Here is a 135,307-nt window from a genome sequence, read left to right as displayed (position 1 = left end):
CCTGCTGTATTGCGCTATGACTTTTTTCTGGACTTTACTATAATTCGTGGCTTCTTCTCTCCCTATACTCAGGACCTTTCCTTGTTTACTTACCTTCATGCATTTTTCTGGTACGCTGACTTTTTTTCCCTGACTTACTTATAGTACAATTCTTTTTCCACCTCACTATAATGACTCTTTTTTCAATTAACCATACCTGTGACCTTTTTTCAATTCTTTACCTCATACCCATGACTTTTTCGACTCTTACCTTATACTGTGACTTTTTTCCAACTCTTACTATAATATGACTCTTTTTCACTTTTACTATACTCATTTTTTTCCCTATATACCTTCTACTTTTTTCTACTCTACTATACATGATCTCTTTTTCGTCTACTATATCTCTTTTTTCTACCATAATACCCACTTTTTCTCTCACTTCACTATACCGTGACTTTTTTCCCTACTCTAATATGACTCTTTTTCACCCTTACCATACAACGTACTTTTTCTCTTACATATACCTCCTTTTTTTTTCACACTATAGTGACTTTTTTTCTCCACTTACTATACTCGTACTTTTTCCCCTCCATACCTGTGATTTTTTTCGGACCTCACTATACTGTGACTTTTCGACTTACTATACTGTCACTTTTTCTCACTTACCATACCACGACTTTTTTCGACTTCACTATACTGTGACTTTTTCGACTTCTATACCCACTCATGTGCTTTTTTCCACTTACTATAACTCACTCTTTTCTCACTTTTTCCTTATAAAGTTTTATATAATATGACTTTTTTTCCCTTTATACATTCACTTACTTAACTTTTTTCACTTACTCTTTTCCGACCTATATACTGTGACTTTTTTCAATTTTACTATAATATGACTTTTTCCTTACTATACTGTGACTTTTTTTCCACATAATATACTTTCACTTACTATACTGTGACTTTTTTCGACTCTACTATACATGACTTTTTTCGACTTACTATACTGACTTTTTTACTTCTACTATACGTGACTTTTTCCCACTCTACTATACTTCAGTTTCTCCATTTCACCCTAGATTTTTTATATGACTTTTCCCTACTTACCTTTTTCTACCTACCTACTATACTTTTTCCCACTTTACTATACATGACTTTTTTCATTTACTATACATACTTTTTTCCACTTACTATACTCATGACTTTTCTACTTAAATGACTCTTTTCTTACTATATGTGATTTTTTTTCACTTACAACTATGACTTTTTTCACTTCTACTATACACGACTTTTTTTTCTCACTTTACTATAAAATGATTTTTTATACTATACCGACTTTTTCTACTTACTATACGTGACTTTTTCATTTACTATAATTGCTTCACAATTTTAATATTTTTTAATACTACACTGACTTTTTCACAACCCACCTCACTACCCTTTTTTTCTACTAACCTACTTTTTTCATTTCATACCTTGACTTTTTTTCACTCTACCACTACTCACCCACCGCCTTTTTTACTTACTATCACTTTTCCCAATTTTTTCGCTTACTATACTTTCAATATTTTTCCTATTACATACTATGACTTTTTCCCATACTCGTGACTTTTTCCTCCCTCAACTTTTCATTACTCATACTTCTTTTTTCACCCCATACCTACTTTTTTCACTCACTATACCATGACTTTACTTACTATACGGACTTTTTTCGATTAAATACACATCTTTTTCGCCTCTTTTTTTTCGTACTATACTATGACTTTTTTCTGACCTCTACTCATACAACACCTTTTTTTCACTTACTTATAAAATGACTTTTTTCACCTTACTATACTGTGACTCTTTTTCATTATAATGACTTTTTTTCCGCTCTTATAATATTTTTTTCCTTACTATACTGACTTTTCCCAATTTACTATACGTGACTTTTCCACTTATACTATGACTTTCACACTATACTATGACTTTTTCAACTACCATACTATGACTTTTTCCACCTACATAAATATTTTCTCACTATACTATGATTTTCTACTACATACATACTTTTTTTCATACATAAATGACTCCTTCCCTTACTTAATACTGACTTTTTTCATATACTATACTCTTCTCCCCACTTACTATACTGTGACTTTTTTTCGACTTCTACTATACTATGACTTTTTCCCACTTACTATACTATAATTTTTACATGCGACTTTTTCCACTTATAACACTTTTCTACTTTATAATATTCTTTTTTCACTTACCTATACTATGACTTTTTTTTACCATACATGATTTTTTCACCCTTACCATACTGTAGACTTTTCCCCTTCTAATGCTCTCCACTTACTATAAATGACTTTCGACCTACTATACTGTGTTCTTTCTTTATAATATGACTCTTTTTCCCACCTACTTCACTTACATACTGATTCTTACTATAAATGACTTTCGACTACTTATACTTTTCCCCTCTATATACCTTCACTTACTTACCTCTTCTTTCCTACCATACTATGACTTTTTCCCTACATACCCTTCACTTTCCTTCTATAACTACTTTTCCCTTACTTACTGACTTTTTCAACTTTTTTCCCTCGACTTTTTATATAATACTTTCCTACCATACGTGACTTCTACTTACAGATTCTTTTATTTTTTTCCTACCTACATTCCCCGCTTATATGTGCTTTTTTTCCTATTTTTCGACACTATACAGACTTTTTCTTTTTTTTATACCGTTTTCGACTACACACTTTTCACATATTATTTTCACATACATTTTCTAAATTTTTCCACTCACCATACATGACTTTCCCCACCATACGACTCCCCTCACTCTCACATACCAAACTTTCCAACTCACCATACTTACTTTTTCACTTACCATACGCTTTCCTACCAACGCGACTACTATACTCTCTCCTCACTCGTACTTTTCTACTACACTCTCCCACACTGGTTTTTCCACTTATTTCTACCTGCTTTTTTCTACCTCTACTATAATGACTTTTCCTACCATAAACCTTTTTCACTACTATACTATCTTTTCGACTTACTATACTCGTGACTTTTTTCATTTACTATAATATGACTTTTCGACAACCATACCTACTTTTTCACTACTATACGTGACTTTTCACAACATATTTTTCCACCATCCTTTCACTTTTTCAATAATATTTTCTTACTATATTATTTTTCCACTATAAATGACTTTTCACATAAACGACTTTCACTTACTATACTACCATTCTGACTTTTGACTTACTATAATTGATCTTACACTATACTGCGACCTCTTTATGGATTTTTCCCTCTTACTCATAATTGTGACTTTTCCACTTACTTACCCATGACTTTTTCCTCTTAACTTTCTTAATTTTCCACATGTTTTTCGACTTTACTATACTTTTTCTTACTATACCCTGTGATTTTCCACTTTTTTCTTTGTTTTCCCTTCACTTACAACGACTTTTTTCGAATACTATACCGACTTTTTCCACTACTATAATGTGACTTCTCTTACTGGCTTCTTTTTCCTACTATACTTGATTTTTTCTTATATACTGTGCTTTTTTCACTTACTATAATATGACTTTTTCCACTCTACTATACCGACTTTTTCTCATTATATAATATGACTTTTACTACTATAAATGACTTTTTCTTACTACTTTTTCCACTTAATTATACTCACTTTTTCTACTATACTCGTGACTTTTTTCGACTTACTATAATATGACTTTTTCGACTACTATACTGTGATTTTCCTCAATTTTCTACTTACTATACTTACTGTGATTTCCCCTTTACCATACGTGATTTTTCCCACTACTATTTTTTCAATTTACTATACCATGACTTTTTCCTACTATAACTATGATTTTTCCCCGACTCTTAATACAGTTTTCAACATATTTCCCCCACTATAATGTACTTTTTTCGACTTAATATACTCACGTTTCAACTTACTATACTGTACTTTTTTCGACTTACTATAATATGACTTTTTTCACTTACTATACTGGATTTTTTCACTTTACTATAATATGACTTTTTCCACTTCATTTTTTTCTACTTTACTATAATATGACTTTTTTCTACCTTACTATACAACGACTTTTTCGACTCTACTATAAAATGACTTTTTTTCTGACTTACTATACTGTGACTTTTTTTCTAATTATACTAATGACTTTTTTTTGGACTTTACTATACTGTGGACTTTTTTCAACTTTACTATAATATGATTTTTTTCACTCTTACTATAATGTGACTTTTTTTTACTTACTATAATATGATTTTTCTCATTATATACATGACTTTTTTCGACTTACTATAATTGTGACTTTTTTTCGACTTACTATACTATGACTTTTCTCTACTATACCATACTATGACTTTTTTCGACTTACTATACTGTGACTTTTTTTCGACATACTATACTATGACTTTTTTTCGACTTTTACTATACTATGACTTTTTCCGACTTACTATACTATAACTTTTTTTCGACTTACTATACTATGACTTTTTTTCGACTTACTATACTATAACTTTTCCCGACTTACTATACTGTGACTTTTTTTCGACTTACTATACTATGACTTTTTTCGACTTACTATACTATGACTTTTTTTCGACTTACTATACTGTGACTTTTTTTCGACTTACTATACTATGACTTTCTCGAATTTACTATACTCATGATTTTTTTCCCCTTACTATACTGTGACTTTTCCCACTTTACTATACTATGATTTTTTCTCAATTTTACTATACTGTGATCTTTTTTCGACTTTTACTATACTGTGACTTTTTTTCGACTTACTATAATATGACTTTTTTTCGACTTACTATACTATGACTTTTTTCGACTTACTATACTATGACTTTTCCCGACTTACTATACTGTGACTTTTTTTCGACTTACTATACTATGACTTTTTTCCCGACTTACTATACTATGACTTTTTTTCGACTTACTATACTATGACTTTTTTCGACTTACTATACTATGACATTTTTTCGACATGCTGACTTTTTTCCGACTTACTATAGTACAATTTTTTTCCACTTACTATAATGACTTTTTTTCGACTAACCATACTATGACTTTTTTTCGACTTACCATACTATGACTTTTTTTCGACTTACTATACTGTGACTTTTTTTCCACTTACTATAATATGACTTTTTTTCGACTTACTATACTACGACTTTTTTCGACTTACTATACTGTGACTTTTTTTCGACTTACTATAATATGACTTTTTTTCGACTTACTATACTGTGACTTTTTTTCGACTTACTATAATATGACTTTTTTTCGACTTACTATACTGTGACTTTTTTTCGACTTACTATAATATGACTTTTTTTCGACTTACTATACTAACGACTTTTTTTCGACTTACTATACTATGACTTTTTTCGACTTACTATAATGTGACTTTTTTTCGACTTACTATACTGTGACTTTTTTCGACTTACTATACTGTGACTTTTTTTCGACTTACTATAATGTGACTTTTTTTCGACTTACTATACTATGACTTTTTTTCGACTTACTATACAACGACTTTTTTTCGACTTACTATACTGTGACTTTTTTTCGACTTACTATACTACGACTTTTTTCGACTTACTATAATGTGACTTTTTTCGACTTACTATACTGTGACTTTTTTTCGACTTACTATACTATGACTTTTTTTCGACTTACTATACAACGACTTTTTTTCGACTTACTATAATATGACTTTTTTTCGACTTACTATAACATGACTTTTTTTCGACTTACTGACTTTTTTCGACTTACTATACTACGACTTTTTTTCGACTTACTATACTGTGACTTTTTTTCGACTTACTATAATATGACTTTTTTTCGACTTACTATACTGTGACTTTTTTTCGACTTACTATAATATGACTTTTTTTCGACTTACTATACTGTGACTTTTTTCCACTTACTATAATATGACTTTTTTCGACTTACTATACAACGATTTTTTTCGACTTACTATACTACGACTTTTTTCGACTTACTATAATATGACTTTTTTTCGACTTACTATACTGTGACTTTTTTCGACTTACTATACTGTGACTTTTTTCCGACTTACTATAATATGACTTTTTTCGACTTTACTATACACACGCACTTTTTCGAACTTACTATACTATGACTTTTTTTCGACTTACTATACTATGACTTTTTTTCGACTTACTATACAACGACTTTTTTTCGACTTACTATAATATGACTTTTTTTCGACTTACTATACTATGACTTTTTTTCGACTTACTATACAACGACTTTTTTTCGACTTACTATAATATGACTTTTTTTCGACTTACTATACTGTGACTTTTTTTCGACTTACTATAATATGACTTTTTTTCGACTTACTATACAACGACTTTTTTTCGACTTACTATAATATGACTTTTTTTCGACTTACTATAAAATGACTTTTTTTCGACTTACTGACTTTTTTCGACTTACTATATTATGACTTTTTTCGGTAACTTTAGCCAACAGCATTAACACCGTCACGAGGCGACGATGTTCTTATAAAACCGGGAACAACTTCTAACTAGCTGTTCCCGCTGAATCATATCTCTCTCGTGTGTTACAATCTCACCTCGTTCCTGGGACGTGTCTGAGGCAGCAAACAGGACCTTCTGCGAACCCACCGTGGACAACTTTGAAGTCCCGTTCTGCACAGAGACCCTGAACACAACACACCAACAGCAGAGGCTAAAAGTGACATTTGGATGTTGCGTTTATAAAAAAATAACCCCCCAGAGGGATGGACTGATTTGTTACCTTGTTTTCATCAGCCAAGAGTTTCAGAGGTAAATGCAGCTCCAGAATTTCATTTTTAGACGAGCTGTATCCTGCGACGCACACGGCTGTAAACGTAACAAACGATGATAAAAAGTTGAATTTGAGTTTGAGCACATCTCCTCTTGTGTAAGATTGTTCAACATAACCAAGAGTATGCTTCCTGTTGATCTTTTGTGTGGATGAAAGATACACTGGAGCCATTCATCTGCATGTACAGCAGAACAGAAGATCTGCAAACTTTCAAAGCTAACAGGTAGCAGGTGGCAAAACGCAGAAGAAGACATTTTAGGCGATCAAAATGTTCCAGTTCATTTTGATGAAGTTAAAACACACAGTGAGAGGGTCAGAGTTTAAGATGAAAACACAGACAACACCCAAAGACAAGTTGAGGTCTATTTTAATGTCCACAGTGTTAGCATGGTTAGCGTTGCTAAGCTTCTGTCCTGACTGACAGAAGATAAAGCAGGGGATGATTTAGGACCTATTTTAAAATAAATGGGACCATTATTTAAAAAAATTAACATCATGCTGTGTTGAAGACTTGAAACTAGCGATCATTAACTCGTTATAAAAATTGTTTGAGGTAATAAATCAAGTAAGAAGTAGGCTCATTTTCTCATAGACTGCTATAGAAACAGTGGAGTCGCCCCCTGCTGGATGTTAGATAGAATGCAGCTTTAAAGGTCCGATGTGTGGGAATGTCTCCCATCCAGCACTGCGATCGCATATCGCAATCAACTCTCTCGCAGTTCAAAGTACATATTACAGCTACGGTAGCCTTCGCGCTTTAAAAAGCCGGTCTCTTGCTCTTTTCTGGCCGAAGAAGAAGAAGACTCCTGTTCCTGAAATTTGGATTTTGAATAAGTGTGGTCCTCCACGTTTCCTTCTTCAAACTTGTCGGGGCCGGGGAAGCTACGATACCCGTTAGCAGCATTAGCAGCACCTGTGAGTTTATCATGTGACAGAGAAAACGCGAAAGGAGGAGCAGGATGTCCTGTATGTCCCTTACACACACACACACACACACACACACACACACACACAAAGGTGGAGCAGTATGTTCTGTATGTCCCTTACACACACACACACAACACACACACACACACACACACACACACACACAACACACACACACACACACACACACACACACACACACACACACACACACACACACACACACACACACACACACACAAAAAGGCGGAGCAGTAGGTCCTGTATGTCCCTTACCGGCTAACGTATTTCAAGATGGAGCATGAATATGGAGCGTCTACCCCAGTTCATGCAAATGCAAACATAAAATTTCAAGCCAAAAGGAATACTTGGAATTGATGGTGGAGGTCAATATTCATGAAAAAGCACAAGTTTGTGAACACAGATTTTGGTAATGAACAACTAAACACGTTACACACTGGGCCTTTTAGGCCCTTGGATAATAAAGAAGATTGTTATGATTAAATATATGAACTCACTCCTCCCTGACGTCCACTCGATGACCTGGGTCGGATGTTCCAGCTGATACACATGAAGATCTTTGTACCTGAGGAAACCAGACAGGTGTTAAAGACGTCACAAGTTCAGGACCAAAACCACAGACACAGTGCCCAAAAATTCTGAAACGTTGGGACCATGGACTGTTTTTTTTGTTGTTTTATTAACACGTTTATTTTGAAATTTAGTGAAATTATTTCCGTGTTAACATCTTGTCACAAAAACCAATATTTGACTATTTCTGCCTGTTTTATTTCTTACATCTGAATAAAAGACTTACAGACGTACACTTAGGGCTGCAACGATTATTTTCTTAAGAAAATGGTGAAAAGTGTCGCTCAGCGTTTCCCAAAAAGCACAAGACGACGTCCTCAAATGTCTTGTTTTGTCCACAACTCAAAGATATTTAGTTTACTTTCACAGAGGAGAGAAGAAACTACAACAATATTCACATTTAACAAGCTGGAAGCAGAGAAGTTTTACTTTTTTTTCATAAAAATGACTCAAACCGCTTATAAAAATAGTTGGTGATTAATTTAATAGTTGACAACTAATCGATTTATCTTTGCAGCCCTACTAACACATTTACACATTGTATCTTAATCTTTCAAGTGGGCACTAAGGCCATGAACAGAAACCAATATTTGACAAGTTTAACTTTACTTATTTACTTATATCTTGTACATAAGTAGGCACTTATGCCACACACTGTTTAAAAGTAAAAAAAAAAAAAGTAAATATTGAATATATTTAACTGATACTAGCGATTTCTAGTCTGTGACATATATTGGGCTTCATTTAATAAACATAACCTGTAGTAGTACACAATCGTATGTGTATTGTTTTGATTACAATGTGCGGAATTACTTTACGTTGCCTATTTATTTCTATTTATTATACGCCATTGTTGTTTATGTGTGTGTGACGTCAAAAACTGTAACTGGGAGTACAACCATCTGGTACCAGTTCACGGGGAGTAAGTTACAGTGTTTGACTGCCGTTCCAGGGCGCTTTCACGGGGAGAAGGTTGTGAAAACACAAAGTTACGGGTTGCCTGGAACGCAGCATCAGTTCAATGTTCAATAAACAAATTTAAAATTATTTCCTTTGGTTTGTTTGTTGTTGGTTTGCATTGTAAATTTAGAAGAATACTAAGAGCAGCAGAAATGCAGAACTGAGTACACTTTACAATCGGTTTATTAATGGCAAGTAATATTATCGCGATATTCAACAACGTTATCACATATCACGTATTTTCCTCATAGTGCAGCAGTTACAGAAACACTTTTAGTAAATATGTGGGCAAAACAATACTGCATTGTCAAACTGTTTAGTAGTGTTGCATAGTTATTTTAATAGTTAAAGAATTTTCTATGGGGCATGGGGTTTTTGATCTAAAATCACTGATTTTCTTGCAACGCTGCGATTTAAAAAACTAACATTTACTATTGTTTGGCCCGTGACTCCTTATATTTTTGGCATGGCACACTATCAAAAAAGTTTGGCCACCCATGTCCTACATTAAAAACAAGGTATACATTATATATATATATATATATATATATATATATATATATATATATATATATATATATAATAAAATATATTTTAAGATGTAAACATAGCTGCAGGACTAAGTGTTGTAGGGGCTGTAGAGAAGAAGTTTTATGAAACCATTAAAAAAAAAACAGACAGGGAAGTCCTCAAGCTAACCTGAAGACATATATTTACATGTTAATGTAGCTAGTATTTCATTTCACAGCTTCACGTCCCCATTCTCCATAACGTCAAATCATATTATTACACTCCACGATTGGTCATTAGCAAAGTTTATTTCATTTTTATGATAAAAGTGTATATTCTTTCTATAAACCGCTGGTATTTTATCTTGACACCAGACCCCATTCAAAAAAATTTATATTTAATATTTTCTATATGAGGGCGAAGCACATATATCTTAGCTATACATTACGACTTAATTTTTTTAAATCAATGGAAACGCCTCTTCAATTCGGCATGGATAGAGTCCACCGAAGACACGTTTCTTAAACATAATTTACATATGGTTGCGTTGGTTTTGAGTTTAGGCACACAGCGGTTTCAAAGACCTGGGATGAAAATGTTAGCGATAAACTAGCACTTCTTAAACTTGACCTTTTAGCGAAATAGGGGACTGCTAAGTTTAGTAAAACCAAGCCGAATTGAAAAATGGCTGAATTAGATGCAGGACATGTTTTTTTTTTTTTTTTTTTTAAAACCCCCCCCGGGGGGTGAAGTAAGGGGAATAAAAATTTAAAATTTTTTTTTTTTGGGTTGGTTTTTGGGGGGGAGGTGGCAAAAATGAAGCTTCTAGCTAGCTAGCAGCTAACATAAAACTTTTAAACAAAGAGGAAACATTTCTCACGTTTTCAGCGACTCGATAAACCAGTCGTCTAAAATATCATTAAAGTCTAAAGTTTCTTCCATCTCAGCCATCACCTACTGCAGACTGCAGGCATGCGTCTGTTGTTGTTTGACTTCCTGTGTGTCTCATTCTTGAGTTTATTGGTGGCTCATTCAACTAATGGATCAAGTTTCCCCGCCACCTGCTGGACAGGAGCTCCATATTTTAGTAGGCCTAATGTTCAGCCCAGCTTTGCACTTCCAGACCTACCCCCCACAGCGCTGTTTAATAAATAATTAATAAAATAGGAAACCGTTTACTTGCTTTTTTTTCTAGTCACAAAATTTGACATTTCAACAAACAGACTTCCCTGTATTGTAGACGACAGTTAGCCTACTTGTTGGAATAGGCAAAACCAGAGTGTAGACATACTCCATTACAAGTTTGTATAGCTCGGTTGTCGTTGTTGTTAATGTTGTTCTGTGTGTCTATAGTGGACGGAAATTGAAGGTGAACATTTGCTCTATATAGGGTTACATTGCAGCCCGGTTCACAGCAGCCAGTTACAGTGTTCTCGCTCCATACTGGACTAATTTCAAAGATTTTTGTTCACATCTGTAACTGAGACACCGATGCATGGGAAAATAGGGTCCAGGTTGACTGGGAAAAATAACGAAATTACCCTTTTAATGTTTCTAGGTTTGACTCTGGCAGCTGGTGACAACAGCAGACACTTCATCCTTCCTGCAGATCTCCTCCATCACTCCGGCTGTTATTTACCCCTTTCCTCCTCCTCCTGTTGTTGTTTTGTACTTCCTGCTGTCTGACAGGAGAGAGACTGAGTCACATCTCGGTCCATTCAGAGACTGGACCAACAGCTCTCTGCGTGGACACACATGCAGGCTATACAATGCTGCAGCAGTTGTTTTCTCCAATAAATCAACTCATCACCTTTAACAGTTAAACTGTCCCGCTTTAATGCACGCCTGCAATCATACAGATTCAAATCAAAAAATTGTAACACATTTTGTTGAATTTTGTAATTACATTATCCCACATTGTTCAGAGAAATCTGGCATTTTATTCAAGGTAACGCTCCGTTACATTTTGGTCGCCTGTCGATGGTGTCATATTGCCTTTGTGCTGAGTCAGCGTTGTGGTTATCTGCCAGAAGTTGTCTGAAATTGAATTTTTATCCAGTGTTTACGATGCACTTCTGAGAACTTGGTGGTTTTTAGCTTGCTATTTGAACTGGATGAAGGAATTTTAGTCGGACGTCTGGATCTGTAAGTACCAGAGTAACAAGCTGATCAAACGTTAGCGGCAGCTTGGCTCGCAGCCCCTCCGCCGACTAACCGAACAGCATCAGAGAAACAGATTTGTACCGTCAAGCTGGTTTATTCAGTGTTTTTACAGGGTTTAATCAGCGGGTCCGTTTGTTTTGTTTTGTTTGGTTTGACATATTATGGGTTATATTCATAGTTTAAAGAGTCCAGAGGTCTCTGGCTTTCTGCTGTTCAGGAGACACTCTTTAACATCTTCAGTTATTGATGCTGAGGAGGAGGAGGAGGAGGAGGGGCGAGCTAGTCTCGTTTTGTTTGCCAATGCTTTGAACGTCAACAAGACGTGACATCACCCAACATCACTTAGAGCACCTTAAAGGGAATAACACAAGACTTGCACCCAGGAAACGGGTGTTTGTGTCCCGGCGAGTACTACTTAACCCAAACCACAATCTTTTTACTAATCCTAACTATTCTAGAGCTGCAAAGATTACTCTATTAGTTGTCAACTATTCAATTAATCGCCAACTATTTAGATATTCAAATTGATTGAGTCGTTTTTTTATGGATAAAAGAGTAAAACTTGTCTGATGTCAGCTTGTTAAATGTGAATATTGTTCTAGTTTCTTCTCTCCTCTGTGACAGGAACCTGAATATCTTTGAGTTGTGGGCAAAACAAGACATTTGAGGACGTCATCTTGGGCTTTTTGGGAAACAACGATCCACATTTTTCACCATTTTCGGACATTTTAGAGACCAACAACAAATCCATTCATCGGGAAAATAATTGCCAGATTAATCGACTATTAAAATAACATTTAGTTGCAGCCCTAGATACAGAGTACTTTCTATGCTTTTGCACTCAGAAAAGCATCAGTTTTACAGTCTTTTCAGCAACACCAGACAATTGAAATTAACACTGCCTGTTAAAAAACACATTCAGTTAAAGTTAATAAACACATTTAAGGCTGTCACTCGACAAGTTATCAAAACTCGAAACTAAGCACCACCACCCTGACAGAGATCTGACGGTCTTCTTCTCGCTGCTGTTCTTTCAAACTCGCAGCAGGAAAGCGCTGTGTTTTTCCTCAGATATGATAATTGTCGGACTCTGGCAGATGAGCCGGAGCTGAGAGTCAATACAATCCCAGCAGGTACTAATAATTCCTGACAAAAAAGAAGAGAGAACCAAACCAAAAAGCCTGTTGTGAGAGGCTGAATGTGTGTTATCAGGATTTGTTTCACGTCGACAGAAAGAGAAGAAGTGTTTCTGCTGCGGTCTACAGTGACTTCACTCATCTTTACTTAGTATATATTAAGTTCCCTTGAGAAAAGTATTTACTCGTCACCCTACATTTGCCTTGCATCGTGAAGCCGTGTTTAGACTGAGCACAAAGAAGATTTTAATGGCAAAGTGAATAATTTAAGACATTTGAAAGACGCAATGGAATTGTATTTGTCGCAAATTAAAAACTGGACTTTGTAACTTTTGCAGAAAAGTGACCATAAGTTACAATTATGAGATAATGATAAATAACCCACTTTGTTTGTCCCAAACCCAGTTGAAATAAAAGTATATTGAATTGAGCACCGATGCTTACATACAGTGTATGAATTAAATTTTTCAACTTAAAGAGGAAGAATGTTATTTCTTCTTTAATCTGTTAAAATGTCTTGCTTCAATGCACAGCTGCAACCGCACAGATTGAAACTTATTTAAAAGGTATAACAGGTTACTTTTCTGCATTAAAATGTCAAATGTGTTATATATTTTGTTGAATTGTGAAGTTACATTATGCTAAATGTGTCCAACAATATTCAAACCAGTCTGTTACATTTTAGTTGACTGTTGATATCATGTTGATATCCCCTTTGTCCATTCGTCAACGGTGTGGTTGTCTGCCAGAAGCTTTCATGAACTGACTTTTTATCCAATTTTAAGCCACATTTTTACATTATACTTTTTATATCTTGGAGGTTTTTAATAGGGGTGACACCCTATATGATTTTATTTTGAATGTCATTTGAAATGAGCTTTCGATTTCAACTATCGAAATTAAAAGCAGGATCGGTGATTCAGACCCAGGGTAACTTAGGGTCTGGTAGCATGCAGCTAAAGACACAGGGTAAGGTTAGGTTAGGGGCTGGTAGCATGCAGCTAAAGACACAGGGTAACGTTAGCTTAGGGTCTGGTAGCATGCAGCTAAAGACACAGGGTAACGTTAGCTTAGGGGCTGGTAGCATGCAGCTAAAGACACAGGGTAACGTTAGCTTAGGGCGGCAGCAGGTAAAGACACAAGGTAAGGTTAGCTTAGCGGGTAGTACGCCAGGCCCAGACACAGGGTAACGTTAGCTTAGGGGCTGGTAGCATGCAGGTAAAGACACAGGGTAACGTTAGCTTAGGGGCTGGTAGCATGCAGGTAAAGACACAGGGTAACGTTAGCTTAGGGGCTGGTAGCATGCAGCTAAAGACACAGGGTAACGTTAGCTTAGGGGCTGGTAGCATGCAGCTAAAGACACAGGGTAACGTTAGCTTAGGGGCTGGTAGCATGCAACTAAAGACACAGGGTAACGTTAGCTTAGGGGCTGGTAGCATGCAGCTAAAGACACGGTAACGTTAGCTTAGGGGCTGGTAGCATACAGCTAAAGACACAAGGTAACGTTAGCTTAGGGGCTGGTAGCATGCAGCTAAAGACACAGGGTAACGTTAGCTTAGGGGCTGGTAGCATGCAGCTAAAGACAAGGTAACATTAGATTAGGGGCTGGTAGCATGCAGCTAAAGACACAGGATAATGTTAGATCAGTGGCTGGTAGCATGCAGCTAAAGACACAGGGTAACGTTAGATTAGGGGCTGGTAGCATGCAGCTAAACACAAGGTAACGTTAGATTAGGGGCTGGTAGCATGCAGCTAAAGACACAGGATAATGTTAGATTAGGGGCTGGTAGCATGCAGCTAAAGACACAGGGTAATGTTAGATCAGGGCTGGTAGCATGCAGCTAAAGACACAGGGTAAGGGTAGCTTAGGGGCTGGTAGCATGCAGCTAAAGACACAGGATAACGTTAGCTTAGGGGCTGGTAGCATGCAGCTAAAGACACAGGGTAACGTTAGCTAAGTGGTAGCCTGCAGCCGCTCTTTTCCTGACACCATGGCGACTGCCGGAGTCAGAGATGACGGAGGAACAACAGAACGGAAAAAATCCTCCCGTTTCCCCGAAGCTTCCCTGTGTGGCAACAGTTTGCCTTCCCCGTGAGTGAGCTGTGGAAACGAACAACCACCGGTAGAGCATGTGAGCTTCAGTTGTTAAACTAATGGTTTAATCAACTGAAGCTCTTAAATCTTGAGAAACGTCGTAAAGGCCCTTCTGCCATTTAGTGGCTCTTATTGTGGCTTAAAATGTGATTATCGAAAGTCAAATTGAATTGCAACACCCCTACTTTTTAACTATATTTGAACCGGATAAAGGATTTGAGACGTCTGGATCTGAAGTTATCAGAGAAACAGGCTGAGCAAACGTTAGCGACAGCTCGGCACGCAGCCCCTCCGATGGCAAGCCCAGCTGCTTCTTTTTAACAAGATTTTTAACATGAACCTGCTTTGGTCAGAGTTTTTACCGGTTTTAATCAGATTGTTTTGGAGAGAAGCCTCCTGAACGATGAACACTGAAGGAATCTTAAACGGGAGACGCTGACTGCAAAGACGCCCGCTCTGTCTATCGTTATTCAGTCCCTCCAGAAAAACGCAAATTATGCGATCGCATAATTCAACGCATAATCAGCCAAAGTCAGCATATTTATGCGGGAGCCGCATTTTTTCAAATACGCCGCACTTTCGCCGCATAAATTGCCGATTTCCTCGCTAAATATCCGGGGCCTTGCATGATTTCATAATCCCCGCATTTTCGTTGCAAAAAAAAGTCACATATATCTTAGCAGAAAGTTGAAAAATTTTGCGTTTACTTCACACAAGAGCAGCCATTTTCCCCTGTTGCCATGGGAACGTTATGAAGTGACGTAATTACGCGACGTGAACGTCATCGAAAAGCAGGGTGTTGGGGAAATCACTTTTTTTTCTCTTTTTCATCAAACCGCAGTTTTTGCAAGTTCCCGCAATTTCATTGCATAAAATTGCCTAAATATCCCCCATATTCCATCGCATTTTTTAAGAAAACGTGCCGCATAATCAAGAATTATTGCCCGCATCACAAAAAAACTTCCCACTTTTCTGGAAGAACTGGTTATTGTTTTGATCGAGAGATCCCGAGCAGAAAAAGCAGAAAATTATATAGTACACATTTAAGTAAAAATACAAAAGTATTAGCATAGAAATATGCTTAGTACCAAAAGTATGTATTGAGAGACGGACTAACAGATTGTTGGTTTGGGTCGTGGGATTTGTTGACAAAAAGAAAAATTATCCATATAGGCGGGAAAAAAAAAAAAAGCATGAAAGAAAATCACTACAGAGTGATTTGTGAGGTTTTTAATCAACCCTCGGCAGACAGCTAATCACTAACTGCATAATTACACAGCTGCTCACTCCATGTGGCTTTGTTTGTGTTTGCAGCTAAACAGAAAGCTGATCTCACTCAACTGTGACTTGACATCAGAGAGCTGAATGAAATACTACATATCAGACTGTCAACACTGCAAACAGTGTCACTGAATATTAACAAGGCAAAAAAAACCTCTAAAACACTTAAAAGGGTAACTACTGTTTTTTTTTTCAACCTGGAACAACAACCTTTGACATTGGTCCAGTATTAAGCGAGATCGCTGCAGTCGGCAGCGGCCAAACAAGCTACAATGTCAGTTAATAGGGCAAATGTCCAACTTGTATTTACCTTCACAAAAGTGCTCGTTTTGACACTGACCGGCTCAGAATATTATTCTAAGTGTCTGACAACATTATGGAAAGGATTCCTTCAGAGATAGACCTTAAGACCTCTTTGAGACCTTTCTGTTTAACCAGAAAGAGCCTGAAGTTGCCAGTGCTAAACTCACCAGACTCCATTTCAAAAAGCAATACTTTTAGTGTGTATAGAGCAAACATATTTTCACATGTAAATCAGTAAACTGTGTTTATTTCAACCAAAACTAGAGTTGCAATGGTTGAAAAAGTGGAAAGAAGACCCAAAACGGCTTTTCATAGTTTTATTTTGTTTCTGTGTACTTTGAATTAAGTGTATTTTACGATGCTAAAATTACTGTTTATTTACATGGAGTCTGGTGGGTTTAGCGAACGCAATTTCGTGGATGTTTTTATGTTTAAAAAAAGGATCTTACTCTTCAACAGAAAGGTCGACCTCCTTAGAAATCCTTTCCATAATGTTGTCAGACACAAGCCCTTTAGTGAAGGTAAATACAAGCTTGACAATTGTCCTATTAACTTACATTGTAGCTTGTAATACTGGACCAATGTCAAAGATTGTTGTTCCCATTAGTCACTTAGACACAAAAACATGGGAAAATAGGGTCCAGTTTGAAAAATCGGTAGTTACCCTTTAACATCAGTAACAGGACGAGTCGAGGGGTTAATATCTTGTTCGACAGCACGGCTGTTTGCTACATAATACAGCAGGGACAACACAGAATCAGCAGACGCAGAATTTCTCCGCAGAGTTTTTAACAAATTAAATAAAAATAAACTCAGAATGTTAATTACATTTCCACCCAAAACAGAAATACAGTCTGTTAAATTCTGCAGATTATCACTAAGGATCATTGCTGAAAACTGTCAAAAGAAAAAAATCCATTCCATAATGTGTTAGTAATTGATTAAATACAGGCAGGCTGTGTTATTGTGTGTGTGTGTGTGTGTGTGTGTGTGTGTGTGTGTGTGTGTGTGTGTGTGTGTGTGTGTGTGTGTGTGTGTGTGTGTGTGGTGTGGGGGGGGGGGGGGGGGTTGTTCATGTTCAAAGTTGCATGTTAAAAAATAAAAAATTGTTAATCACAAAAAATAAATAAAAAATGAGCAGACTGATTGAAATACAACTGATTTTTAAGTCCTAACACATCTAACGGTTGTGTTATTAATTTACTTATCTGTCTGATCTATAGATCTTGTGCTTTAAAATTGCCCCCAGCGGATAAATAAAGTTATGTGAATTATATGAATTATAATTATCTGCGTCAAGGAGACACTGATTGCTGGAGTTTGTAGTAATCAAGATCTTCAGGGTCGACAAGCACAGCTCAGAAAATGAGTTAGGATGAGACAAATTATCAATACGGTATAAAAAATAGACATGGATATGACATCAGAATTAGCGTATGCTGTCATGTGTTGGTGCTCTGATTTCTGGGGTTTTAACCATTTAAAGCTGTTTGACATTTAAAAAAAAACACATTATGTCGATATTAGCGTGTGTTAGAGAAGATATTCTGCCTTCCTTAGAGGTACTGTATGGTTCCTCTTCAGCTACACAGATATCACGATGTTTCCTAGATGAATTAGATGCATTATGAACCAGACATACATGTTCAATAGGGATGTAACGATGCATCGTGAATCGGTTGAGATAAAAAAAAATGTATCACGATGCAGTTTTTTTAAACGGCCTAAGGCGTAATCTACTTTAGATTTCACTCGTTTGATTTCAGACGTCACTATCGAACAAATCGTGAATCGTGTTGAATAGTGAGTTGAGTGTATCGTTACATCCCTAATGTTTAACCATTTAAGACATCAGTGCCTTGAGAATTTAAGGGTCTTGTGAGGCTGAAAATCAAACTAAGTGTATATACTGTAGGAGATGATAAAGCTCTTAAAAGCACATACCACTGTAATGAAGCGGTCAACTGTTTCTCATACATATTGGGATGAAAACTTCGCCAATGTTCCGAACTTGAAGATCCATTTCAGCGCAAATGTTTCTGTCTGAAGATGGATTTTGTCTCTGAAAAGGCTGCTGAAGTCGAGTAGATGGATGGACGGAGCAAAAGACAGATATCAGCTAAGTAAAGAAGTTTCTCTGTTCGTGACATTTCTGTTATCCAGAGTGAGTTTATACGTTTTTAAGCAGCCTTGAACATCAGTCCTGGTGTTTGCCACAGACCCATCGGAGCTGCGGTTGGTCTCGGAGGTCCGTCGGCTCCGACGTGGAGAACCAGCTGCACTGGCAGGCGTACGCCCGCAAACCTCTCCTCTTCTTCAGCTTGGCTCTGAGCTTCTGACGGTCCGGCATGTTGTTCCTACACACACATACACAGACAGACAGACAGACAGAATGTAGTTAAATAAAGTTATTTAATTACTGAGGATATGACCTTAGCATGCCGGTGATGTTAGCATTGTCTAATGCCTACTAGGGCTGCACGATATCGGGAAAATATGCGATAACGTTGTTGAACATGACGATAACGATATAACTTGCCATAAAGAAACCGATATTAAAGCGTTCTCAGTTATGCTGCTTTCAGTATTCTGCTAAAAAACAACAACTTGCTTGTTGAATTGAAAACAAATGAAAGGAAATCATTTCCAACATTCTTTTATTGAACAAATAGAACATTGACTATAATATAAAAGGCAGCACTGAAAAAGGAATGACAGTCACATTTTAAAGAGCAGCTTTCTACAGATATGTTCTTTTAACAAACACAAAATCCCTGAGTGTCTTTCGTGATATGTTGCAGCCTTTCGCAATGTGTTTATTGCGCCAGCTGATAATTGCGATGACGATAAAAAAAACAGATATGTTGTGCACACCTAATGCCTACCATACATTAGAAGATTTTAAAAGACTAAAGTCTGACACCATCTCACATCAAAAGACAATCTGTCATAATGTCACTGAGTTTTTAGTCACAGACTAGAAGATTTTACTACCAAGACTTAAAACTTAATATAATAGCAAACATTGATTTTGTCAAAACCTCAAGACGGGAAAAGACTGAGTTAAGACCGACTCGGACTGAGTTTTATGACCACCTTACACCAAACGATTGAGACGACGGCAGCGCGTCCCGACTCTAATGAGACTCATAAATTCATTCCGATAACGGAGATTTCTCTGCGACAGTGGAATCGTTTGAAAAGTCATTTGGTGTAAGGTCTGCATTAGTCAGATTAAATATCATAATTAGCTTGGAATCATTTATTTGACCAACAAAATATTGATAAACTATAATAGTGGAAAGATTCTTCCACAGAAATGATGTTGATCTTTATTAAAATAAAATGTAAGCTAGTGCAAATGAGCCAACACAACCAGAGTTAAACAAGTGCCAGTCAAGTGCACTCAACATGCATGCAGTGCTTTCCTCCTACTTTCATACTTACAAACTTCCTTTCTTGAGCACTGAAAAGCTGCATTTTAATTCAAGCCATGACGCCTACATCACCAACAATTAGGAGAGCAATTATAAAAGTTACAATTGCTTTTATGAGAACAAAGTGCACAAAAAATTTTTATTACAGCTGTATTTTCTATCAACGTTATTGCTCTGTGGTAAGCCTCAGTCAAAATATAACATTAAATAATAAAACAAATGTGTGGGTAGCCTCAGTAATGGATGTACACTTTCTATTCAGATGCTAAAACTACCTGGCAAACGTGAGAAAAACAGGAGGAATATTCAGAGGATTGAGAAGGTGAAGGGGAATATAAGACATCATTATTCTTTCTACTAAGTTACTTACTACTATCACATTATGTCAGATGCCAGATAATGTGTTCCCGATGGCATCATCGGTCTGTTGCCTTCATGTAGCTCGGGAAAGGGAAGTTTGGGGTAGGCATGGGCCAGTTACCGGTTTCAAGGTATACCACGTTTCAAAAAAATCATGGTTTCAAAACCACTAAAATCTTCTGTCATACCGTTCCTGCGGTATATGAGCGTTTTTTTTTTAATAAGTTGTCAGGGACAGGAAGTGCAGTTTAGAACCCCCCCCCTTCCTGCCAGTGTGCAGTGTGTTTAGAAATAAAATACATTGGGTTCAGTGGAAAATAAGTTGTTTTTTACCCACACATTTCAAAATAATACATTTTAAACCTGTAATAGCAATACAGCAATACCGTGAAACTCTGATATTTCTGCTGCAGGTTAGGTTACACTTCACTTGAAGGTATCTACATAAGAGTGACATGACACTGTCATGAACGTGTCATTAACATAAACAAGTCATAAACGTTTATGACATATATTATTATATTATAATATATAGGGAATATCAGAGTGCACCGAATATTTGGCCACCGAAAATTTTTTATCAAATACTTTTATCACCGAAACAATATGGCCGAAATGTTGTGATGACGCAAACAGAAACTGCGACCTGCACGTGTGTCAGTACCCGATCCGTTCCACCTGCAAAGCGTCTCCTAGGCAACGAGGTTGAGACGGACCACGGAGTGAAAACAATGAGAAGTGCTCTTAGAGTCTGTCAGCACACGTTTCAGTGAGATCTATTCGGATCCTCTGCACGTCATCGCGACTGTACTTGATCCGCGTTATAAAGACCATTAACTTGGATGCGGAAATAAAGCAGGGCGCACGAGAAGTGATCCAGGCCGCGATGGTTGCGGAGAACCCGCGTGGAGACGGAGACGGAGCGGCGCCCAGCGCAGGAGGAGATCAGAGCGCAGAAACAAAGACTCGTCTCTCTGCACCAGATGAGGGGCATGCACCCTCGTTGTCCGATATGTTCGGTGAAATCCTGCAAGAAAGTGCCTCAAATAATAATAATAATAATAATAATAATAATAATAATAATAACAATAACAATAGGTAAGCTATTCTGTTTTTAGGCTTCTATATACTGTATTTGACTATCAGATTGTAGCCATATTTCTGCTAGACATTTTTTAATTAAACTTTAATATTAATTTATACAATTGCAATGCCTTGATTTTAGTAAAGTTAGTACACACTCATAGCCATGAATGCAATGGTACTAATAATTGGCATAATTTATTTCTGTGTTTCGGTTTGCCAATTCTCCTCCCCTCGTCAAAACCAGGCAACAAACGCACGAAGGAAGCCGATTTTCCATGTTGATAAGAGCATTAAAATGAGAAAAAAAAAATAATGGCACGAAAAGAAATCAAGGGACATTTAGAATAGATAAAAATGTGCGATTAATTGCGAATTAACTATAACATAAATGCGATTAATCGCGACTAAATATTTTAATCGTTTGACAGCACTAGTTGAATACCATCAAGTAAAGTGTTACCGAAGGTTATCGTTAGAATCTCATACCGACCCATGCTTAGTTTGGGGTCCCCCTGCTGGAGCTGCTGCCCCAGCAACCCGCCCCTGGATACGTGGATGAGGATGGATGGATGGATGGATAGATAACAAATTATGAATAAACTGCTAAATCTATTAATGGGGGGGAAGGGGGGGAGAAGTATAATAAAAAAACCTAATCAGTTAATAGGGTTCAAGCTAAATATAATTACAGTCGGTCCAGCAACTTCAGTTAAATGTGTCTTGATGGATTCATTCAAAGACATTACAAATTAAATTTTAAATGTCAAACTTATAAAGCTGCAGCATTCCTTAACTCTGATTATTTTCCTTTTGCAGCTTGTTGGTCGACGTTCTCCTGCTGCAGCATGATAACACCGACGTGAAGACATAAAGGACAAACTCATCATCCTGAGTGGTTCAGAGTGCTCTGAACTTGAAATAACACTAAAACTAAAGGTAAATTACGCACTTGAAGAAAAAGCACTGCTTAGTGCTGAAATGTCAGAGGCAAATATATATATATATTTATTAGGGTGTAACGGTTCACATATGTGTATTGTATAATGTACCCCTAATATATATGTATATGTGTGTGTTTTATGTTGATTTGTGACTTGCTGACTGATTTTAGGCACTGAAAGGATGTTACAGTTTTCTTACTGCACACAAATGTGACTTTTCTATCTGAAGAGTTAAAAAACAAACCATTCTAAAACTGAAGAAACTAACGCACTAGTGTGATTGGTATTCCCTTGAGTGAACAATAAAGAGATCTCTTATCAAAACAACCCAACACAAATGGGTTTGATATTCCCTGGATTGGACATAAAAAAAAAACATGATTTAGTAAACTAAATAAATAATCTACAGCTACAGAAAATATTTTCGCCGTTACGATACATTACGTTAAACAAAATTAAAATGACTTTTTCTAAAAGCGTTAACCCTGCCTTCTCCCTGCTCTTACTCATCGCTCCATATCACTTGACCGAGACTCTGTTTGCTCACCAAACCCTCACTCAGCCTACAGTTCCTTCAACCTGAGCTCATTCGTTTATCTCTGTTCATTAAACTGACTCTGGAGCCAGAGTGTCAACAATTAAAATTAAATGATGACTAACTCGGGATCTTATTTACTTTTTACAGCACATTCACTGCATGCATTTCATTTCAACATATTTAAATAAAAAATGTGGATGAAAACTGAAACTGTGACTTTAAATTAAAATCAGACAAATAAATTGTAACATGAAATATGAGGGAGACAAAATAGGAAATTGGAAAAACAAAAAGTACATTTAAAAAAACGTCTTTTAAAAGGCATGTTGACGGTCCCCATTTAAAGCTGAATTAATTGACATTTTTGATCACTTGGGGCAGAGAAACCTAAAAACAAAACACCTGCCACGCCATGAAATGCATTATTAATTGCCACGTTTACGGATCATTTCATAACTTTTTTTAAGAAATAGTTTTTAATTGCATCTTCATTAATGTCTATTTTAACGTAGAATTATAGACATGCCACACCTGCCTCAAGTTTTATGAACTTAAATTCTTCGTTTTCTAACTGAAAACCAAAATAAAACTCCACTAAACATCGGAGTTTCTGTTGCGGTCACACGAAATGTTCAGACAAACTCTCGTCCCGCCTACACATCTCCATCACCTGGTCCTTTGTTTTCCCTGTCAACAACACTGGTCCGGCTATTATCCACCTCCTTAAATCCTTTTCTACTTGTTATCTCTCAGCTCCATATGCTGCCCATGAACTGATGCATCCCCCCCATATTATTATTATGACAAAGACAAGAGCGGCACCTACATAAGTAAAATCCGAAAGGAGGACGTTACACTCTCGCCCACACTGTTTTGTTGACAGGTGGTGTTTGCAAAATGCAGAGAAAGAAACACAACAGAGATGACTGTAAAGATAGAAAAATAAATAAATAAAAAATATTAAGACCTCAGTACACTCATTAGGAACAATCTGTTACAGTCGATAGTCCTTTAGGCTCTTAAATATGAGTTTTTTTTCTCTGCAGAGAAAAGTCTTAATTGCCACAATTATTCCCTTGGTTTAGATCCTGGATGTTATGTGTGTTCAGGGGTCTAAAATCAAAATACCTCTGCTTGTTTGTATTCTAGTCACACTGGTCTGCAGATGCAGAATTGTTCCCACTGAGATGAAAAAGGAAATTGCTTTTTATTTGCTATGTGGGGAATGTGGGAGAAAAACTACTTATTTTCCCAATGTAATGTGTTTGTAAGTTTGAAATGGCTTATTGAGGTACTAACAAAAGTTCTTTAATCTCAAAGTAACATTGGAAATAGTCGCCACTTCTAAATGTCTGTTTCACAGCTCAATACTGCCACCTTGTGAACAGACTGAAAACGTCACCCACAACCAACTATTTCTGACAATTATTTCTAATTTAGATTTCACATTCGAAACAATTATTTGATGCATATATGTAAGTAAGTTTCAAGTATGTTGCATATGGCTCCCTGCACAGTTTTCTGTATTTTCTGTGTGTGATACAACAACAACCACAAACCCTGTCACCACAGACAGATTCATCATGAATCAAGGGGGTCGGACACCTAACGAAGTGGGCATTCAGACCGAAAACAACTCTGTCACGCTGGTTGCTCAGCGACTGTGTGGGCGAGGTGAACAGAGCCCGTGTACAACACAATCTGGGACAGACGTTACACAACGTGTTGCTTTTCTTTTTTAGACTTTCCTATAAACTGGGATTTTTTTTTTTCCTCCTAAATTACAAAATCATTTTACTTCTTCATTAGTCTCACATTACCAGCTCTATCTCCACAGCGCTGTGGCGTAAGGTCTGCCTACACCACAGACACATTGTGGGATTGTAGGAAGAAAAAAAAAACACTCTGGGTTGTTTTGAATTTCTTTAAACCAATCACAATCATCTTGGGCGGTGCTAAACTCCGGACGCAGCGACGGTGGCTCTGCTAAATAGTCTCGGGGAGGAACTTGTTTTGGTGAAACATTTGCACCCCGCAAAAAAAAACGCCACATACAATATTAAATGAAGTTAACTGTTGACACAATACAGTAACGTGAGATATTTAAATGAGCTGATACATGGTTAAACCTCATTGGCTCTTACCAGTGTATCTCCGTGTGTACTTCGTCCACAGCAATCCCACCAATCGTTCCCAAAACCTCCCAGTTAGAGAGGAAACTCCCTAAATATATTCTTTGTAAATATTTACAATCATTCCCTGAAAGAACCGAGAAGGCCTGCCTTGTTGCACCATCCAAATGTTCTTAAAAACTTGACATTTTCAGCGTGTAGCTAGTTTTAAGTTTTTTGTTGTTTCCCGTAGCGAAGGTCATTTTGAAAACGGCAACACACAGAGAACAGAAGGTGAGGGATAAAGCCTGACATCTGGCGCGTGATGTCAGGCTTTATCCTGGAAATGTACTTCCATTGACTACTTCTTCAAAGCACAAAATAAGAAAAAAAGTATTTTGGCTGAACTGGTCACAACTGGTGAACATGTGCAACCAGTGACAAGGAGCGGTAGACACTGCTTAGTTTTAAGGGGTCACAACCTTCAACAGTTGGGAACTTCTGGCATTCTCTGCATGTGCAATAACAAAAACTGAACGAAAATGACAAAGATAGCAGTGGAAGAAGGAGTCTGGATTTTGTTTGAATTGTCCCCTCTTAACATGTTCTGTATTTCATTGCCTTGTTGTAAAGTGCGAGCGTCTGCAGACTCACCTGAGGAACAGGTAATCACAGGACACGTCCCACTCACAGTCATCAAACATCAGCACCCGGAAGTCACAGGAAGTACACCTCAACTGGTGGCATGACCTGTCGATACAGATCGCTTGTCAGTAATTATTATATATAGAAGTGTTTTTACATTTAATTTAAAAAGTATTTATCAGTATGTCTTTAATACATCAAACATGCTACCTTGGTATAACTGATTTCAACAAACAAAAGGTACAGTGCCTAATTTAGTTTTTTGAATTTCAATATATTAATTTTTTTGAGAGTAATTATAGAAAATTGTATTTAAATTTTTAAAATAAAATAAAATATTTAGTAAAATTCTCAGAGTTATGAGATTAAGATATTTATAAATTAATTAATTTTAAAAATAAAATTTTAAATGATTAAATTGTGTAAGTTTAAAAATTATTTAAATAATATAATAAATTCAAAGTGTGGTTATGGTTTTTATTAAAATTGTAGGGGGTTTTGGTGGTCTGTGAAGGAAAATTTCAATGAGGTGTATGGGAATTATTTTTTATTTGTTTTTTGTTTTTTTAACATTTTTTTGTAAGTAAGCAAGGGTATGTTGGGGATAGCTTGGTGATCCCTTAGATAATCCGTACCAGTAGGGCTGGGTGCTAGGGCTGTTGGAACGAATTCAGAAAGTCGAATATAATTCGAATGTGATTTTATTTTTTATAAATATGTTGGCTAATGTTAGCTAATCTCCCTCTTCTCACCTTGGCCTACCCGCATGTGAAAACGAAATGCTTTTGTCACGTCACGTCTGATGAACAATACGTTAGCGGTAGTGAGAAACAAGGCATTGTGAAGTCTTAACATCACGGAGAACGTAACGTTAGTACAAGGGGAGTGACAGGCTGTCTCCGCAGCGCTGTGGAGGAAGGTCTGGCAAAGGAGACTATGAACGGCATAAAAACATTTTTTTTTTGTGATGCTAAAAATGACTTTTAGCTGTATTAATATCAAATGTTAGCAAAAGAAAATATTAATAAATTATGCAAATATAACCCATCCACACAACGTTCGCTACACTTTTAATTGAGGCCACCCCCCATTTAGGAGACAAGAAGTGTGGGCGTCTTGTACCATTGGCAAGGGGTGTAATCTTTAGTTATGGAGCTCCGGTGTGTGTGTTGTTGAATTCTTGAGAGGCTTGATTACAGTGTGTGTCATATAGGTGCTAAAAGATTATTTAAAATAATGTACCGTAATGTGTAATGTTGTCATTTCTTTTTGTTAAAATAGTTTAAAAAAAATTGGTATCTAAAAAAGGAACCGGAATCGAATTCAGAGTTTCTGTTCTGGACATTTTTTTACCGATACCCAGCCCTATGTATCATTATAAAAGAAAAACAGGCGAGACATGACAGACGCTTGCATTATAAAATCAGTTTTTCACACCTCTTGGATGTGGCTGTTCCTACACCGTTTGTGACAGAGCTCCCGCCAACGAACACCGGACAGCACCTGGATGCAAAACAAAGAGCGCAGATGGTATCAACGCACAAATAAAAATCAGCATCCAAATTTACGAGAATCAAACAAGCCAACAGAACTGGAACAAAAGACTAATAGCATTATTATAGCAGAACCTGGGCAACATTATTAGAAATGTAAAACCTAGTCCGTAATTTCATACATGTATACACATATTTAAGAGACAAAAATTACTTCCAAAAGAAAAGTTACTGCCAGTTAGTTTGGTGGTTAATTCAGTAAAAAGACCAAACATGTCTGGATTTAAATTGAATGAAGACACACACAAAGCTACAACCAAACTTTCAAAAATGTCTGAGTCCATTTTCTCCCTCTACATCTAATTATTATTCCCAGCTGTATGTTTTTGTATTCAGAGTCAACTCATTCACTCACTTTCTCCCCCCAGACTGAGACGGCAGCTTCTTCTCTGCTTGCGTTCCTTTAGGAAATGCTTCAGTCTGAGATAAAAGAACAGATTACAGACAAGGTTAAATATACATTCTTGGAAGTAGAAAATGTAATTGAAAATGTTTCAATTAATTTAAACCTGAATAGATGCATTACCACCTGTGTTTGTCACCGTGCCTAATGCAACAGTCATGTAGATTTAGTCACTTTGCCAAACCAGGTGTCTGTCTATCGGCTCTAATTTGTTTTTCATAAGATGGCCAAGACTTGGAGATGAGACAGCTGCATGATAATCATTTTTGGAAGGGAAATAATTTGCTCCGGAGCTGTACATATTTGAGATACTGGCACTTTAGCTGAGTATTTCCATTATTCAAAATGTTAGGCGTATATTTTTGACTATATTTACTTTGTTGGCGAAGCAGTTGCTTTATTTATGCAGGGAAGAAAAAGACTGCAAGCTGGTAAACATGGACACAAACAAAGCACTTAAAAATTAGGCTTTGCAAATATTTTATTAGAAAGAAAAGGCACTGTACTTGTTTGTTAGACCTCAAAGATACACACAATGCATTGTAAGTGAGCAACACTGAGTGGAAACACAACTTCACGGGACCCTTTCATGAAGAATGTTGCATTGTTAGAGTTCAAACAATGCAACAGTTCTGTATATTTGGAGTAGACATGTCAAATACAACCTTCAAATACTTATTACAGGCCAGGGTTTCTTTTATATCCTAAAGATAAATGTTTAATTTATTATAAGTGCATTCACTTGTATGATGTTAGAAGAGGTGAGTACAATGAGTACTTAAATTAGTTTAGTTCTAACACTGTGAGAAGTGAGAAGTGTTTCCCTTGTTTTTTTAATACTTTTAACTTCACTAAAAATGTTTTTGCCTCATAGTATGGCTTTTATTTTAAGTAACTAGTTCCATCCCAGCACTCACTGAAGATATATGTCGTCACAGGTACACACACACACACACACACACACACACACACACACACACACACACACACACACACACACACACACACACACACACACACACACACACACACACACACACACACACACAGGTGTGTAGACACCCTAATCTTTATCTGAGAAAGTTGAGAAGTCATCCATATGGAGAAAGAGAAAAATTGGGAACGTGATAGCAGTGTGCAGGGATTTTTTTGTCATCTTTTCATATAAAGTACCTTTAGTTGAGGGGAATCGCAGAAGTCTTCCTCCAGTAGTTCTTCCAGAAGCGCGTCAATATCGTCAGTGTTTATCGGCTGTTCAGGTTTTGTGGCACTAGATCAGAGGAAACAAAATTATGAATTAAACATCAATTCATACTTTTGACAGTAAACCTCTATGTTTATGATTCATCAATTAAAACCTTACAGTTTTTTAGTTTCATTTTTATTTCTGTGTCATGCCAATCCCACATGGGATTACAAGACACCGCAAACTTATTTAGCAAACGTCTTCCGGTCGCATATACAAATCATTCGGAGAAATACATGAGCATACACACACACACACACACACACACACACACACACACACACACACACACACACAACAATATACAAACAACAAATCCTACAGTGAACAGCCATCTCAGTCTTTGAGCATCATCCATATACTTACTAAACCAAAATAATCACGCTGTTCACAATAAAAAAGGTCAGTAGTAAACAAAGTGGAACTCATTTTCTATATCATTCAAACACATGGGACAATTAAATATGAAAATTTCTTCTGGTGTTTAGTTTAATTTTATAAGTGGTGTGTTGGGTGGACTTCTCATGACTTTAGTATTTCTAAAATCCTGACCACAGGATAATAAATAAATTAATGACATGGAACTTTCTGTTATTCTGGTTTTGCACATTACATTATACAATATATACATTATATTTTACACTGTAAGGAATGCAATCGCTATGTTAAACACAAACAAGATAGGTCTCTATTTCATTCTGAACACAAGCTAACTATTACTGACTTACTGTACATTTACTTTAGCTTGTAGCATAATTAGCTTACGTTTAAGCCCTTTAAGGCCCAGAAGATACAGCTTGTCAGACGCTATCAACACAGAGGCGCTTAACAGCCGCACAGAACAGCCCAATCCTAAACGTTAGCTTATAGCTAGCTAACATAAGCTAGCCGCATTAGCGATGTTTACCTGTGTTTTCTGTGCCCTTCGTTGTCTCTCCTGCATTTGCCAGCCTCGCTCTGGTCCACGCAAGCCGAAGATGCGACAGAAACGTTGCGACAAAACTTTTTTTCAACTTCATCTAGCAGTTCGTCCAGGTCGTCTTCATCATCCATGTTTTGGGCTTCGGTGCTTTCCAAGGTAGCACCATTGACATATATAAAAGGCTAGCACACAGCAAGCAAGCGGAGCACGATCAGAGCGTTCGTCGTTGCTAAGTAACAAGGGAACAGAGGGGAAATGGAGCGACACCGCCTTCAAAATAAAAGTGTTATTAAAAATGAATGTAGCTACAACAAATGCCCTTCCTTACGACTTTACGGAGTCCCAAATGTGATATATTTCATTAGAGATAAAAAAAAAAATTGTTATTTTGCCTTAAAGTTAAGATTTTAATTCCCACGGGGTTAATTCAGATGTCAAAGCAACATAATAAGCAGCTAAGAGGTAGGAAAACATAATGTTTATAATAATACATTAAATAAATGACATTAACAAGCTACAGTCTGTACGCTTAACGGCTCTACCTATATCTAAGGATTTTGTTTTGAAACTGTGCACAGAAGTACTATTATTTTCTAATTCTGCGTTAGCACAACGCTAGGGCTTAACAAATTAGTGACAAAATACCACAAAAGGACACGCTGTTTTAGATAAATGTGAAGGGAAACAGACGTTTTTTGATTCAAGAAAAGAAAAACATCACGTTGTCGGCAGGATTCGAACCTGCGCGGGGAGACCCCAATGGATTTCTAGTCCATCGCCTTAACCACTCGGCCACGACAACCGGATGACGTTATAGTGGTTATCAAACAGCTTTTCAACAGTGACATATATAAACTAGTGGTACGAAATAACGACTCCTGATATGAGTTGTCTCTGAGTTCATGAACATGTTCACAACTGCTTTGAATAAGGTATTACAGCTAATTATCCAGGATTTGATTTTCCTATGTTATCTTACGGTAAAAAAACAATATCTCACAGTAGTTAGAAAGTTATATAAATAAAAATACATTTGTAGATAAAGTCCTTCCTCGAAAATAAAAAAAAAAGCAGTTATTAAAAGGCTCATGAAGAAATGATCCTAGTGCCCTCTAGTGGACAAATGAAATAGCCTGTTTTCAGCAGATACCACGTTAGGCTACAGTTAGCGTTAGCAAGCTATCATAAGCTAACGTTAACATTGATGTACTCCCTTATTGAAAAAAAGATTTGTCTTATATTCTTTAGTAGCTATGATTCTGAATTGTTTAATAATTGTAGTTTGTGTCACATGTTTGTGAGAATTTACAAATCAAGTTTTGGGGGGGAAAAAACTATCAAAGTTCCCGTTAGCTACAGGCTACATCCATGAGCTAACTAACTCACATGCTAGCTCAGCTAGCTAGCTAACGTTCACTTTGATGTCCAATTCAAGACACCATACTTGTTTTCAACGTTAGCCTTCAACAAATACAATTATTTTATTCACAATCAGCAACCTACTCACACAGTCCTCTTTCTTGTTGTTCTTGTCGTCCACCAAACTGAGTGAAATATTAGTAAAGATCTGTCCACCTTTGCGGTCTTAACTACCCACTTTAGTAACGTTAGGTGTGGCCGCTGTCGCGAAAAACGGAAAGGTCTAGAAATGCGTTTCCTGAAAGTGCAGCCTCCAGACTGTAAATCTTAATAATATTATATTATATTATATTATATTATATTATACATACTATATATTGTTTTCATTCTGCACTAAACCTATTCAGCCTCTTATTTTTCTTCTTATGTTAACAACTATCTTCTTTTGTATATAGCCTATTTTTTTCTTTATTTAGCTAGTGTTTATTTCATATTAATATTCAATCACTATGTTTGTTTGTTTATTTGGTGATGTATGCAGCAACCATCAAGGCAAATTCCTTGTAAAACTTACTTGGCAATAAACCTTTTTCTGGTTCTGACAACATGCTTCAGTTGATATTTTGTTACTTGTTACATAATATAAATTAAATTAATTATTAAATTAAAAAAAAATTGAAATAACGTTTGGTTAATTACTGTAATCCTGTACATAATTTTCTTATTTAATGTATAATGTGTGTGTGTGTGTGTGTGTGTGTGTGTGTGTGTGTGTGTGTGTGTGTGTGTGTGTGTGTGTGTGTGTGTGTGTGTGTGTGTGTGTGTGTGTGCCAGTAACAAACCAGTAAGATGTGGCTTCACTGCAGTCATTTAGCTTTCATAGCAGAGAGTATAAGCTCTATATGTGCTTTATATGTCAGTTTTATACATCAGAGGAATTGGTATTTTCACTGATAATCTATATTATCTATATTTAGTAAGCCTAGTTGTTTGCATAATGAGTATAATACTTTTTTTTGTTTTGATTTCTTTATTTAAAAGGCACAACGCACATTAATCAACATAAGTACAAGGTCCAACATGTAAATGTGCCAGATTTAGCCATACGGGCTAATTTTCATCTGCAGTCCCTATAGCAGGTTGATGGCTTACAAACAATAGATACACTACAATAGTACAACAAATACAAATACAACAAGAAAGACATAGGCACAGACAAGCATAAATGACGCAACCACTACTCCAGATCATGACAACTGGCAGGTTGATGGCATGAGGACAAACACAACACAGCTTCATACACTGTAGACACAGGTCAAAGTGCATAGACACACACCAGGACGCATCAACAACACACAGAGACACCACCACAGCGACGAATACAAACACGCTATTCTGTACTGCTAGAAGATTTTAGAAAAAGACAAAAGTTTGACACCATCTCACATCTAAAAACAATCTGTCAAAGAGTCACTGAGTTTTTATTCACAGACTAGAAGATTGGGGGATCTTACAGCAGGTGGGTCACAATTACTTAACTTCACTACCAGTGAACACACCTGATGACCTTTGCTTGCAATCGCTCTGTTTTACAGGAAGTGTTATTTTTTGAAAAAAGCCCCGCTGCATTTAAATGATGATTAGGCGATAGTAAAGTGTGACATTGGGGGTGGTAGAAAAAGTACAGGCTATATGCTTAGCTTCTGCAAATATACGCCTGAGCAAAGGAAACAGAACGTGGTTTTGTTAGAGATGATGTTAACTTCCACAAAAAACGAAAGCTAAACTGACATTAATACTGTGGGTGATGGGGTTTCCCAATCACTCACAGTAGTAATGTCAGCGTGTACAGTTTATGGAAAGTACCCCATGCCAATCTGTATGGTGAAGTATGGTGAAGGGTATGTGATGATGTGGGGGGGGCTATTTTAATTCCAAAGGCCAAGGGAACTTTATCAGGATGCATAGTATCCTGGATCCATGAAATAACTGGCCTTTCAAAATAAAACTCTGCCTGCCTCTATGGGAATTTCACATAGGGGTGTACTCACTTATGCCCCCTGTATTTTAAGGATTAACATTTATTTTTTCAAAATACATTATTCATTCACAAAGAAAATTGGTGTCCTTAAAGGTTGGATTTTTCCTATTTTTTTAATTAAGGCATTAAGATCAATTTCCAAAAGATGTTTTTTTATTCCTCTTTTTAGTCAACTTTAGCATGGGTGTGTAAACTTATGAGCACAGCTGTATCTGTATCTGTATAAAAACGTTACGAGTGGCATTGAGATGAGAAAAACAACCAACGTTCTTTTTTTAGGAACAAATAGCATCCATAAAAAATTATGAGTAACATTTTAAAGTGCAGTTTTAACTAAACAACAACTTACATCAGTATTTGACAATGGAGACATAAACACAGGCATGAAACATAGTTTCCTTTACCGTTTTTTTTTTTTTTTTTTTTTAATCTTTGAGATAACAAAACAAAAATTCAAAAAACAAAACATGTCGTCACAAATTCCAGTGGCTTTACGTGTCATGTGAAAGGAGAAGTGCTACATTTAAAAAAAGAAAAGCCCAGACATGCTGTCAGTCGGGTTTTCCCCCAGTGTGTCAAAATAAAGGTTAGATCAAATAAATAGCACACAGAAGAGGCGTAATCCTTTTCAGTTCCACATTTGAAAGGCTCGCTTCTCCCTGTGGCCAAAAGCATCTGTAGTTAAAGATATAGAGATGTATAGAACATAGACTGCTCTGTCTTATGTGATGCTACACATCTGGGGACATATTTATAACACAATTGCATGTTTTAGAATAGAAATGAACAGACTCGGAAACAACTTAGTGAAAGAAATGAGATCCGGTAATGGCTCCTATAATCCAGAGGGCTGTTTTAACTTCTTGATCAGTCGTTTTAACAGCCATTCTCTTCTTTATCAGTCCCACCTGATTGTAATCATTTTCCATTCATCTTCCTGACAACAGGATCAAGTTGCCCCGTTTACACGTGCAACTTCCTACCATTCAGCTCGACATCCTGCAGCTGACGTCCTGCATTTATTTTAAAAAGTTTGGGATCCCGACAAGAATACTAAATAAAGCGAGCGTCCGTCCTGAAGCGTCAGAGATCGAGGGGCCCAAAAGAGCTACGGACACTGGAGACTGTGCAACGTTTGAGAGAAAGAAAGAAAACATTCTGTCTCTAACACATGGAAAATTGAATGTATGCAACAATAGAACAGAAAAAAATTCTTTGCACATCTATAACATGAGACAGGTGCGTATAGGCGAAGAACGAGCAGGTCAAAAGTTGCAAAGAAACTCCCGCACACTCTGCCTAACATACATATATCTTGAAAAAAAAATAAAAAAGAGTTAAGTGTGGTATTAACTCTACAGAAAAACTGTTCACATTCAAACAGGGAAAAGGTTCTCAGCGGTCTGTTGCACCAGCTGTGCGTCAGTTCTATCTTATGTTCGGGTGTGAAGAGATACGTTGAAACTAATTACTTAGATACTAAAGTTGTGTTGATGTTGGGTTGCACCACGGAGACGTGAGGTTCGCCATTGATAGGCTGGCGAAAAGTCCACACAAACCATCATTTTGTCGCAAAAAATGATGGTTTTCCTTAAAGGTGCCCTGCCACACAAAACCGTTTTTCCTTGTATTTTTGTGTTATGTGGTGAATGTGAAAATGAACTGCTACCTCCTCTGTCAGCTCTAGCCACTGAACAGAAATAAGCAGAGAAATCAGGCCAATCACAAAGGCTGGTCAGTCTGACATCACGCTGCCCGAGCTCATTACTATTCATGAGCTCGCCCAGTTGCGCTGGGTAAAGGATGCTGACAGCCAGGCTCTCATTGGCTAGCTGTTCAGCCAATCATATTCAAACAGCTTAGCTCGTTGAATATTAATGAGAACTGGCACAAATCGAGCTGAGTCTTCCTGCAGCCTTTCTATACCAAACTAGAATGGCTTGAAACAAGGGAACCAAGGCATTTTTTTCCACAACATTTTTTACAGAGAGTCCATGGTAGAACTTCAGACATTACCACAAAGTCATGAAATACGTGTGGCAGGGCACCTTTAATAAGGGCTGTGAGATTTAAGTTGTAACTTGTGCCTACGTTAGAACTACTTCATCTGGTGCAACCATGGATGTGTTAAGAGTGCAACCTTCAAAATGTTAGTAGGGCATAAACTCCGACCTGAGTTACAACTTTCCGTTCAAACTAGTCTACGTTTGAACTTACGCATAGCTGGTGCAGAAGTTTATCAGCACCTACACACACACACACACACACACACACACACACACACACACACACATAGCAAAGTGCTGTGAGCAACTTGGGGTTCAGTGTTTTGTCCAGGGACACTTCCACGCGTGGGCAGGAGGGGCCGGGGATCGAACCCCCAACCTGCTGTTACCTGGTCCACCTCCTGAGCCCCAGCAGCCCCGCTGACCAGCTGCCCCAGTCCAGTATCACATGTCTGGCCTCTCTGGGGAGGAAGATCCCGCTCTGAGCCCACATTTTTATTTAGCTTCTTAAGAGTTTTCTACGAGTTGGTCCTTGTCTTCGGCTGGAGGATTTCAAAAGTGTGTGTATGGGGGGGGGGTCATTTAATTAGTCAGTGATTGCGATTAAAAGTTGTCCAATAATGCCGATTTGTCTGATGCTTATTGGAGGGATTATCCTTTAGCGTTCCACTGTCATTCTGCAGGTGAATTTGCAGGTTAAAAGGTGATGGTCCTCTTGCTCAGGTTGTCCAAACTGGATTTGAATTTTTTCATGAAGATTTTTAATAAATTTCACTAATTCATACGTTTAATCACAACGGCCGTAACTGAGGACAAGTTCTAGATGTTGTAACGTAAAGATGTTGATTCTTACGCTAAAAAGAAGAAGCTATTTATGTGGGGTGGTCTTCCGGGTCATCGGGCTGCCGGTCTTTCTTCGTCAGTTCTCCAGAACAATCTTCTGTCTTCAAACGCAGACATGCTTCATCGTGGGTGCTTTAGACACTTTGGGACCCAGAGTGTAGATCAACTTCAAGTCCTCTTTGTCAAGCGGTTTGAGCGCTGACTTCAACACAGTTTCTTTGATTGTTCTCCTGTTTCCTTCTTTGATCATATTCTTCAAACTGCCCTGTGGTGGAGACACAAAAAAAAGGACATTTAGAGGAGGAAGGAAGTGCGACAGCGTAGCTTTGTGTTGTCGCTCGAGAGTTAAGAACAACAAACTGATCATTAAGTGAATCCATGTAAACTGGGTTGTTAGAGAAGCTTTGGTACTGTCAACCATTTACATGCTGTTATGAAAAAGTTCCCACGCATTAGTGTGTGTGTGTGTGTGTGTGTGTGTGTGTGTGTGTGTGTGTGTGTGTGTGTGTGTGTGTGTGTGTGTGTGTGTATGTTTAACTATATTCGTGGGGTCCAAAAACCAGGACTCCAGTATACTTGTGGGGTCCTAACAGCTTTGTGGGGCCAAAATGCTGGACCCCACAATGTTTAAAGGGCTGTTTGAGGGTTAAGACTTGGTTGTAGGATTAGGGATAGAATTAGGTTATGGTTAGGGTGAGGGTAAGGGTTAAGGTTAGGCATTTAGTGGTGATGGTTAAGGTTAGGATAAGGGTTAAGGTTAGGCATTTAGTTGTGATGGTTAAGGTTAGGGTAAGGGTTAAGGTTAGGCATTTAGTTGTGATGGTTAAGGTGAGGGTAAGGGTTAAGGTTAGGATAAGGGTTAAGGTTAGGCATTTAGTTGTGATGGTTAAGGTTAGGGTAAGGGTTAAGGTTAGGCATTTAGCTGTGATGGTTAAGGTGAGGGTAAGGGTTAAGGTTAGGCATTTAGCTGTGATGGTTAAGGTGAGGGTAAGGGTTAAGGTTAGGCATTTAGTTGTGATGGTTAAGGTTAGGGTAAGGGTTAAGGTTAGGCATTTAGTTGTGATGGTTAAGGTTAGGGTAAGGGTTAAGGTTAGGCATTTAGTTGTGATGGTTAAGGTTAGGGTAAGGGGCTAGGGAATGCATTATGTCAATGACAGGTCCCCACAAAGATAGTGCCACAAACCTCTGTGTGTGTGTGTGTGTGTGTGTAGACTCCATGACTTACATAGCTTATGAGGAATATCACAAGTGCCAGCATCAGCACTACTGTGGCGGAAATCACAAGGTAAGTGTCCGTCATCAGATTTTCCGTGGGAAGGTCGACACAATCTGAAAATCAAAACAGAAATTGAAGTTACTCAAGTTCAAACGTGCATGGCTTTCTGTTTGTGTACATTTTAAAGGCTTTAGCAGCGGATGAGTTCAGCGCATTTAGTCTGGCAAGACGCGCAGAAATCTCGAGAACTGGTTGAAACCAGCAGCTTAAAAAAAAAAACGGCAGACTAGACAATGATGAAGAAGATGTGGTAATAACATTTTTTTTTACTCCCAATCTAATGATATCGATCGTTTATCGCCCTACAATACGAAGCCACAGAAGCGTTTTCCGCCCTCATATCTAAACTAGAGAACGTAAAGTTTGCCGTTACACATCGTTAACGCTGCGAAATGCTCACAGTTGGGTTAGGTTTAAGGCACCAAAACCACTTAGTTCACTAAGCACTGTTCACTTTTGCACTACCACCATCGCACACACTCTACCATAGCACCTTCTCATGGTCAGTGCATCACATGGTCAGTCCATACCAGACCTTTGTAATCACTTCACAAATTGTTAACTCTTTACATTTCTGTGAGTGATTTATATATATATATATATATGTGTGATATATGTGTGTTTGTTGTGTTATGGTTGTCTAAGCTACTGGATGCCTAAAATTTCCCTCGGGATGAATAAAGTATCTATCTATCTATCTATCTATCTATCTATCTATCTATCCATCCATCCATCTATCTATCTATCTATCTATCTATCTATCTATCTATCTATCTATCTATCTATCTATCTATCTATCTATCTATCTATCTATCTATCTATCTCTCTATCTATCTATCTATCTATCTATCTATCTATCTATCTATCTATCTATCTCTCTATCTACCTATTTAAGATGATGAAAAGAATATGGTTTGGTGTTAAAACGTGACATCACTTCCGGTTACGTACATGACGCTGAATGTGACGTAGCTCTGTTTGTTCCGTGGAGTTAGTGTAAGAGGTATAGTTCTGTTATTTAGAACACATTTCCTTTAGTCACTTATGGTAATTAGGGCAGCGTGCGGGGGCGGAGGAAGCAAGAGTCATATCTGTTCACCTGTTTTGTTTTTACTAATGCCGTTGATCGTGACTTTTGGACAGCATTTCGTATGCCACTGAAACAATTATGGGATGTATTGGATGCAGAACCGTGTGTGTTTTCACGCAAAAACTAAAATCTACAAAACGCAGTTGGATGCGTGATCATTATCAGTTAGTTAGTCCCCTACTCAGCCTCTCGGCAGCTAAAAATTGAGTTTCAGATAGCCGCCCATAGATAGTTTCATTTTCAAACAGGACACAGAGCCGGTCCCCTGGGTGCGAGTCCTGTTTCTGCTTCCTCGTGCAGAACTTGGCACTCTATACTACGTCACCTTGCTTCCTGCTTTGCTCCGGTCACAGCTACCGCGGCCACTAGAGGGCTCTGCCACTTTCAAACATAAACATAGGTCGGAATTGCTGCTTGTAAAAACGACTTATGTGGCCGTTTTTTTCTTCTTTTTTCGGGCAGACAAAAGGTCTCCGTTTACCTGTGAGAGTGAGCAGCACCTCGCCGTCCTGGTTCTGCTCCCCGACGGGCGCCGCCAGGTGACAGGTGTACAGTCCGGCGTCACCGCACGTCACGTTGGTCAGGATGATGTCGCGGGACTCGCCGAGCAGCGTCACCTCTCGCTCCACGCCGCTGTACCAACGCGTGGGGCCGTCCGGGAGGTCTTTGGTCAAGAGGCCGCTGAGACGAGAGGACGGAGGCTCTCCGACCTGGGACAAACATCGGGACTTTGTTAGATTCATGTGCAACTACGCTGATCAACGTGAAAACCATTTGCACTAAAAACTGTAATCAGTGGTGGGATGTAACTGAGCCGACCTCACACCAAATGTGTAATTATAAAGTAACATAACAGAAAGCGAGACGCTCATGATTTCATTCAGATATTGGTACATTTGGCAGCGGAATCGCTTGAAAAGTCGTTTGGTGTAAGACGTTTTCGGTCTTGACATTCGGGCAAAAACAATTGATGTTATCGTAAATTTGAAGTCTAAATACTATTTCGTACTTCATACTTTTCATCCTGCACATACACTTATTCTCACTACTCTTATAATGTTACTGTTTCTGCACTACAGTGGTACTGTTACCACCCTGCACATAGCTGTACATACTGTACATATATGGTTCATACTGAATATCTTTACTTTATTCTGTTTTTCTTATAATATATTCTGTTAATACACTGCATTTATCTATATTATTCTTACTCCTATTATAATGTTACTGCTACTATATTGTCTGTACATGTTGTTCATACATTGTTCATATTACATAGCCATATTTATTCTGCTCTTATAAGGTAACTGCTAATACACTGCACATATTTATATTTCATTTATTTTACTCTAAACCACCTTCTATACCACTGTCTATACTTGAATATCACATTGCACTTTAATGCTCTTTTTGCACTTCTGGTTGGACGCAAACTGTATTTTGTTGTCTTTGTACTTGTACTCTGCACAATGACAATAAAGTTGAATAAATCTAATCTAAAATCTTCTAGTCTTATGATGTAAGCTGGTGTCAGACTTTAGTCTTTTCAAAGTCTACTAGTTTAAGGTAGGCATTAGTTCATTTACTCAAGTACTGTACCTACGTATTTTAAGTTACTTGTTCTTTGAGTGCGTATTTCCATGTTATGGAAGCCAATATTGTGCTTTTTACTCCACTACATGTATATGACAACATCAGTTACTTTGCACATTCTGATTATTAGAAGTTTTTTTTTAAATTGTCTCTACATGGATGAACATTAAAATGCTCTTATACGTATTTGTTAGTGATAAAAAATGAACGTACATATGTTTTATAATAAAGTAACACTTAGCAAGAAGCCATTCTGCACACTAAGTGCTTTTACTTTTGATGCTTTAAGTACATTTTGCTGATAATATTTTTACTGAAGTATCATTTTGAATTCAGGACTTTTATTTGTTCTAGTTGTGTTATTTGGGTATTTTCAGGCTTCCCCCCCCTCTGCTAATATCTCTGTAAATACTTCCTTCACTACAACCGTTTTTACTTCAACAGCTGCCAGAAACAGTCTGTCTATAACCACAAGTTGGTACCAGGGCTGCACTTTTAGAAGCAGAGTGAAACAGAAAGAAGGCTCAAGAATTTGAATCCAATCCAACCAATGAGAAGTGGTTTCTCCTTCCTGGAGCATTTTACACTATACAATCTAAACGACAATAAAGTAGGTTTGTTCTTAAGTTGCCATAAGTGCAGTTCTTTACCTTGTACCACCTCACAGCTCTGTACTGGACACCGGGCTTGGACTTAGCCGTGCACTGAAGAGCACAATCCGCACCGGAATACGACACAACCTGCAAAGAGTTTTCGGGGACAGCCATGCCCGCAGTGAGACACACACCTGGAAGGAATACAAAAAACAACAACACACCAATTAGATGTATATAATGTGGGTAAAACCTTCAATATTAAGAGTTTTTAAACTTAAGACACAAAAGACAATACATTAAAGTAGTTCTGTCTATTGGCACAATTAGTCTCGTGAGACCGTCCTGATCTCGCGAGCTCCAGTTTTCAGTCCATCTGGCGGAGTCGGAGTCAGGTTAGGGCACAATCTATAGCTATATCACATACAGATGCAGTCCGTTCTTCTTTTAAACACAGCAGGTATACAGTAACTAAATGTAAATGTATATGATTTAGATTATTATGGCGGACGTTAAATGGTGAATGTTTTAAAAAAGTACTTACATAACAGCGACAACAGCAGAGCAAAGTTAATCATTTCTGGAGACATGATGATGATGATGATGATGATGATGATGAAGAATACGATTGAGAAGCTTTGAAACTGTTTCTGAGACCGTGTCCTTTTATATACTGTATGTGGGGAAATGAAAGCAATAACTCTCAACGAAACCGTGTGGGCGTGATGCAGGCAACGAGTAACCTTCTAGCCATTCACGGATGAGTTCCCTAATGAATATTCATTCAGAGTCTTCCCCTTTTATATATGTCTATGGTCTTCCCCTGCCATGCTGCAAAAAAATAAAAAATTCCGCCTGTGGTGCACGGTGGTGGTGCACCGCCTTACATTCACATCATCAGATCGCTTCTCAGTATAGTCGCATTGATCTGTAGATTAGCATCTCATTAGCAGCTAGCTATGTGCGGCTACGGTATTAAATCATATTTGGTCCCCTCACTCCTTTTAGGTGAGTAAGAAAGCTATCTCATCTCCACTTTAATGTATGATAAGTCAGCGATTCATTATTATTATTATTATTATTATTATTATTATTATTATTATTATTGTTGTTGTTGTTGTTGTTGTGCTTTACGGTGTTAATGAACTAGTATATAACTAATAAGTTAGCTGCAATTGTCCCGTTATAACTAGCTACCTGTTGTTGTGACAGTTAAAGTTACGCCAAACTGCATTAACAACATTGCCAATTGAATGCCCCCCCCCACTTAAACATGCCTCCACGAGCTAACATTCATGCTGTTTATTAATAGATGTCGTTTACTGATTAAATTGGCAAGATTACTTTAATGTCTTTTAAAGCGGCCAGTTAATCTCGCTCCTATTACTTACACTAGACTGAGTTTTAAAAGATAATTGAGATATGAAAATGAGTTTGACACGAGCCGAATTATAGACCGGATCATGTATATGTAGCGGATGTGTTAAAGTATTGCTTTACCTGCGTTAAAACATGGGCTACGAGACAGAATATATTAAATTGACGGATGTTTGAATGACGTTTGGCGTTACTTTGTGGGATAGAGCGGCTTGCGTTTTTAATATAGTGAATTATGTAACAATTAGTAGTGTGACTGTATCTAAACATTATATATGTTTTGTAAACTATTTAGTTGTGAATGGTTACGGTTTGTGACCACTGTGAACCGTTTAATTTAGCTAATGTCAGCGTCAATGACCCTGTAATGTAATGCATGTAAGATGGCGTCCCTCTAGCTGCAAAAGCCGCACCAACATTTTACTAACTATTTAATTCGTCACTGCTACAGTCATATTTATCTATTAGGGATGCCTCGAGCTAATGCTTAATATTAAATCATGTAACAATAAGGTATTCGGGCATCATAACGTTGCGTTAACATAACTATTGACCGTATAAAGGTGTAATTGAAAGTAAAAGTATCCTATAACCTGTGGGATTCCCCAAACTTTCCCAGCAACACGCGCAGGTAGTTTCCAGCGTAGTGGTATTTTAAGTGCTTAAAATTAGTTCCTTATTATTTAACGAAGGCTACATAATGCTTGTCAGACCTCAGGAGGGAAATAAAAATAAAGAAACCAAAACAAGCTAAGGCGTTATGGAATTCTTTCTTCTCTTTTTAATGTGCATTGGATTTTAGGTAGCTACGAATTCAAAGTAATTTGTTATTGTTAGGTTGACCTATAGCTCACCCAGTAAGAGCGTACGCCTCATGTAGCCTGAGTCCTTTGCAGCGACGCGGGTTCGATTCTCCCCAGTCTCTCTCCCACCTTTCCTGTCTAACCACTGTCACTCTGAAATAAAGCCACCAAAAAATAATCTTTAAAGTAATTTGTTTTGTTTGCAGTTCAAGTTTAAAGGTTTTGTCTTTCCTAATAATTAAATAAGAGAGGGAAAAAAAAATGACAACAGAGGTTTCAAATTCACAATAATGTATTTTCTTTCTGTGTCTGGACAGTTTCAGTGGCGGTGGGCTCCGAAGTGAAGGAGAGCCACGCTCCTTATCCCTGCTGTAAACCCCCGACAATTGAGTTCAACGAACGCTGTAACACCTCATGGAGCGCAAAGAACAAGGTAATAAAATCACCCTGCGTGCATTACAATACAGAACGTCTATTCATACGAATCAATCTGTTCCTAAACTCAGTTTATGTCCTATAACTATTATTCAACCCCCAAAAAGATACAAGCACAACCTGCCACCCGATTACTCTGCGTTTTATTTCACAAAAACTCTTTCAATAAAGCTGCAAGCTGCAGCTGTTTCACTTCGTGTGAGCTAAAAATGCAGTTTTATTTTTAATTTGTATCATATCAAGGTTGGAAAGCAGATTGTCTGTCAAATAAAAAACAAAAAGAACATTCCACGTCACATTTATATCGTTATGGTTATAATACTTTATTTTAAAGGGATACCAAGAAGTCCAGATGTTTTGAAGGGGCCCTGAAGCCGTTATCTCTGCTGTCTTCGAAGTAGGGGTGCACGATTCAGAAAATGTCACGATTCGATTTCGATATCAATTTTCAGGCTCAATGTTCGATTCAAAATCGATTCTCGATTCACAAAACGATTCACAGTATGTACAGTACAGGCCAAAAGTTTGGACACACCTTCTCATTCAAATGTGTTTCCTTTTTATTTTCATGACTATTTACATTGTAGATTCTCACTGAAGGCATCAAAACTATGAATGAACACATGTGGAATTATGTACTTAACAAAAAAGTGTGAAATAACTGAAAACATGTCTTATATTTTAGATTCTTCAAAGTAGCCACCCTTAACTGATATCGATGATCTTTTAGGTGTCTAAAATATCTTTGCATAACAAAACACAAAACTGTGACCTACTTATACAAAAAAACAGCTCCATAGTGTTACTAGAGGTAAAAAAATCCATCCAATTCCACAGGGAACCTTAATATCAGCTGCAATTTGTATCAATGCAACCAAAATTAGTCCATTAAAATATCCCCCTTCTCAGTTTATTGTTTGGGTAAATTTTTCACTGTTCATAAAGTGATTTCTTTTTTCATTCTTGCAGACATTTGCCATCTCCAACGGTGCGTCCACTAGGTGCTTTCCTCCGTGCATGAAGATGATCGAAGACGGACAGATGACGGTGGATGAATGTGTCAATATAAGCGCCACCGTGGTGTGCAGCGATGTAAGTCACAAACCTGTTATTGAACTTTGACTCTATTAGTCTCGGTGTATTATTAGTATAAACCACGGGAACATGGAATAAATAATTGATGTAGCAGCAGTGACTAGGGTTGGGCATCGAGAACCGGTTCCAACTTGGAATCGTTTCAAAAATTACGATTTGTTTTTTTGTAATTGGAGTCGTTCGGTAAAATTTGGATTTGAATCCGATCATTGTTTCCAAATTTAACACGCGCAGGTTCAGAATCAGAATGGTTTGAATCCAGACGATGCCCAACCCTAGCAGTGACGTCACCCGTTAGTTCGTGGACTGGCAATTTGAATCTTTAAGTTTGGCAATTTGCAAGCATTGCCAGAAGTTGAACTTTTTGGGGCTTACTGAGCCACTGAGCTATGCTGTATCCGGTTCTCATTTTACATCCATGGTCTGTTTACAGGAGAATAATGTGGTTGCAGAGGAAAGGATCTACTACTACATCCAACCGTGCTCCGATTCTCCATCAGACAAGATGGCCACTGGAAATCAGGGTGGATCTCGTGCTACAGGTTGATTTCTGACATTATTTGAATGCCATTTTGACATCTGAAACACTTTTAAAGGATAGTTTAATTTTTTTTCAACCTGGATTTAGCCACGCAAACGCTATCGCCGAAACCCACCAGACTCCATTTACATAAACCGTGTGTATTCGTGTATAGAGCCAGCCCATTTTACATTTTAAATTGGTAAATTAAGAGTTTATTTCAACCAAACCAGAGTGGTGATTGTTGGAACAGTGGAAAGATGAACCAAGACGGCTTTTTACAGTTTTATGTAGTTTCTGTCGTCTTCGAATTACTTATGTTTTACGATAATAAAATTACTGTTTTTTTTAAATGGAGTCTGGTGGGTTTGGTGATGGCGATTTCGGTGTTATTTCATGTTAAACAAAAAGGATCTTACTCTTTAACAAAAAGGTCTATCTCTGAAGGGATCCTTTAATAATGTTCTCAGACACTTAGAATAATAATCTGAGTCTGTCAGCGGCAAAAAAAACACTTTTAGTGGACGAAAAGTGAAGGTAGCATTAATGTTGCACTGCAGCGATCTCGCTTAATACTGGACCGATGTCAAAGATTGTTGTTCCCATCAGTCACTTAAGACACAAAAACATGGGAAAATAGGGTCCAGGTTGGAAAAAAAAACTAATTTTGTGCAAACGTGTGGGGGATTCTGATCCATCGGGGAGGTAACTTTCTTATTTCTCTTTTGGCTGCAGGGTCGGTCGGTTTGCTGCTGCTGGCTTTGGTGATCGCTGGATTGAACGTGAAGTAGATTCCAAGTTCGTATCATCAAACTCCGAGACAACCTGTGGTCTCCTCTAACGCTGCTGTTCAGGGTACGGGTTTCAGTACTTGCACAGAATGTACTGTATTTCTTTGCTTTTGCGTGCTGTCCTCTGCACTTTATAAGGATTTAGCGATTTGTATGCAACGGTGATTTTAGAAGTAGAAACAATATATATTCACATAGTAATAATGCAAAGTTAAGTCTTTCGGGAAACCTCTCACTTCCTCGCCATGCAGCGTTACTTATCGTAAAATCTTTTATACTTTTATATTTAGTTAGTCTTCAACTGTAACAGCTTAGCTCGTGCACATCCGTTTTAGTCTCCTATTGTTAAGCCTTTACAATTTCTACTTGAATTAAATTTAGAGTAACATATGCAAATACTACTATATACTTACATAATTTCACTGGTGCTTCTCTCAGGGCTGTATTTACTAAGAAACGTACAGAGCGTTGTTTCCATGTTTATTAACATATTTATTCAGACTTATTCTGCAAATCAAGACAATTTACAATTTTTCTCGTATAATTAACCAGGTACACCCATCAAATGTTCCTCTTTTGTTCCAAATGCTGCTGCTCAAATAAAAAATGCATTTATACAAATACACTTACAGGTCAGTTTTAGTGCTGGAACGTGCGCAACCTAAACTCTTAGTAAATACAGCCCCGGGTATCTCATTCACACCAGCTCTACATGAACAAAGCTCTAACTAGTTGACCAGCAAACATTTAAACAACTTAGTACAGTTTTTTCAAAAGATTATAAGCTTCCAAAAAAACCTTTTTGGTTACTTTTAGTGAAACTACTATTTCTGTTTAAGAGTTTAAGAGTCCCAGAACTGAAGAATACTTTGCACATTTAATTCACGAGAGAGGTGCATACAAGGGGGACGAAAAGATCAAAAATGGCAACTAAATGGTTACTGTCCAACGTGCAAAGGTGTACAGTTATTTGCAATGTTTCGGTACTAGACCGTCCAGCAGAACGTCTGTAACGTCTGTTTTTCATTTTCTTGATTTTGATAGTTTAGATAGGCAGTACTAACTTTTGAGTTTTATTAAATCTGAGAATGAAAAGTCCTTTGGTCAAAGGGGACCCTCAGGGACAGAAGTTAACAAGAGGATACCTCATTTATTAGGACTATCCTTAAGTGTTTACATGCAGCTGACAGACACGTTAAACTGGACGTTAGCTACATTAGCTACTTCGCTAATTTGATGTTTACAAGCCAACAAACTAAACTAACAAACTAAATGTGAAGCCAAAATTAATAAGTTGATTGATTTCTTCTAGCCAGAAAAACAACAACATTTTAACCGCTTTTTAATAAGATTTTAATCCCAAATATTTTTTTAACACTATAAATTCCCAAACAGACAGAACGGACTCTTTAACTGGAATTGTTTTTAAGGAACAAGAAGGAATTTTAGTGTCCAGCCCAGTCTCCTAAAAATGACTTTCCCACACAACTAAACTGCATTCTCTATTGCACGTCGAGGGAAACGTATTCTGTCCCGGATTACGTTTGTTTCTGACGCATCGCAAAAACGTTTTTAATCAAAGTCGGTGTAGGGAAGAGGTCAGGGTGGATGGATGGGGTCCAACAAGTACGGGACATTAATCCGAAAGACCCCTGTTCGTGTCCCAGGTGAAACCAAAAGTCTTAATTTGCACAACAAACATATAACTTATTTTAACATGAACCAGGATCTTTTCCTATACCTAACCAAGTAGTTTGGTTTCAAGTCGCAACGTAATCCACGTTTTTAAAACTGTGACCATTTTACAATGTGTGTAAAATACGTTTCCGTAACGTAATTAAGAATGCAGTTTCATCTTTGGGACCATCATTTTCAGGAGAAACATTTGTAGTGTCATAAGACGGAAGGTTTAAAAAAGAAGAAGGGATTTGTAACAGGACTATAGGGTCTTTAGATACAGTTTAGATGTAAAATGTTACGTTAGGTGCTAAATGGAAAAGCCAAAATGTATAATGCCTTCATTGTCTGATTCCAGCCAGCCAGCAAAAGTTTTAAAATGTCCGCACACATTCCGCTCTGTTGAGATGGTTCAGTATTATGGGTCCAACCATGGCTGCTGTGGAGAAGTATTATGGGTCCAGTTTCTCCGGTTCAGTCTCATCTCACGGCATTTAATTGTGAGAACGTTAATTAAAGAAGTAAAAGTCTAAATAGAAAGCACTGACAACTTTTAATTTTGCACTGTAAAAACTCTCACCGTCTACATATCTTTGTCCCAATCCTTTAAAAAGACTAATTTAATGGATCGTTATCAAAAAATTTGCACTTGAAGGAAGGTCTAAGAGTGTTGGAGGAGGAAAGAGCATCTGACAGGAAGCTGTGTTGTTCTCTAGAACCAGACTGAGCATTAATGAATGTAGATTTAAAGCCAGTAAAAGAACAATATGATGAAGGAAATTGTATTTTTTTATGAATCTGACTGGTAGTTTCTGATGAAATCGCTCAAAAGCCAGATGGAGAGGGCGCCCGGATAGCTCAGCTGGTAGAGCGGGCGCCCATATATAGAGGTTTACTTCTCGATGCAGCGGGCCCAGGGTTAGACTCCGACCTATGGCCCTTTGCTGCATGTCATTCCCCCCTCTCTCTCCCCTTTCATGTCTTCAGCTGTCCTGTCAAAATAAAGGCTGAAAATGCACCAAAAAATAATAATAACAAAAGTAAAAAAAAATAAAAGCCAGATTGATAACTGTTGCAGAGACTAAGTATTATAAAATTATAAAGGTTTCTCTAAGCTGGAAACCAAAGTAGTATTAGCCCAGTTAATCAAAGCTACGTAATATCTAAAGTCGAATATCAAATTCTTTCCCAACTGACTTTACCTGAGCTGCAAAGGTAACTTTTAATATGTATATAATATATGTCTGCTGCAGTGTTATTTAAAATAATAATAATTTAATGCACTTTTAAGAAACCCTAAATAAGCTATTTCCTTCTTTAAACTACAGTATGTATGAAGCTAACACTTTACCTGCACTTTCACAACACTATCTTTTCTATCTACATTTTTTTCTCCATTTTGGTTTTCCTAGTTTCTTGACATCTCTTTAAAAAATTTCTTATTTTCTCTTATGTGACTTAAAAGTCTCAATCCGTTATTTTGTTAACGTTTATAATCGAAATGTTAGACGTAGAGCTGCACAGTGAGCCAAATGTATCAAATAACCAACATTTTTAAGCTCTTTCTGACCTAAATTTACCCATATCACACTTATTAAGTTATAAAACATGTCTTAATGCACTTCAATTTAGCAAAACAATTCAAACAGAATTTCAGACAAACGTGTCATTAAAACATAGTTATTGTTTGACGTTTTATCTTCAGGAAGTTATGTGTCAATTTAACATTCATATTTGATGTCTTATTGAACCCTAGGGTGACAAATCATTCAAAATGATGCATTTTGGCGGGGGGGTTTTAATCGCTGATGATGGAAAAGATCTACAATTTCGAATGGGTTTCATTTAATTTTAGTCTCTGTATTTCATCTTTTCTTCAAATCAATCAACTTGGATGATAGATTGGCCTTTTTTTTAATTCAACAATTTAAGCTCTAATGATGCTCTTTCCTGCTTCACGACCGCCTCGGACCTTTTAAAAACCAATTAAATCACTAATCACCGGGCATTAAGCTTCAAACACTTACATTTGTTGTTGTTTTTTTTATCTGAAAATAGATTTCTTTATTTACCTGTAGTCAAACAAATTAGTTCTCAAAGTCCAAAACCTGCTGCTAACTGATTGTTGTTTTCTTTACTCTCATCTCTACGTATATAGTTTTATATTTGTACTGTATTTCCTAATATTTCATGAATGTATTTGCCACTATGACCTCTGTTATTTTTTTTAAATCTTAAAATTGGTTTATACCGTGATGTGACATTTCATTCAGTAAGGGACAAAACTCATGTGCATTTCTTCCTGTTTGTGTTGCTGCTGTTAAAGATTCTGATAAAACTTGAAATCTGCTTTGCATTTTGTCTCATAATTTATCAAAAAAAAACAAGATTTAGATTTGTTGTTTGGTGATGAATTTGACACTGAGTGAAAAGTTTGCATGTGATCCAAAGTATTAAGTAGTTTTCACAAATATTCAAAAGTTTATTTGTGTCTGTTGCTGGCGTCATTTTAAGATACAACTATTTTACTTTACAATGCCATGAAAACATTTGTAAATTTCTTAAGGTTTTGCACAATTTATTGCTAAGAAATGAGTTCAATAGTTCCAAGGAAAAAAATTGTTAAAAAGTTAGAATTCAAGATGATTATAAAAAAGAATGTACATTTTGAACTTCATTTGAGACTTATTAGGTTAACGTTTCGTAGCTTCTACAGCTCATATTCACATTGCCGCTAGATGTTCTGAACATTTATTACAAAATTATATTAGTGACTTTTCAGGCAATCAATAGCTGATAACAGATCTTAGAGGGAGGTGATTCATGATAAGAGAAGCTGAAACGTAGGATTCAGTTAAGATGTATGAGGGGTTTATTCTGCCCTTTTCATATTATCCAGAAGCATAGAGGGTATGACTGGAGTTTCTTTTCTTAGATGTTTAACAGCTATTTATATTTTAAATCTAGTTCTAATAAGTCTGTAGGATAAAGTCAACTTGTCAAACACACTTGTTGGTGATGGTGCAGTGGATATGACACATGGCTTTGGTGTGGGAGAACCAGGTTCGATTCCCACTGCGATACATCAACTAATGTGTCCCTGAACGAGACACTTAACCCCTAGCTGCTCCAGAGGTGTGTGACTGCTGACATATGTAGCAATTGTAAGTCGCTTTGGATAAAAGCGTCAGCTCAATGACATGTAATGTAAAAATGTAATGAAACGCATACAAACAATAATCAGATTAGTGCTTTACTGTAAAAGCCTGATAATCACAATGAATTGTTGTTTAGTTTTTCATTTCTGGTTGAATTGCTAAAAAGTAATCTGGAAGAAGAAAAAAAGTCTGGAACCGAGACATTTCTGTGATTTATCTTTTCTGGAATACTTTTTTTGTCAGAAATAAAAGCACAACATTTAAACATGCGGCGACTGACAAACTGAAGACTCAGATTAAAAAAACATCAGACAGTTTATCTGAAACATATTCCAGAGCACAGTACATGTATTTGAGATACTTTACAAAATATTTACATAGCTTTTTTTATTTTTATTTTTGTTTATTTTTAAACAACAAAACTGACTTTAGGGATCCAGGAAAAAATAAAAAATAAACAGAAGGGAGGAAGGAATCGGTGGGGAATAATTTGGTGTCTTTATCAAACTAAACAAACCCCCTCAGACGTCATTGTTCCTGTCCAACGCTGTAACAGTGTTTGGATCTTTATAGAGTATATAAAAACCTCTAAAATCTTCGTCTGGCTCAGATGGAAAAGTCTTTTCTGGTTTCATTCCTGCTCTGTTTCCTGTTTCTTACCAAACCTGCCCACCAGCGGAGCGCCCCAGGGTACTACACTTGGTCCCCTGACATTTGCGATGAACGAGAGGATCATTCGCATCTTTTAAACAAACTATTGTCTTAATCTTATTCAATGAGACGAACCTTAAAGTTGCCACCAGGGGAATTTCAGACGCTCTATAATCTCACAGCGGTGCTCGTCGCTCGCGTTCAGGTTCACATTTTTGAACTTACGGGTCCTTTCACCAGACCCTGCTCTTTGCGCGTCACCGGCGCATGGATGCTGCAGTCCCGCGCCTCGCAAAATCCTGGCACGCCTGCGTTCCCGAGCATGCCGGTCTGACCAACTGGACCAGGGAAGCCACGGGGACCTCTGGGACCCTCCATGCCATCTTTGGGTTCTGCTGGGTGACCTGGCAGACCTGCGAAGAGGAAATTACAAAATCTTTAAGTCTGAGAATAACGAGTACAAAGTCTGGTCCTTTATTTACAAAAAAAATATAAATACAAGATGAAAAACAGGCACACAATGAGAAGCATTTTTATAACCAGTTGTACAACCTAATTGAATAGTAAATAGTTACAAAATGTATATTTTCTAAAAAAAATTATTAAGTGATGTAAAAAAGGCTTATGAAATTAAAGTTTGAGGGGGAAACAGATACAAATGGCAGTGCTAAGTAAACAAATTGATTTCATCTTACCAAGTATATAATGTAAAACACAAATATTGTGGCAGGATATAGCTTATTTTATTTTATTTTACAGACTTTTATCATTGTTTTAAAACAAAACACTTCTAACAGTGTTTCCTCTATATTGATTTTGTAGTGGCGGCCCGCCATGGCAAAATGGGGGTTGTTATTCTAAAACAAATCCTAAAGGAAACACTGTTCTAATCATCCAAAGATCTCCAGTCCGTTAAACAGCGCAGAAAATACACAAAAACACAAAAATAGCGAACATAAATGGGATTAAAATGAGTTATATTTGACATTTTCACTTCACTTTTCACATTTCTAAGGTAGCAGCAGAATGCACAAAACTGTGCTGAATCATTGTGATATGTGATATAGATCTCAACCTTCAGGAGATCTTAAGTTATGTCATGATTGCGTGGAGATGAACAGTGTCGTACCTCTGGCGCCTTGTGGCCCGTCAGGTCCCGCCAGACCTTCACCTGGATCACCTGCGAGGCCTTTAGGTCCCTTTTTACCTGTTGAGAAAAACACAAAGAGCTTCTGGAAAAAACTACAAAACTACAGAACTCCATTCACAATAAACAGTTGTTCAAACCATGTTTAAACGGAGGTTGAAGAGGTATGTGTTCAAAACTCTTCTTTTGCTCCTTTAATTTACATACCTGCAAACTCAGAAGGGCTGAAAAAGGTGACACATCATTAATTTGTAATTTGTAATAATTTGTGCCCTGAAATGACCAAATCACTCGTCTCTCGTCCGTTGTTGTGTGCAGCTAAACCCTTTTACAGCAGGATGTCAAACATATGACAAAGTTGAGTTTAACAACCAAAATATATAATAAATGTAATAAACTGTATTTATTGTATAGTGAGAATGACAAAAAGACAAATTAAGTAAAGGCTGTTAATTGAAAAGATGAACATAATTTGAAAAAACGATTTAGATTCTTAAGGGCATGAACTCTAAATTTGAGGAGACAAAACATAATTTTGTAAATATAATGAGCATGAAAATTAGTAATTTCAGGCAATTACACCTACTGTATAGTACTGCACTCAGTACACTTCTGTTCCTTCTGTTATATTTGCAAAAAATTCTAAACAAATATAATCTGATACATACTACATGGAGTTTTACTGGATATAAGGATTTATCACACGGATCTACATATACATTGTGATAGAACTGTGCAATTAATTGGATTTTAATACGGATTTTGATCGCAAAAACAATGTTATCAAGAAAAACCTATTTTGCACATTGCGTTTTGCAACTCTTTTTTTTGTCTTGAGTCCTGAATGACGCGCACACTTTCGCTCTTCCTGAAAGCTAAACTCACTCAGCCAACATTTGAAATATATTTTGAATATTATTTATTTTAAAGGGAATTCAAAAAGTTCAACGGGAAAAGTATTAACGGAATGTCACAGTTCAAAGTGTTTTAACTGTTGATTTGTTTAACTGTTGCAACATCTTTTCAAAAGTCAATGAGCAATCATGTTAAATAATCGTGATTTCAAGATTCATTTAAAAACTAATCGTGATTATAAGTTTTCCCATAATCAAGCAGCGCTATGATGTGATGTTACCTTGGTCACCCTGCGCTCCTTTCTGTCCCTCCAGTCCGCGGTCTCCTTGAGGTCCTCGGGCTCCTTTTGCTCCGGCTTTTCCTGGTTTACCCTGACAGGTGGAGGCAGAAATGGTGTCCAATTAAATGCTTAATCCAGGTGTATCAGTGAAGTAATTTATGATCTGATAACGGTGATATCAGGATTCTCTTCTCTGTGTGCTACTGCAAGATGATCATCTACAATTTAATCTGTGTTACTGAAGAGAAATACAAGTACATAACGTGTTTTTAAGGGTTTTGCCATCACTAAAATGTCAACCAGCTTTAAATGGACATTTTTCATATTTTTCTCTCCAGTTTTTATTATCTAAAGCTGGTGCACTGAACCAGAAACCCTCTCCACCAATCATAGCTGTGAGGTCAGAGAGGAACTTACAGGTTTGCCCAGTGACCCCGTCGGCCCAGGGCCCCCCGGAGGCCCGATGAGGGTCCGGTTGTTGACGGGGCAGCCCTGGGAGCACTTGGCCCGGATGGAGGAGGCATACTGAGAGATCTGGGCCGTGACTACGCCCCTGCAGAGCTGCAGGACCTGCTCATCAGTCAGACCAGGACCCTGCAGGACAGAAACACAAGTCATCTAATCCTCCACTGAGTCTTAAAATCAGGTCTCAACATTTGGAACAATATGCAAATGAATGAAAACATCTGATGAGTTTTATTTGCTTTACTTACTTGTGGATAAAAGTGAAAAGAAATCTTTCAATACCGTTATTTTCTTCACAGCTGAGCAATTCTACTTCAATTAGTCATTTTAAACTCATCCAAATTTTTTATTTCTACATGAAAAAGAAAGCATCCTCTTGTTTATAGCCTCATTTTTATTATTTAAAGATGTTCACGCTTTGTAAAAGTATGTTAAAATGCATTTACGTCTTGGTTTAAAACTATATGACGGCAAAAAAGTTACTTGAACCTAAGAACTTTATTTAAATTGCACTTAATGAAATGCTCGACTGAAATGAGATCAAGTGAAAAAGTCACTGATCACTTGGGGACAAGAGATGGTGAACAGCAGCGATTTCTTTAAAACCTTTTAAAACTTTAACATCTTTCTAAGTGGGACATCAAATTCAGGGACATCTGCTGTCGTAAAACTGCTGCGACTTTGAAAGCATTTTAAAAATACTCTGTGGGTATAAATACTCTGAAGGCATGCGGTCCGTTAAACAAGCTGTTACTCACAGTGGGACCTGGAACACCTTTGGGTCCTGCTTTGCCTTTAACACCGAGGTCCCCGATCGCACCGCGCTCTCCTCTGGTACCCGGGATGCCGGGCGGTCCCTCGGGGCCGGGACCGCCAGTACGACCGACTGCACCTTTGGGACCATGCTGGTGGAAAACGAGAAGTGAAAGGAAGGATGAAGAAGTAAAGTTGTTGAGTTGAAGCATATTTAACTGTAATTATTGTCTCTTTTAATTTTGGGGGGCATTTTAGGCCTTTATTTGACAGGACTGCATAGACATGAAAGGGGAGAAAGAGAGAGAGAGAGAGAGAGAGAGAGAGAGAGAGGGGGGAATGACATGCAGCAAAGGGACGCAGGGCGGAATCGAACCCTGGCGCGCTGCGTTGAGGAGTAAACCTCTATATATAGGCGCCCGCTCTACCAACTGAGCTCTCCGGGCGCCTGTAATTATTGTCTCTTACACAAGAAATGTTTAAAGAAAATAATAATGGAAAAAATAGAGGGAGAAGTGGAAAGTATATAAATGAAGATGCAAATAAAAAAAAAGAATTTATGTCACATTTAATCAATTAATGAATGTCTTAATTTATGTTTAATATTATCTTTGGTACATTTAATGGCAAATTTATTCATTTATTGAGTCAATTAATTAATTTTTGGTAGCTTACGTCTTTCATACTGAAAATAAGAAGTCTGTACAAACGTCTGACGTCATTTGTTTCACCTGTTTGTGTTGCGTATGATAGATTATTTTGTAAAACCAGAGCATGTTTCGGAAACTCCTCAAATGGATTTTTTGCCGTGATGGTGTGTGTGTATTTCTATGACGTCAGGGCAAAAAACATGAAGTAAATAGAGTAATCACCTGTCCTTTGTCTCCAAGGTCTCCCCTGCCGCCCTGAAAGGTGACAAAAAGGAGAAACAAACAAGGTAATCAGTAAATAAACCCCAGCAGGTGTGGGAAAAGGAAGTGAAATGGAGATTAGGATGCGTGTGACGACGAGTTTCATCATCAGACTGTAAACACATCAAATTACCTTTTGTCCTTTCACACCTTTAATGCCCTTCTTTCCTGCCGCGCCCTGCAGGGAAAACACACAACTTGTGATGAAAGAGGAAGTTGTGATCGTTAACCGGTACCGGTTTTTATTGTATACAAATAGTTTGTAAAACAGGAAAGACGAGAGAGCAGACGAAGGGAAACTCCCGTCAGTCTGACCCTGTGGAGAGTTCACTGCTTAGCTTGCTAAGGCTGTGCGGCGAAAACGCAGGTCATTCCATTCATTTTGAATGGGGGTGGTGCGTTTAGGCTGTGGCAAGGGGTTCAAGTTTAAGTTCAAGTTACTTTATTTGTCCCGCAATGGGGCAATTTGTTGTGCAGCAGATAGTATAGTACAAATCACACACAATCACACACACAATACAGAGACTGCCTACCTTGCAGGCATAGCTAAAAACAATACAAAAAAAACAGTAAGCAATCAATAAATAGTAAGTCAATAAGTTATCTATAGGTCTTTATAGAATTAAGAAGTAGAATGGCTGCAGGTACAAAAGAGTGTTTATATCTGTTGGTTCTGAGTTTTGGGAGTTTAAAGCGTGATCCAGATGGCAACATCTGTAATATTTTTATTTGTAACCTTTTGCATGTGTGTGTGCTGCTGTGCGTCCCTGTGTGTGTAACAAGCATAGTGTGCGCGTGCTGTGCACGAGCCTAGGGGCATTTTACTAATTTGCTGTTAAAATAACAATGAAATGCTGCGATATTGACTTTAGACCAGGTTTTTGTTGGTTGATGGCGCGATCGCTTCCCGCTACCTCAAGCAATACGCCCAGAATGCACCTGAACACACCTCCCTGTAAGACCAGCACACCCAGAATGCACCTGAACACACCTCCCTGTTAGACCAGCACACCCACAATGCACCTGAACACACCTCCCTGTAAGACCAGCACGCCCAGAATGCACCTGAACACACCTCCCTGTAAGACCAGCACACCCAGAATGCACCTGAACACACCTCCCTGTAAGACCAGCACACCCACAATGCACCTGAACACACCTCCCTGTAAGACCAGCACGCCCAGAATGCACCTGAACACACCTCCCTGTTAGACCAGCACACCCAGAATGCACCTGAACACACCTCCCTGTAAGACCAGCACACCCAGAATGCACCTGAACACACCTCCCTGTAAGACCAGCACACCCAGAATGCACCTGAACACACCTCCCTGTAAGACCAGCACACCTAGAATGCACCTGAACACACCTCCCTGTAAGACCAGCACACCCACAATGCACCTGAACACACCTCCCTGTAAGACCAGCACGCCCAGAATGCACCTGAACACACCTCCCTGTAAGACCAGCACACCTAGAATGCACCTGAACACACCTCCCTGTAAGACCAGCACACCCACAATGCACCTGAACACACCTCCCTGTAAGACCAGCACGCCCAGAATGCACCTGAACACACCTCCCTGTTAGACCAGCACACCTAGAATGCACCTGAACACACCTCCCTGTTAGACCAGCACACCTAGAATGCACCTGAACACACCTCCCTGTAAGACCAGCACGCCCACAATGCACCTGAACACACCTCCCTGTTAGACCAGCACACCCAGAATGCACCTGAACACACCTCCCTGTTAGACCAGCACACCTAGAATGCACCTGAACACACCTCCCTGTAAGACCAGCATGCCCAGAATGCACCTGAACACACCTCCCTGTAAGACCAGCACGCCCATGGGCTACAGATGGGTGCAGGTGCATTTGCTATTTAAACGACATGGGCGCTGGACGGGAAATTGACAACTGCGTCGGTCTTAATCTAGCAAAGACACGCCGGGTGCGAGACAGGGCTCTATGAGGGTAAAACACCAAACACAAGCACTGAACTGCCCGGCAGTTTTTGTAACAGCCGAATGTTTCCTGCAACAACAAAACACTCGCTATGTCTCGCTCGTCTCTTCTCTTTCTCTCTCTCCTGGGAAATAAAGCTGCCTTAAAGTGTGGTCGGAAACGTCGAAATCTACAAAACATCTGACGGAAAACAGTAAGTGTGAAATAGGAAGTCTACTCGTGCTTTGTTGGGGGGGGGGGTTCAAGAACAAACAGGACGTCACCCAAATGGGCCGTTTCATTGACACGTTTACTCTCTGGTAGACAAAGGGTGCTAAAATAATCCTTTGACATGCTTACATTTAATGTTTCTAGCTAGCTACAGGCACTTTGGTAGCATTTAATCCCCTTGGTTGCACATTGTGGCGCAGATTGTTGCCCCATCCGGTGGGCGGGATTTTTCAGAGTAAGACGTGTTGCTATCTGTCTCTATGTTTACCAAAGTAAAAAATCATTTGTGTGCTCGCCTGGTGAATCGAAACCGGTCCACATTTTACTGGGTTCTTCCTCGGCCCATGCTACACCCTGCCACCAAGTTTAATTATTGAATTATTTTAGCAAAACAAACAGTCAATCAGCGGATTAATCAATAATGAAAGCAATCAATAGGTTTAAAATGAGCATTAGCTCAACCAACTCCAACAGTAAAGTCCTTACATTAATGCATGAGGACTAATAACCTAATTATATAATATAAAATAGTACAGCAGTCACAGGGGACATTTTTATACTTTTAAAGATTATTTTTTGGGCTTTTCCACCTTTATTTGACGGGACAGCTAGGTGAGAAAGGGGAGAGAGAGGGGAAGAAATGCAGGAAATGGACCTCTGCGTCGAGGCATAACCCTCTCAGTATATGTGCGCCTGCTCTACCCGCTGAATTTTAATACTTTAAATTTTTTCTGATTACATACTTTTACTGAAGGAACATTTTCAAAACCTGTAACAGAATATATCTACAGTGGTGAGTAATTTGGAGTGGTATTAGTAATTTGATGACACATATAGACTCTTGATATGTGATTAAACACTCACCTTGTCACCATCAGGTCCTGTCTCACCTTTGGCCCCCTGGAAGAAAGTCAGGTAACAGTTAGAGTCGTGTTCCTTAATCTGAGATCATATTAAAGTTGTTCTTTGTGGAAAGAGACCCTTGTGACGTCTGATATTTTTATTGTTAAAGATTCTTTTTGGGGCATTTTAGGCTTTTATTTTTAAAGGGACAGCTGAAGACATGAAAGGGGAAAGAGAGAGATTGAGTGGGGAATGACACGCAGCAAAGGGCTGAGTTGAAAGAGTCGAACCCACAGCCGCTGCGTCAAGGGCACGTGATGGGAGCACGCTATACCAGGTGAGCTACCCAGGCGCACGTGATGTCTGATATTTAATAAAAGATGAATATGGGTCAACAGTATATGTTAGTAAACTGATCTGCAGTCGGCTGTTTGTGTTGTGTGTACCCACAGGATGGCCCTGCAGGCCCTTGGGTCCTAGTTTCCCTGGTACTCCGGCATCTCCTTGCTCTCCTCCAGCTCCCTGTTGAACAAACAGACAGAATAATACTCAAACAAGCAATCCATCAATTAATATAATTTAATCCATAGTAAATACAATTAATGTTTTTACTGAAATCTGTCCACTTATAGCAATATTTGGCAGATGAAATTCTGAGTTTAAATGCAAACCAGTCAGACATCACTGCATTCACATCGCTTTTGGCCCGTCGGAGACTTGTGTTAGTTTGGAAATCTTCTACTTCCCCATCAGCTTCTGCTTGGCTGGAAGATGTAATGTTTTTACTAAAGCTAGAGAACATTTACATTGAGAGGGTCTGTGGAGAGGTTCTACTTCAAGTAGGGACCGTTTAGGTCTTATTTTGAAAGTCTGAAAGAGTTGCCCACTGGGTGAGTGTCCCTAATTGTAACTGAGACCCCTGTGGGAATGTACTTTTTTTCTTTGGTGAACATACTAGCTGCCAAGAGGTGTATGGTGAGGGTGGGTGAGGGTAATCTTGTTCCTGTTTAAAAAAAAAAGGAAAATCTGGAGGAAATGTACTGTTTGATGTAACCTGTATTGTGCAATTCCTTCAATATTGTCTACGGGCCTGAAATGTGCTACATATGTCTCATATTTTATCTTAATTATTTTATTATTTATAAACCAAAATGAAAATGGAATAAAATATATATATAAAAAGGAAATGAAAACTCTTCCTTGGGTAATGCCCTCTTATTTTAAAATGTTAAATTTGGAGGAAGTACGAACAAAAGCTTTCTTTATGGTTTCATGACCAGACAGTCTGGAGTTTTTTAAAAACTGGCTTCCTGTTTGTCAGCACGGCAGAGCTTATATGAAGTAAAAGCACCGAAATTAGAGTTACTGTAACTTACTGTACAGTCATAAATCTGCTCACCGTATGAATCAGCTGTTAAACAGTTTGACTTTTTCACTTCCACCGTTTCAACCACTGAGAAATCTTACTGACATTTCAAAATTAAAAATGAGCCTCTCTGATTCTTTCCTCATCCTCTGCACCTGTCTCTCCATACAGTAGGCTTCATTTTATTTCAGAACTATACTTCCGTTGAGCTCTTTTTAAATAAATAAAACACCTCCTATGTAGTCTCGCATTGCCAGACCCTACTCCACAGCGCTGCGAAAGAGGGTCTGGCTAGTCCACACAGCATTCAGGGATGGGAGAAAAACATGTTCTGGTTTATTGGCATTTATTTAAACCAATCACAATTGTCTTGGGTGCCGTTAAGTGCCGAGCGGAGCCACGGCGCCTCTGCAAAATAGCCTCGGGAAGGAACTTGTTTTGGTGGAATGTGTGTACGTTCAGTCGTGCAACAGAAAACTCAGATTGGACAGATAGTGTAGCTAGCTGTCTGGATTTACCCTGCAGAGATCTGAGGAGCAGGTAACCATAGTCCTCACAAATCCACCGGAGATTAGAACGGCAACACAAAGAAAGCGGAAGGTAACGGACATCCGAAAAGAGTGACATCGGGCGGACTTTCCGGCAGAACGAGCGCAATCCTGGAAGTGGAACGTCGTGGATATAGACCACCCCCTATGTTACGTCCACTGACTTTTTTCTGGCTTCTTTTTGGAAGAGAGTTGTCTCTCTCAATGAGTACGTTTACATGCACACTAATATTCCACTAATTTTCTCTGCTGAGCTGCTTTAAAAGATGTAAAATCCTAAAGATAAATGAGAATAAAACTTCGCCCTGCAGACTTTTCCAACACCCAAATGAATGTACCTCGGTCCGTCATTAAATGTATTAAATCCCTGTTAAAGTAACTATTATTATTACTATTATTATTATACAATACAAATAAGGGTCTTTTACTATATTATTTTTATTATTATTATAATGACTCACAATTGTGTTTTTATAATTGCATCCAAAGTTATTGATTCTCATGCTTCATTTATTTAGTGATGGAGGGAGGGCGTGTAGTTTTTAAACAGAACATGTTAACAGATGTTTCATTTTTAACAGACAAGCTATCCAGATGTGACATCTGGTGATCTCCCTGTTTGTTGTTATCTGAACCAACAGCGTGTTCTTTGTTTTGTTTTTTCTTTCAGGGACATCCCCTCCTCCTCCTTCTTCCTCTTGTTAATGTCACAGTGGCATCTGACCACATCGATATGTGTAAAAAAACAAAACCACTTACCTCCTGAGAACTGAACTCTGGGAAAATCCTCAAGATATTCGTTGTAACTGCAGATCTTAATCCCGTGATGGGATTCTTTCAAAAAGGACTTTCAATTTTCGATGTACAACCACAACCAACTTTTACCGAAATAAATCTTGTAAAACTTCCATGTTATTTTATGTTTCAATTCCACTGCTGGATTCATTTCAAGCTGAATTTTTCTTAGCGAGGAAGAGGAAGAAGTCGATGAGGAAGTCAATGTCTGTGTTTCCCACATTGGCAGCATCTCATGTCACTTATCTGATAGCTCCTTGACATTTTGTCTTTTAAAATAACGACGGTCAATAACGCGAACTCCCCACACAAATAAAAATGATCTAAACCAAAACAAAGCCCCTAATCCTGTTAAAAGCGCCACTTTGGTGAATGTATATATGTATGTATGTATGAATAACTGTACATGTAACAATCTAACGTCTAATGTATCAACAATCCACGCAACTATATCTGTGAGGCGTACGTGCGTGCGTTTGGACTAAAAAAAGGTGCTACATGATTTTGGTAAGCAATTCGACATCAGTGTAGTAAATATTTTCAGTGCATCAAAAAGCGTGCTCGGCAGAGAAGCTCATCCAGCACAATTTAGCGCATAAAAAGTCACCAAAATGAAGTATTTGAACCTCATAATTAAATACAAAATGAAGGAAAAACTGCAAAAAGGTCCCCATCTACTCGGCTGGCTACGGGCCTGCATTTATTTTATTTACAGTACATCATGTATCCCTCAGCAGTCAGGGGTCTATGCAAGAGAACAAACAATAAATACAGCGAAAACAAAAAGATATGCACATTGTCAGGCTGTTCTCATGAACTTGTTTGAAAGAAAAGTAAAGCATTTTTTTGCTGTGAACACCACATTGTCTGCTGCGGTATAAGACCTAAAACACAGCGCTTTTAAGCCGGGGAGCGGAGTTCGCTTTATCATAGAAGCTCTTATTTCTGCCCCGAGGAGCGAGCATCGAGGAGCTATAGGCGAGGAGACACGAGAGCAGCCTTTCCCGGAAGCCGTGCAGCTGAAGGAGTTGCTAACTCCGCCCAAACAGCTGAATTCATGTGACGCTTCAGAGGAAAGTAGGTCTCATCTCTCTAAAACACATTTGCTCGTTACCTCTCTCCTCCCATCTCTCCCGTGCCTCCTCGGTGGGAGGGACTAAGACGCGAGGAAGGGAGACAAGTAGAGGACTCGAGGAGGCAATTTAAGGGCTATAAGATGCAACCACTGACCCAGCAAGTGGTTCTGATCGGTGATCTTGCTCTTGGACTTCAACTAATCGAAGGTGTGACTTTAGAGTTTACTCACCACAGTGCCCACTCGGCCTCGGGGTCCTTTCACACCCCGATCCCCCTTCTGGCCCTGCAGAGGTAGAACAGACATTAGGACACTGAAGTTCAGCAGTTTGTTTCATCCAACAGGTCTATTTTATAGCAAACATTTTTTATTTGTAAATCAAATTTTTGCCCCCGTTAAAGGTGCATTTGCTATTTAAACAACGTGGGTGCTGGACGAGAAACTGACAACTGCGTCAGTGTTTTTGCTTAAACTAGCAAAAACACTTGCGGTGCAAGACAGGGCCCATAGATTCGGTGGTAGCAGTTCGCTCTAGCTGTTGCGGGTTTGGTAAACATTTCCATAGTAAGAGCAATCTCCAACATTTAGAGACTTTGCTGTTACACTTAGGATTGTGGGTAGTGTAGTACTTCTCCATGACATAGCGGATTAAACATGTTTTTGAGGTTGATTTCATACGGACTTCGGGCATCTACAGGAGCAGAAACGTTTGTTTCCTTTTGTGAGTCTACCTCGGATGGTTTAGACCAGGGGTGTCAAACTCAAATTCACTAAGGGCCGCACGTGAAAATAAGAATCACATCAAGGGCCTGACATTTTATCCACATGCTTTCATTTAATCGAAAAAGTCAAGGATTTTATACTGGATTATTGCGTGTCTCATATAGTCTTCTCACTTACAGTTTGCCCTAAAGCCCCCAAAAAGTAAGTAAAGCCATCAAAGAAAAAAGCAACAAAAAAGGTCAAAAAAAGCGACAAAAACATTGGGGGAAAAACCCGCCAGAAAAGGCCCCAAAAACGTCAGAAAAAGTGACACAAACTTTGGGAAAAAAAGCACCAAAAGGGTCCGCAAAAGTGACAAAAACTTCAGAAAAAACGACAAAACATTGAAAAAGCTACAAAAACTAGACGGGCCAAAAGTTATTGTGAACCTAAATTGATATGCGGGCCAGATCCAAATCTGCGAGGGGCCGGATTTGGCGCGCGGGCCTTGAGTTTGACACATGTGGTTTAGACTATCTAAGCCCAAGCCAATATCTAAATAATAATCTAAATCCTTATGGAGAAAATATACAGGATTTTTACTTTTGGAACCACACTGTTGAGCTCTATTTGTGATTTGAGGCATTGGGTTTTCTAAATAAAATTGTCTTCCTACTGGTAAATGTCAAAATGTCATCTGTGAAAAAAGCCTATTGTGTTAAATAATTACTTACACGTTTCTCTAATGGTCAAACTCAATTGATTGTGCAGGAAAACAGACTCTGGCACTCTCACATTAAAATAGAAAACAATAGGCGTGGGTGTTTTGACGGACATGATACGCTGCCAGTGGGCTTTGTCATTCAGACCAAAATCATTTTATCATGCTGTGATTCATTTTGCAGGACTATTGTGTATGTACTAAGAATAATATATACAGATTCACAGTTAGGTGGGGGAGCCCTTATCAGAGTTCCTGCAGACGTCTTTCATGCAATATTGGATGAGTCACATTCAAATTCTCCCGCTTGACTCATAGATAGAACAATAGGCACTAAACTGAAATTAAAATCCAATAAATAAATATAAAAACTGTCCCAGAGTGAATTCCAGTGAGGAACATCCAATCAGAGAGCAACTAATTTCCTCTGCTGTATGGCTAATGAAACAACAGTGAAATATTTTGATTGGAAAGCTGTAACATATCTGTATAGCGTTGTTAAATTAATCCGGGAGGCTTTTATGTTTCTGTTGAAGATCATTAGAGCCCGACCAATAAAGGATTTTTAAGGCCGATATCGATACAAATATTTGGTGATTTAAAAATCCGATATTCCGATATATTGGTCGATATGTATTTAAAAAAAATAATAATCCAGAAACAAAACATAAACAGATTTCCCTAACATTAGTTATTTGTAGTTATTTATGAGTGCTCACTAAAATAATATGATAATGCAGTTTAAAAATAAACTTGTTTGTTTTATTGTCACAACAGAACAGAGGAAAATCTAAAAATGTTTTTAGCTCTGATAAATAAAATGTATAATAAAATGTCTGATTGGTGGAACCTTCTGGAAAATCAGATTTTGACTTCTAAATAACATGAAGTCCCCTGGTAATACTAGTCCAGTGCGAATGAAACAATAATAAACTGTAAAAAAAAAAAAGAAATGCTTAAAGTGCTCATATTATGCTCATTTTCAGGTTCATAATTGTATTTAGAGGTTGTACCAGAATAGGTTTACATGGTTTAATAAAAAAAAAAATAACACCATATTTTTGTTGTCCTTTGGGGTGGACATTGGGCTTTTTCACTTTGTAAACCTATTACATGCACAAAAAAGATATATAACACAAGAAAGGAAAGGGAAACTTTAAAATAAACGAGACCTTGGCGGTAAAAGAGGAACTGAGAGCATTTGTAGTTGCCACTGATTTCCTCTAGGGCAAAACTGAACTAAACATTAATAACAGTCATTTAATTTCCCATTTGGATTAATAACTAAGTACTTCATACATCTATCTATGTTGTGTTGAGCCATTATGTTCGTTACCTTGGCTCCAAACAGTCCAGGGTCTCCCATTACACCCGGGACTCCTATAGGACCCTGAGGAAGACAAACAGCAGGGATGAACAGAGGTTTGGAGCAGTATGAGGAAAGTAAAGATGGCGGACAGTTTATAGAGATTTGTGACGTTCCATCTAACCAACTCACATCTTCTCCGGGGTCACCGTCGCTGCCCGGCAGGCCACCTAGACCTTGAGTGCCCTGAGAGAGGAAAGGAGAAAAGAGAACGTGAGCAGACAGAAAACACTTCACAGAGTTACTGGTGCCTCTCTAACATTAGAGAATCCTGTGTTTTGGTTTTACTAGAAGTCCTTTCATCTTATATATATCCATCCATCTTCATCTGCTTATTCGGGGTCGGGTCATGACCTAGCCTTCATGACCATAGGTGAGGGTAGGAAAGGAAAACTGACCGGTAGATCGATAGCTTTGCCTTCTGGCTCAGCTCTCTTTTTCATCACAACGGTGCGATAAATTGAATGTAATTCTCCGACCAATCTCCCGCTCCATTGTCCCCTCGCTCGCGAACAAGACCCCAAGGTATTTGAACTCCTTCACTTGGGGTAAGGTATCTTATATATAGATAGAGCATTTTTTTTAAAACAATATTCAGGTGCCCATTTGAACACTGAAACATGTTTTGCTTGCTGTAAATGTTCCTCCTGTTCACACTGGCAATTAAAAGATCCCTTCCTAATGCATTTCCAATGTAAGTGATAGGGGACAAATTGACATTTTTTTAATGTTCCGACATTTTATAGACTAACCATGAACAATAATCTTTCATTTAAGAAAAGACAAGAGATGAATTGATAATAATAAAAATAAGTCTTAGCTCCAGCCATAACGCAGTCAAACATATTCTCTATAAACAAATATCTGCATATAAATGCAGAATCTGTAGATGACAAGACAAGATTTTGGTAATGGAAGCGTTCTGGTTTCCGTTTACAGTGTGAGTAGCATTGACCAATCACGTTTGAGCGAGGCTTTGGTTGCATAAAAGGTAAACAGTCTGTGTGGAGAGCATATGAGGCGGAAGGCATTGGCAAAATGCAATCCAAACAACCTTCAACCCACACTGTGGCTGCAGTTTTGGTTTCAATTTTGGAGTTTTGACTGAACTTACCACACTATTTCTTTTGTATGTGTTTTGGGGTTGATTAGGGAAAACGCAAAAGGTGAATAAGTCAGATAACTGTATTATTCTCAATTCCCACGAAACTCAAAGCAACAGAGAATGCTTTGGGAAAGTTAAGAAACTCAATTATGTACGTTAGTCATTCCTATGTGTCATTGGTGCTGTCCAGATTAACAAAGTGATACTTGTTTAGGTATCTTCTTCCTATCAGTTTCTGTTTTACTCAAATTACCTTTCAAGTCTACTAACCTTTGAACGTGATAGTGAGAGTCTAAGTAAAGAAAAAGTGAAACTATAGAGATCTTTAACAGCAATTTGGGTATTTTTCTAACAAGAAGTGAAAGTTTCAGGGGCAGTTCTTTGACATGAGAGTCCTTCATTCCTGCTAAAAAAAACTGATTAAAAAAATCCAGTAATGAAAGAAAGAGCAGGCATTGTTGCCTTTTTTCTCTCCTGACAACATTATCTATCTTTTCTAGCACTGATGAATCAGAAAAAAAACATGTTGGAGATTGTTTGGAAATGTCTCATTCAGAGTCAGATGAGTCAGGGGGTCAGATGACTTCTTAAATTGTATTTCCCCGTGATTAAGAGAGTTCCTTCATCACCTGACATGACAAAGCTTTTTATTGGGACAAAAACAGTTTTTTTTGTGATTATAAGTAAAGAGGTTGTGATTTAAAATGAGTGAGCTCAACATAAGCTGTCAAAACATTTAAAATGATGTACAGTAAGTGTAGTGATTATGGAATAATTATAGCATGACACAAACCTTGTTATGTCAAGATGACAAAATTATTTAATGAAAAAAAAAAATCATGTTTGTCCTCGCTGGGCTTCTGCAAATTATCAAAAACATGGAATACATTGAGCTAATTTCAGTGTTTCAAAGAATAGTTCAGGATTTTGGGATATACTGTCAACTTATTTGCTTTCTTTTGTACAGTGAGATGAAAAGACCAAAACAGCCCCGTTAAATCACAACTTTTCTTTTGTACACGTCTCTTCATGTACGGATAAAACAAACAAGATGCAGTGCGATAATTGGAGAGCTTTAGAGCTGCTGGTATGTGGATCTTTTTAACTTTGGACAGAGCCCGGCTAGCTGTTTCCCCCCTGCTTCAAGTCTTTCTGCTAAGCTAGGCTAACCACGTTCTGACTCCCGTTCTGTATTTAACACACAAGACATGACAGAGTTCATCAATTCGGGCAAGTGGGTTACATTATTGTTATCTTTTCTTGCCCCCTCCCCTTGCCCACGTCGGAGAATGCTTGTTGAATGCTAACAGTTCCACAATGATTTCCAGGGCTTTTAATAAACAATTAATTTTAAAGATTTATTTTGGGCATTTTAGGCCTTTATTTTCATAGGACAGATGGAGACATGAAAGGGGAGAGAGAGGGGGAACGACACGCAGCAAAGAGACGCAGGTCGGAGTCAAACCTGCGGCCGCTACAAAACTACTACAATATATGGGTGCGTGCTCTACCAGGTGAGCTACCCAGGCGCCCAGCAATGTTTTTCTCAAGTGCTGTTAATGTTCTCTACGTGAATATTGTTTGCACGGGCGCCCGGATAGCTCAGTTGGTATAGCGGGCGCCCATACATAGAAGTTTACTCCTCGACGCAGCGAGCCCGGGTTTGACTCTGCCCTGCGGCCCTTTGCTGCATGTCATTCCCCCCTCTCTCTCCCCTTTCATTTCTTCAGCTCTCCTGTCATTAAGGCCTAAAAATGCCAAAAAATAATCTTAAAAAAAAGAAATACATGTCTCATTTGCAGTTATTGTAGGTTTAGAAACAAAAAAATACAACTCAAACTCGATGATGTAGTAGAAATGAGGGCAGCTAAAAATGTATGCGGTCAAAACAAACTACAGATAGAAACCATTTTCTCTCCGGCAAGTTAATTATTGCAATTAGATTTGATAGTTGTTATTTTTTAAATAATAGCCTCTATTTCAGTATGAACTTTAACTCATCTATGACACTGTCCATGATGTGTTTATATATTGTAAATGAAGATCAAATATTACAGTCTTTGTCGTTATTTAATAACCACTAATAAAAAAACTATTTGTAAAGGAACCAGTTGATTCTACGGGCAAGTCAAAAAAATGTCCCTGCCCAACCAGGCAAGTGAAAAAAACACGTTAACATTGAACCCTGCATGAGATGGATGTCAATCTTCAAACACTTAGTCTTAGAAGGTAAGCAAATATGCATATTATTCCTTTTCAATATAGTGTTTAAAAAAAACTTTTATAGAGAGTCTTAGTGACGTATTTAAAATTAAGTTCAGTAAATCAGCCTGTTGAGCAGCATCCGTATTCATCTTATCATCATTATAAATCCTCTGATCATTTAAATTTCAATTTAAATTTTATTTGTAAGGGACAGTGTGCAATTAAAACATAAATGTAATCATTTGATGCATTGCACCAGAGTTAGCCTTAGGCTAATTTGCAGTCTAATGCATCTGTAGTCCCACAGATGCATTAACATCCAGACGTGAGACTTTCCCACATTTACATCTGAGTTATTTCATCGTTTAAAGTCCCTCTGTAACCGAAATTCTACAGATGAGTTCAGTCTGAGTTACAGACAGAGAGCTGCTGGTTCTGCTGTCTGTATCTGTCAGTCACAATGAGTAGGCTGTGGTTTAGTATTTTGCTCTAAAGCACTTCAGCAGGACATTTTGCAGAAGGACAAAGCTGTGACCCAATAGCTAGTGACTGTGTTTTCACAACGCTGGTCATCATGTGTTTACAACCTATGATGAATCACGCTGTGTTTCACATGTTGTCATATCATTTTTTTTTTAACCATAACAACTCTAAAACAACATAAAAATTTGATGTAGTGGGAAAATACATAATGTTTACGGTCTGTAACAAAAAAAGCAATATTGGAATACATAACTATCCTTCTCATGACATGACTGTTTGTGTGGTATGGTTGGCCAGTATAGACCATTACCTCCAAGGACGGAGCTTGTGCGTCTCCATGTATCATAGCAAAAATAGTAGCTGCAGGTTGTCTGATTAAGAAATAATAAGGTTTGGTGTCCCATTCAGGGAGGGGTTTTGTTGAGCCCTTACATTGCGGAATCTCTGCATGAAGGGGCCTCTGAGTCACTGGCATCACAAACTGCAATTAGGTTTCAGTATGTGTGTATGTGCATACTTTCAGTATGTAGTAATTAACTGTTGCATAATAATGGTTGTCATTGTGAGACTAAAACCACTGAAACGGAAACTGATAAGACACACACCCACACACACACATCAACACACACCCACACCCACACAGACCTACACACCCACAGTGAGATACGAACCTTAGAACAAACTCACCACATGAGTGATATTTAATAGTAATTAATCCCCCCCCCCCACCCACACACCCACACCCCCCACCCCACAAACACCCACACACACACACAGTGAGATGTGTAAACTGAAAACAAACTTGCGAAATCAGTGAGATTTAATAATAAATGATAAGCTATAGTTATGAAACACAAAATGCGTGTTTGTACCTTTGGTCCAGTGGGTCCGATGGGTCCCTGCTGTCCAGGATAACCCTGAGGACGACAAGGAACAGGAAATGTTTTATCGCAAATACATCTCTGCACGGTGAGGAGCAAATTATTTCAAAGATGAAGCAGAGGAGGAAGAAAATGACTGAAACGTGTAACTAAGGAGTACTGATTGAGTAGCTGTAATCCGTCAGAAAAGACATAAAGGAGAAATCATCTCAACTATTTGACTTAAACTGAACATAAAAGCTTTGTTCTTAGTACAAATGTATCGTACACATTGATAACGTGCTCCTGAGAATCTCCTGGTGGAATTCATGGTGTATGGGATATTTGCTTTTATACAAAATGCAAACCAAATGTGAATAATTTAACGAAAGAGTAAAAATTCAGATGTTCTCATTGAGCGCAGATGATGATTGGGGATCTTTCTTACAGTGTATCCCCTGTCGCCGACGTCGCCTGGAAACCCGGGAGCGCCGATCTGACCCTGTGGGAGAACATGGGACGGTTAAAGAGACTCTATCCACCTCTGCTGGTGAACAGAAGATGCAACAAGGCTTTACTACTACTAACAACACGGTCACATTTCATCCAAATATTGAAGAATCCTGTATTTAGAACAGGAACGATCTAGTGATACTGCTCTAAGATCACTGGACTTCAGTTACCAGACCTGAGTTCCCTCTGGAAGAAACTGGTACTCCATAAAGCTAAGAGAATCATGGGTAATTCTGGCAAAGTTCTTTCTTGTAGATACTCTTTAATGCCATCAGGGTGGCGCTATCTCCCCCCATTAGGCTCTTAAAGGTCCCATATCATGCTCATTTTCAGGTTCATACTAGTGTTTTGTGTTTCTACTAGAACATGTTTGCATACTTTAATGATAAAAAAAAACTCAATATTTTTCTCATACTGTCTGTCTGAATATACCTGCATTCACCCTCTGTCTGAAACGCTCTGTTGGAGCGCCTGTCCCTTTAAGCCCCCCTCCCCCCTCCTGAAGAAGCCCAGTCTGCTCTGATTGGTCAGCGTTTCTGGGTCTTTCGCATCTGTGTACTCTGCAGCTCTGCACCGTCATTGCAGCCGGGGACTGACTGTTACGGCACTGTAGCGGCACTTTCTACCTACATGTAGTATAGTTGTGACATCACAACCGTACAGAAGTCCGGACGGCTCGTTTAAAGGCACAGTTTCTGAATACGGGCTGTGTGCATTTCTCTGTGGATTGAGCATTTTGATATTTTCACAGTATTTATGCATAATGTCAACCTGCTTCAAAATCAAAAAAAGACATGGACTTTTTACAATATGGGACCTTTAAATGCTGCTGATGGCAGCAACCTGTAACATCCAGAGCTTGTAATCCTGGGAGAGCATAATGCCATGATTTATGTATTTATTACTTTAGTGGGCTTATGGTTGTATATTTATTTAATTTAGCTTAATTTCTGCAACCTGTGTGTGCGCCTTGCTGCTCTTGCCTGGGTTAGCCATTTGTTGACCTGCTGCTACTGACATGTTGGTGGATTGAACGATTGCGATGGTGTTCACTCTTGTCTGTTTTTTATGTGACTGGTTGACCGCAAAATTTAATTGCCCTTTAGGGATAAATAAAGTTGTTTGAATTGAATTGAATACATAAGAAAGTAATGGATTAAAAACAATAGTTTGGCATTTTTGGAGATTCACTTCCTGCAGATACTGTATATTGCATGTATATGCAGGTACTTCAGGTCTTCTCGGAGCTTTTGCATATGTTTGATTTCCATACCTTCTGTCCGTCTCGTCCCTGAGCCCCCTCTTTGCCTTCATCACCGAGAGACCCCTAAACACCAAACACAGAAACAACGGAAAAACATCTGTTTCATGAACAAAAGAGACGTATGATGATGAATCTTAAAAAGTAATTAAGATTAAAAATGTAACCCCACTGACAGATAAAAGATTAAATTAGATATTTGGAGTTTACAGTTACTTGTTAACTAATTAAATGTATCACTATAAAGTGATTTGTTTCTGTTTATCGGCCCTTACTTTACTTTAGATTGGTCTGTCATATTTGATGTATAAAGGTTCAGAGAAGAAATAAAACCATTTTCAATCTAAAAGATGTTATATCTTTATATAGCAGAGCAGGCGACAGAAAAACATTTATTTAGTCTTACCTAAACAATCTTCAAACTTAAAATATTAAATAGGGGAGTCTCAAACATGTTCTTCAGCAATGACTGCTTTGCCATTGTTAGATAATGGAGTTTTGATTCGTAAAGATCAACAGGTCATTGGTTTTACGCCCTGACAACTCGTCATTTACATTTTACAATTCTTCTTTAACAGGATAGGCTCCATGGCATCAAGTGTGATATGACCGCCATATTTTTGGGAAAGTACGACACGAAGGATATGGTCAAATTAAAATAATGTATTTAAAAAAGGGGAAATCACAGATCCTGCTTTTGATTTCCATCATTGAAATTGAAAGCTCTTTTCAATCTATTTTCGATTTAGAATAGAAATCGTGGCACCCCTTTTATTAAATTTACATTTTAGACACTCTTTTAAGAACATGTTACAAATCATAAATGTTAATGACCTCTATATAAGCACTTTAAACATGTCAGGTACATACTGTATATCCAGTGTAATTGTGTGTATGAGAGAGTGTCTTTACCTTTATGCCTTTACCGCCCTTTGGTCCTGAAGACCCAACGTCACCACGAGGGCCCTGAAATAGAACAAATAAATAATAATGAAAATTAATAATCTGTGTGTGTGTGTGTGTGTGTGTGTGTGTGTGTAACACTGACTTCTCCCTTCATAATTTAACTAATAACAACAACAATGAATATATACTGTAATATTAAAAGCTGATGTGAAATAAAAAGGATATTAAAGCATAAAAAAACATTAGAAATGTAGTGTTTTTGTGGTGCTGCAGACGCCTGCCTACTTAAATGTTATACATTCAGATTTGATATTTGATATCTGTTTTGAAATAAAGTACGCAAACGTTTAAAAATTGGGCTCCAGAAACAAAAGCTTTGGTGGTTGATCTTCAAGAAAGAGAAAAAAACTCATAATTCATTTGCAAAATACTTCTGTTGGTTTATAAATCAGTGAATGGTTTATTGTGTGGTAGAAACCTGTAACGGCTTATATAAAATCCACAACCAAAGGAAATACACAAACGTAGACGTACAAGTGCTCATATTATGCTTTTTGAACTTTTCCCTTTCCTTTATTGTGTTATATATGTTTTTTGTAACAGGAGAAGTTAACCCTCTCCTTGATTACACGTTGTTTATGGAGAAGGAGAACCAGGAAATGAGTCGGGGGGGGAAATTCAACACTACCAGAAGCCACAGCCGAGCAACATGCGGCACCGCAACATGCAGTTACATTTTGTGAGAGGTGCACGCCAGGCTACGGCATAGGGTCCGGCTAGGTCCGTGTCTCCACGTACCTAGCCGCGGCGTAGATTTTACGCAGAAGCCTAAATCACGCTGAAGTCTTCCACAAACCGAGGGAAAACACTGACATGTTGTTTAACCCTTGTGTTGTCTTCCCGTCGACCATGAAAAAAACACTTTAGTTGTCCCTATCTCAACGTTTTTGTTGCTTTTTTCGAATATTTTTTAAAAACGTTTTTGTGTTGTTTTTTTTCAACGTTTTGCTCACTTTTTCAGATGTTTCTGTCGCTTTTTCTGACATTTAAGGCGTTTTTTTCAACACCTCATAGTTCTAATATATAAAAAAAAAATGTGAAAACATAAGGACAACATAAGGGTTAACCCTCGTATCGTCTTCCAGTCGACCATGCACTTGTTGTCCTCCGGTTTGGTTTGCCTGTTCATAAAGCATAAAGTAGCCTACAAATTATCACCCAATTCTGGATTACAGCTTCTTAGCCAACGACATAATTCATTACCACTAGTTTTACACTTCTTTTTGGAATTGATGTTCAATAAACCTCATTTACTTGAAATGATGCCTCATTTATTTTTTTGAAATTATGAATTATCTTATCTAACAATTAAGATCAGTGGGACATATGTTTATGGGTTATCACAGATCTTCACCCGGGTATACATTAAGTAGTGATCATCAATTAGCGCATGGAACCATCCACGTTATTTTTGGGAAATTTGGTTAAAAGAAACCCCTATTTCAGATATTGAATCTTTAAAAACGGGTCAAATTTGACCAGAGGACAACATGTTGTTTAACAGCATCAACAAGAACTGGTAAAGCCCCCAAATCACCAGCAGCCTCCTTTCCTGCGTCACTGCTCCACCTGAGAGCTGCAGGAGCCACCATGACGGCAGCTTGTGGCTCCTAATAGGCAGGTGGAGGAGCCAAAAAAAAACAAACTCTGGGTGATTTCCAACCGACAACTATTGGATCAACCCTTACAGTCAATCAGCACTGCTCCCAGTAGATCACACGGACAAAACACAAACACACCAGGACTGATAAACCGTACGATAAAAAAAATTAGACTGTGCAAAACTGTAAATACATTTTGCTATTTATTCTCATTACTTACACTACCGGTCAAAAGTTTGGGGTCACCTAGAAATTTCCATTCCACTCCATTATAGACAGAATACCAGCTGAGATCAGTTGCATTGTTTTTCTAACCGGGGCAGCAGTTTTCAGATTACATTATGTGCTTATATAATTGCAAAAGGGTTCTCCAATGTTTTCTCAGTTAGCCTTTTAAAATGATATCAGATTAGTGAACAGAATGGGCCTTTGGAACATTGGATGAATGGTTGCTGATAATGGGCAATGTAGATATTGCATTAAAGATCAGCCACCCACTCAGATCAGCTGGTATTCTGTCTATAATGGAGTGGAATGGAAATTACTAAGTGACCCCACACTTTTGACTGTTAGTGTATGTTTATTTATTGTTTGTTTATCTGTGTCTTGTACTCCCCCCCCTATCTGTTGCTGCTGCAACAGTGGGAATTTCCCCATCGTGGGACTAATAAAGGGTTTTGAATCTTGAATCACTCGGCGGACGGAGGTCTCACTGACGGTTACAACTCCTGCCTCACTTCATTTGCCTCGACATATTTGCATGTCAGGAATAAAGAAAATGTTCATTTTTATATCACTGTCTCCGTACGGTGGAAGCCTTTTAGAGTTGCTGAGTCTGCTATCCCACCACTGTTACGTTGCCTTGTAACTTTGTCTTTAATTGCTCTAGTATAGTTTCTATTTTAACTTCTATTCTTATTCTTGAGTTTTACGTATATACCTCTTATTCATAGGCGTAATTTTTGGGGTAGGGGGGTGGGGGACTTATCAAGACTGGACGGGGGGAAATGAAGTCAAAGAGTTTAAATGCTGTGGCAGGCAAACATTTGTTGTTAAAATGTGAATATTTCCTAAAGAAAAAAAAAACATCCCGAAACACGTGTGACGTTTTGAAACTGCAGAAAGTTTGGTAAAAATACAGCAGATTAATTCATTAATAATAATGATATTTACATGAATTAAGACATTTGCATGCAGAAAAAGGCACAAATTGTTGCAAAAAAAAAAAAAACGGTATGATGCTTAAAGTTTTCTGGGGGACGACCCAGACACTCTGGTTATAATTTGTACCCCCTAATTTTTAAACAAATATTGTCGCTAGATAGGTGGAGATCTCAACATTGAACCCAAAGTTACGCCCTTGCTCTTATTATTTCTTTCTTTTACGTTTTCTTTTGATCTGTATTTATTTATGTCATTGTGCTGCTGCAACAACCACATTTTTTTGTATTCATCGATAAGAGAGAAAATAGGAAAAATGACACTGATGTTTTTTCACAACAAAGTTGTTCAGTTCAGATATGATGAATGTTTCCACCACAGGGAGGTTGAGGAGGTGTTTCCTTACAGTCTCACCCGGACCTCCGACTCCTCCGCGGGGTCCCTCCATCCCGGCGTCACCCTGCCGACAGCAAGACATCACATTTTATTAAAACATCTGTTCATAATGCTGGTAAACTGCTCATATCATACATAAACTGTGATAAACTGTTAGAAACTGTGATTTTGGGGTGGGGGGACATTTGCGTTGTTAATTTTTTTTTTTTTTTCAAAATTTTCACTAATAAAAAATATGTTTTTACTAATTCAGTTACCAAGACCTTAATTCTTCCTATGGCTAAAAGGTTATGAGGACAGCAAAAACATTTTTTGTTACATAAAAATAATTAAAACAATATATTTTGGGATATATAAGAGAGGTTTGATACAGAAAAGAATTTATGGCTGAGTGAACCAGAAGTTTATGGAAACCCTTTCATAATTTTAAAGTAACTTTATTGGAAAGGTTAACATATTTCGGTCTTTCATATTAAAAGGTGCATCCCTGGCCAGTGCATCAGTCTAAAAGGAGTGTAAGTTTGTGTGTGTGTGTGTGTGTGTGTGTGTGTGTGTGTGTGTGTGTGTGTGTGTGTGTGTGTGTGTGTGTGCGTGTGTGCGTTTACCTTCAGACCAAACTCTCCATGCTCGCCTGGGTCTCCTATAAGTCCGGGTTCTCCCTGTTGACGACAAAAGATTCTACAAGTAATTCTCTGAGAACATGTTTACTTATTATCTTGTATTTTGAGTCCTGACAAGTTAATGTCATCCAGAATCTATCAAGCTCAACATTACAGTAAAAGGATTATTTTTTACAACACAACATCTTTCTTGCATGTTCTGTTTAAAGCTTTAGTGCGTAACTTTTTGATATTAATGAACATCCGTTACATTCAACTCATTACCAAATGAGTTGCTACAAAGCTAATTAAGACCATCAGCTCCACACAACTCTCTCTGGATTTCTCAGTGTGACTATGTTCAGAAGATCTTCGAGTGAAGATAATGACCTCTTCTGAAGAGTCCATCATGTTTTTTTTAATCCTCCGTGTCCTCCTTGGCTACTAGCAGCTGGGTGGAGAAGGGTGGGGGTGGTGGGTGTTCACGGAAGGCTTGTATCATGGGAATAAGCCAACAGTTTTGTCGTCATTACTTAGAATTCCTCATGGGGGCGACAGAAACTACGCACTATAGCTTTAAAACTTTCCAAACCCTGTGAGACTCATCAGACCTCCTCTGTAAGATGCTCAGTGAACTGGTTTTGAACTCACCATGGCTCCAGAGAAACCAGAAGCTCCGTCATCTCCCTCAGGTCCGGCGTCGCCCTGTAAAAGGAGAGGCCAAGGGTCAAAACAAATCAACAAACAGGAACACAAAATATGAAGTGCTTTGTTATTTTTTGTCACTCAAGAGAGACAAGGAGAGTTCTTGCTTTTGGTATGTATGTATATTCACTAATACATTTTCAATAGATCTGCAGGATTAGAGGAAAATATGGGATAACGTTGTTGAATATCGCGATAACAACATAAATAAACAGATATTAAAGTGTACTCTGTTCTGCCTTTCTGCTGCTTTCAGCACACCGCTAAAATACAAACAGATTGCTTGTTGAAATAAAAAATAAAGCTTTTACTTTCAATGATTTTGAATTAAACATTGAACTGAAGTCAAACTGCAATAAAAAAAGAATAAAAGTTACATTTTAAAGTGCTGTTTTCTACAGATACTCTCTTTCAACTAACTTAAACAAATCTCAAGAGTGAAATACCTTTCGTGATGTTTACCGTGTAAGTTGACATCGCAATGACGATTAAAAAAAACATATATTGTGCAGGCCTAATACATCCTAAACTCATTTAAAGTCTGGAGCAGTTCATATTATTCCAAATATTCAGTTAAAATCTGTAGAAGAAGACAAAACGTATCAGCAGAAAATACATGGAAACTAAAAACTTTTCACATGTATTTTTATTTCACTATCTATTTACTGTACTTGTTTTTACTTCTTTGAATCAAAGTTTTGTTGTGGCGTCTCACGGAGTATGAAGAGTAAATTGGGGATTTTTCTTTTTTTCTCCTTTTACTTTTACTTTTAATAAACTTACTTAAAAATAAACTACAAAACTAAAACTAAAACTTGTATTTCCTTGTTTGGCTTTAGTCCTTTCTAAGTGTCTCTGCAGCTTTAGTTCCATTTTCATTTTCATCCAATTTTACTTTTACTTTGTTGATGTCAATGTTAGTGCAGTATCGATCAGCATGCACAGTAGTTAAGGGTGTCACGATTTCAATTTTAATTCGAAATCGACCAAAATTAAGTCACAATCTCGAACTTCGTATTAAAAAATGGAATCGTTGATGCTGCCGGTCGGCTTGCCAAGCGAAAAAAACCCCCGAAAAAAGTAGTTATCTGTGTGGTATATGTTCAACTGTTCGGAAATAGTTTGTTAAGGACACTTAATTGTTCCGAGAAGACTATGGACATGGCTGTTTTATTGTTTGTTTTGTTGTGAACTTGAATGTCATCTTCTGTGAAGAAGACTGCAGTTACAAAAGAGAAACTAGATTGCAGGTTATAGATATAAGTTATTGTTACATTATGTTGTTAATAAATGTTTTAAATTTGACAATGTAGTGTGGTACATTGCGAACAAAGGTCAGATATTATATTGCATAAAAGTCTAGTCTAAAAATGGCATAGCAACCTGTGCTTTAAAATATATATATATATAAGAATCGAATCGAACCGTGACCTTAGAATCGAAAATGTAATCGAATCGAGGATTTGGAGAATCGTGACACCCCTAGTAGTAGTAGTAGTAGTAGTGGTAGTAAGTATCACCGTTGCTGTAACACGATTTACTTACCACTGGTCCCGTGTCTCCTCCTTTTCCCCGAACCACTTTGGTTTCCATTCCACTCCATTATAGACAGAATACCAGCTGATCTGAGTGGGTGGCTGATCTTTAATGCAATATCTACATTGCCCATTATCAGCAACCATTCATCCAATGTTACAAAGGCCCATTCTGTTTACTAATCTGATATCATTTTAAAAGGCTAACTGAGAAAACATTGGAGAACCCTTTTGCAATTATATAAGCACATAATGTAATCTGAAAACTGCTGCCCCGGTTAGAAAAACAATGCAACTGATCTCAGCTGGTATTCTGTCTATAATGGAGTGGAATGGAAATTTCTAGGTGACCCCAAACCTTTGACCGGTAGTGTAAGTAATGAGAATAAATAGCAAAATGTATTTACAGTTTTGCACAGTCTAATTTTTTTTATCGTACGGTTTATCAGTCCTGGTGTGTTTGTGTTTTGTCCGTGTGATCTACTGGGAGCAGTGCTGATTGACTGTAAGGGTTGATCCAATAGTTGTCGGTTGGAAATCACCCAGAGTTTGTTTTTTTTTGGCTCCTCCACCTGCCTATTAGGAGCCACAAGCTGCCGTCATGGTGGCTCCTGCAGCTCTCAGGTGGAGCAGTGACGCAGGAAAGGAGGCTGCTGGTGATTTGGGGGCTTTACCAGTTGTTGTTGATGCTGTTAAACAACATGTTGTCCTCTGGTCAAATTTGACCCGTTTTTAAAGATTCAATATCTGAAATAGGGGTTTCTTTTAACCAAATTTCCCAAAAATAACGTGGATGGTTCCATGCGCTAATTGATGATCACTACTTAATGTATACCCGGGTGAAGATCTGTGATAACCCATAAACATATGTCCCACTGATCTTAATTGTTAGATAAGATAATTCATAATTTCAGCTTATTAAAAAAAATAAATGAGGCATCATTTCAAGTAAATGAGGTTTATTGAACATCAATTCCAAAAAGAAGTGTAAAACTAGTGGTAATAAATTATGACGTTGGCTAAGAAGCTGTAATCCAGAATTGGGTGATAATTTGTAGGCTACTTTATGCTTTATGAACAGGCCAACCAAACCGGAGGACAACAAGTGCATGGTCGACTGGAAGACGATACGAGGGTTAACCCTTATGTTGTCCTTATGTTTTCACATTTTTTTTTATATTAGAACTATGAGGTGTTGAAAAAAACGCCTTAAATGTCAGAAAAAGCGACAGAAACATCTGAAAAAGTGAGCAAAACGTTGAAAAAAAAAACACAAAAACGTTTTTAAAAAATATTCGAAAAAAGCAACAAAAACGTTGTTGAAGTGCTGCGAGTCAACCTCCTCTAACGTAGCTACAGCCAGTCAAAAGATACCATGGCAACAGCAGATGCTGGAGACCCATGGACAGAACTTGAACCCCCTCCTCTTTCACTGAAGTCGCCGGTGTGGAAGTATTTTGGATTTCCATTCTCATTTGGAGTTATGTTGACAACGTTCGCGTTGTCGACAAAAAAGTCAGAGTTTGCTAGCTCTGCTATGTGCGTGTACCATATAAAAAGTAGTTATCTGTGTGGTATATGTTCAACTGTTCGGAAATAGTTTGTTAAGGACACTTAATTGTTCCGAGAAGACTATGGACATGGCTGTTTTATTGTTTGTTTTGTTGTGAACTTGAATGTCATCTTCTGTGAAGAAGACTGCAGTTACAAAAGAGAAACTAGATTGCAGGTTATAGATATAAGTTATTGTTACATTATGTTGTTAATAAATGTTTTAAATTTGACAATGTAGTGTGATACATTGCGAACAAAGGTCAGATATTATATTGCATAAAAGTCTAGTCTAAAAATGGCATAGCAACCTGTGCTTTAAAATATATATATATATATATATATATATATATATATATATATATATATATATATATATAAGAATCGAATCGAACCGTGACCTTAGAATCGAAAATGTAATCGAATCGAGGATTTGGAGAATCGTGACACCCCTAGTAGTAGTAGTAGTAGTAGTGGTAGTAAGTATCACCGTTGCTGTAACACGATTTACTTACCACTGGTCCCGTGTCTCCTCCTTTTCCCCGAACCCCTTTGGTTCCTTTATAACCCTAAAAAACAATAATCACAAATGAAAATCACAGTATCCGCAGCAGCAGCAGCTGGACACGTTATTTAAGGTTTCCTGATGATTAAAAAACATGCAGTGATGATGTTTTAGACTCTCACCTCTCTGCCCTGAACTCCTGGCTCACCAGTTTTACCCTGCAGACCTCTGGATCCCTGACAGGAAATAGAAAAAGAATAACGGATACAAGATTGAGTAAAAGATAGCAAACGCATGCATTTATTGCTTGATTCCGTGTGTGTGTACATGCAGATAAACATGCAATTGAATGCACTTTAAACTGAAAGTTACACCAGAGATTCTCAGATAGAAACATATTGGGGAGCAACTGTAAAAGCGCAATCCCCCCCACAGTTTGTACCTCGAGACTTCTAAAATAAGTTGATTGGATGATCTCAATGACCTGTTGTGCTCACCAAGGGTAAAAATCAGTCTATATGTAATAAGACTATTTTTGATGGTCAGTAGTGACATTATCAGATGAAAGCTTCCATTAGGCAAATTTAAGATAACAGAAGAACTGGATGAATGCAGCGCCTAATGGGCAAAAGAAATTTGGTGCATGAGATGAGCAGGATGGAGCAGGAAAAACAGCAGTGTGTGCTGTGAATAAAGAGGCGATGATGGGATGAAATGAGTCGGTACCTTTGGTCCTGCGAAGCCAGCGAATCCAGGCTGTCCGGGTTCACAGTCGCACTCCGTCGGCCCCTCCTCCCCAAGCGCTGCGTCGCCCCCGGACTCCTCCTCCGAGGAGGAGTCGGTGTCTGGTCTCGCTGGACGATACTTATATGGGACCTGAAACACGACAATATCACACCACGGGGAGCGTGAACATACACACTGTGGACTGTCTGCTTTTTTGATTTTGGCAATCTTTAGTCTCGCTTTGCCAGACCTTCCTCCACAGCGCTGCGGAGGAGGGTCTGGCTAGTCCACACAGCATTCCGGGATGGGAGAGAAATGTGCTCTGGTTTATTGGCATTCCTTTAGACCAATCACAAACGTCATGGACGGCGCTAAGCACCGCACGGAGCCACATTGCGTCTGCTAAATAGCCTCGGGAAGGAACTTGTTTTGGTGGAACATGTGTACGTTCAAAAGTAGTTTTAGTCGTGCAACAGAAAACTCAGATTGGACAGATAGTCTAGCTAGCTGTCTGGATTTACCCTGCAGAGATCTGAGGAGCAGTTAACCATAGTCCTCACAAATCCACCGGAGGTTAGAACGGCAACACAAAGGAAGCGGAAGGTAAAAGGAAATCCCGAAAAAATGTAAATGAAATTTAAATTTCCGGCAGCAACGGGTCAGTCCCGGAATAGGAGGGAATCGACTAGGTAATATTAGGGCTGCAACTAACCATTTTTTTTATTGTTGATTATTTTCTGGATTAATCAAATAGTTTTTTGGCTATGAAATGTCAAGACCTCCAGCCCTCAGCGGTCATACCTGCATGGTCTCTGTGTCTTCTTTGGCGTAGTGGGACTCGGCAGTGGTGGCGTAGGGGAAGGCGTCCTCGGTCATCATGGTGACCTGTGTGGGTTCAGCGCCGTACGGGTCGTAGTCCTCCTCCTCGGGCCGTTGGTCCTCGTCGTAGCTGTGAGTCGGCTCAGGTGGATACTCTGATGGCACAGAGGAGACATTTTAGACTTAGCTCCGGGACTTAATGGTGCATTTTGTTTTACAGTTAGTGGTCCGTTTTTAGTTTGGAAGTCTACCGGTCTAACGGTTATGTGTGCTTTTTGTTTGGACCAATTCGCAAGTATGGACGACAGAAGAATGGCAAAAGGTTCAATAAATGACTAAATCTGTAGGGGTTAGGACCTGATTAACAAACAGAAATACAGAACACAATAACAGATGGTTCCAAAATAAATGTAAATCAGACCCAATTCTATTGGCAATGTGATAAGTGAGTGGCTCGTTGGTCTAGGGGTATGATTCTCGCTTCGGGTGCGAGAGGTCCCGGGTTCAAATCCCGGACGAGCCCTTACTTTGGGAAGAAAAATCTCAAAAACATACAAAACTCACACTTGAATGAAAACTGAAGGCAATTAACAATTCTGTGTTATGGACACTGGTCAAACCTATATAGTAGTACATCCTGTTAGTGTTTGACAGAGTTCTTTTATGTATGTATTTAATCATTTATTTATTACTGTATGTATTTATATTTTTATTTATTGATTGATTGTTCAGTCATTCTCCGTCAGGTAAGTATAAAAAGTAAAGCCTTGTGCAGCTGTACTTTCCAGGCACAACCAATTACAGAAGCAATGGTGATGTTTACCTGCACTGCGCTTTGCCTCTCTGCTCTGCGCCGTACCTCGCGGTAGGGCTGGGCAATATATCGATATTATATCCATATCGTAATATGAGACTGGATATCGTCTTAGATTTTGGATATCGTAATATCGTGAAATGACACAAGTGTTACCTGTCCCTAGTTTTAAATATGTAGCCTTTAAAACCAGGGACAGACAACACTTTTGTCATATCAATAAACGATATCCCAAAATCTATATCCAATCTATCTGTCAAAATATCGATACTATTCCCAAGAATCATTAGATGTAGCCAACACATCTACAAATGATCTGTGACATGTGAAAGTGTTCCTAAACATATCGTAATTTGTATTTGTGCAACTACAGTAAAAGTGATTTAATTTGTTGAACTTACCAGACTGTTCTCTAATTATTATATACACATTAATGATGATTATTTATCAAAAATCTCATTGTGAAAATATTTTTTTGTAAGCATCAAATGTCAACCCTACAATATCGCCGCAATATCGATATTGAGGTATTTGGTCAAAAATATCGTGATATTTGATTTTTTCTACCTCTACCTCATGTGTAGCTGACTTTGGGGTCCCTGTACTCACCTGGTTGAGGAGAGGCTGAGTTGTCGAAGCGGTCGACCATGGAGCCTTCATAGGTGTGTTCCTCACCTGGACAGACACGTGAAACATAAGTCAGACCTGATTTTACTGTAAGGGTTTGAGTGGAAGTGGCTCGTTGGTCTAGGGGTATGATTCTCGCTTTGGGTGCGAGAGGTCCCGGGTTCAAATCCCGGACGAGCCCTCTATTTATGACAAAAAAGTTTCATAAATATTACTTTTATAACTATAATGTGGAAATTAAAACTTGCAAAATGTACAATGATGTGTGAGTGGAAAGTAGAGAATAACAAAATAAATGCAATGCAAGAATCACTTATGTGTGGCCAATATGGTATTTAAAAAAAAAAAAGTTCAAATACAAAGAATTCAGCAGCAAAAATACTTTTTTTTTTTAAATTTTGGCTGCCAATCAGACTCAGTAAGAAAAGTTCAAATGAACCTGTAAATTCTGGTAGATTATGATGGATGTTTTAAATAAGCATTTTTTTTTTTTGTATAACTGTAAAATTTTTTATTTTAAAATTTTTTTTTTTTAATTTTTTTTTTTTTTTTAAAAATATTTTTTTGTTTTTTTTTTTTTTTTTTTTTTTTTTTAAAAAGGAGAAAAAATATTTATAAATGTTAATGAAAAATCACAGCAGTGTGTGGCAGCTCTGACCTGAGTGGTATCCAGAATATTCATCCTGGCAGAGAGAAGAGACGACACAGAGCAAGAACACAAGCAGCCCTGAGAGGAGAGACGCCTGCAGGGGGAAAAACACATTTACTCATTTAATACCATCTACCGTCTTTATGGAAACCAGAACAGCATCAAGCAGATACTCTGGAACAGTTATCAGACCTGTTTTGGATATTTGGCAGTTAACCAGTAAATGTGGCTCCTGATTTTCGATCACTGACTGACCTGAAGATGATAACAATTTAGACTTACTGAGAGGTGTGTAGAAACACCTGGTTCGTCCAATCAGCTTTTTTTTGGGCGACAATACAGATTAGCGCCGCCTGCTGTTATGGAGACGTATTACACGCTCAAGTCGGCGTCGCTTCGGTGTGTTCTGAGGCACTGTTTGGACCTCGGGGAGCCGACCGATCAGTCCGACTGGCTTTTCTGCCAATGGTCAGCCGTCGGGTTGGTGTGTCGGGGCTTTAGTTTGTGAGATCAAGGCAGTGTTCTGCGAGGTATAATGCCATTTTTTGTAAAAAGGAGTCTGGTGGCTTTGAAGAGAGCAGAGATAACGGCTTCAGTTCTCCTTCATAAAGGTCCCTAAAATGCTGCCTGCTTCTCCAAACCGACCGGGGGCGTGCCGACCGCCATCAATGCTGTAGCTAACACACTTACTGTGGAGAATTAGCACAAACAACCACACTTCAAAACATCTGAACTATCCCTTTAACTATGGCATGTCACAACTGGTTCTGTGGAGTGAGCAGCATATGGCTCGTTGGTCTAGGGGTATGATTCTCGCTTAGGGTGCGAGAGGTCCCGGGTTCAAATCCCGGACGAGCCCTCTCTTTGGAAATCTCAAAGACAAACTAGATTATGGATGTCTAACTTGCTGTATGTAAAACAGCATTTGTTTGTGGAAACCCCAGCGCCCAAACCATGATTCGTGTTGATGATTGCAGATTTAGGTGCAGCCATGATGAATCCGGCTTAAACATGTGGTCATCTCCCATAAACTGGCACCAAAACAGCAGCAGGCGTGATCAAGTTCCTTCAGTGATGGCCTTCCTGACTCTGCCGTCTCAGGGAGGATCAGAACAACGTTCATAAAGGGCCGCCCTGCGGCTGCTGAGAGTTTGTGCTGCTCAGATGAGACTCTGCTGGTGCTTGGGTGAGAATCAAACAGACAGAGAGGTTTCTTTGTCTGAGTGAAAACCGCAGAGTTCTTCTCAGACTCATCTGACATTCCTTTAACTTCACTTGGAGCCTGAACACCACCCGTGGGGGGAAAAAAACCTAAACATTTAACGGTGCTGGAGAAGCTGAACAAAGGACCAATAAACTGAAGGGGATTGTATTTTCACAATAATCCCAATGTCCTCGTGTGCTTTGTGAAATCTCCGTTTGAGCTTGTGAGAAATTAGATTTTGGAAAAGGACATTATGAAAGCTGAAATATTTAAACCCTCCAAACTTCAAATCAACTATACATGACTCTGTTTAAAACTTTAACTTTAATTATCCATTTAGTTAAAAGTAGAGCGGTAAAAGTCATTAGTTGTCAGTCATGGCTGGCAATTTTTTTTATATTTTCAACAAATTCCATGAAGAGACCAATGCTGACACTTTGTTTTCTTTCAAAAGAAATAAATAAATAAAAAAGTTAAAATGCAGCAAAGAGTAGAGGCAATGTATGGTTTTGTTAGACAATAAACAGAAAAGGTGGAAAGAATACAAAAATTAATGAGTGTTTAACTTGATCTACAGGGTGTATGCCGGTAGCAGAAAGATATAATGAAATATTATTTTAAGATCAAATATAAAGACGTTCAAAGCATGTTTTTGTACAAATAAAATTGGTGGGTTACAACCAGATTCTTTCTGAGGGCCAGTTCAGTATTACACTATACTGCAAGTCAACATGATTTCTTTTTGTTGCCAAATTTCAAGAAGTTTTATCCTAAAACACTCTTTCTGCCACCAGTGTTTCTGTGTTTGCTGTACAGTATGATGCTATAAATTAACACCTACTAAAGGTTAGTTTCGGCAACCGAAGTCAACTGTAATGGGAGTATTAGGCGAAACATGTTGCAAAAACACTAATAATCCTGACCTGCAGGACCTCTGGGGCAGGGAGGTGAGACACTCCCTACATTCGCTGCATGCTCTTTCATATTTAACATCTTCTCACGGGTTTTTGTGGTTTGTTTCGTGCAACATCGCTGCTGTAAAATGCCACATCTTTTGACATTTCAGGGTGTTTTGTTTCTTCATTTCCTTTTGGGCCTCAAATGTCATTATTTTCACACGGATGGTACTTTACTTCACTAAATAAAAATGCCTCACTTGAGTTTCAGGGGAAATACAAATCCATACATATATCCTGTAAAAGATCAGGCTTGAAAAATGCCACAGGCAGCCAAGTGACGAAATCCAATCGGTCATCATTAACCACAACGGAAAATGATCCACAGAAATGCCCTCTCAGCAGAACTCCCAAGCAAAGCCAGACAGCCCTTCATTGTTTCACACCAACTTTTGACATTTCAGGGTGTTTTGTTTCTTTATTTTCACACGGATTGTACTTTACTTCACTAAATAAAAATGCCTCGCTTGGGTCTGGCCGGTATGCACTTTCTGGGGTAATACAAATCCATACATATATCCTGTAAAAGATCAGGCTTTGATATGATGCATCTTTCAAGAGAAAAATGCCACAGGCAGCCAAGTGATGAAATCCAATCGGTCATCATTAACCACAACGGAAAATGATCCACAGAAATGCCCTCTCAGCAGAACTCCCAAACAAAGCCAGACAGCCCTTCATTGTTTCACACCAACTGACACCAACATTTCTCAGCACGCCTGAGTGTGATGCATGACGCTGAGTAAGTCCCTCGGTTGTATTGAAGAAAGGGTTACGCAGGTAGCAGAAATGAATAATAAAATACTATTTTAAGAGCAAATACAAACACGTTTAAATAAAGTTTTTGCACAAATAACTGCTGGGTTTCAGCTACATTCTCTCCGCAGGTCGGTTCAGTATGACACGAATTTGGTTTATCAACAACTGTTTGTTTTTTTCCCCAACACAGAGTCAGGGAAGTATAAAGATTTGTTGGAATTACACTACCGGTCAAAAGTTTGGGGTCACTTAGAAATGTCCATTACAAACAGAATACCTGCTGAGATCAGTTGCATTGGTTTTTTCAACCAGGGCAGCAGTTTCCAGATTACATTATGTTCTTACATAATTGCAAAAGGGTTCTCGACTGTTGTAGAAAGAAGTGGCTGATCTTTAATGCAATATCTACATTGCCCATTATCAGCAACCATTCATCCAATGTTCCAAAGGCCCATTCTGTTCACTAATCTGATATCATTTTAAAAGGCAAACTGAGAAAACATTGGAGAACCCTTTTACAATTATGTAAGCACATAATGTAATCTGAAAACTGCTGCCCTGGTTAAAAAAACAATGCAACTGATCTCAACTGATAATCTGTCTGTAATGGAGTGGAATGGAAATTTCGAAGTGACCCCAAACTTTTGACCGGTAGTGTGTGTCAATGAGTTTTCAAGGCTGTGAAACCTCTGATCTTGCTCCTGGAGAAACAAACTAAATCGAACAAAGAGACCGCAAATCTGCTAATATTTAAATGTGGAAAGGAGGAATACGCTTATTAAAATGTATTTTTAAAAATACTGATTTTAAACGCCTGGTATTTTGACACTTGTAAGGGCTTGTTGACACCCTGGGAAACACTTCAGACTGAAGATGGAAAACCCAAACCTTTGCTGGATCACTTTTACACTCAAATGTCCAGCTACTGTTTGTCCCGTTTATAAACCGCTGAACCTGGACAGTTTCTTTGCTCTACAAGGTGTCCCATTGCTGTAACCAACCACGTTGCAACGGCTCTGTCCAATTTCTCCAAAAGTAAACAGTCCACAACTGATACGTGTACACAATTTTCTTTCCATTAACTCCCCAAAAAATCCTTTTAATTTAATCCCAGTTGACTCAAATCAACTATTATTCCACCGCTGCTCCCATCAGGGGGCTAAAACAGACACCCAACCTTCAGGGCCCCTGGCCAAACCCAGACCGTCCTCTCTTACCTTGTCGCTGGAGGCTCCCATGGTGCTGCAGTCCCCTCAGACCAGACCAGATCCTGCACAGGACTCTTTCAGGATACAGACGAGGATAAAGAAACGACCTGATTTAGCTTTCCCTGAGCAGCTCTCCTCACAGAATTATCACCCCGATGGTTCCCCCTGTCCTGTCTCTGTCCCCTCTCTGTCTCTCCAGGATCCCTCAGGTTCCCAGGCACTGACGGGATCCTCTCCGACTTTTTTTCTTCTTCTTCTTCTTGTCGTCTATCTCTGTGCCTCAACAGGGTGAGAAATACCTGAGCCAGAATACAGCATCGGCAGAGAACACACAGGGAGAAAAAGAGATGGATGGATTTTCGCAGAAAATTCATGCCAGCAAAGTCTTAACTTTTAACCTACATTATTCTTTTCACATTTTAATATCTGAAATCTCCACCACAAATGAACTCTTTTGCTTACAACTTGCCACCACATTTCACTGAAAACTGTTTAGTGGTTTATGAGATATCCTGCCAACAAACCATAATCTTCATGCCAAAAAGTCAACTTGTAACACGTCAACACTTTACACTTTTGCAAGAGGCAGCAAACACTTTATCTTCAGCTCAAAATGGCAACGCAGCCCAATTTCTATACTGAACAATACGTTTTTATCTTGTCACAGTAACCTTCATTATATCAGAAGAAGTAATCTTTGTCAACATCAGGATACAAAAAGGTTTTGTTTTCTGAAAAATCCCAAACTTTTTTAACATAGGGCTTTCTTTTCTTTAAGATTATTGTCTGGGGGTTTTCCTTTGATTCTGTAATGACAGTGGATAGACAGGAAAGAGATGGGACGACACAGTAAAGGGGTACAGGTTGGATTCGAACCCAGGCCAAGGCCTACATGGGGCGCACGCTCTTACTAGGTGAGCTAGAGGCCACCCCAAACAGAGGACTTTAAAAAATATATTGAATGAAATAATCTGAAAAATAGAATGAACTAAAACTGTACAGTGATGAAAGAATTAAATTAGACTTAATTTAAATGAGCTAGGCTAAACTCCACACTGATCTGAACTAGAGCTGCAACTATAAGTTGATCAACAGAACATTTAAGCAACTATTTTAATAATCGATGAATCTTTTAAGTAATCTTTTGAGCAAAAAAAATGCTAAACATTTGATGGTTCCAACTCCTAAAATGTGAGAACTTGCAGTTTTACTAACTCTTGACATTACGGGAAAACAGAATATCTTAGATTTTTGGACTCTTGGTTAGACAAAAGATGTTGAATGATGTTGAAATGATGTTGAAAGATGTTGAATGATGTCATCTCGCCACTGTCGCACTGCTTGCTCTTGAGGGAATTACTGGAATTGTTGGGGCTTTGTAAATTATAGAGTGTGGTCTAGACCTACTCTATCTGTAAAGTGTCTCGAGATAACTTATGTTATGATTTGATACTATAAATAAAATTGAATTGATCTTGGGCTCGGGGGGAAAGGTGTTGTACATTTTTCATTGTCTTTTGTTTTTTCGACCAAAAATAGTCGTGAGTTGATGCCAATTGAAGCCTTTAGAGCAATGTTGCAAAGTTTGAGTTTATTCAGAAGCATGTATCTCTACGGGTGCCTGGCTAGCTCACCTGGTAGGGCGTGCGCCCATATACAGAGGCTCAGTCCTCGATGAAGCAGCCGCGAGTTTGTTCAACTTACAGTTAAAGAATCGTACGCGTTCCCCTTCACAAGTCTAGTGACAGCTCATTACATAATGTGTGATCTAATGTTAAAATGATGTCTTGAACATTTTAAGTAGCATCTTTTTTTACAAACTGGATTTTTTTTCTCTCCGAAAGACCTCTGAAACCCACATTTCAAATGAAAAGACTTCCCAGGATTCTTCCCAACGACTGCAGAAACCTTGTGTAAACACGTGAGGACACTGCAAAGTCAAGCCCGAAACCAGAGTGACCTTTGACCCCGTGACATGAGTGTGCCAGCTATGGCACTCCCGTCCAACATTCCACGTGGTCCGTAGTTGAAAACCACTCACAGCCAATCAGGAAGAGGCGCGTGGGGGATTAATCAATCATTTGTCAACTATTCAATTAGTCGCCAACTATTTAGATATTCAAATTGATCAGTTTGAGTCTTTTTATTTTATGTGGCATTTCTGCCTTTATTAGAGAGGAAAGCTGAGATACGAAAGGGGAGGGGGGACATACAGGTCGGATTCGAACCCTGGACCTTCTGCATCGAGGAATACACCTCTGCACGTGTGCACCCGCTCTACCAACTGAGCTAACCAGCGACAGTTGGAGTCATTTTGTATGAATAAAGAGTAAAAATTCTGTGATGTCAGCTTGTTAAATGTGAATATTGTTCTAGTTTATTCTCTCCTCTGTGACAGTGAACTGAATATCTTTGAGTTGTGAACAAAACGAGACATTTGACGACATCTTCTTGGGCTTTGGGAAACACTGGTCCACATTTTTCACCATTTTCTGACATTTTAGAGACCAAACAACAATAATCAACAGATTAATCGAGAAGGAAAATAATCGTTAGTTGCAGACATGGAATTACACTGTAAAAACTGAGAAGCTTTTAAAAAAGCAGTAGTATTAAAACATGATATGAAAAGAATATTTTAGATTTTAAAATGGTGTTTGTGAAGCACAAAAAGCTCAAAAATGTTGATGTTGCTGGTTCCCAAAACTTTATTCCCATTTATTTATCTCCCCTTGTTTATAATCTTAAAATGTTGTGACACCTGACATCTTCTGACCCGTAGGAGCCACAATGACCTTTGACCTCATCTGATCTGTTGTTGCTGATCCAGCACTAGCACTTCTCCCTCTCCTCTTTCTTTTTCTTTTTCTTCTTCTTGCGGTCGTGGTGGTGGTCATCAGGAGAACGGGAATCCCTGCAAAGATGCGACAACAGTGAGAATACGTTTTGTCACTTTCAGAAACAAAAGCCAGTTTTACCAATAAAGTTTTGACCAATGACGGTTGCCATCTGATATTTGTTCTACAGCTGCGTTGTAAGAAGTGAGTAACACTTTATTTATACAGCACTTTTAGAAACAGTTACAAACGCAGTTACAAAGTGCTTCACACACAGGCTTCCACAAGTTCAATTTAAGAGCTTTTTAAGAAATTTTTAATACCATTTAGAATGAAATTTAATACCAACTTTATGAACATACTGGCAAAAGTATGTAGAATATAATGGAATATCAGAAAGGATTTTAGACTACAAAAATAATTGTTTACCAAGTACTTGAATTTAATACATTTATTGTAGTAGGCTACTTAAAACGCATGCTTTCTGAAGAAACAATGAAGGAGTTATTTAATCTTATGAAAGGACAATACAAATGTTAGACCTTTGTGAACAAAATATAAGACTTTCTAAAGAAATGTAAGACTTTTAAGGCCTTATTTTTTGAATATTATATTTAAGACATTGTTAAGACTTTTAAGACCCAGCGGTTACCCTGTACATATGAAGAAATAAATAAAGAATAAAACATTACGTTTAAAATACAGCATAAAGGTGGTGCAGCCCTTTACACAAAGGCTAATGTATAAAGGTGGGTTTGTAAAAGACGTTTTAAAAAAAAAAAAAAAAGAGTCCAGAGATTCAGCAGACCTGACCGACTGAGGCAGAAGATTCGGGGGGGGAGCGAAAAAAAAAAAAAAAACCATCTCCTATGGTTTTGTAGTTGGAGCGAGGAACTGATAAAAGACCAAAGGGCGAGGATCTGAGTGGGCGTGTAGTGGAGTGAGGAACAAGGAGCTCAGAAATGTAGCGGGGAGGTCATGTAATGCCTTGAAGGATCTTAGACGGTATTCTATATGATTTTTTTTTTATACTGCTTTTATTTCTGTATTATCTGCTGGTTTGGAAATGACACTGAGTCACAGAAAAAGAATCAGAAAAAAACAGTTACAACTGCCAGCAAGTTGCTTGGCATAACACTACCGAGCATTGAACACATTTACAAAGACAGACTGGTGTGGTGAGAAAGGCCAAATACATTGTATGTGACTACACACACCCCCCTGGCAGCTCCTTTTAAACTACTGCCATCTAGGCGTCGTTTCTGCACCCCCCTTCTGACCAAGAACACATCCAAATTCCCTTTTGTACCACAAGCCATAAAAGCCTTAAATCAGTCAAAATAAGCTAGATGTCCAGCTGGCCTGGTCATACCCAAGGGTGTATAGTGTGTGATGATGTATGTTCCTCATGTTATGTCTGATGTAGGGACTATTTGTTTGTATCAAATGTCTGATGTCCTGTCATGACGTGCCTTGCGACTGTGCCGCAAACCCAACTGCCCCACTCCCACTACTACTACTACTACTACTACTACTACTACTACTACTACTACTACTACTACTACTACTACTACATTTCACGGGAAGCAAATAAAGGGATGCAAGGATTGGTGTGATAGTTAATAGTCTGGCAGCTGCATTTTGTACAAGTTGTTTTAAAAAAAGAAACTTATGTTAAGCATCCAGTAATGAAGCATAAAAAAAAACATCTACAAACAATATTAGTTAATTTGTCCTCTCTCACCTCTCCCTCTTCTTCCTCTTCTTCTTGCTCTCTCTGTCTTTGCTTCGCTCTCGGCTGCGATGGCGTCTGCTGTGGGAGTGGCGAGACTCTGACGACAGCGACCGCCTCTCATCCAGCCGACGCCTGACAGACAGAGAATATCAAATCGTTGACACAGTGCTCTAACAGATTATTTCTCGCTCCAAAAACACGTTTCATTTCCTTATTAAACAAAATGACATCATCGTCAGGGGGGTCACGGTGTTTTGTCGTACCTTTGGGAGGAGAGTTCAGATCTCGTCGATTCGTCCTCCTCTTCTCTCCACTGTCTGCTGAGCTCCTCTGAGTGGACGTTGATCACCTCTCTGATCACCTACAGGGTGATCACAGTCACAATCAATTAGTACCTTTATAAAGTTCATGGACAGGAGGAAGAGTTATGACCAGAAAAGTCATAAAAAAAACATATGCAGGCATTAAAGGTTGGTTACAAAAAATTAAAAAGGCCTTTAACTCTATTGGCGTGTCGGCTCGAGCCTTCCTCAGGGTGTAGTGATGGAAGATTTCTGTGCATTGATTGGTCAAAACAGCCAGTGTCCTGCGGCTTTACTACATTACTTGACGGATGATTTTGAACCCGTTTAAATTGCTTGCGAAAGGTAATGAGACGTTGGGTGCCTGGGTGGCCTAGTGGTAGAGGCGTGCGGCCATATATAGATGCTCAGTCCTCGACGCAGAGGCCACGGGTTTGTTGCCGACCTGCGGCACTTACCTGCATGCCATTCCCCCTCTCGCTCTCCCCTAAGCTGTCACAGTAAAGGCCTAAACGTGTGCATCCATGTCCCAGAAATGCTTGTTACTAACTTAGCACTGGGGAGCTTATTCCCCAGAGTCCTTATGTTTTTTCCAGCAGTTTTCCTTGGATTAGGGTGACACCTAAATCATGGTTGCAGCTGTCGCCGTGGTCGTGCTCTGCACCCTGCTACGCTCTGCAGTGCCCTGGTAAGTCCTGCTACACCCTGCCACTCCCCGCGGTGCCCTGCTACACCCTGTAACACCCTGCCGTGCCCTGAATTACTACAACTACTATTTCTAGTCACTGATCCATTATCTTTATTGTGACCGTTATTGCCAATGTTCATTACACCTCCAACTGCCACCGTCAGACACCGCCTACCAAGAGCCTGGGTCTGTCTGAGGTTTCTTCCTAAAAGCGGGTTTTTCCTCGCCACTAAATGCTTGCTCTTGGGGGAATTACTGGAATTTTCGGGTCTTTGTAAATTATAGAGTGTGGTGTAGACCTACTCCATCTGTAAAGTGTCTTGACATAACTCTTGTTATGATTTTATACTATAAATACAATTGAATTCAATGCCAAAAACAAGAATACAAAATCAAGAAAGGTAATGAGACGTGATGAGCGGGGGAGGGGGGGAACTTCTGTTGTGCGCTGGACTGTCAGGATCTTGAGCGATGGTGTTGAGCATTTGCTTAATGTTTTTTTTTCCTTCCTGTTTGCCTGTACCACCTGTCCTCAAGAACAAAGCCATTTGAACTCTGAAGATATAAACCAACAGCACAAGGATGCCTGAAAATGTGTGACAACATATAGAAGGGATTATGGGTAAAAAAGGAGCAGCCAAACATTGCCCTGTTGCTCGCTGGTACCTCGGTGTAGGACTTCTTGGTGATGTGAACGTTCTTGGCTCGGTAAGACTGACGCCGCCTCTTGTAGTCCCTCATCTCTGCCATCAGCTCCAGGTGAGTCTTTGGTTCGTTCTGTTGTTCATCTACACACAAACACACACACATTTTACCTGAGGGCAACGCTGAGGGGAAAAATAAACTGCCCTTTGTGTATTCACCAAAATAAAAGCAAAATGCGAAGCCAAACAAACTATTTTTAACAGTAATATTAGGGAACAAACAGCTAATAAGGAAGATTTTATGAGCAAAATTGTTGCGGTTTTCCCATGTACATGTAATCTGACCCAGTTTGGTTTTTGTATCATTCTGATGTTTGGGAGGCTTTTGGAAGTCTTCACCGTGATGTGCAAGTCTTACCCTTCTGGAGTTTGGACACCAAGTCTACGTAGAGATCGTCGTTGCTGGAGGAGGCCGCTTCCGTCTGCTGGTTGAGGACGCCGACCACATGATCGTACAGAGCAAGTCGGTCGGCCACAGTGAGGTCACACACCGCGCGCTTGTGGTTCTCAGGTACGTCGACGGGCTGGCCTGTGTACTGACCTGATGGAGGACCAGAGAAGCTTTACACACAAATCACTGTGCTTTAAAAAAACAAAACACTATTATACATCTGGATGTGGTCAACAGAACTCGTGGCCACGATACGAGTCCAGCTGTGAGCTTTTATCAATTGTTCATCTCCTTTTTTGTGATCAATATGGATCTAGTGATTGAAATCAGTAAGCGATCATGGCTTTTAACTGGAATAATTTCAGCAGCAGACTGCACAGAAAGAGGAAGGGACGTTAATATTATGCACATGAAGTCTTGTCTTGTGTATGAAGATTTTCCCCAACACGTAAAGGGAAAAGAGTTTGTTAAAATATGTATACGGTGTGTGTGTGTGTGTGTGTGTGTCCCAGCCCAGCCCTGGGTTTTTAAAAGGATATGATGTTAAAGGATACTACACGTAATCAGGCAAGCCTGAACCAGAGCTGCAGAACTTTCTAGAGCCCAGCTCCTCTCTAATACTCACCATTGTCACTGCAAACAGAACACACAACACACGGATAAGATACGTCAGCAGAAATATGACATCAAATAAAAACCAACAATCCCAAATCAAGAAAATATAGGTTCTTATTTAGTGGGATTCATATTTGAGGAGGGGGGGATGAGGCCGATTTAGGTCAAGAGGGAGCAAACAGCTGAGTAACGAGTAAGTGAGGATGGCACAAGATATTGCTCTGGTGACATCTAGTGGTTAGTCACCGCATCTGGAGTTTAAGACTAAACGTTAATGGATTATGAAATCTAACTATAAACCTATCTCTGGTCAGGACGCTATACATTTGCGCCTCTGACAGTGAACCTTTACAAGTTAAGCTCACACCTTGCCAGAAGACTCCCTCCATCCTCATCAGCGGTGCAGCAGACCTCGCCTGCAGGATCACCTGGTGCTGGGTGGATTTGTCTGAATGAAAGAAAATGACATGATGGCAACTGAAAAATGTACCAAGAAATGTACAAAGTGTGTTTTCCTGGGCAGGGCTGGTTAAACCAGAAACATACACGTTAACTTCTTTTTGTATTTCAAATCATCCCATAGTAAAAGATTAAAAACAAATTATGTTTTAAATGAAGAAACAATAAAAAGATCTTAGAAATGAAACAAGTATTTGATAGTCTTGCAGTTCTTTAAGTGTTTTCTTTCCTGTTCTTTAAACGTATCTTTAGAAAAAGTAATCCCAAAAACAAGGACAAGAAAAAAAAGGTAATTAGTTTTTAGGTACTTTTTATCTTCCCCTTTAAAAAAAAAAAATTATTGTCCAGAACATTTTGACTTTAAGCAGGTGATCTTTGGAGCTATATAACTTTATATAATAACAGTGGTTGTATTTTCTATGTTGTTATTTCCAGGAACAAAAGCATCATAATAATTTTATGGCCTTCAAGACATTTTCTTCAAATCAAAGCTCCTTTCCACAAGCCATCACCACACTAAAACACACACATACTCACTAGCACACCCCCACACGAACACACACACATTCACCTAGTACTTTTTGAGTGTGTATTTCTTTCTATTTATGATTGTTGTTTTACTATTAATGTCTTGTCTTTGTAGATTAATATCTATGTTACTGGGTGAACTGCTGCTAAAAATGTCATTCATTTTGTGCAATGACAATAAATCTTCTGATTCTGATTTAAAAAAGGAAAAAAAATGTCATTTTATTGCACCCTTGACCCAGATTATCTGAACTGGGATTTAAGATAACGGTAATCAATAATGACTCACCCATCGTGAAGCTTCTGACACTGCTGTTCTCATAACACACAGAAGGGTCGAACATCTCCGCCTGCAATAGAGTGATAAAACCCTTTTACTGCTCTCTTAATGATTAAGAGCATTACATTAACACACAGTTCATGGAGTACTGGTACAGATTGAGGTTGTAAAATACACCCGTAAAGGGAAATTTATAGTAAACGTCTGAAACGCCTTACTCATAACTAGGGTGGAAATCAGAGCTGGGTACCTCACGATACAATAAGATGGACGAAACATGATATCCCAATACAAAAATCCGGGGATAATCACAATATTGCTAGACAATCCTATAATTAATCATTTACTTTTACGAGGCAGTTCTTGCATATTGCGTACTCGTTCTTATCAATTTAGTTTGTCCCATCAATGGTATAAACGCCGAAGTGAGTCCAGACTTTGGACCTAAACGTGGCATCTGTTATTTTCCTCAAACTGCTGTCCGCCATCACCATAGACTGTCTAATACTAATGGACAGAGCATGTGTGACGTCACCCATTGCTTTGTGGAGATCTGCTATGAGTCGTCGAGTTTGCCATTACGGGCGCAGCCATCCTGGTTGGGAATGTGACGATTTTAGACAAGAAGGAGGAGCCATAGACTGTTGGTGCGGTATCTGACTGTGACATCAGCTGAGAGTTGGCAACGCTGTTTACACTCTACGTTACGTTACACACTTTCACTGGTAATCTGGATGCAACTGCTGCAGAAAGCTAGCCCATATAATTCGAGGTAAGATTTAGCTTCGCTAGGTTTTACATATATCTTTGTCCCATAGTTATATCACATATAAGACGCAAACTGTCAATTACATCATAGCCACGCCCTAACACACCTCCTGCTTTATCGACGATTTTAAAATCGAGACCATAATTCAGAAAATGAAGATCCTTCTGTGTTGCAGAAGACTTAAAACTAGCGATTGAGACCATAAAGTCATTATGAAAATGTTTACTGAGGTAATAAATCAAGTGAGAAGTGGGTCACTTTCTCATAGACTTCTACACAAACCGAACTCCTTTTGCAACCGCACGTGTCGCCCCCTGCAGGAATTCAGATAGAATGCAGGTTTAAGGCACTGCCGCATTTGCAGCACTTCACCAAATCGGATGCATTGTCCATTAATATTAACAGTCTATGGCCATCCGGTTGAAAACCTCTTCCTCTTCGGCTGGTTAACTTATGTTTAATTGTCTCTTATTCACGTGTTGAGCGCCTGTTTAATAATTACAATATCAATACGTGGCGCCAGCGTATGGATTCTCGTATCCCATGACTAAAAGACAACCACATGTTGCCATATTTATATTTTGTTCCACCCCTACTCATAACTTTCTACTTTGGACTAGAGCCGTGTGTATGTTACCTCCTCCTCAGCGGAGTAGCCCAACTTTCGGAGGCGGCAGGAGGCTTTGTGTTTCTCCATGCTCCTCACCGGGACTCTGTGGTTGGGGTCGTAGGGACACTGCTCCATTGCTTCCTGTGAAAACATAAAAAAAATTAAATAAAAAAAAAAGTTTTTAGATTTATTTTTAGATGACACACCCCACTCTGGCTCTGAGTTTCAGTCTGCACACACAAATATAAGTTTCATCTGATATTTCAGTTTATTTAGTCTTTCTATTAGTCTTATGATGGTGTTGTTTTTTTCTACTTGTTTTAGTTTTTCCCTTCTTTGTCTTCGTAATAAGGTATAATAATAATAATAATAATAATAATACTAATAATAATAATATAGTAATGTCTGGGTCAGGTCTCTCAGTTCTGACGACTTTTCTTTAGGATACTCTCTTTTTTGACTTATTATTAGTTTATTTTATTTATTAGGGACCACGTGCAATTTTAAACATAAATGTTACCATTTCATGCATTGTACCAGAGCTTCTTATATGTCTATGTCTATGTACCAGAGTTAGCCACAGGCTAATGTACATCTGCAGTCCCCTGGCAGGGCACAATACAAAAAACATACAAACAACACCGCGTTTCGGCAACTGAAAAGCAACGCTTTTCCTCCATTAAATTCTGAATAAGATAACCACGTCGTGTTATTTTTATTCGGAGAGACGTTAAAAACTAAACGCTAACGCTAAACTAACGTTAACCCAACGGGTTAGCTACCTGGTTGGAGTCGTCGAGCGACCATCCCAGCGTTTCAAAGATATCGTTTAGCTGCTTTTTGCAGTTCTCTGTGAACTCTGTCAGCTCCTGTAGACGGTCCAGTCGATCCTGAAGAGTCTGTGTTTTCAATGAGTCGGACATTGTGAGGTTTTAAGTCAAAATTAGATGATAATTTGTCCCAAAATCATCGGTGTTGTGTTTTCGCTGCACTTGCGGTAGCCATGTTCTGCGCGAGGTTATGACGTGTCACGGGGCGTTGGCGCCGGGAGAACGGGAGCGATGCATGCTGGTAGTTTAAGTCCACGATTTCATTATTTTATATTATATTATATGTTATATTATTTTATATTATTTGATCTATATTTTTATGTTATATTATTTTATACCATGTTATATTATTTTATATTATATATTTTTTTATTATTATATTATGTTATATTATTTTATATTATTTTATCTATATTTTTTATGTTATTTTATTTTATACCATGTTATATTATTTTATATTATATATTTCCATTAAAAAAAGAAAAACAGTCATAACAACCAGTACATTTTTATTGTTCGTTTCTGTTGTAAATCTCAATAATGACAATTGACAGGGAAAAAAAGACAAACAGCATGTCAAAGACACACATACACAAAAATATTGTAATAATATATATAAAAAACAAACAAATATGATAAATATGTGAATAATAGCTTTGTTTCCAGTGTTAACAGTCTGAACAGGACACGCTGAAAGATTCTCGGGGCTCATGTGGGGTACAGCTGGGCGTCTTGCAGCAGCTCAAGATCCAGCAGATCATCTGTGTATAAGTCCTCTGTTCTGAGAAGAGAAAAGACAGCCCCCATCTTTATAGACCAAACATACATGTGTGATTGTGTTACTGTGAACCACACTACAACTCTGTGTCACACAAAAAGGTTTTTACGCTGTAGAATCCATTTTATTTTTTTTATTTAACCTTTATTTAACCAGGTAGGCCGTTGAGAACAGGTTCTCATTTGCAACGGTGACCTGGCCAAGAAAAGCATAAGCGTGCAAGACAACATACAGTTTCACATTCAATACAATACAAGAATACAGAATACAATAGGCTACATAAAGTAAGGCATTACAAAGCAGGCGCAAAGTGAGGTGTAAGTAAGTCGATGGATATGCGAAAGTAATATGGTAATAACACAATATGCATGAATAGACAGTCTATATCACTGCTGAGATGTAGTAAAGAGTCAAAATACAGTGAGTGCAAATTGTGGTCTAGTTAGTGATATAGGTCAGTAATAACAAAATATGAATAGAAAGTCTATGTGAATGCTGAATGTAGTAAAGAGTCAATACACACTAGTGGTCTAGATAGTGATGAAGATCAGTAATAACACAATATGCATGAATAGACAGTCTACAGTATATAAATCCTGAGATGTAGTAAAGATGATGTACAATTAGTGCAAAGTGTGGTCTAGATAGTGATGTAGATCAGTAATAACACATTATACATGAGTAGACAGACTACAGAAATGCTGAAATGTAGTAAAGAGTCAATAAATAGCAGTTTATATTCCATATACCATAGAAAGAATAGCTTTAGTGGTACAGTCAGCATAACATAACGGTCATAAGATATTCCTACAATACTTACATTACTTCTAGAGTGTCTTCAACAGCGACCTCCTCCACCACCTCCACTCCAACCACCAGGTTCCTCCGAACTGCATGAGCAAAACAACGTTGTTACACAAATGTTGGGCACTTCTCTGTGGATTTAGTATTTTGATACTTTTATAGTATTTTCTCAGCACTTTGACCTGCTTTATAATCACAAAAGACTTGGAAATCTAACTTTTTACAACGTGGGACCTTTAAAATCAGAGTAAGAAACAGAAAATCTTTACAAAGCACACAATTTAACCCTCGTGTTGTGTTTGTCTTCCCGTCGACCGTGCAACTTTTTGTCCTTTCTGGGTCAAAATTTGAAATACATTTTTTTTTTTCAATGTTTTGGTCGTCTTTTTCGACACTTTTGTCGCTTTACCCAATGTTTCGGTCACTTTTTTCAACGTTTTTGTCACGTTCCCCCGACGTATTTAAGCCTTTTCTCAATGTTTCTCAAAGGTTTTTGTCATTTTTTCCGATGTTTTTGTGGGGGGTTTTTCTGCATTTTATTTATTTTTTTTACATTTTTGTCACTTTTTCTTACATTTTTGTCACTTTTTTCAACATTCTTTTATCAATTTGTTTTTTCAAATGCTATAAAACCAAATAAAACACCCACATTCAATGAAAGTAGTGAACTGATCATTTATTTAACTTGTGAAGAGCGTTGTATGGGACCATCCATGTTATTTTTGTTGACAATTTGGTTGAAAGAAACCCAAATTTCTGATACAGAAACTTTTTGAAAATGGGTCCACACAGTATAGGGTTAAAGGTCAGGTAAGCACTCACCTCCGTAGTAGACGTATGGAGATCCAGGCCAGCAGGAACCCAAACCTTCCGGTTGCCTCTGCCCATAACCACACACACATCGCTGGGTATCCATCCCGGGACCCTCCCAACAACGCCCGCCAGTGAAATGTGGTGGCCCGTCTCCCCCATCGGCACCGATCACAGCAGGAGGAACAGCGGGACCTCGCCCAGCCGGGCCGGAGCTGCTGATGATGATCCCTGAGTGGACCGGAGGTTCGGACCCTGACCGCTGAGCACCAGCAGTCCGACTGATGACGTCATCACAACCTGCACGTACAGGTGGGAAGTTGTTGCATAACTTGGTGTGGAATCAGCATCTGTCACTGATAAATAGCTCAAATTAAGGCTGTTTCTGTACAGCTTTTATCATAGATTTGATCCCGATGAAATTTTAACTATTAAATATATTGATTTAAATTGTACATTTTGTTGTAGTTCCCCTGAGACTGATCATTTATTTTGCGCCCGTTTTGGCTGTAAAAACTATTCATATTATAATGTTCTTTGTTTTAAATATTTCAATGAAGTGTAACTTAGAGTTGTTGATGTTTCTCTGCAAATGATTAACAAAAAAACATTTAAAAAACCAGGTAGTGTTCAGGTTAACCTGAATTGTATAAAAAAAAAAAAGCATAATCATTATTGCATATAAATGCATTTTATTCAGGCTTTAAAGACACATCAAGAACCCAAACATGCATGGCTGGTTAGTGCATGGGCTTGGCTTAGAGTTACAAGACATGGCCGAATCATATGTCTGATCCTTCTGTTTCCTGTATCTGCTGGTAAAACCTGCTGGGTTTGGACAAGGAATGAAGTCCCCAGTGATCAGCATAAAATGGCACACACACACACACACACACACACACACACACACACACACACACACTCGCCTGTGCGCAAGCACACACTCGCGTGTGCACACGCACACACAGATACACACACACACACACACACAACTCACACACACACACACACTCGCCTGCAAGACGCACACAGACACACACACTCACACACACACACACACACACACACACAGACTCACACACACAGACACACTGACACACACACACACACTCGTCTTTGCACACACATAACATACAGACACACACTGACACACACACACAAACACATACTCGTGTGTGCACACACAACACACACACACTCTCACACACACAGACACACACACACACACACTTGCCTGTGCGCACACACACATACACACAATGACACACAGACTCACACACACAAACACACAAAACACACACACACACACACAGACACTTGCCTATGCACACATAGCGGGACGGGGAGTGTGAGGTTTTTCATGTACAAACAAAAACATATACGCTCAGTGAGGTGATTTTTTTATGTATAATGTAATGTGTTGGGGGCAGCTGACATGACAGGATCAACAAGTTCATTTTTATAACCTTTAATTCTTTAAATTTAGATTCTTTACTGTAATTATTGACATCCGAATCTCTTTTGCAAAATAGACCCGAGAAAAGGAAAGGAAAGTATGAGTTATGAAACGCGCAGACAGTCACACACAAGCACATACTAACAGCATCAGACACAACCTCTCTAAAAGGGACTCAAATTAAAAGTTTAAATTCATCAATTGGTTGAGAAGTTTGACTCTATTTATCGTGCAAGTTGGGCACAAAATAGTCCTTTGGGATAAATAAAGTTCTATTTTATATTATATATATAATAATAATAATTCATTACATTTATACAGCGCTTTATCATACTTAAAGTGCTTATCTAAGAGCATAGTCAATGCCATTAGTGGCTTGACAAGATGTTACATCTGACTTCTATTGTTATATTTACCCATTGAATTGCCTACTTTGTTTTCCAGTTGTATAATAATGCGTTTTTTTCTGCTTTTATTAATGCAACAACTTTATTTCGAGACTGGAGGGGGGTGGGGGTGTAACAATGAATTATTTGTATTCAGAAACTCAACTGTCTGCCTTGTAAACCCGAAAATGCAAATAAAAAATCATGAAAATCATGAACTCAAGTGATGACGGGAGCTGCATGCTGCAGGAAGACTCAATTAGAAACTGCCAAGAACAGTTTTTAATGTTCAATCAGACTAGAACTACTCCAGAGTCTGCTCTTGAGACTTTGCTCTAATTTTCGGGACAGTTAGGGCAGGATTCGGGACAACTGCTTGGATTTCGGGACTGTCCCGAATTTTTCGGGACGTCTGGTCACCCTGGCTTTTACTTTTAATTGTGTTTAACCGGTCTTCTTTCCTTTTATTTTATGTTTATGTATATATATGTATAAATACAGTTGTATATATATATATATATATATATATACATGTATATTTTCTGATCTGATATCTGATTTCAAGGGTTTCAATTTGTGTCTCAACTTGTTTCTACTTGCATAGTGTTGTATTTCCACTATATCTATGTATATAGGTGGTGGACTGGTAGCTGGAGAGGTGCCAGTTCACCTCCTGGACACTGCCTATGTGCTCTTGAGCAAGGCACCGAACCCCAAGCTGCTCGGGGCGCCTGTCCATCGACAGCTGCAGCCCCCCTCACTCTGACATCGCTCCATTTGTGCATGTGTGTGTATTTCAGCCCTGTGTGTTACAACAACAGAGTGAAAACATTGTAATTCCCTTTGCGGGATCAATAAAGTATACATTATTATTATTATGATTATGATTATTATTATTATATATGTGTTTTATGCTTGTATACATATGTGTTCGTCTGTGTGGAGCACTTTGGTGCAAACTTGTTTGCTTTTAAAGTGCTATATAAATGTAATAAACTTCAACTTAGATCAATAAAACATGTCCTTACCCTATCTTAAACCTACCTGTATTATAGCAGCAGGCAGCGGGGTGCTCTCCTGCCTCTTCCTCCCCCTCCTCTTCCTCGCGGTGGCCCAGCGCGGCTGAAGCAAGGCTCCCTGAATGTTGAGGAAGGAGACACGGAGGAGGAGGTGCGGGCGACCAAAGCCAACAGTCAGGATTCAGCCTGTTCATCCCAAAGCCCGATCTTCAGCGTCCTCCACAAGTGCTTGGGAGAGGAGGTGAAATCACTCAAGTCTTCCTCCCCTCCTCTTCGTCTGCGCTCTGCCTCTGAAACCAAAGAGGGAGCCACAGATGGTTTTCTTTGGACCGGAGTTGGACGCAGCAGGAGTGACTGTGTGAGTCACTTTAGAGGAGCTGATGGGGCAGATTGTCTCAGCTAATGATGTAATGCCTTCTATTAAAGGATCATCCATGTGTTTTGAATGCATTTAAACACTGACTACCTCTATATTTTACATATTACATATTTCGGAGCAAGCTGGTGTTTTCAGGAATGTGGTGTACTCACCTCAAAGACTGACATTTATTGAGCTACAGTGTACAAACATTTGCTTTTATTTTGGTCAAATTACATTATCGTCATCTTAATTGAAGGATGTCTGGGTTTGTATATGATTGATTAAAGCTTGCACCCTGAAATGTAATATGTAATATTTGGAAAGTCCTAATGATACAAGTCAAGTGGGTTTTATTGTCATTTCAACCATATACACGGTATATAGTGAAACGAAACAACGTTTCACCATGGATCAAGTGGTGTTACACATTTAAAAATATATGGAAACGACATTATATACAAACGACATTCGAGACATTTACATTTAGTGAACACACATTTACATAAAGTGCAATTACTACTTAAAGTAGAGCATTTAAGACAGACAAGGGACAGGACAGGACAGACAGCAGACAAAAAAAGACAGGGCATAAGTAGACTTGTAACAGAGGTAGGATATATAGAGTTTTAGCTGCATTAAAACAATAAAGGTGCAGGAGTGCATTTCAGTTCTGTGTGAAAAATTTGAATCATGTTTAGCTGTTCAACAGTCTGACTGCTTGAGGGAAGAAGCTCTTCCCCATTCTGGAGGTGCAGGCAGTCATACTGCGGTACCTTCTACCTGGTGGCAGTAAGGAGAAGAGTGCATGGGAGGGGTGTGTTATGTCCTTAAAGGTCCCATGACATGGTGCTCTTTGGATGCTTTTATATAGACCTTAGTGGTCCCCTAATACTGTATCTGAAGTCTCTTTTATATAGACCTTAGTGGTCCCCTAATACTGTATCTGAAGTCTCTTTTATATAGACCTTAGTGGTCCCCTAATACTGTATCTGAAGTCTCTTTTATATAGACCTTAGTGGTCCCCTAATACTGTATCTGAAGTCTCTTTAATATAGACCTTAGTGGTCCCCTAATACTGTATCTGAAGTCTCTTTTATATAGACCTTATGGGTCCCCTAATACTGTATCTGAAGTCTCTTTTATATAGACCTTAGTGGTCCCCTAATACTGTATCTGAAGTCTCTTTTATATAGACCTTAGTGGTCCCTAATACTGTATCTGAAGTCTCTTTTATATAGACCTTAGTGGTCCCCTAATACTGTATCTGAAGTCTCTTTTATATAGACCTTAGTGGTCCCTAATACTGTATCTGAAGTCTCTTTTATATAGACCTTAGTGGTCCCCTAATACTGTATCTGAAGTCTCTTTTATATAGACCTTAGTGGTCCCCTAATACTGTATCTGAAGTCTCTTTTATATAGACCTTAGTGGTCCCTAATACTGTATCTGAAGTCTCTTTTATATAGGCCTTAGTGGTCCCTAATACTGTATCTGAAGTCTCTTTTATATAGACCTTAGTGGTCCCCTAATACTGTATCTGAAGTCTCTTTTATATAGACCTTAGTGGTCCCTAATACTGTATCTGAAGTCTCTTTTATATAGACCTTAGTGGTCCCCTAATACTGTATCTGAAGTCTCTTTTATAGGCCTTAGTGGTCCCCTAATACTATCAAGCAAGGTGGAGGGTGGGGGTGCGTCCTTGACCAGCTGCCACTTTGCTCGTTTGAAAGCCATGATGTCTCTCTCTTACAGAGCCCCCCTGGTCCCACTTTGTCAAAAAAATTAATTATAACTATCTTGAGGCCTCAAGATAGTTATAATTAATTTTTTTGACAAAGTGGGACCAGGGGGGCTCCGTACTCTCTCTCTCATGGGCGGGCCAAATTCTCTGGGCGGGCAAAGCAGAGAAAGTGGAGGTAACCTTGCTCCTTATGACCTCATAAGGAGAAGATTCCTGATTGGTCCATCTGAGCTTTCATTTTCTCAAAGGCAGTACAGGATACCCAGGGCTCGGTTTACACCTATCACCATTTCGAGCCACTGGGGGACCCTAGGCAGGCTGGGGGAACGCATATTAATGTTAAAAAAAACTCATAAAGTGAAATTTTCATGCCATGGGACCTTTAACAATGCTTGGCTTTGCGCAGACAGTGGGTGTTGTAGATGTCAGAGAGGGAGGGAAGAGCGGCCGCAGAGATCTTTTCAGCCGTCCTCACAATCCGCTGCAGGGCCTTTCGTTCGGCAGCAGTGCAGTTACCAAACCACGCTGTGATGGCACCGCTGAGAATACTCTCAATAGTCCCTCTATAGAAGGTTGTCAGGATGGGGAGGGGAGGAGTGCTTTCCGCAGCTTCCGCAGAAAGTAGAGGCGTTGTTGGGCTTTCTTTGTGATGTAGTGTTCTGTGTTTATCTGAGGTTGTCTGTGATGTGAATGCCCAGAAACGTTGTGCTCCGAACAATCTCAACTGGAAGGTCATTTATGGACAGCGGGGTGTGCTTGCCGGGAGGCCGTCTGAAATCAATGATTAGTTCTTTTGTTTTGTCCACACTGAGGGACAGGTTGTTGGGAGTGGACCAGTTGTCACCTCCTCTCTGTACAGGGCCTCATTGTCTCTGCTGATCAAGAGAGTTCTTTACTTCCAAACCAACGATCACATTCAAAGGGAAGTTTTTACCCTGGTTTTATACTGTAGTTTAGGCCTAGTGTCTATGGCACCAGCCTACTGTATGTCAAAAGGTCGATTAAATGTTATATATATATATATATATATATATATATATATATATATATATATATATATATTTTTTATAATGTTGAGGTCAGGACTGTTACTTGGACAAAACAGACATTGTAAAGGTGTCACTTTGGGCTCTAACTTTGTGACGCCATTTCTCACTTTTTTTCACTACTTCACAAACCAATCAATGAATCGATTAATTGAGAAAATACTCAGCAGGTGAATCCATAATGAAAATAATCATTAGTTAATAGTTCAAAATGAGCTCCAGCTCAACCAACTCCAACAGTCAAATCCTGCTCTTACAATAACGCATGAGTAATAATAATCTAATGATAAAATAATAGTATACTGTAACAGTCACAGGGGACATTTTTATACTTTTACATTTTCATGATTATACTTACAGGTAAAACTGCAAAGAGAAATCAATTAGTTGTCAACTATTAAACTGATCACTAACTTCATAATCGATTAATCGTTTTGAGTCAAAAACTTCTCCGATTCCAGCAGCTGAGTGTATTTTGTGTGTGCATGTCATAATGCATGGGTGATCAGATTTCATTACGTTTTTCCTGTTGCAAAAAGCTGTTGTGGCCAGCGCTTTGATCCGATTGGTCAATTAGAGGTCATGTGGTCACTCACTGCAGCGCTGAGGAAACAGGCCGTTTAACAACAAACATCCCGAAGATTTCACATTTTTCTGCCTGTTTCCTGCCGGAGTCTGGTCGGGTCATTCCGTGATATACCTTCATTAAGACCAAGACCCGCCTCGGTGCTTCAGGCTCATTTACAAGACTTTATAATCTCATTTCCGCCGTTTTTTTTCCTTCTTGTTACAGTAACTGCATGCAGACAGACACGCCTCTGAAGTTAAGGAGGTGTTAGCGCGGTGTAGCTTACATTTCGACTGGAATTCCTTATTTTATTGTTTTTTATAATAGATTAAATAATGGCCTTTCAAGGATACGGTGCTGCCCCTGGTGGTGTCGCGGTAAGGAAGCTTTTAAATGTAATGAAATATGTGAATAAAGCTCAGTTTGTCCACCGAGCACCGTCCCGACGGCGAATTTGTGTTTTCTTAGGATGGCGAAGGTATGTCCCGCCTTACTACGCTTCTGATTGGCTAGTACTCGTTGCCTTCGTTGGTTGGATTGGTTACGTTCAGACACGAGGAATCAGATTTGGTTAGAGTAGGGCGGGACGTTCCTTCGCCATCCTAGAGATCGCAAATTCCACAGACATCCATGCGTGGGACAGGGACATGTCCAAGTAATGCGGAAGTCGAACAGGTGTAGCCTATTATCTGTTTAGATTTTTACCTGATATTTGTCATTAAGCTTGATGTGGATAGCTTGCGAGCTATCAGCTAACCATTAGGACAAGTTATTGGGCTACATGTTCTTTAATTGATTCCAGACACATTGTAATGTTAAGCTTTTCAAGATGTTACCCATTGGTGGAAGAAGTTACCACATTGTGAGAATAGCCTACTCCACTACAAGTAAAAAAGTAAAAGGCTTTTTTTTTTTTTCTAGCAAATTTCAGGCCTACTTGATTTGTTTTGTTAAACTTTTGTCAGGCTGTTTGACGACGTTTGTCTAGAATCTTTTACAAACTTTTTTAGCTCTTGTATCAGTTTTATGATGGATTTACAATAGGTTTAGGGCAAATAAGGGTGGGGTTTCTTCTTTACAAGCCCTGGGGAGCATGCACGCACGCACAGACACACACACACACACACACACACACACACACACACACACACACACACACACACACACACACTCCCTCACACAATCCCTCACACAATAGATAACCTGATAATAGATAACACACTCTGAGTCAGCGCTGGTGGACTATGCAAAGCATGCAGGCAGCTGGTATTGATTATATTTGAGTGAAGAGGATTTTTGTGGTGCTAATCAGACATTTAGGAGGTTTATTTTCGATGAGGTAAATAACTTAAATGCTGCACAAACAACAACTTTCTTGTTTCTCTCTCTCCCAGCAGCAGGATCCTCTCTACGGATATTTTTCAGCTGTTGCTGGACAGGTACCACACCCCCACAATACCAGCCAATATACATTTAATATGAATAATACTGTTGATGTTTCTCTAAACTTTGTGCAATTTGCTGATTGTTATCGAACTGTACGTTGGCATTGTGTCTTTCCCATCCTTCTGTTTTCTTAAACTCTGACAGGATGGACAGATCTCAGCAGACGAGCTGCAGAGCTGCCTCACACACTCCGGCATCTCTGGCTCATACAAACGTAAGGACACCAGACTGTTTCTATTAAATATACACTCAAAAAGAAAAAGAAATGCTCTGTTAAGTCTGAGACACATTTGAACGTAATGCTATTGTATACAGTGGCCCACCAGGCATTGATACATCAGATGGTGCATGATGCCACTTTTTTCTAAACATTAAGTCACTTCTTTGTATCTGCTTAGGTAACAACCCAATTAAAATGTTCTGTTTTTGTTGTTCACTTCCTGCAAATGAAGACTATTATCTTATTTAATGACACAACTTATTGTAGTGGTGGATTTTGTGGATTTGTCCATATGAATGTGGTCTTAGCCTAATGTGCTTACTCCTCCAGCCTTCAGCCTGGAGACCTGCAGACTGATGATCAGCATGCTGGATGTATCCTTCACCAGTCAGCACAGAACAATTGTTTTCTTTCTTTGTTTTACTATAGAACATTTTGGCACATCCAATCATTGATTTGTTGAAGGCATTGACTCAGTGCTTGTATTGGACCAGAGTCACCTGGTGACATCGTTATATAAATCTGTGTGTAGACTGCATAATTATGGTGAGACATTTGGGGCCCTATCTTGCACCCAGCGCAATTGCCTTTGTACACCGACGCATGTATCATTCCTATTTTGCACCCGACGCACAGCAGACTTTTCCCTCCACAGACGCACGTCGGTAAATTAGGGAATGTATTTGTGCTCCCGGGGGCGGTTCAGCGAAAAGAGGATGCGTGTTCCGGCGCAAACGTTCCCTGGTGCTATTCTGCAGTTTCAGAAAACAATTCCGCCACTGACCAGGAAAAACCTGGTCTAAAGTCAGTGGCGCTAATCTAAAGTCAGTAGCGCGTTATTCAGATGCTATTTTAGGGGCGCATGCTTGGCCATAATGTAGCGTGTGCACAACGCGCATACACTTCTCTCATCTAAACGGACACAGCAGTTCCCATTTTTGCAAACCATACATAATTGCAAGGAAAAATATTACTGAAAATGCGCTTCATGCGTTTGGATAGATCAGGAGGCACTTTACAGTACAGTCCTCATAAGTCGCAGCATTCTTTGTGGCTTGTTGTGTTTTACACAACATGTCCATGAATCATGGATGTGTTGATGACATAAATGAGGAAATATTAGAAGACTTAAGGAGACGTGATGTTGAACTACGGCGGGATCTGGTCCGGGAGTAATGCGCGATGCGCTCCTGGTGGAGCGGGTGGACGGAGATGGAGTGGGGGGAAGAGGAAGGGGCACAACAGGTGCAGGTGGTGCGTTTGGAGGCCCACGCTCCATGGCTGCAGCAATCCTCTCCAGACTTGAGGAGATGCGCCCGAGGGGCCGCAGCAACATCGCCACCCGGACAAGACGGGCATTTATTACTTTGCCGCATCTCGGACAGCTCCCGCTGGCGTGCGCCAGGCAAATCCGCCGTTATAATAGCAATCCGCCATGGAACAAGCGCGCCTGCTCTTAAAGGGAATGTGAGATGACGCTCTGATTGGTTATTTTCATGTTACGCCCAAACCACACCTAGCTACTTCAGACCAACCCATTTTAGATTTGCGTCGGGCGCAAGAGTCATTTATCCCGCCGGTAAAATAGCAACAGCGGCCGAGATCCGCCCACAAAGCTACTTGCGTTTTGCGTTTCATACTTGCGTTTCAGATCGTTAAAATAGGGCCCTTGGTTGTTTTCAATAATCTGAGAGCTAATGGGAGCATGAAGCTGTGGAACAGAAGAGGATCCAGAATGGAGCCTTGGGGAACTCCACATGTTTACTCAGATTTTAAGTTTGTTTTTAGTAGTGACATGTTTGGATTGTTCTTTTTAAAGAGTAGCTTAATTCTTTACTCAGTAGCTGTATTCCTGTATGTTGTATGTGCCCTGAGGAAATTTAATAAAGATATGTTTAAAAAAAAAGAAAACAAAAAGAGTAGCTTAATAACTGCAGTTTTCATGGCCTGTAGGAAATAGCCAGAGAGAAGAGAAGTATTGAGTATTTGCAGCAGTTCTTTCACAGCAAACTGGGAAAAACGTTTCTTTATGCATAGGTTGAAACAGCAAAGGGCAAAAACCAACTGTTGCGAGGTGGTAGCACATTGTTTCTGTTTCCCTTCATTTGCACTAAACCAGGAAACACAGACCCACACCAAAAAATACACAATACTTAATGTTTTGCCATCTGTTTTTTAAATTTTGGTTGGGTTTTGATAATGCAGTTCACACTAGAAGTGACAAAATTAAGTACTTTCAAAGATGTCAGTATGCATAATGAATTTGCTGTCACTATTATCCTATAATGCAGTGCACAATAAAAATGAAGCAACTTCTCCTTGTTAAACTGACTAAAGCTTCCCAAAGTCTTATTTTGTTATTCGTTGTTATCATTTGGCGCATTTCTTGTATAATTTCTTCAAACTACCTGCAAAAATAGCATAGTATCGAGTTGTAGTAGTAGTGGTAGTAGTAGTGAACACTAAATAATATTAGTATGTAATAGTGTCTTATCACATAATTATTCTCTTGGTAAGCTTCCCATCTCTTAAAGTATAGAGAAGATTTTTCTGACAACTGGAAAAGTTTGTGATGGGTCCTTGACTTACTGGTTTGTCAGAGGGACATGTCCAACAGCTTGGGCTTCGCTGAGTTCAAGGATCTGTGGCAGGTTCTGAATGGCTGGAAGATGACCTTTGCATCCTATGACCGGGACCGCAGTGGGACGGTGGAGGGCCAAGAGCTGCAGCATGCTGTCGCCTCCATGGGTACAGGCAAACTAACAAAACAACCTGTTAGACATCTTGTAGTTTTATATATTCATTATATTTTTTTTGTCCTCCAATCTCTTAAATTTATTATGAAACAGATATTATTTACGGAAATTCCTTGGTTAAGCTTTTTTACAGTTAATGTAATTTATTTGATGTATTTCTAAGCAGGTTATAATCTGAGCCCTCAGGCCATGAACATCATCATGAAGCGCTTCAGTTCACATGGCAGAATCACCTTTGATGACTTTGTGAGCTGTTGCGTAAAACTCCGGGCGCTGACCGGTGAGTTGGCTGAGGAACGCATGAAATCTGAGAAAGTTAGCATTTAAATAAAATACCAAACAGCACCATTTTCCTCACGAAGTCACGGGGGGGGGGACACTGAACTAACACTGGCAGCTTATTGAGAGCTTTATTTAGTAGATTTATCAGCTGTTTGAGCTTGTTTGAGAAGTTTAACTTTCCCTGGTGGATCACCTGTAGCTTTATGTTTCTGATCTTTTTTCTACTTCAGAATTAAACATCTGTTGTTCCTTTTACAATTGTGGGTGTTGTGTTAATGAACATGCTCAGTCAGAAAGAAAAAGTTTACCAAGTCGGCTGTTTTAATGTGTTTTTCAGCTCAGTTCCAAAGAAGAGACACAACCCGAACTGGCAATGCCTCATTTCAGTATGATGATGTAAGTTTCCACAACTTTTAAAAACTGTCTTGTCTTACTCTCGACCACAAAACTCTCACGCTAGTGTGGATTTGCTACCAGATGTGCTGGCCCCAGTGTATGATGGTGATGGTTAATTGAGCTGAACAATCGTCTTCGGGGGAGCGTGTCTGTGTTCCCACAGCCCTATGGTCCCACATTTCTAAGAATTATTTCAAAATTAGGCCCTATGTTCCCACAGTTCCCACATTTCTAAGACGTTTTTCAGAATTAGGCCCTATGTTCCCACAGTTCCCACATTTCTATTTATCCCCCTTTCTCCCTTTTGGTAACCAATTACACCCAGCCTATTATCCAGTAGCAATGGACTACAGATGGCATGTAGCTTTTAGCTAAATGTGGTGCGCCCATCTTTTTGTTTATTGCAAACATTTAATGTAAGTGCACATTGTCCTTTTTAAATAAACAAACTAACCCTAACCCTTAAATTGAAGGGAAATGTAGGAACACAAGACCTAATTTTGAAAATTTCCTAGAAATGTGGGAACATAGGGGCTAATTTTAAGAAAAATCTTAGAAATTAATATTGTTATTTTTTAAGAAAAATATTAGAAATGTGGGAACATAGGGCTGTGGGAACATAAGCAATGTGATGGCTATTTTAAGAAAAATCTTAGATGTGGAAATGTGAACATGTGGTTGTGGGAAATAAACAATAGGGACTTGTGGGACTAGACATTGGGCAGGACAGGTGGGCATGGACATTGTGGCAAGGCCGAGTGGGACCATTAGGGCTGTGGGACCATTGGGCATTGGGCGCATGGGCAGACTGTTGGGATTGGGCTGTGGACCTTGGGCTGTGGGACATTGGGCTGGACTGGGCTGTGGACCATTGGGCTGTGGGACCATTGGGCTGTGGGAACATGGGGCTGGAACATTGTGTTGCTCTTGGGCTGTTCCTGGTTCATAGGGTCCAGTATTGTTAAGACAAGATGCAGTATGTTAGATTCAAGTGTAGACACCATTTGGTGGGGTAACAAAAAATCTAACATAACCTATAAAAACAAAACAGAAAGGGCAGTAAGAAATATATATATAAAAAAAATACTGTTAAGTATACAGTATAACAATACAATAGAATTTACAAATTTACAAGAAATATACAATAACAATTGAAGAGAGTGAAGGAATCATGCAATATCAGTATAGTCTGAGATTTAAGATTTAAATATAAATATAGTGCAAGGCAGTTCAGTGCAATGGTAAAATATTAATAACAATATTGTAATTGTAAGATTGAAATATACGGTACATGAGGTAGATGAGCAGAACAGTGTTGATTGACTTTGTTCAGTGTGAGGGTGGGGGCTGTTTCTGAGCCTTCAACAGAGCAAAGCTGTCTTTGTGTCGGCTGGTTTTGGCGGACAGCGCCCTGTGTCTCCTACCAGAGGGAAGGATGGTGTGTTTGTGACGAGGATGTGAAGGGTCTGCAGAGATTTTTGCTGCCCTTTTCCTGACCCTGGACCGGTACAGGTCCTGGATGGAGGGAAGGTCAGCTCCAGTGATCCTCTCTGCAGCCCTAATTGTCAAACAGACATCCGAACACAGAAACAGTCGGATGGATCAGTGATGAATTTATCGCTTCACAGACAGAAAAGAACTACAGCTGTTATTTTTGTAAACCGGTGTCCCAAATCCAAACTGTCGACTAAATACTTGAGCACCGTACGCAAAGCCGACACTGAACTATTGTGGCAGTTATTGTACAAGTACATCATGTAATTTGCAGTTTTATAGTAACTCTTCTGCCAATTAAAAACACACAGAGATGTAGCATGCAGCTACACACTTATTTAAAGACAGGGGTGGTAATGTTGGTAATGCAAGATTTGAAAGTAGCATCTCCTCGGGCCCATAACTTATTTTTAGCTGTCGGGGGGGTTAAAGACCATTTCAAACAATATATAAAAAAGTGTATATATGAAATAGTTACCAAGCCTGCCTTTAACTCTGTTGGTCTTTCTCCATCTCTTGCGATTTATCTCTTAAACTTGCAATAACTCTTGTTTTTCTGGACACTTTTAAGCAGCCAACATTTATAATAATAACACTGGATATACTTCTCTCTCTCTCTCTCTCTCTCTCTCTCTCTCTCTCTCTCTCTCTCTAGTTTATCCAGGTCACCATGGCCATATGAAGAGGAAGACACACCAGTTTTTTAATATCTTATATTAACACCATGTACTTTCACTGTTTATTTTTTATTTGTAATCATCGTTGTACAAGCACACTTACAATGTTGCTTTTACATTCCATTTTACATTGAACTGAATACTAATACATAATACTACAAACTAATAAGAATATAGTAACCTCAGGCTGCACCAATGAACCACTATGTGCCCATGTTAGCCCATAGCGTATATGAGTGTAAACATGTTTTAAAATGAATAAATAAATATGTAATGTCACAAAGTGATGATTGGCACATATTGACTCCCTTTGAGAATAGCTGTCTTGTAGCGTGTTTGTTGGTTTTGTATTGTTGAACTCTTTGTAGACTTTCATTGTCTATTGCTTTCATTCCTGTTGTGCTAAATACAAACTTAACACATCACATCTTATTTTTGGCAAGAGTCTATTAAAAGGACATGTTGCAAAAGCTATTTATGCCAGCAATCAGCAGTTATGAATTGTCAGTGCTAAAATGAAAATGCATATCATGTCTTAACTATAGAGCCTTCAGAATCAAACTTTATATTTAGAATTGGTGGGTGAACTCTATATGCATTTTATTGCAGTCATTTTAAAAGTGCAAATACAAAACCGAAGGCGCTCTCGTGTATTAATTAAACATGTCTTACTGGAAAAATATAAATTTATAGTGAGGTGTGTCTTATTAGTAGCACACAGCAGGAATACTCCGGAAGTAGGCGTACAACGGAGTCCAATGGGAGTGTCGCAACTCTGTCTTTCTCTATCACTCTGGTCCGTCCATTGCTTAGGCCTACTCGATCTGGGCCGTTTGAATGCATTTACCACGCGTGCTGGTATAAGAGCGCACTACAATTTTAGTGTCCGCTGATTTGACCACGGAGATCTGAGTGTCGGCTGGCTTGACCGCAGTGAAACAAGCTACAATGTAAGTTAATAGGACAATTGTCCAGCTTGTATTTACCGATACAACAGCACCATAGAACTCTGATCAGCCCACCAAACATATTTCAAATACCATCCAACAAGCTGGGTTCAACCGATCATTACTGTAGCTCTCATACAGTGGCTCAGAAGAGTAATGCAGCAGGCCAAATACACCACACATAGCCAAGCACACACATAAACACATTCGCGCATGTATCCTTACACAGTTTTCACACTTGCATGTAGGTCAAAATAATGTAGTCATATCTGTAGTGACTTAATATATCTAAATAAGCCACGGAGGGCGAACACGTTTTCTGGGCTAAAAATAAACCGATGTCCAGTGTCCTGTATAACTTTAGATTCGGTGATCCATTTATTCACATTTCTGTAAAACACGTTTACTGTAATGCTCTTCTATGAGACAGAGATAAGAGTAAAGTTCTTGCATGGACCCCTATCAGCTGACTCCCCCACTGTGGCCTGGCTGTGCGGTCCACTGGTCTAATGTCATTTACAGCAGGGTGACGTTAAGCATCCTCAGCAGCATCACCTTTCTCCGGCTGTTTTTCTTCGTCCCGGTTGGTGACCGGTTCACCATATCTCTCAGTCTCATTTACAGGTTTTGATAAAGTCTCCACACCTTGACGTTGAGGGAGTAAAAAACTATCCATTGCTAGCGTTAAACTCACTTCTCTAATCCTGACGGCTCCAAATATTGAGCTCTTCTTCTTCTGTCTGAATACGTTACTGCGGAAGTAAGGTCAAAAGTTCAATGTGTGCTGCTGTACGTGCTGCACCCTTTGGCCGAATACGATCACCTGTGTTTTTTTAGCCTAAAAATAATCGGTTTGTTTTATTAATGTATTTTTTCATTTTTCAAATATAAATTATACTATTTACACATTAACGATTTATTTATTATTATTTTTATTTATAAATCAACCACAGCAATTTCTTGGGGTTGCTATGGCAATCCTACAGCACCCCCTAGCCCCTCCCTGGCGCCGCCTCTGGTGCACTTCTACACTACCACGTCTAGGACCTGCACATCTTCAGGTTGTGAAGCAGGCAGGAAAGATTGTAGCCGATCCTTTTCACCCCGGAACCCCTCCCCTCTGGCAGGAGGCTGCTGAATACCAGGACCAAAACTACTACTTCAGGGGTGTCAAACTCTATTTTACTAAAGGCCACGCTGGAAAATGAGAATCACATCAAGGGCCAGATATGTATAGTTTATTTACATGCTTTTATTTTGAAAAAGTAAAATTTTTTTGATTGTATTATTGCATGTCTCTTATGGTCTTCTCACTTACAGTTTGGTTGACATTAAGTCCTAAAAAAACATTAGCCATGTGTGGCTCCTAAATATTTTTTAATTTCTGTCTTCTGAAGAGTTGCAGATAACAGCCAGTCAGATAACACGGCCGTCAGCTCCAATCAGTCGCTTGTTCTGTCACATTGTTGACAGATCAGTATGTTAGAATAGATGGGTTTTTGTAGGTGCATTTAAATGTCTGCCTATGGATGTTGTCTCGCCTCAAAAAGAGGGAGAAGTCCTAAAAGTACGCTGAAGAATGACAGCTGCGAGTATGCTTTTATTCTTGTATTTTCTGTTGTAACTCTTAAAAATGACAGTTGACGGTGACTTTATTTTTTTTTCATAGACACAAATTAAAACAAATTTGAGGTACTTGTAGTCTTTTCTTTTCATGACACTTTCTTCTACTCAGCTACATTTCAGAGAGAAATATTGTACTTTTTACTCCACTACATTCATCTGACAGCTTTAGTTACTAGTTACTTTACACATTAAGCTTTTTGCACACAAAACACATGTAGTTTATAAAATATGATGTTTTATTATGAATGAAACTAGCCAAGAATGTAACGGCCTACAAGTCCAACTGAAATGATTAGACCATTAAACACACAACTGTTTGGATCCTTTATACTTTCTAAAATGGGAGGATTGTTCTGTATGGAGTACTTTTACTTTTACTACTTTAAGTACATTTTCCTGATGATACACACTTTTAGTTAAGTAACATTTTTAATGCAGGACTTTTACTTAATGTAGCAGAGTATTTTTTACAGTGTGGTATTAGCAATTTTACTTAAGTAAAAGATCTGAATAGGCCTACTTCTTCCACCACTGTAATAACTGTAATAACTTGGTTCTAGTGTGCCATTATTCTAGAGATCCAAAATTTAATGTCTGTAACAATGTTGCTTTCAGTCATGCAGTGAGGAACAACCTGGTGGTTGGAGTGGAGGTAGTGGTGGACAAGGATCAATGCAAAATAACTTCTGCAGTAATTTAAGCCATGCTATAGGACAACTTTCCTGGTTAGCTAGTAGCTACTCCTATACTAATTGCTTGTTAGCCCACACCAAGCTACACAGAGGGAATGACTTGAAAAAAAGAAGCACTTCATCCAAGTTCTGCATCCCTGCCTAAAATTGCATCCACAAGGGAAATGGTTGATTCTTACTGTTAAATAGAACTTCTTTGTCACGTTCATCAATGATGATAAATTAAAGTCTATAATTTTAGAACGTTTAGAGTCATCAATGTTTTATAACACCAAGTAGTAGGCCAGTCGCATTTCCTCGCTGCCTGTGAGTTTTCTTTTTTATTTATTTGGGGGCATTTTTAGGCCTTTATTTCCACAGGACAGATGAAGACATGAAAGGGGAGAGAGAGGGGGAAGGACAGGCTGCAAAGGGCCGCAGGTCGGGGAGTACACCTCTATATATGGTATGTGCGCCTGCTCTACCAACTGAGCTAACCCGACAACAACTGGAGACTGTGTAGGAGCTGATATAGGGGTCTGATAACATTTTATTAAATCGGAATCGGACCACCGTGTTTCTGTCACTTCCTGTTCAGCCTGAAGGCTGCTGGAATCAGCTGGAAAACTAGGCTCGTTCGAGATGAACTGCGCCTCGCCTGTAAAGTAGACGAGAGCAGGCGGCAGCAGCCGGGGGCGGTGACAAAAGTCCGCTCTCAAATCGGACAGTTTTCCAGCTGATTCCAGCAGGCTGAGAGAAACGGTTTCAGCTTCTACACAGTCTCAGTTTTTTGTTAAACAAAGTAGCTGTCAAAATTCTCTACATGCGATCTGTTGCTGATTTTAATAAACAACAGACTGTAGATGATCCGTAATCTGAACAGATTTAGTCTCTCTGACTTTTAAACAACTATCAGCCACACAACATGTGTTCTGTACAGAATAAGCTTTTAAATCAGACAAATCACAGTTAAAATCCCTCCGATTGAAAATCAATAAAAAGTTTATATAAAACGTCATCATGTTGAGTCGATTCTGAACCAATCAGCTGTTTGATCAGCTGAGAGGCCGGCGTTTCCCAGCATGCCCTGGGTCCACCTGCGTCCGCCTGGCTCTTGCAGTTGGTGAAAAGCAACTGCGCTACCTGCGTCTCAGAACTGCGGCCGCCTTGGTCTCGTGAGATTATCGTTGCCCACGTGTGCATGACGTCAGAGCAAGTCGGGATCAAGTCGGACACAAATCTAACCGGCATGCATTGGGCGCCGATCGCCGGTGATCGATTCTGCGCAGATCTGGCTCATCTCCCGATCCGTTCCACCTGCACAATCCGTTCTGCGCATGTGCAAGATCACACGTATGCCATGACGTAGGCGCAGATGATAATGCTGCGTTCATTCCACCACCACCTTGGAATAACTGCGGGAACCGGGAAGATGGCGTCTCGATAACATCCTTTCTGCGTGGCTCTGCAGGGTGAGGAATAAAACTAATGTTTTGAACAACTAAAACATGACTAAGGGCTGAACAGAAGAAACCTTATGGAAAAAATAACTTATCAAGACGACAACTATCAAGAAGAACTTCTCAAGTGCTTTTTTTCCATCACTCTATTCTCGTACAAAAGTTGCTAGCCGAGTTAACTAGTTAGCTAGTTATCCAGAAGGTTCGAGCATCCTGCTAATTCAGCGTGGTCAAACTAACCTGACCACGTTTTGTGAAACTAGCTCAGTAAGTGCCATTTTTTACGCTTTTTTTTTTCTTTTTTTCTTTCTTTTTTTTTTATGCTTTTGAGCATGGAAGAAGCGGAAGATATGCATACTGTAATGCACTCTTATGCCAAGAAATCCCCGAGTGACCAATTTGAACTAAACACTTCAACATTATCAGAGGAAACTGAGATGTGTGTGGAGCTTTCAAAGCCACCAGAAACTTCAAAGCCGCGAGCAGCCAAGAAGTCCAAGCTGCGAACCAGCGACGAAAATGACTCTGAGCCTGTGTCCAACTCACGTCTGTTAACGGTAATGGAAAGAATTGAAAAAATGCAGGAGGAATCACTCAGAAGACTTCAGTCACTAGAAATAACGGTAAAAGACAACACAAACTCCATCAAAAGCGTCACTGATGTCCTTGACTCCGTGGGAAAACAAGTCGAAGACGTGACTCTTAAAGTTGTATCCCTGCAGAAAAAAGTTGACATCTTAGAAAAGGAGAATGTCATCCTCCGGGACAGATGCGGCGACCTGGATACGTACAAAAGAAGATGGAACCTGCGAGTTGCTGGCATTCCTGAGCAAACTGGAGAGAATGTTAAGAATATCATCGTCGACATTTTCAGCAAGGTCTCCCCTGACATCGCTCATCATCTGGCCTACTCCGTGGACATTGTGCACAGACTGGGTCCCCGCTCTGCTCAGGTGAACTCCAGCCGTCGCATCATTGTGCAGTTCCTGTCAAGATCGCATAGGGACAAAATCTGGAGGGATGCTAGATCAGCAGCCATAATCAAGGAAAAGAAAATAAAGCTATATGAAGATCTGACTCAGGAGACTAAGGACATCAGAAACAAGCTGTGGCCGCTGGTTGAACAGGCAAGGAAGGAGGGGAAGAAAGCAGGCTTCAAAGGGTCCTCTGCATATATTGACGGTAAAAAGGTCACAGCTAATCATTTGTGAATGAAGGTTGTTTTTTTTTTACTGCTAGGCTGTCACTTTTGCAGGTGCTGTCCGAGATTTAATTTGGCCCATTCTTAAATGGGTAAGGAAGTTGTTAATATTGTTTCATAAATATAAGTCTAGTCTATTCCGTTCTTCATATGCAAATTTCTTAGGTCATTACTGTTAATCGACAGAAAATGGCCCGTCTGTTATGTGATTTGATATCACCAACTTTTTATTTTTATTTATTATTATTTTTATTTTAGGTAAAGAAGGGGAAGTTTAAATCGTTAAAGTACCCTTGTGTTGAAATTAACTAATAGGTTATCTTCTGGTGCTTACTCAGCATGTATACTGAATACTGAACAGGTTGGAAAACATGCCCTTGCTATTTTGACTACATAATTTGTTCCTCTACTGCAGAGTCAGTCTGCTATTAAGTGTTCATAGAGGGAAAAATTGTAATTTTCTCTAGCTATCTGTGTTTCTTTCATAATATTGTTCTATGTCTTTGTCTTTATTGTCAATTAATGTCAGGGGTCTGAAAGATAATGTGAAACGCAAGGCTTTATTTTTGTTTGCAAAGAAATACAAGGCAGATTTTTATTTTTTTCAAGAATGTCACTCAACTCCAATTGACTTTAAATTTTGGAAATCACAATGGGGGAACGACATATGGCTAGCACATGGTTCTGAACATTCGGCAGGAGTAGGAACTTTCAAACACAACTTTAAGGGACATGTTATGGTGACCGAGACAGATGTTTCAGGTCACTTCGTCAGTATGATTGTAGCCATAAACGATTTTACTATTATTATAATCAACCTCTATGGTTACCACTCCTCTCTGGAGAATAGTACACTCTTTGAAACATTGGAAGATAAAGTATCTTACTGGTTAACCAAATATCCCAATGCTTCTCTAGTCTTAGGTGGGGATTTTAATATAGCCCTAAATAACACCATAGACAGATTCCCCCCAAGAAATTCAGTGTCTCCCAATTCAACTCTGAAATGTTTTATGGAGAAGTTTGGACTAGTTGATGTCTGGAGGCAATTGTTTCCTAGTGAGCGACAATATACTTGGTCTAATAAGGACAGATCAAGACAGTCTAGAATTGATTATTGGCTGGTTTCCAGATGCCTGATAAACAATAACAGTTTAGTTCATTTTTATAATACCCCGTTGACTGATCACAAAGCAATCTATCTATCAATATCCTTACCTGGTAGTCATACAGGCCCAAAAGCATCATTCTGGAAATTAAATAGTTCTCTTCTGAACTACGCACAGGTCAAAGAAAAAGTTAAGGATCTTATAATAACTCACTGTAACCATGCAGAAACCCAGAAAGCTTACGGGAGGAATTGGGAACTGTTAAAATATGAGCTTGGGAAGTTTTTTAGGAAGTTTGGTGCTGATTTGGCTAAACAAAAAAGAGCAAGTGAAGATGAAATTACTCTACAACTGGCATCTCTTTGTCAAAAGGAGCCCTTATCTGAATTGGAGAAGATTGACTATATGCACTTACAAAATAAACTAGATGAATTATATATAGAAAAAGCTAAGGGTGCATACATTCGATCCAGATCCAAATGGTTAGAAGAGGGTGAACAAAACTCTGCCTACTTTTTTAGATTGGAGAAAACTAGATCGCTCCTGGATACTATCGACACACTAAAAATAAATGACCAGATAGTTGATAATCCCACAGATATATCTGCCTTTTGCCACCGTTTTTACAGCGACCTATACACATCCAAATACTGTGAAGTGACAGCTGACTCATTTATAGACTCGATCAATAATCTTAAAGTTATCTCCGCAGAAGATAGGGATGCATGTGATCATAACATCTCCAATGTTGAGGTTCTGAAAGCTATTGGTAGTCTTAAAATTAATAAAAGTCCAGGGTCTGATGGTATAACCTCTGAGTTCTATAAAATGTTTGACAAAGAACTATCCCCCTTTTTACTAAATGTTTTCTCAGAAAGCATTCGTAATGAAGCTCTTCCTACAAGTATGACTCAAGGTATCATCACCCTGATTCCAAAGCCAAATAAAGACAAAGAAAATTTAGAAAACTGGCGTCCAATTACACTACTAAATAATGATTATAAAGTGTTGGCTATCATATTTGCTAATAGAATGAAGTATGTTCTGGAGTCCATCATAGATGAATCACAATCTGGATTCATGAGGAAACGTCATATTGCTAACAATGTTAGACTGATTTTGGATGTGTTAGACTATAGCGATCTCATCAATGATAACAGTTTCCTCTTGTTTCTTGATTTCTATAAAGCTTTTGACTCTCTTGAACACGGCTTCATTTTGAAAGCTCTTGATAAATTTGGATTTGGTAATTTTTTTTGTAAAACTATTAGAACCCTGTATAAAAATGGCAATAGTGCAGTAAAATTAAAACTTGGCACATCCCCAAGGTTTAACGTGTCTCGTGGGGTTAAGCAAGGTTGCCCTATCTCACCCTACTTGTTCTTAATAGCTTCTCAACTCCTGGCTCTTCATATCTCAAACAGTGCCTTACAAGGAATCTTAATTGCAGATAGGCAGATTATAATCAGTCAACTTGCTGATGACACCACAATCTTCCTGAAGGATGCTTCCCAAATTCCTTTATCGTTAGAACTAATCAAAGGATTCTCGAAAGCCTCTGGTCTTCATTTGAATTTAAAAAAGTGTGAACTTATGGCTATAAAAGATTGCTTGGTGCCCTCTATACATAACATCCCTGTAAAAGATCAGGTTACTTATCTAGGAATTACCATAACCAAAGACCAATCTACAAGGTGCTCACTAAACTTTAGTCCTACCTTTCAGAAAACACAACGGAAACTGAACTCATGGTTACAAAGAGACTTATCTTTAAGAGGTAGAATCTTACTCTCAAAAGCTGAAGGTATATCCAGACTTACTTATGGTGCTCTCTCCTTAGCTGTAGATAGTAGTGTGTCCAAAAAAATTGACTCAGTATTGTTCAACTTTATATGGAAAAACAGAATACACTATATTAAAAAATCGGTTATAATAAACTCTAATCGATGGGGGGGTCTGAACTTCTTAGACTTCACTACATTAAATAACACTTTCAAAATAAACTGGATTAGACAGTTTATTAATAACCCCACATCCTTATGGAACTTTATCCCTAACTATGTTTTCTCTAAAGTTGGTGGCCTGAAGTTTTTATTGATGTGCAATTACAAGATCAGCAAAATCCCAATCAAATTGTCTAATTTTCACAAGCAAATGCTTTTGGCGTGGTCTCTCATATTTAAGCATAACTTCTCACCACACAAATGCTACATTTGGAACAACGAGAACATTCTCTACAAACACCAATCTCTTTTTTTTGAAAATTGGTTTAACAACAATATTACACTTGTTAGCCAACTTATTGATCCAAATGGTAAACTATACGAATACTCTGATTTCCTAAGAAAATATCAATTTCCAGTAACAGTCAAGGAATATGCTATTATCTTTGATGCAATTCCCACCGGGATTATAATGTTGTTAAAGGGTAATACTCCCCCACAACCATACACTCATCCAATCACATTAAGTGATACATCTGTAGGTGGTTTGTGCTTCTCAACAGAAAATCGCAGCATCAATAAGAAAATTAGAGCTTTATTCCAGTCTGACCTTGTTACTATTCCCTATGTTGTTCCATACTGGAATGGTATTGTAGAGAATATTCCCTGGAAGAAAGTGTGGTCTTTACCTTTTAAATATCTTGTTACTAATAAAGTGAGAGAAGTTTCGTTTAAACTAATACACAGGTTTTACCCAGCAAAATCCTTCCTTAAACGATACAAACAGGATATTGAGTCTAACTGCTCATTCTGTAATAGCACTGATGAAAATGTGTCACATCTTTTTTGGAACTGTCCCCATGTTGTTAAATTCTGGTCCGAGTTCCTAAAATTCATTCACTCAGTATTAATCCCAGATTTTTCATTTTGCTTTAAGGATGTTTTCTTTGGTATGTTTGATTTTGAACCTGAACTTAAAGGTAAATACTTTATTGTAAATCTTTTATTTCTATATGCTAAATACCACATCCATAGAAACAAATTCAATGGTTCTAAACCATTCTTTTCTGGTTTTATGACTGAGTTTAGAAATTACATAAATTCAGTTAAGTACTCAAAAACACTAAGGCAGTAAGAACTCTGGATCTATATGAGTTGTATGTGACCTCAAAGACTTATTAAGGTTTTTTATTATACATATTTATCTACTTACTACTTATCTACTACCTCTTGACACCGACGTGAGAGGACGCTGGCGCTGGTTATTCGCCGCTTCTCCGTCTGCTATTCATCTGCTACTCTCTTGTGTTTGTGTTCGCTGTACCCCCTACCTCTGGACAGCCTCTGTACCTCTGGACAGTCTCTCTGCTGGTTCCCGAAGCCGCCTGGGGCTCCTTGACCGGACTCTTGCCTCGTCGGTTAGCCGCTAGCTAGCTGCCCCCGTTCACCAAACGCGTGGCGGCAAATCCTAGCTGCTTCGGCGGCTAACCCGATTGCTGACCTCCTCCTCATAGGCAACCTCCACCAGATGCGAGCCGCGACCAAGACTAGACATTCCTCTCCTTCGGTCATGCTGTGGATCATTTTGGCAATCACCTCATTCATCCATCTCCACCTCCACCTCTGTGCTCCTAGCCCAGGCGAAACCACTATCACGGGAACTCTCCGTCCCTCCGTCGGCATCATGATCAAATATTCAACTCTGCAACTGGTCCACGTCAACTACTCCATTCCATCCTGTCCTCATCAAACAGTTTTCAACAGGACTTCTGTCCGCGCGCCGTTACATCCACAGAAGCTCGCCACGCAAGTTTGTTTTCTTCCACCACGGACAATCCATTCCATCCATCTGGTCACCTGCAGGCTCTGTTGCACCTGTCCCATCGTCCGAATGCTTCACCCACTGGTTCACATAGGGCTGAACGGCATCATCAGGCTACAAAAACAGACACGGACTACAGTGCTTTCCCCACTTCACATACACTCAATCATACTCTCCAATCATTTGCTAATCGGCTCACTGTCCCCCTCAACTGCAATACCCCCACACCCCAACGACCGCGCGCACGCTACGCGGACAACCTCAGATCTCTCCACGCCTGCCCCATCCCACCACCCTCTCACCATGCCAACTTTGCCCTCCTCAAAAACACCGACGCTCCAACAATAAAGCCCCTGCCCTCCATGAACTAATCCTCGACAACACTCTTGACTTCCTTCTGCTCACGAAACCTGGCAACAACCCAACGACTTCTTCTCCCTCAACCAAGCATCCCCCGGCTACAACTACATCTGCAAACCCCGCCCCTCCCACCGTGGAGGTGGCCTCGCCGGTCATTTTCAATCAGAACTTCCGGATCACAGAACTCACCCTCCCCTCAGTATCATCGTTTGAATATCTCGCCTTCAAAACTCTTTCCTCCATGACAGTCATCCTCATTTACCGGCCACCTAAACCAAATCCCCCTTCCTCTCTGATTTTACTGAACTCCCTCACACAGCCTCTCTCTCTCCACGTCTGCTGCTACTCGGTGACTTAAACATCCACATGGACTCCCCCACCTGCAAGCTCTCATCAGAATTCAAAATTTTACTGGATAACTTCTCTCTCACCCAACATGTCACATTCCCCACCCATGAAAAAGGTCACATCCTCGACCTGGTCTGCTCCACCAACCAACCAGTGCTCGACCTCCATCCATGCCTCTTTCCCCTCTGTATCACAAACTCACGGTTCACCATCCCTTCTCCAACCCCACCCCCGCCTCCTCAGAGAAATCACCTTCCGCAACCTCAAATCTATCAATCCCCCATCATCTCTGACCTGCTCTCCACCACTCTACGGACTCAACCCTCACCTCACCCGATGACCTCAAGACGACCACCTCAACTCCACCTTGTCTACCTCCCTCAACACCCTGGCCCCCTAAAACAAAAACCGTCACTTTTAACACCTCTTCACCCTGGTACACACCTGCACTCCGGAAAATGAAACAAACTGGCCGCCAACTTGAACGTCTGACAAAGAAATCATCCCTCACAGTCCATCATGAAGCCCAAATACCATCTCCATCGCCTACACAAAAAGATGCCCTCATTGCTGCCAAATCTGCCTTTCCACCAACCTCACCCGACCCCTGCCAAAACCCCAGAACCCTCTTCTCCACATTGAACAACCTCATCAAGCCTCGGAGACAACAGCCTCCTTACCTCTACTCCGGATCTCTGCAACTCATTCCTCCACTTTTTCACTGACAAAATCAATCTCATTTACAAATCCCTATCCCCTGTATCTGACCTTCCAGGATCTACTCCAGCACCTACCTTGGACCCTCCTCTCTCCATCCCTCCAGACCTCCCGACCCCTCCTCCACACTTCCTCCTCTCCCAGTTTAACCCAGTCACTCCTCCTGAAATCTCCAAACTCATCAGCGCTTCCAAACCCACTACCTGCTCCCTTGACCCCCTCCCTACTCCACTTCTGAAGTCCTGCCTCCCGGGTCCTATGCCCCTACATCACTAACCTCTTCAACTCCTCACTGTCCCTTGGAACTGTCCCTCTGCTTTCAAAACTGCCGCTGTCACCCCAATCCTTAAAAACCTGGTCTGGATCCCTCCTCTCTCAACAACTACCGCCCAATATCCAACCTCCCCTTTCTGTCTAAAACCCTGGAACGCAAGTCGCCTCACAACTACAAAACCCATCTTCTTGCCAATAACCTATTCAACCTCTCCAATCTGGTTTCGCCTACACAGCACAGAAACCGCTCTCCTCAAAGTCCTCACAACGCCTCCTCACCTTTGCTGACACCGGTTCCCTCAACATCCTCATCCTCCTCGACCTGAGTGCAGCCTTCGATACTGGGAGCCATAACATCCTGCTCACCAGACTCAAAGACCTCGGTATCGACGGTACTGCACTCAGCTGGCTCCACTCCTACCTTTCCAACAGATCCCATTTCATCTCTCTCCACAACCACACCTCTGCCACAGCCACAGTCACTCAAGGTGTTCCCCAAGGCTCCGTGCTTGGCCCCCTCCTCTTCATCATCTACATCCTCCCTCTTGGTCAGATACTCCGCCACTTCAACCTGGACTTCCACTGCTATGCTGACGCCACCCAGATCTACCTCAGCACCAAATCCCCCACAATCCTCCCCTCTCCCACATCAACTCCTGTCTGTCAGCTATTAAAACCTGGATGCAACACAACTTCCTCCAAACTCAACAGCGACAAAAAAGAATTCCTTCTGATCGGCTCCAAATCCACACTCAGCAAAACCAATAACCCCACTCTCACCATCGGCCCCGCCCATTGTCTCCCCATCTCCCCAGGCCCGCAACCTTGGCGTTATCTTTGATTCCCCCCCCTCTCCCTTGAGCCTCACATCCGTCAAGTCATTAAAACCTCCTTCTTTCCACCCCAACATCGCCCGCCAAAATCAGACCCTCTCTCACACCCCCGCTGCTGAAAGACTCATTCACGCCTTCATCTCCTCCCGACTGGACTACTGCAACTCACTTCTCCTCGGCATCAGCTCTACCAACATCAACCGACTCCAACTGGTCCAGAACTCAGCCGCCCGCCTCATTACCTGCTCCAAATCGCGGCACCACATCACTCCAGTCCTAAAACAACTCCACTGGCTTCCCATTTCCCAACCGGATCACCTACAAAATCCTGGTCCTCACCTATAAAGCCCTCCACCATCTGGCCCCCCTCACACCTCACACCTCCTCTCCCCTTACCAACCCTCACGGTCCCTCAGATCCACCTCAGCCGGTCTCCTCTCCTCCCCAAAAGTCCAACTCGCGCTGTTTTGGGGACAGAGCCTTCTCCAGAGCAGCTCCCAGGCTCTGGAACTCCCTCCCCCAAAGAGATCCGCACCTCTGAGTCCCTCACCATCTTCCAGTCCCGCCTCCAAACCCATCTCTTCACCTCAGCCTACCCATAGTCCACCTGCCCCCTCCCTTTTTCATCTGTATCTTGTTTTGTTCTACTTGTTTTGTTTGCTCGTTTTGTTTTGTTATGTTTTTATAATCTACCCTGCCCTGTAAAGCGACTTTGAGTCCATGAAAAGCGCTATATAAATTCAATTTATTATTATTATTATTATTATTACTTACTTCTCTGCCTACCAGCTTGTCCACTTAGGCCTTGTGACTGTGGCTGTACCCCTGTACACTGTATACCTGATGTAGTGTTGTATGTCATTTGTCCTGTGCATTGTGTACTGTAATTGTCTGTAATGTTCTATATGTATAAATAAATAAAAAAAAAAAACCTTGGAATAACTGCACCGCTTCCACCTGCACGATCCGTTCTGCGCATGCGCAAGATGTTCAACGCTAGCCTCCAGAAACGCGTTAGTTAGCTAATAGCTAATTCGGGCGGACCGCTAGGTGATTATAGCGGTCTGCCGTTAGCCCCTCCGGAAGCTAACGTTAGTTTAGCTAACGGTTAATTCGGCGGACCGCGAGTTGATTATAGCGGTCTGCCGTTCGCCTCCACCCGGGGAAGCTAAAGCGTTACCTAGTTTAGCTAACGGTTAATTTGGCTAACCGCTAGCTGATTGCAGCGGTCTGCCGTTAGCCTCCACAGTTAAGCTAACGTTAGTTTAGCTAACAGCTAATTCGGCTAACCGCTAGCTGAGACAGCATGTAAACTTTAAAAGACCCTCAAAATAAAACTTGAAAATAAACGTTAACATATATAACAGCTGTAACGTCAGTTCTACTTTACTTGTGCTCATTTAAAATACAATCACTCAATACTTGTCTTTATTGTTATTACTGTAATGTCTTAATTTAGCTGTAGCTTGCTTTTCCCATTAAGTTTAACTTAACGTTATTTTAGACTGAATCTAGCTGCAGAAACAACGTAACCAGTGGGGCGGTGCCTGTTATTTCGAGGTGGCTTGAACGCAGCATTATCATCTGCGCCTACGTCATGGCATACGTGTGATCTTGCACATGCGCAGAACGGATTGTGCAGGTGGAACGGATCGGGTACTGTACTGACAGCCTACTGTCCGACTTGAGAGCGGACTTTTGTCACCGCCCCCTGCTGCTGCCGCCTGCTCTCGTCTACTTTACAGGCGAGGCGCAGTTCATCTCGAACGAGCCTAATTACTCCTGCGCCCATAAAAGGTAATGTAACAAGGTCTTACTACATAATGTATGTCACTGGTGCTGCACCGCGTCTGTTATCTACTTTATAATACAAGGAAATGGCCGTTTTGTTTACCATAACGGTAACCGTGTTGCTAGAGGCCACGTAAGCCTTAAGCATTTAGCATAGATATTAAGTGTTCGCGCATCCGGGCTAAAGTTGATCTATAAATAGTGTTCTTAACGGATTTATAAACCGTAAATATGACGGTTTGTGTGTGTGTTACAGACAGTTGCTGGACAACATCTAGGCTATTAGCTACATAATAAACGTCAAATGAAAGTGACTGATACAACAGTAGCTAGAGTTTTTTGTAAAGTAGTTAGTTTACTGTAAAGAAGTAACGTTGGCCTAAAAGCCCTGAACACCTCGGGTGTTTTCAGTTATTCTGGCTGATTAGACTCTGTGGTTGAAGGTGGGCCGGAAGTTTGAAATTAATCAACCTTAACCCAATTATGAAATCGGAGTCCTTTTTCTACCACTGATGAAATAAGCACAATAATAAGGTTAAAATATCGCAGTCATGCCGGTCTGTAGCTTTTAATTGGACAAACCAGCTTGATAAAAGCAGTGTGGATGTCAATTTGTGCTTAACTGTAAGAAATAGTAGACACAATGCACAGAGGACATGAGATGCATCTAGGAATTTGACATTGAAGTATATACTGTAATTCACCCCAGAAGATGCCAGTAATGTTCCATAATGATGAAGATGAGACTTTGCCCTCACACATTTTTGACTACAATAACCTACTGTTTTTTTCTTGATAGGGAAGTTGTGTCAGGATGAGTGACTCAGCTGCTTTATAGGAAATAATGAACTTCATCTCGCTGTTGTTTTCCTCTTCTGATGAAGGCAGAACTTGAAGACACTTGATGTGGATGTAAAGTCGCCACCAGGTATATATTTTCCTGATTCTTTTGAGTGAAATCTTACTGAATAGTTATTTATGAACATTGTTAAACAAGAAGACAACCAAGATCTGTAAAACTAAAGAGCGGCAGGGGGAGGTGACTGTTACATTCGATTTTTCAAGTTTATTTCATTTATATAGCACTTTAAAAGCAAACATGCTAGATATACAGTACTGTACAAAAGTCTTAGGCAGGTGTGGAAAAAATGCTGTAAACTAAGAATGCTTTCAAAAATATAAATTATTCTTTATTTTTATCAATTTACAAAATGCAAAGTTAGCGACCAAAAACACCATCTAAAATCACATCAATATTTGGTGTTACTAACCTTTGCCTTCAATCCAGCATCAATTCTTCAATTCAATTTTATTGATGGTATGACTATCAAATCATAATCTCTCTTTACCCCCAACGTACCGGCTATTGACAGTACAGTAACAGCGAGATGAACACGTCTGCCGTTCAGCCTTCAGTTTGACCGTAGGCTTAAAGGACGAACCTAGGGGCTAATAACGGATGTGTACCCACTCTGTCGTTCTCTGGGACATGTTTTCATGCGAATTGATTGTATTTGGAGCTTCAACGACGCTAGCGCGGACCGCTGGTTAACCTAGCTTACAACACTAGCTAGTATTCGGGGCACAGGGAAAGTAAAAACAAATCGCTATTTATACCACTAAAAAGGCTCAAAATATCACCAAACTTCAACGATAGCATAGTGGGTCTATGTAAGATTGATTTGTTTTAAAGGGAATCAAGAGAGATTGGAACATTAAAAAAAATTTGACAATTATAATTGTAGGTTAATGTTTTTGGGAATTTCGGTTGGGTTGTTATAGAGAGGGATTTCAGATATAAAGTTTGTTAGAAGGTGCAAAATATTGTTGGATAGTTACAATGTCCAGTAATATATGTAGTGTTTTATTTGGTTTTATTATAAAGCTTTGTTTTAATTTCCGTCGTTGTTGTGTTCTGTCAATAGCCGGTACGTTGGGGTACAACCATTTCACGTCACTAGCCCAGAATGCATTGAGAAGTAAATAACCATGGCGGCCTACGAGGGAACAGATTTTCTGCATTTTTTAACAAAAAACAAAACATTTGGAGTATTTTTGTATCACCTTTTAATAGCTGACGCCCACGTTAATCTTATAAGGCCAACATGTTGTACTAGTCGGTTAGTACTAGTTACTAGTACTAGTTATTTGGGCAACCTGATTAGTAAGGAAGTAAGGAAGTAAGGAAGTAAGGAAGCCTGGAAGTAACGAATGCATGGACTAGTTTTTCAGCATCGTTTTGAGACAGGATGTGCCTAATTTTGGCAATGTTACGAAGGTGAAAAAAGGCTGTTCTTGAGATTTGTTTTAAGTGGGCGTTAAAGGATATATCCTGATCAAAAATAACTCCTTGATTTCTGACAGTAGTGCTGGAGGCCAGGGCAATACCATCCAGAGTAATTATATCTTTGGATAGTGAGGTTCGGAGGTGTTTAGGGCCCAGCACGATAACTTGAGTTTTCTTTGAGTTTAACATCAGAAAATTGTAGGTCATCCATGATTTTATATCTTTAATGCATACTTGAAGTTTAGCTAACTGACAGGTTTTGTCTGGCTTGATTGATAAGTATAATTGGGTGTCATCTGCATAACAGTGAAAGTTAATTGAGTGTTTCCTAATAATATTGCCTAGAGGAAGCATATATAAGGAGAATGGAATTGGTCCAAGCACTGAGCCTTGTGGAACGCCATGGCTAACTTTAGCGTACCTGGAGGATTTATTCTTAACATTAACAAATTGAGATGGATCAGAGAAATAGGACTTAAACCAGCTTAGTATGATTCCTTTAAAGGGGTGATAGAATGATTATATAGGGTATTTCACACTGTTCCTTAAGGTCTCCTAATAGGATATGTATCATTGGTTGGGCTAAAAATTGCCCGAATGCTATTTTATGGGCCCTTAACTGTTACTATTTGTAACAAGAGCTTTTCTTCCAAATATGGTATGCTCATGAATATTTAGATGAGCTGCAAGCGTGTTGGTTTGAGCGAACTACATAGAAACACAATGGAGATGAGACAGCAGGTCTCATATTTCAGACACGGCAATGTTTCGTTACTAAATTCACTTCTGAGACTTTTTTATGCGAGAAATCAACTATATAAAGCTCAAATATGGGCTGTTTTACGAAAATTGATGGCTAATTGCAAATTTGGTAAGACTTGTCGGATTTCAGGAGGTCCACACACTCTGACGAGAAAGCGGCAGCACCGCTTGCGCTCCATACCCAGGAGAAAGTGTGTGTATTTTGAGTCCAAGGTTTTATCTTCAAATGCTTTATTTTGTTAAATCTCACAATATCACAAAAAAACATTTTTTTTTTATTTTAGTTTCCCTAAATTATTTTTGTTGTTCAACTAATAGATTATCATTGAATTGGTTCCCCTCTAAATTATCCAATAATCCAATTTTGAAGGCAGGATTTTTAATTTTAATCTGTAGTGGTTTTTAAGTAAAAGCTTTGAATATTCCTTTTAATTTAGATTTTTGTATGCAATGTCACAAAACTTTGATAGATTTTTCAATGGAATTGTTTGGAGATGATTCATCACGAGTGTTATCAAATCCTTGTAATTAGGATTCATTTATAAGTAGTCCAGCTAACAAAGCATGTTGGGTGTGTTTGTGCGAAGGTGTACTTTCTGCCATGAAGCCTGAGGAGGAAGACGAGGGCGTCCCGCCCTCCAGCACCGCTCTGTCTGAGGAACATGACAGCCAGATCCAACCTGAAAGGTAAAATGAAGATCTCCAACAGTCCAAAAAGCCTCAGTTCTGTGATGAAGAAGAGGATGTTACTCATTCAGACTCTTTCAGATCTGTTTCTTGGATTCAAAGCATTTAGCTTCTAGTCAAACACTTAATTACATTTTCAGTGGTTTTCTAAGTTCTGACTGACCTTTGTTGAATTTGGTTTGCTATGTGTGGCAACGTGTAAAGGCCGGGACACATTTAGCCGACGGGCGACCGTTGACAGAAAACCCTGTCGATATGATCAGTTGCGTCCCAGAGGTCCAAAAAACTTCCACAGAACAGACCAAAAAGACGAGAGGAGACGAGACGTAATACATCTCCATAACAGCAGGCGGCGCTAATCTGTGTTGTTGCCCAAGAAATGAAAACCGGCAGCTGATTGGACGAACGCGTCACATGGGTTTGTTTTCTCCGGAAATTGAAAGCCAGACTGTCATGGCGGCCGTTCAGAATACGATCTTATATTGTACTAAAATAGTTCACTGAAAACATTTTAAGCGAGAAATAGGCCGTGCAGTTGCTGAATCTGTCTTCACTTCAGCTCAACAAAGGTCAGTTTAAAAGATTTTCATCAGATTTTGAGAGACTGTAGTCACCTCATTGCGCTCGTCATTTCCGGGTGAGTCCCGACTGCCCTGCCGCCGACTGAACATGTCAGGTCGGCCAAAATGAACGCCGACAGCCCCCCAGACGGACGACGGCACGGGACACACCGAACAGATTTGAGTCATTGACCTCGCCAGACTGTCCAACGGCCGATAATCGGGTTAATGTGTCCCGGCCCTAACACACACCACCAACTTTCTTCATTGAGGTTTTTGTCAATGCTCCGTTAGTTACAGGGCGAAGCAGGAACGAGCAGATTCTCCTGCACCA

The 135,307-nt window shown here is 39.2% G+C and overlaps 7 protein-coding genes and 4 non-coding genes across 24 annotated transcripts in view; 5 read left to right on the top strand and 6 right to left on the bottom strand.

The window, feature by feature from the left end:
- The window catches only part of wdr73 (WD repeat domain 73), a 22,166-nt gene extending 11,329 nt beyond the window's left edge, over window positions 1-10,837 (bottom strand). The window contains exons 1-4 of the mRNA XM_039806874.1: window positions 10,725-10,837; window positions 8,302-8,369; window positions 6,806-6,891; window positions 6,621-6,709 (exon numbers count right to left, since the gene is read on the bottom strand). Coding sequence (XP_039662808.1) covers window positions 6,621-6,709; window positions 6,806-6,891; window positions 8,302-8,369; window positions 10,725-10,795 — 314 coding nt within the window. The 5' untranslated portion in view covers window positions 10,796-10,837. The remainder of the gene's footprint in view (window positions 1-6,620; window positions 6,710-6,805; window positions 6,892-8,301; window positions 8,370-10,724) is intronic.
- A 6,752-nt stretch (window positions 10,838-17,589) lies between these two features.
- On the bottom strand, window positions 17,590-30,301 carry c7h8orf37 (chromosome 7 C8orf37 homolog). Of its 2 annotated transcripts, XM_039806875.1 has the most exons (6): window positions 30,050-30,301; window positions 29,070-29,166; window positions 27,849-27,913; window positions 27,378-27,443; window positions 25,950-26,045; window positions 17,590-19,179 (listed from the first exon to the last, which is right to left on the bottom strand). In XM_039806875.1, exons 1-6 carry the CDS (start codon window positions 30,193-30,195, stop codon window positions 19,020-19,022), a joined length of 630 nt encoding a protein of 209 aa, XP_039662809.1. In that variant the 5' UTR covers window positions 30,196-30,301; the 3' UTR covers window positions 17,590-19,019. The 2 variants fall into 2 exon arrangements, with proteins under 2 accessions (XP_039662809.1, XP_039662810.1); XM_039806876.1 differs by lacking the exon at window positions 25,950-26,045.
- A 483-nt stretch (window positions 30,302-30,784) lies between these two features.
- Window positions 30,785-30,866, bottom strand: trnas-aga. Its single transcript has one exon. It is a non-coding gene; the product is annotated as a tRNA-Ser (tRNA).
- Window positions 30,867-35,426: 4,560 nt separating this feature from the next.
- cd83 (CD83 molecule) lies at window positions 35,427-41,576 on the bottom strand. The gene is made up of 5 exons (XM_039806851.1): window positions 41,410-41,576; window positions 40,923-41,059; window positions 39,161-39,389; window positions 37,539-37,642; window positions 35,427-36,578 (listed from the first exon to the last, which is right to left on the bottom strand). Exons 1-5 carry the CDS (start codon window positions 41,453-41,455, stop codon window positions 36,417-36,419), a joined length of 678 nt encoding a protein of 225 aa, XP_039662785.1. The 5' UTR covers window positions 41,456-41,576; the 3' UTR covers window positions 35,427-36,416.
- A 9,227-nt stretch (window positions 41,577-50,803) lies between these two features.
- zgc:113232 (uncharacterized protein LOC541546 homolog) lies at window positions 50,804-89,870 on the bottom strand. Its single transcript, XM_039806533.1, has 26 exons — window positions 88,598-89,870; window positions 84,471-84,555; window positions 83,795-83,860; window positions 82,354-82,526; window positions 81,553-81,702; window positions 81,009-81,062; window positions 80,837-80,890; window positions 77,182-77,235; window positions 76,537-76,590; window positions 75,942-75,995; window positions 72,720-72,773; window positions 71,820-71,873; window positions 70,482-70,535; window positions 70,046-70,090; window positions 65,513-65,566; window positions 65,351-65,404; window positions 62,823-62,876; window positions 59,258-59,329; window positions 58,829-58,864; window positions 55,917-55,961; window positions 55,745-55,777; window positions 54,878-55,024; window positions 54,072-54,248; window positions 53,655-53,745; window positions 52,502-52,579; window positions 50,804-51,785 (listed from the first exon to the last, which is right to left on the bottom strand). The coding sequence occupies exons 1-26, from the start codon at window positions 88,616-88,618 to the stop codon at window positions 51,580-51,582; spliced, it is 2,019 nt and encodes a 672-aa protein (XP_039662467.1). The 5' UTR covers window positions 88,619-89,870; the 3' UTR covers window positions 50,804-51,579.
- Window positions 82,823-82,894, top strand: trnap-cgg. Its single transcript has one exon. It is a non-coding gene; the product is annotated as a tRNA-Pro (tRNA).
- trnap-ugg lies at window positions 83,922-83,993 on the top strand. The gene has a single exon. It is a non-coding gene; the product is annotated as a tRNA-Pro (tRNA).
- trnap-agg lies at window positions 85,249-85,320 on the top strand. Its single transcript has one exon. It is a non-coding gene; the product is annotated as a tRNA-Pro (tRNA).
- A 1,402-nt stretch (window positions 89,871-91,272) lies between the features above and the next one.
- On the bottom strand, window positions 91,273-99,551 carry snrnp48 (small nuclear ribonucleoprotein 48 (U11/U12)). The gene is made up of 9 exons (XM_039806534.1): window positions 99,289-99,551; window positions 98,534-98,647; window positions 97,137-97,197; window positions 96,228-96,308; window positions 95,213-95,395; window positions 94,817-94,938; window positions 93,424-93,521; window positions 93,170-93,292; window positions 91,273-91,502 (listed from the first exon to the last, which is right to left on the bottom strand). Exons 1-9 carry the CDS (start codon window positions 99,427-99,429, stop codon window positions 91,421-91,423), a joined length of 1,005 nt encoding a protein of 334 aa, XP_039662468.1. The 5' UTR covers window positions 99,430-99,551; the 3' UTR covers window positions 91,273-91,420.
- An 8,756-nt stretch (window positions 99,552-108,307) lies between these two features.
- sri (sorcin) lies at window positions 108,308-116,008 on the top strand. 9 transcript variants are annotated; one of them, XM_039807202.1, is made up of 8 exons: window positions 108,308-108,682; window positions 109,703-109,744; window positions 109,896-109,965; window positions 110,302-110,345; window positions 112,572-112,719; window positions 112,891-113,007; window positions 113,347-113,405; window positions 115,555-116,008. In XM_039807202.1, the coding sequence occupies exons 1-8, from the start codon at window positions 108,641-108,643 to the stop codon at window positions 115,579-115,581; spliced, it is 549 nt and encodes a 182-aa protein (XP_039663136.1). In that variant the 5' UTR covers window positions 108,308-108,640; the 3' UTR covers window positions 115,582-116,008. The 9 variants fall into 9 exon arrangements, with proteins under 9 accessions (XP_039663136.1, XP_039663133.1, XP_039663137.1 ...); XM_039807199.1 differs by having other exon boundaries at window positions 109,700-109,744; XM_039807203.1 differs by having other exon boundaries at window positions 108,309-108,682; window positions 112,894-113,007.
- A 14,546-nt stretch (window positions 116,009-130,554) lies between these two features.
- The window catches only part of LOC120563201 (NLR family CARD domain-containing protein 3-like), a 15,472-nt gene continuing 10,719 nt past the window's right edge, over window positions 130,555-135,307 (top strand). The window contains exons 1-4 of one of the 5 annotated variants that reach the window (XM_039807372.1): window positions 130,555-130,683; window positions 131,562-131,605; window positions 134,314-134,413; window positions 135,268-135,307. The exon at window positions 135,268-135,307 is cut by the window's right edge and continues 74 nt beyond it. In XM_039807372.1, coding sequence (XP_039663306.1) covers window positions 134,328-134,413; window positions 135,268-135,307 — 126 coding nt within the window. In that variant the 5' untranslated portion in view covers window positions 130,555-130,683; window positions 131,562-131,605; window positions 134,314-134,327. Of the gene's footprint in view, window positions 130,684-131,476; window positions 131,606-134,313; window positions 134,414-135,267 lie in introns of all 5 variants that reach the window. The other 4 variants (XM_039807373.1, XM_039807370.1, XM_039807371.1 and 1 more) reach the window with 4 other exon arrangements.

The sequence above is a fragment of the Perca fluviatilis genome, chromosome 7 (genome assembly GCF_010015445.1).
Source record: "Perca fluviatilis chromosome 7, GENO_Pfluv_1.0, whole genome shotgun sequence".
NCBI classification, from domain to species: domain Eukaryota; kingdom Metazoa; phylum Chordata; class Actinopteri; order Perciformes; family Percidae; genus Perca; species Perca fluviatilis.
This window is presented reverse-complemented; position numbering and strand designations above follow the sequence as displayed.

Excerpts from the sequence above, each read along its gene's own strand:
- c7h8orf37 (XM_039806875.1), bottom strand. The coding sequence starts at position 30,195 with ATGGATGATGAAGACGACCTGGACGAACTGCTAGATGAAGTTGAAAAA. Across the intron at positions 27,914-29,069 it reads GCGATTCCCCTCAACTAAAG|ACTGAAGCATTTCCTAAAGG; the intron begins GTACTTTATATG and ends CTTTTATCTCAG. Across the intron at positions 26,046-27,377 it reads GGAACAGCCACATCCAAGAG|GTCATGCCACCAGTTGAGGT; the intron begins GTGTGAAAAACT and ends CTGTATCGACAG.
- cd83 (XM_039806851.1), bottom strand. The coding sequence starts at position 41,455 with ATGTCTCCAGAAATGATTAACTTTGCTCTGCTGTTGTCGCTGTTAT. Across the intron at positions 41,060-41,409 it reads TCTGCTGTTGTCGCTGTTAT|GTGTGTGTCTCACTGCGGGC; the intron begins GTAAGTACTTTT and ends TATTCCTTCCAG. Across the intron at positions 36,579-37,538 it reads TGATATTCCTCATAAGCTAT|GGCAGTTTGAAGAATATGAT; the intron begins GTAAGTCATGGA and ends TCTCCACCACAG.
- zgc:113232 (XM_039806533.1), bottom strand. The coding sequence starts at position 88,618 with ATGGGAGCCTCCAGCGACAAG. Across the intron at positions 84,556-88,597 it reads TGGGAGCCTCCAGCGACAAG|GCGTCTCTCCTCTCAGGGCT; the intron begins GTAAGAGAGGAC and ends TTCCCCCTGCAG. Across the intron at positions 70,091-70,481 it reads TCGGCGACAGGGGATACACT|GGTTATCCTGGACAGCAGGG; the intron begins GTAAGAAAGATC and ends TGTCGTCCTCAG.
- snrnp48 (XM_039806534.1), bottom strand. The coding sequence starts at position 99,429 with ATGTCCGACTCATTGAAAACACAGACTCTTCAGGATCGACTGGACCGT. Across the intron at positions 96,309-97,136 it reads TGTCAGAAGCTTCACGATGG|ACAAATCCACCCAGCACCAG; the intron begins GTGAGTCATTAT and ends TCTTTCATTCAG. Across the intron at positions 95,396-96,227 it reads GGAGGGAGTCTTCTGGCAAG|GTCAGTACACAGGCCAGCCC; the intron begins GTGTGAGCTTAA and ends GTCCTCCATCAG.
- sri (XM_039807195.1), top strand. The coding sequence starts at position 109,135 with ATGTTACCCATTGGTGGAAGAAGTTACCACATTGTGAGAATAGCCTAC. Across the intron at positions 112,720-112,890 it reads GCATGCTGTCGCCTCCATGG|CAGGTTATAATCTGAGCCCT; the intron begins GTACAGGCAAAC and ends TGTATTTCTAAG. Across the intron at positions 113,406-115,554 it reads CCTCATTTCAGTATGATGAT|TTTATCCAGGTCACCATGGC; the intron begins GTAAGTTTCCAC and ends CTCTCTCTCTAG.